At 41.1% G+C, this 143,464-nt stretch overlaps 7 protein-coding genes and 1 long non-coding RNA gene across 15 annotated transcripts in view; 4 read left to right on the top strand and 4 right to left on the bottom strand.

Moving 5' to 3' along the window:
* ephb4a (eph receptor B4a) overlaps positions 1-51,242 on the top strand; it is a 53,440-nt gene extending 2,198 nt beyond the window's left edge. Inside the window, exons 2-17 of the mRNA XM_054754764.1 lie at positions 24,569-24,639; positions 27,529-27,810; positions 30,307-30,694; positions 32,474-32,626; positions 35,845-36,180; positions 36,264-36,388; positions 36,961-37,126; positions 39,684-39,783; positions 41,937-42,001; positions 42,126-42,239; positions 42,587-42,834; positions 42,918-43,133; positions 43,269-43,418; positions 44,781-44,974; positions 45,415-45,573; positions 48,050-51,242. Of these exons, the coding sequence (XP_054610739.1) occupies positions 24,569-24,639; positions 27,529-27,810; positions 30,307-30,694; positions 32,474-32,626; positions 35,845-36,180; positions 36,264-36,388; positions 36,961-37,126; positions 39,684-39,783; positions 41,937-42,001; positions 42,126-42,239; positions 42,587-42,834; positions 42,918-43,133; positions 43,269-43,418; positions 44,781-44,974; positions 45,415-45,573; positions 48,050-48,158 (2,876 nt within the window). The 3' untranslated portion in view covers positions 48,159-51,242. The remainder of the gene's footprint in view (positions 1-24,568; positions 24,640-27,528; positions 27,811-30,306; positions 30,695-32,473; positions 32,627-35,844; positions 36,181-36,263; positions 36,389-36,960; positions 37,127-39,683; positions 39,784-41,936; positions 42,002-42,125; positions 42,240-42,586; positions 42,835-42,917; positions 43,134-43,268; positions 43,419-44,780; positions 44,975-45,414; positions 45,574-48,049) is intronic.
* Positions 51,243-66,335: 15,093 nt separating this feature from the next.
* On the top strand, positions 66,336-98,298 carry LOC129168995 (voltage-gated potassium channel subunit beta-3). Of its 2 annotated transcripts, none has more exons than XM_054754910.1 (14): positions 66,336-66,995; positions 86,746-86,789; positions 86,882-86,919; positions 87,043-87,122; positions 87,269-87,313; positions 90,766-90,810; positions 90,925-90,968; positions 94,159-94,245; positions 94,317-94,402; positions 94,493-94,613; positions 94,699-94,793; positions 94,936-95,056; positions 95,185-95,273; positions 96,769-98,298. In XM_054754910.1, exons 1-14 carry the CDS (start codon positions 66,694-66,696, stop codon positions 96,856-96,858), a joined length of 1,287 nt encoding a protein of 428 aa, XP_054610885.1. In that variant the 5' UTR covers positions 66,336-66,693; the 3' UTR covers positions 96,859-98,298. The 2 variants fall into 2 exon arrangements, with proteins under 2 accessions (XP_054610885.1, XP_054610884.1); XM_054754909.1 differs by lacking the exon at positions 66,336-66,995 and adding an exon at positions 70,795-72,139.
* A 7,220-nt stretch (positions 98,299-105,518) lies between these two features.
* LOC129168996 (sialidase-3-like) lies at positions 105,519-108,544 on the bottom strand. 2 transcript variants are annotated; one of them, XM_054754912.1, is made up of 3 exons: positions 108,245-108,544; positions 107,859-107,941; positions 105,519-106,584 (listed from the first exon to the last, which is right to left on the bottom strand). In XM_054754912.1, the coding sequence occupies exons 2-3, from the start codon at positions 107,895-107,897 to the stop codon at positions 105,577-105,579; spliced, it is 1,047 nt and encodes a 348-aa protein (XP_054610887.1). In that variant the 5' UTR covers positions 107,898-107,941; positions 108,245-108,544; the 3' UTR covers positions 105,519-105,576. The 2 variants fall into 2 exon arrangements, with proteins under 2 accessions (XP_054610887.1, XP_054610886.1); XM_054754911.1 differs by having other exon boundaries at positions 107,859-108,096; positions 108,245-108,502.
* Positions 108,545-111,643: 3,099 nt separating this feature from the next.
* Positions 111,644-119,065, top strand: xrra1 (X-ray radiation resistance associated 1). Of its 4 annotated transcripts, none has more exons than XM_054756116.1 (17): positions 111,644-111,786; positions 111,971-112,104; positions 112,171-112,242; positions 112,309-112,381; positions 112,455-112,552; positions 112,627-112,778; positions 113,044-113,139; positions 114,114-114,223; positions 114,886-114,923; positions 114,990-115,061; positions 115,137-115,230; positions 115,317-115,435; positions 115,746-115,877; positions 117,235-117,361; positions 117,487-117,602; positions 117,724-117,786; positions 117,884-119,065. In XM_054756116.1, exons 1-16 carry the CDS (start codon positions 111,699-111,701, stop codon positions 117,751-117,753), a joined length of 1,551 nt encoding a protein of 516 aa, XP_054612091.1. In that variant the 5' UTR covers positions 111,644-111,698; the 3' UTR covers positions 117,754-117,786; positions 117,884-119,065. The 4 variants fall into 4 exon arrangements, with proteins under 4 accessions (XP_054612091.1, XP_054612092.1, XP_054612090.1 ...); XM_054756117.1 differs by having other exon boundaries at positions 115,737-115,877; positions 117,545-117,602; XM_054756115.1 differs by having other exon boundaries at positions 115,737-115,877.
* On the bottom strand, positions 113,887-123,807 carry LOC129169575 (uncharacterized). The gene is made up of 5 exons (XR_008566445.1): positions 123,686-123,807; positions 122,267-122,399; positions 115,729-115,844; positions 115,343-115,479; positions 113,887-115,209 (listed from the first exon to the last, which is right to left on the bottom strand). It is a non-coding gene; the product is annotated as an uncharacterized LOC129169575 (long non-coding RNA).
* Positions 123,808-126,063: 2,256 nt separating this feature from the next.
* On the bottom strand, positions 126,064-132,477 carry chrdl2 (chordin-like 2). Of its 2 annotated transcripts, XM_054755175.1 has the most exons (11): positions 132,318-132,477; positions 132,006-132,118; positions 131,843-131,936; positions 131,631-131,773; positions 129,343-129,436; positions 129,123-129,184; positions 128,865-129,033; positions 127,317-127,505; positions 127,076-127,249; positions 126,902-126,994; positions 126,065-126,827 (listed from the first exon to the last, which is right to left on the bottom strand). In XM_054755175.1, the coding sequence occupies exons 1-11, from the start codon at positions 132,382-132,384 to the stop codon at positions 126,700-126,702; spliced, it is 1,326 nt and encodes a 441-aa protein (XP_054611150.1). In that variant the 5' UTR covers positions 132,385-132,477; the 3' UTR covers positions 126,065-126,699. The 2 variants fall into 2 exon arrangements, with proteins under 2 accessions (XP_054611148.1, XP_054611150.1); XM_054755173.1 differs by having other exon boundaries at positions 126,064-126,827; positions 131,631-131,936.
* Positions 132,478-133,117: 640 nt separating this feature from the next.
* spag7 (sperm associated antigen 7) lies at positions 133,118-140,570 on the bottom strand. Its single transcript, XM_054756086.1, has 7 exons — positions 140,436-140,570; positions 138,202-138,269; positions 138,038-138,126; positions 137,878-137,962; positions 137,705-137,794; positions 135,155-135,311; positions 133,118-135,057 (listed from the first exon to the last, which is right to left on the bottom strand). The coding sequence occupies exons 1-7, from the start codon at positions 140,518-140,520 to the stop codon at positions 134,906-134,908; spliced, it is 726 nt and encodes a 241-aa protein (XP_054612061.1). The 5' UTR covers positions 140,521-140,570; the 3' UTR covers positions 133,118-134,905.
* Positions 140,571-142,000: 1,430 nt separating this feature from the next.
* Positions 142,001-143,226, top strand: defbl2 (defensin, beta-like 2). Of its 2 annotated transcripts, XM_054755412.1 has the most exons (4): positions 142,001-142,142; positions 142,279-142,432; positions 142,711-142,822; positions 142,984-143,226. In XM_054755412.1, exons 2-4 carry the CDS (start codon positions 142,309-142,311, stop codon positions 143,003-143,005), a joined length of 258 nt encoding a protein of 85 aa, XP_054611387.1. In that variant the 5' UTR covers positions 142,001-142,142; positions 142,279-142,308; the 3' UTR covers positions 143,006-143,226. The 2 variants fall into 2 exon arrangements, 1 of the variants encoding a protein (XP_054611387.1); XR_008566390.1 differs by lacking the exon at positions 142,984-143,226 and having other exon boundaries at positions 142,030-142,142; positions 142,326-142,432.
* The last annotated feature ends 238 nt before the right edge of the window (positions 143,227-143,464 follow it).

The raw sequence follows: 143,464 nt of genomic DNA, 5'->3' as shown, positions 1-143,464 counted from the left end.
GCGACACAGGTGTTTTCTTCCAAAGATGCTCCCATCAAATATGCAGCCTATAATGGGAAAAACCTTTCTATTGTTTAATGTGGATCTGATCCAGGTTGCTTATATGGCAGCAATTCTCATTGAACGCAGGCGTGTTAAACAATTGTATTTCTATGAAATATAGAAACTTCCATGATATGTTGTTCTCATGGATCCATATTCTAGATCTAGATGAAACTATATGGCGATTCTAGTTGAAGGCACACGTGTTTATGCCTTGGCAGAGGTCTGAGTGCATTTGTAGTCCCTCTTTAAAAACTCAGTATGAAGTTAATTGTATAGATAGAAGGACTGTCCTGGCTTGCCATGCACAGTTTGATCCTTTTTTTTTTTTTAAATTATGGATTAGCTTTTTAGCCACAGTTTGTTATTAACAATATGCCAGTAATGCTGTACTCCTGCCAGGGCTGACTGTTGAGTCCCCTGTCTGTTTTTTTAGGTTAATGATATTTACAGTACACACACACACACACACACAAACACAACTGCCGACAACTACCGTTTCTTCCTTAATCATGTGGGAGCTTCCTGATATCTGATAGATGTCCTGACGCCATTAAGTTGCATTGACTTAAAAAAAAAAGAGCAATAATGATCACATTGTGTTCCAGCAGTCAATGCTTCTGTGGCTCATTTCCCAAATAATTCCAGCTGCTGCTCATCCCTTTTTTTTTTTTTTTTTAAGAGAAAGTAAGTTATCCGAGACATCTTGGTATCAGTCAATGCTGGTTGTCAACAGGAACACGCTGACCATGCTTGGCTTCACTTATTCTGTGGCAGAAACGCCAATCTGTCAGCTTTCTTAGAAGGAGGGGCTAAGGGTTCTATTCTTTTGTAGAAGCACAATGCTATAGCTTAGATGAGGTCAGCCATGCTTTTGTTGTGTGCATTCAAACATTAAACTTAAATCTACGTGATAAAAGTCTTGATGACCAGGGAAGTTTTGCTGTTACTGAAGTAGAGGAGCTACATTTATTTCTCCTATAGAAAGTAATTGTTAATGTTTTGTGAGGACACCATCACGTGACTGTCTTTGTTGGCCGTGTCTGAGCAAGCAGTGTTTTTCCTGTGTTCTGAATGAAGGTCTCCTCTGTCGGCACATTTTAGACTGCAGTAAAACCTGAAAAGTTGAATGCCGTCTGTTCAGCTGCTCGACCGCCGACTTAAAAAAAAAAAAATCCTGTAGGAAACAATAGTATAATATTGAAATGATCTGTTTTATTCAGAAGGAGACTGATTATTTCATTACCGGACACTTACATTTTTAATAACTCAAAAACGAAAAAAGCACAAACAACCATTTTAATGGGACAAATCTAGCACAAATGATTGCAACTATTTTTGTTTGCTTTGGAGAAAATTGGAGGCTGGGTGAACTTAGATTGACCTATAAAATGCTAATAACTCACAAACAGAAACAGCACAATCGACAATTTTAACAGCACCGACCGTTGAGACTATTTTACCAGTTAAGTTTTGAATTGAGAATTTAATTGCGAATGTCTCCCAAATTCCAAGGGAAGTAGAATTGAAATTCCAAGTGATAATTTTGGGGTATTCCAGAATCATGCTTTCCAGTACAGTCCATACATGACTGTTTTACATATTTCATTGAAATATTATTACGATGAACCTCATGTACACATTATATTGTAATTACAGCCATTTTTTCCATCTACAATTAGGAATAAAAGCATCTATTTTTAGTATTCAAGCCAAACCCTTTGTTAAACATGACACATTCTTTCTGTTACTTGGCTATAAGGAATTTCTTGGAATTTCATTCCACTTCCTGTAACTCCAATTCAACATCCTGTGAGGTGGATCCAATTTTAATCCAAGTCCAATTCTTCAAATGAATTCAATTGAAATTCCAAATTCAGAATTTTGCACAACTCTGAGAGGTTTGCTTGCTTGTGCCCGGGAGATGAGTCTTTTCAATGAACAATGAATGATGAGCAGTAGTACTGAGCAGCCAGGAGAGCGTTAGTGACACTTTAGTCGCTACACTACCACCAAGCCGCAAAGTTCCATTGTGGATCTATGGTTATCGTCATCATCCCAATTGTACGGCCTTTGAGGCGTTCAAATTTGGAGGTTCCCCTGCGTGATGTTCTGCACTGAGGGCAGATGACGCTCACAGCTGCCAAGGCTCCTCTTCTTTTTCTTCAGCAAGACCGTAAATGACTCATTTGATCGTTTGCTGGCCGGATCTCTCGTCCTTCTGTCCCTGTGAAGATTAAAACCCAGACCTCTTGATCGGATAATTACTTTGGCTGGAAATGTATAACAAGCTTTGAGGGTAGGGATTCAAGTCACCAAGTGGTTACAAAAAAGCTATTTGGCCCCCGCACATGGAGATATTACTTTTTGTATATAAAGAAAAAAGTAGAAAGCAAGGCTGCAAATTGACAAAGACAGTGTTGAGTCCATATAATACGACATGCTATGGTGAGAGATTAAATTATAGGAGTGTTTGCTTTATATTACTGAGCTGCTGTGGTGGCGTTAAAAACCAACAAAGAAAAAGGCGGCTTGTACTCAATTTTGTAAAAACGCCACAAAGCTGTAAACAGACCAAATAGGCCCTTTGAGGGGCATCTTTCTTCTCAAACACTGTGATGTGGCAGTGTGGATGCGCACATTTGTGAATGCACTCGCTTCCCACTTCTCTGTCATTTTAACAAGTATTTCCATGTGGCCCAGTACTCTGTTTCATGGAATTATAGTATAATAGCGAAAGAATATTTTCCCATGCTTATTGACTGAATCATCTACCTGATCATCGTCACGGTTGTAGTACACTGGAGTTGAGGGGTGTCGAAAGCGGCACATTTTAAAAATACAACAAAAACAACAAAACAAAAACAAAAAATTATGAATTTTACAAGAATATAGTTAAAATATTAAAAAAATTGTAATCTAACAAGAAAAAGGGTTAATTTTATGAGAATAACATAGTAATATTATGAGTAAAATACCATCATTTTGGGAGCATAAAGTTGAATTGTTAAAGATAAAAGAAGAACTGGTAATATGAGAAACAAACGAAACAAAAGTTGTAATTTTTGGAAAATTAGGTCGTGGAAAAACTTCTTATGTTACGAGAATTAAAGTAAAAATATTATAAATTAAAAAAAAACAGCTGTAATATGGGAATAAAATAAAAGTACTAAGAGAACAAACTTGTACTCTAAATAGAAAAATTTTGCAAATTTACGAGAATACATTTGTAATATTATGAGAAAAAATATTGTCATTTTAATAGCATAGAGTTGAAATATTGAGGAAAAAAATGCTGTATTTTTAAAAGGCGTGATATTATGAAAAGCAAACAAAATAAAGTTGCATTTTTTGGAAATTACATTGTGGAAAAGGTTAGAGTATTAATAAAGGGAAATAGGAATAAAGTCATAATATTATGAAAAGAAATGTGTGATTATTATTTCAGAAGAAAGTTGAAATATTTGGGAAATTTAAAAAACAACAGCAAATGTGGGGATAAAGAAAGCATAGACTGAAGTTGATACTAATAATACACTTTTTCACCGATATCACAAAGCTGAGATACAGTTTGTTGTTGAAATGCATCTAACGTCTTAGCATACCTACATGTGTTGCTGTACATAATATCAAATGCATCCTTTCATTTATCAGTATGCTTGGACACCCACACTTTAGCTCAATAGTGCCAGGAAGGTCTCCTGATGTTTCAGAGCAGTATTAAAGCATTTTCCCATTAATTCTTGTTCTTCTTATCCTTCTCATAAACTAACCTTGAAGCTGCAGTATAGCAACGTCTTTACAGTTTGATCCTGCAAAAGGAAAATGCATCTGCCGGTGTAGTTTGTTTAGTGGGGGCCAGCCTCATTGTGGTGAACTAAAAACGTTGACGGCACCCTTTTGGACAAAAAAGGAGGCGCCCCCCCGCCTGTTGCAAACTTTATGGCTCTGGTTTGCCCCCATGCTCTGCGCTATTTGAGTATTGTTGATATTGGTCAGATAATTTATACGCAGTATATCATAAAGAATGATCTGGGCATTAATTTAACTGCAGAGAATCCTAGGCATCTATTAGGACTCAAGTTTTGAATAGGGAGGACACAAACATGTTTTTGTAATAATATCATTTCTCAAGAAATAACTGTACAGTTACAGTATACCTTCAACAAGGCACGCTCTCTTTCTTTTTTCCAATCATTCTTTCCAAGGTCGAGGTTGAAATGTCCATCAGCTTTGGCTTTGGAATCATCCATGCTGCATACAGAAGCACGTTTTTTTTTTGAAAGTGCACATTAAACCTCCGTGTGTGGGTTGCAGTAAAGATGTCTACCACAAAAATAGTGTTTTCAGAGATATTATGGATAATTACAGCCACCGTTAAGTAGGGTTGGGTATCGTTTACATATTATCCGATACCAGTGCCAAATCGGTACTTTTGAAATGGTGCCGGTAGTTAATAAATGGAAAACATACACATTTGGTCTGTCTGTATTTTGACAGAATTTTGTGACATGCAAGTTGAACAGAATAGTAATTCAAATATGTCAATAATATGACTAAAATAAGTAAGTAATAAATTCACCAATATGGAATAGCATCCACAACAAATTGTCATAATTATTATAGCAAAAACCAGCAGCTATATTCCAGCCGAAATTGATACACGATTCTGATGACCAGCTGTGTTGCCATGTTGATGTTCACAATTGCGGTGTTTGAGAATGCACCTCGCTCACCGTTAATATGAGGAAGTGTTGTGTGCTGGTGTCGAGAGCAACGGGGAAAGGCGTCCGATCTTACAGTGTTGGAACTGAGCACTGCTGGTGGCGTGTTAAGGTCGGCAATGAAGTTTAAAATGAGCGACAGACTCTGCGTGTCTCTGTGGGGACGTTGCATTACTGATTGTACAAGACATTCCTCGCAAAATATCACCTTCAAGCACTTGTTGCAGGTGGCTGAGTCTGCATTCATTTAGCACCAAAATGAGGCACTGATAGCTACAGTATGTTGTTTTTTGCTCCAGTTACTGCCGTTTATGTCTGCACCATAACCATACACAGTTTCGCTATGCGTCCCTACCTGTGGGTGAAAAAAGGAGGACCCAATGTGAGATGTGGCGTTTATTTTTTTTCAACTGGCACTTATTTGGGGTATGGCGTCTTTTTGAATAACTTCCAGTAAAGTGTATGAAATTGTGTATATTTTTAGGTATTTATAGCACTCTGCTTGTTGATTGTGAGACGAGCATCATCTCTCACTGAAAACATATTTATCTTCTATTTATTCTTTCACCTCCTCCGAGGCATGACCAGCAGAAAGAATGCCACAGTCTTTCGCAATCTAAACTTCAATTCCCATCGTTGCACATCATTCATCTCTGAAAGGCTTTGTATCGACGAGGCCTCGCGTGAGGCACAATCCCTTCTTTCAACACACACGTAGCCTTTTCTTTCGCTCATCTTTCTACACATCCTCTTGTCATCCCTGATGCCTGACTGCTGCTATGCTGTTTTTCCTCTTGCTGACTCTCACCCCCATGCCACGGAAACGTGGATCCTTTCCCAGAAATCCTTTTAAATGGAACCGATTTTTATAAGAAAGGGATTTGCATTTAAAGCAACCCCCTCCCTCTTTCTCTCTCCCTTTCTCTCCCTCTCTGAAAGCTGCTAGCCCGTCATCCTCAGCACCTCAATCCTGTGATTAGCCTCCTCAAGAGTTAAACAGGCATCCGAGTGCCACAAGTACCCTCATTGCAGGGATGCATATTGCAGCCTGGAAATGCAGGTGGATGACAGTCGAGAGGATGCGACCAGCCCCAAAGCCCAAGCACCCCCACCACAGCCCATACATCCACGTCAGACATTCACTTTGGAGTGCCCGTCTGTCCTCCACCCACACTCTACTCCCTGGGAGTGGGACACAATGGGAACGAGCCGCAGCAGAGTGGGAATGAGGCCACAGCCTATCAGCCTATAAGCACCAAGGAGAATGGCACTTTTTCAGAGGGACGGAGCTCTCTTTGATGGAAGACTGACGTGAGAGTGCAGGTCCATGTTGGCATAATGAGCAAACGTTGCATTATGCTTATTTGCATTTTGTAATCATACACACCTGCGGCCAGATATTGGCAATGTAGGAGCTGAGCTGAGTTTGTGATTATAGCAAAGTGATTAAAAAGGCTTTTAATTCGAAGGGTGTTGATTATCTCTCATTTATCTTTCTCATTTACCTGTAATGTGTTCAAGATTGAAGTGGAAGCCCGCTTTAGCGTGCCATCGCTGTGATGTTTTTGCCTCCTCATTTCAGAAGGATGCAACAGCAACCATGATGTAAGACGCACGCTCCTTCATGCCGTCACCTTGCCCCAGTTTGAGCCCGGGATATTTTCCTCCCTGACCTACATCTTGTGTCGCATGCACACGTTTTTTAAAGTCCAAATAGAACACGGGGAGCCCATGCACCCTTTGCAGCTCGGCATATCTCGCAGGGGCCTGCTTTCATGCGCCGGCGCCGTGTGGGTTCTGCTTTATGCAACGCAACAGAGACATTCCTGTGAGCGGACTGCCCTCCTACAGCTGCACACAGTTAAGAGCTTAAGCAGGGAGTCGAGCTTTAAAACCGAGTCGGGCTGTTTGCTTTAGGAGGCATTCAAACGCCATTTTTGGCAGCTGGCTGACTCCTCGTTTTAGGGAGTGCTGCACACAACAGGTTCCTGCACATTTAGTGTTCCCTAATATTAGGTTCACCTGCACAATCCTGTGCGATCCAGCTTTAATTTGGCCTTTGTTTTTGTGATTTGCATCATTCTGAGGTGTGCTTCTTATCGCTGTATTTCATTAAATCTCATTGATTGCAGGGCCACCGAATGAAGTGACCAGTGAGTGTATTATTATTAATACACCCCAAGATTGGACGCAGTCATGCTTTTGCATTTCAAAAAAGTTAGTAAATGACTGTTTTCCCTCACATTTTGGCAGACCGCAGAAGGAAAATAATGCTCTTTGTACTCAATTTGATGGCTTCACATGCAAAGATGAGTCTATCTTTATCGACAAACTCACAAGCTGGTTGGAGCAATGCACAGCCCGATGAAAAGAGTTCACTCCTCAGCATGTCAGGAAAATCAAGATGTGTTGGAATAAAAGACATTTTTTGGTTAGTAGGGAGTCTGTTAGCTGCCCACCTCCCACAGCAGATTAGTCACTGTGGTATTTCTTTGCCTCCCAAAAATACATTTTACAGTCTGCGTTAGTAAAAATCTTTGATAAGAAAATCCTTAAGTACATCAGCAGATATTTGTGGGGCTTATGGATGCTTCCCAGCAGTGACTTAGCGTAGGTCACATTTTATAAATATAAATAAGTATAAGTATATAAGTATATAAATAAGTAAAAAGATAGTTTGCTGTGGGGGACTGACAAATGATCAGCTCAGATTATTGCAACCATGCAGCACACCGACACAGCGGTGTGAGAGTCTACCGCTGTTTAGGAAGATCAACCCAGATTTTATCGCTGCATGACTTCAAATTGTCCGAACCACAGGGGGTCACTGACCCTTGACCTCCCCCGGGGCCCCTTTTTGGGCAGAGGACAAGAGGATGAAAATGCTTCTCCAAGTTAAAGAAAGCGCATAACCTGCTCTTTCCCATGGTGCTTTTGTTGGGATGGCACAGACAATCTGCTGCCTGGCTGCATTAATGAAGATGATAGCAGCTTCACTGGAGCTTAGCTTGATGATGTGTGAAAGCTCCCGAGGTCTACAGCAGCTTTAAGTTCAATGGAACCTAAAGCTGAGCACAGTCCTTTCCAGGATGCATCTTGACTTGGAAAACAATTTTGCCTATAAAAAATAATGGAAATAGTGTGAGTTCATGCTCAAAGACTCGGTAGGACAGCTCTAGTATAGGGCTGACTAAAGCTAGTCAGACGAGGAAGCCTAGTCTGACTAGATAGGACAGATCTTGTCTCGGGCTGCCTAGATTGTGCTGCCCTAGTTTAGAGCTCATTACAGCTGTCCTAGCTAGTAAGACTAGAGCTATCCTATCATCTCAGTCCTAGGTAGAGCTCAGGGTATTGAATTGATTGCAACTGAACTGTTCAGGTTGTCTTAGAAGACATTTCGCCTCACATCCGAGCAGGCTTCATCAGTTCATGCTCAAAGACTCAGTAGACCAGCTCCAGTCTGACTAGATAAGACAAGTCTAGTCTAAAGCTGACCAGAGCTAGTCAAAGTAGGAGATCTCCTGTCTGACTTGATAGGCCAGATCTTGTCTAGAGCTGACTAGAGCCGTCCTCTCAGCTCCACCCTTGACAGGACTGCTCTAGTTTGAGTAGATAAAACTGCTCTAACATAGAACTGACTACATAGGACAGGCCTTGCATAACTGGATAGAACAGCTGTAGTCTACAGCTGTATTATCTAGTCAGACTGGAGCAGTTCTACCTAGTCTTTAAGCGTGAAATGATGAGGCCTGCTTGGGTGTGAGGTGAAATGTCTTCTAAGACAACCTGAGCCATCCAGTTGCGACTGAGAATAAAAAACACTCTCTTATAGCTTACTCACAGCCTTTTTCATATTCTTAACCGAAAAGATGCACCACTAATGTATAAACTTTGATAACAGGTGATCTAGCAGCTGGTGCAAGAAGAATGTGTTTGAAGTAAATAGTGGATTTTGACTTCTTGTTTTTGGAGCATAACTAATAACGTAGCATGCAAAGTTGCCTCATCATTTTTAATAATGTGCTTTCATACACTCTGTAGCACACTTAAAAAAAATACTGTTACATCAAAGTCTTGAAAATGATGTCATCAGAGACCAGCGGGCATCCGTTCTTTCAGCAGTTGCATGGTTTTTTTGGCCTCATAAATCATATGCAGTGATATTTTGGGTAGTATTTCATCAGTTCAGCTCCGGGCTTCCTGCAGCGTGACCATTTACATTATGAATAAAAATGTTCTTGGCTGCATTAATCAATACAAGTGACCCACATTTTCGGGACACTTTTTTTTTCCCTTCCCGTGCAGTAGCAAGGAGGATTTTGTATTTAGAGAGCATCAAAACTGATGTTGAGTCCAGTAATTAAAAAAAAATAATTAAAAAAAATAAAAAATTTGGAAACTCAACTGAATAACATGTTGGGGAGTTGTTGAGATTGTTGAGTGAAAGGTTGGAGAATATTAAAAAAATCCAACTATAGTTATATAATAGTGAAAAATTCCTACCTCTACTTTCTAATTGTCTCATCAAGTGTTGCCTCGTTATACGTCCATGATGCTTTATTTAATAGGACATTGCGTTTTTTCCCTACTGTTAAAAGCTAATCAAATTTTGTTTCCATTTCGTTTTCTACATAGCACCAGATCGCAACAGATGTAATTTAAGGATGCCTTCCATAGAGTCTATGCTTTGGCCTTTCATGAAACAATATAAAAATCCTTACCATATACTGTATTGACAAGACAGCATGTCATTTATGCTGCTTCATAGTCACATTTACAATTTTTCATTTGTTCTTCATATCATGCATGGACTAGTGATTGCATTCATTACGTAACACTTTCTGTGGTTTTCTGTTATGAAAGGTAGTGGTTATCAAATGTGCCTGTCGGGAAGCGATCGCGATGCAGTCTGCTGTGCTGCATGTGTCAGTCAGTAAATTTACATGCGCTAAAAAAAACAAAGAAACAGCTTTTTAAAACGCATGTAAGCAACAAAATTAGATTGTGTTAGTCTTTTTAAGGATTTGATTAATAATTTCACTGATTGTATTAGTCCAGAGTTTCATGCTTTGCTTTACTTGTACGGATGTTTGTGCCACATACGAATGTGCAGCTTTCCAAATTGTATCATAACCAGCATTATTTAATAGGATTCTTATTTGTGAATTTATTAAGTCTAATGTGTCTTACTTGCTGATAGTAGGGGAACATGCTATTTTCATTGGTTATTGGTCATGATTATTTTAAAATGACTTTTATTGAAACAAAATGTTCCAAATACATTTTTACTACTTTTCACTACAAAATTTCGTATGTATCTTATTTTGCAAAAGCAGTGTTTCAGTGGCATCACAGTTAAAGAAGCATAATTTGTTTATTCATTACACGATATCGGCCTTGGTTGATATCAACACTGGGAATAAAGTGAACCCCCTGAAGCTGTAATCCTAGCAGAAAACTGCACCGCAATACCATGACTTGGAAAAAACTTTTTCTTTCAACATTTCTTCTCTAATTCATTCCTCCTCGCATAGGATTATGTATCAGGCAGCCACTCGGGAGCGGCAACAGTGCTCTCAAGAAGCTCTTCAGTTTTTCACATGGCCAGTTTATTTTTGAAGAGCACTTGAGAGAGTGCTGCCCATAATTGGAAGACGAGGGAGGTGAACTCACTTAGCGGCAGATCAATATTACGGAGATGCTGAAATGTGCTGTGGAGAGAGGCAATCGCATCAATCATAAGAGGGAGAGTGCATCACATTAAAGCCTCAAATGTGTCGACAGAGGAGCGCGTTCCAAACGGCGAGCATACATAGCAGAAAATTGGAGTCAAATTTAAGACTTGGTCTCGTTCTTGTATGTTATTTGTAATTAAACAAGAAAGCCTGTAACTTCCACTGTACGTACGCCACATCACATGCTAACACTGTCATCTGTTTTCCAACAGTCGTAGAGTACTGTAGTTCACGTTCATTTTTTGCTGCATGCAATCGTCTCTTTGGGAATATTTTTGGCCAGAGAGCTGTGCGCAAACGTTGTTTATACAAAGGAAGAGTCTGTTTGAGCCCAAGACGTACAAGAGCTGTACAGCTTTTGACACCGCGGGTCAGAACTCATTACTTGTGGGCGGTGATGTAAATGGCGCAGAACCAAGTTGATGTCTCATATCCTCTTTACCCTCTGTTAACCTCGCATTTCACACCAGGGTCGCTACTTTTATACCACCCTGATGGACGTACCCATTTCAACTTTGTGCGACTTTGAATCATATAACTCTTTTTATTTTCCTTCCTCACGAATTGCAATTAATTCAGCTGAAATTGCAGGGAATATTTGTTTTTGAGACAAGATCTTTTATTGAATGCTTTCTCTTGTGTTATCACACTCAGAACTATTTCATTTATTGCCCAAAAATAAAAGACTGCTGCTTTGGCGGCGAGAACAAAGTTATGTTGGAAAAACAGCCAGAAATGGAAACAATTTCAGGGTTGTACTGCAAAAAGAAGAATACTCAACCTTTTACCACTTAAAAAGCTGACCCGTGCAAAGGCTGACGTGGCTCTAATTTGGGGGAGACTCACCTCTGAATAAGAAGAAACGATCATTGGGGGTTTTCGGCTGCAGGCCTGCACCATTGTGCATATTGTGGACCCTTAAGGTCGTCTACCAGGGACATTTTGGGGGTTTAAACATGTACCAGCCCTGGGGTATATATTGGAATTCTGCAAGGCAGTCTTTGATGCTGATTGGTGCAGACTAGACTCATGCATCCATGAGTTTTATAACAGTTTGCAGGTCCGTGTGAACAGGACTTGTTTTGACAGCGTTGTCATCTGTTGTATGGCTGGATGGAAGACTATAAGTGCAACTTTTCAAAACTGATTTTAGATAGGTTGTTGTAGTGTAATCATACCCCAAGGGTGCCAAAACAATGACAGCTTGATATCAGAAATTAGCTTTTTAAAAATTATTTATTTCATGTATATACATCTATAATTTTCTATTTAAATTTGTCTTTACTTATTTATTTTACTTTTTTCAACACATATTTTTTTCTTCTTTGTTTCTCTTTTTCGTCTTTGCACAAGCAATCTACAGTAGCTATTGTTACACATTTTCTATTACTTTCATTCCCAATTAGAAAATTGTAACATGTTAAACACAAAAAGTGAGCGAACTATCAAATGTAAAAGCTATGAAAGCTATATACTATATAAAGCTTCTTCCTACTCCTTTTCAGACGTGTTGAATTGTGTAAATGTGTGATGTTATTTCTTGTAACTTGTGCATGTCTGAAACAGATCTTTTTCATACATTGATTTAAAACGCTTGTTGTCAACTGATTGGCTTGTGCTACAATGGAATCAGAAAGCCAGAAACGGACAATTAGGGGGATTTTCCTGTCAATGTTCCTGCCACCTGGTGAGTTCCCGTGGTGCGAAACCGCCTATTAAAGTAATATGTTTGTCCACTGTGATGAATGTGTGGCTCTCAGCCAAAACATTCAGAGGCCATGTTTCCAAGAAGTGCACTTTAATCTCCCGTGCCTCTGATTGACAGCAGTGTGGATCCTCTCTGGTTGCATCTTTGGTTTCAGTCCAGTGTGGAGAATACTCTGAAAGTAGGTCACATCCTGTCCTGGGACAGAGAGCAGTCCTCGCTCTTATTGATATGCATCCCAACAGACAAAAAAAGTGGGAGGAGGGGAAGCGTTGAACATTAACACCTTTCTTTCATCTCCAACTTGCTCGTCTCCCCAACCATTTCGTGAGATCACACATACTCAAAAGTAGCTGAACACATCCACGCCGGGCCACAGGAGGCTTTTGTTATTCAGTGTGCTGAAGTTAAACAGTGTCTGGCTCGCTTAATGCGAATAGTTTGCATGTCGGTGAGCGGCCCCCTTCAGAACCGGACACAGGAAAGGGACAGGAATTACAGGAAGCTGGGGTTTAATCTGACTAGACACAACTCTGCCATAAGGCACACAAACACGGGCCGTGCATGTATCCAAGCGTGTCTTTAAACACCTACATCGATAAGGCTGGGTCTTTTGGACTCCTAACAAGGCCTGGAATCTCAGGAATAACAAACATCAAAGTCTATATATTTGCAGCATAATTTAAGTACAGAGTACAAACAGCAATAGTGCAAAAGCAATGATGGTGTTCTAGCACAACATAACTGTAAAAAGGATTTTATTTTTAGGTGTCTGACAAAGAGTAAGACTATTTTAAACTCATTCAGAAAACACAACATACATCTCATGCCTCTGAAGTAGATCAAATCCACCTACAACTTTTTCCATGCACACAAAAGTCTTATTAAACTAAAGAGATGATCATTGACCCAAGAACAAGGGAAAAGGAGCAGCATAGACCCCTGTTTATTGATGAGGTGGAGAGGGTGAAAATCTTCAAGTTCCTTGGCACACACATCAGCGAGGACCTCACCTGGTCTCACAACACCCAACAAATTCTGAAGAAGTCCCAAAGGAGACTGTACTTCCTGAGAAGACTGAGGAAATTTGGCATGTCCACCACAATCCTGAGTTGCTTCTACAGATGCACTATGGAAAGTGTCCTTACCGCCTCCATCACTGTTTGGTACGGTAACTGTACAACACGTGATAGGAAGGCACTCCAGCGGGTGATCAAGACCTCACAGAACATTGTTGGGGCAGCCCTCCCCTCACTGCAAGACATTTATACATCTAGAGTCCTATGCCGAACACACAACCTCATCAAGGACAGCACACATCCACAACACTCACTATTCACACTCCTACCGTCAGGCAGACGCTACAGGAGTTTGAAGTCCAGGACCACAAGGCTGGCAAACAGCTTTTACCCACAGGCCATCAGGCTTCTCAACGAAGCACTCACACACGCCGCACGCAACACACGCGCACACTCATAGCACTTTATTTATTTATTTGTATTAATGTCTCTTCTGTTGTTGTTGCTTAATTTATTGGTATTTATGTTTCTGATGTTCTTACTCATTTTCTTGTGTTTTTTTTCTTTTTTTGGGAGAATGAACGGAACAAGAATTTCATTGCATAGCAGAGCTACCTGTTTTACTGTGCGTATGACAATAAAAACTCTTGAATCTTGAATCTTATTTCTCTCAAATATTGTCCCAAAATCTGCCTAGTCACTTGTGTGGCATATTGGTATGCTAATTACACAGCATGATTATTGCACAGGTGTGCCTTATGTTGGTCACGATAACAGGACACTCGGTATCTTGTGTGACCGCTATTTGCCTCAAATACCATATATGCCGATCCAGAACATCCCTAACATGCTGAATGGGTGACATTAGCCGTGAGTTTGCTGTTCTGTGTTGCAGAGCGAGTGGCCTATGATAGCGGTGGGGTTATGCTACGGGCAGGCGTATGTTACGGACAGTGATTACAGTTGCATTTTTGATTGCGATACCGTGACGAGATCCCGAGGCCCGTTGTTGTGCCATTCATCCACGACCATCACCTCATGTTGCAGCATGATAATGCATGGCTCCAAGTTGCAAGCATGTTTGGAATGTTCTGGATCGACGTATGCGGTATTTGAGGCAAGTGGTGGTCACACCAGATACTGACTGGTTTTCGGACCCCCCTGAACCCTCTCCCTCATACACTCCCCATTTTGGAGTGGCCTTTTATTGTGGCCAATCTAAGGCACGCCTGTAATAATCATACTGTCTCATCAGTGTTTTGATATGCCACACCTGTGAGGTGGATCAGTTATTTCAGCAAAGGAGAAGTGCTCACTAACACAGATTTAGGCAGATTTGTGAACGATATTTGAGAGAGGGAGAGGCCTTTGAGCATAGTAAGTAGAAACATAGTTCAAATATTTAGCATTTCAGCAGAAAAATCAACATTTCCCTTACTAGGCCCAGTTTTTTCTGAGAGCTCAGGGAGGGCGGTGGTGAACTTGTTGGCGCCCGTGTGTCGTATTTTTGTATTTTGTATTTTGTATTTTTCTTACAAACTGCAAAGTCCTAATCAAGTGTTGTCCCATCCACACTACAAAAGCCAAAGGAAGTCCATACGTTTGATTTCAACGGTGCTGACGCATCTTTCAGTTTAACTTTGTCGCTCGCACCGTCGTGCCTTTGTTGTTTGTTTCTTCCTCTGTGACTTCCGCCCAATTTTCTGCGACTCTCGTAGGGTGCGCCCCCTGCGTGACCCGACTCACTGAGGAGGAACGGTGAAAGAAGTTTATAGCGGCTATATTTTAGTCATAATAAAACCCAATACACAGTAAGAGCTTATTGGTAATTCATTATAAGTTTAAGGAGCTGTATGCAGCTGGCTCAAAATTAACCTTTTTTTCCACCCAAAAAATATAAGAACACGACCACCGGCTAGCATGTCACCAAATGTGGCTTAAAATAACAGCTTGTTTGAATTTTTAAAAACATTTTTCACATGGATGAATGGAAAATTGGTGTAAATTGTCGTTTGGCTCGAATAAGATGATTGTTCAGTCACCGTTTTGTGGTATTCACTTAGTTTTCAGTACCGCGTCACACACGCAAAAGCAGTCTCAGAGTGGCGATCAACAATTTGGCTATACGTTCAATGATAGTTAATGTTGGTAGCTAAACTTGGACAAATTGCTACCATTATCGGACAACAAACACAACTAGTGCGCGTGTTCTTAGCTAATGTACGCTAATCAGGAATAAGGTGCAGTATGCCGATAGTTCGCCATATATATAAGTCATTTTTTGTCTATATCACCACTACCTGCGATTGGCTGGAGACCAGTCCAGGGTGTACCCCGCCTCTCGCCTGAAGACAGCTGGGATAGGCGACCCTCGTGAGGACAAGCGGTATAGAAAATGGATAGATAGATCACCTCTACCAGGAGGAATGTCATACAAGTATGATAATCCTCAGCAATTATCGAAATTCTCAACTGACAAAACTGCGGTAATTAATCCCAGACCCCCATGCTCAAACTACTGCTACAAAGAGAGCCATTAATTTCCCCGACTGTTATGCTAGCAGGCAGAAGGAATTAATATAAATGGCTTTGGGTTCACACAACTGGACAGCCTTTTGGAAAAGATGCATATTTGCTTTCCTAACAAGGGCTCTAAAAATACAAGTATGCCTGTTTGTCATGAGAGTAAATGAGGTGGAAACAGCCAACCGAAGTCTGTCCAACAATAATAAAGCCTCCAATTTAACCAACAGTCCAGATATTGTATTATTTTGAAGGAAATATCTTTTTTGTTTTTCCGACCGGCACAGTCCAGCTGTCCTCCAGTACATTTACATGTATGCTAAGCTAATGGGTCAGCACCATTGGCAACCTACCCCTTCGTCAACCAATTTATTTGGAAAAACATGCACCTAATTACCTAAGGCACCAGACGTAGCATTTTACAAAATAGAAAACATGTGCTCGATGCCTCCGCCAGTTGGGTATCCATCCAAAAGCTTAAAAAATAATCGTGAATATTGCAAAGTTGCAAAGGCTTGCTGGGGCCACACTGAAAAGAATCGTAAAATCCAAAGAGAGAAAAAGTCATAAAGTTGCAACAGTAAAGTCATAAGGTTAATAGAATAAAATAGTTACTATTACTTATTGTTATAAGACTATCGTTTAATGCAGGTATAGGTTTATTATTGTAAGAGTACAATGGTTTTATTATGGCAATGGTGGTATATTTGTTTTTGGAACACAATTCAACTTGTCTGAATAGGAGAAGGAAGAAGCAGAGCTGTCTTAATCCTACCCCTCCTCCATGTCTCAGCAATTACTGGTCATTTGTTCACTTACCTTGTTTGTCATTTGAATAATAAATAAGTAGATGCTTAGAAAATAAGAGATTCAAGTGAAATTAATACAGAAATAAATAAATAGGTGTATTATGATTCCGACACTTTTTTCTTAAACATTTCTCCCGTGATAGTACGACTTATTTGTAATTCTCTAACTTTATGACTTTATTTTTTTTTTCTTTTCAGTGTGGCCTTAATTCTCCATCAAACAAATATAAACAGTAAAGCCATAGGTGGCGCTGGTTTTGGGGGGGTTTTGCCTTTCAAATGTTGTTTCTTTACTTGACACTCATGTCGTGTTATTTCCTCTTTCTTCTCAAATTGCATTTTCGTCGTTATGCAAAACCATTATGTTGTAGATGATGTGAAAAGGCACATAAACCACTTATTTTATTTCCATTCGGTGTATTGACTTCTAATTGTCTAATAGGAGGCTTCAAAATGCACATTAAAATCAAGTGATGCCAGGAGTACAATAACTCATAAAGAAAATTGCCTCACCCCCTGAGAATGGAGGGGAAACAATCATAAATAAAGAGCTAACAAGCTATGCACAAAGTGCCAAAGTCCATTAATTGGTCCTTCACATCGTCGCTCGTCCTTATGTTTCTTTTTTTTCTTCCTGAAGGTGCATGAGGATGAATGAGATTCCTTAGCTTGAATTAAATGAGCTCTAATTGTAGCGGAACAGGCCTATAATTTCCCTCTTAGCTTCCCGAGCCACACGGAAAGTGGTAAATAGCGACGGGAAGGCAGTGAAAAGATGGAAAGAACTGTGATTGATGTCAGTTTCTGAACAAATGTGCTCTGCAGTCGAATATTAGTTTGCTAATCTAAAGCCTGAAGACAGGCGTAGACAAATTGAGGGTGTCATATTGATTGAAGCCCCCACTCTTTGTTAAAAAAAGAAATACAGAACCAGGTTTTACATTTCAAAAGAAAACTGTATGCAACACCCTCTATTGTTGTCCCCCTTTCTTGCAGAAAACATAACACCTTCTTCTTTTCTTTTTGTTATCCCGACATGGTTTGATGCTTCGTGTTACATTACATATCCATCATCGTTTGCTTTACACGCAAGCATATTTTGTTTCTTACATTTTTAAATAGAACTCTCATTTTTGTCGACCAATCAAGCCGAGTGTTCCTTCTCTCGTTCTCTAATGTGGACAACTGTACTGTAATTACTGTACAAATGTTTGTTTATGTGGTTAAATGTGGCCAGATGACGAGTCTTTATTGTTTCTACAGTTTTCTGGAACTGTGGGGGGGGAGTAATTTTCCGGAGAGTGGGTGGCCACCGCCAGCGTTGCAGAAAGAATGTAGGGGAAACGTCGGCTTCCTCTAACGGGACTTGATTCGGAGTCTGCTTGAGCAGGAGGCCAGGGCCGTGCATGCACATAATAGAATACACTCACCAGCTCACAAAAAACACTCACGCGTCCTGTCTCATAAAGCTTAATGATAGAGCTGTGATAAACAGTGATTACTATGCCTAAGCTTGGGTTGGGCGAGGGGGATTTGGGGCGGGCTTGCTGCTTCTTTTTCACCCTCTCCAATCAACATATGAACGTGTGGCAGGTGTGCACTTGAAAGAACACACGGATTTGATTCCAAATAGGACCGATGTCGCGTGAATGCGGCAAACTTTTTCATCCTCTGATCTTTGTCTAATTTTTCTATGCCCTCCATTTGCCATTTTACGGTTTATTGATAAGCCGTGATCAAGTGTCAGGCATTGAATGTAATTATCTGAATGATGGTATTTAACGTGGTTATCGTTACTGTGATTAGCATTTTAGGGTTCAGTCACACTAGGCAGCGGGTGTCCAAACGTATTACATTTTATTTTATTTGTATGTATTTGTTTATTTATGTACAGTAATTAATCAATTAATTCATTACAATATAACAGTCCACAGCCCACCAGGAATTATTTGTCTTCATTTAGTTGTAAAAGTGTTATACAATCTGCTGTATGTGCTTGGGTTCCTTTTTTCAGGAACAATTTTAACATCTGAAGGTTGTTTTTTCATTACTGCATGCTAAAAATGCTATACCACCTCAAAAAACAGAATCGAATTTTGCTGGGTTTTACAGGATAAGCCATCCAGAGTGTCCATGAATAAATGCTGTGGGGTCGCCAGTATGAACGATGAACTGTAAAACATTGACTATCAAGAGGATGTGAACCATACAGTCAGGGCCAAAAATACTGGCATGCCAAAGATACCAATGTTTTTGGCCAAAGATATTGGATTTGAAAACAAGGGAAATGATGGAGCTGCTGTATACACAGACCAGTGTGTGCTCTCTTCGGTGCGTTTGTGGCAATTTCAAGGATTCCATGTAGGAGATTAAGAAGAAAGAGGGCAAGAATTTTAGCTGTGGCAGTTTGTGGAGAACTTGCTGCGATGTCTGTTCTGAGGGGTGTGTGTGTGTGGCAGGCTTCACTGACACCTTTTAAAAATCATTTTGTGATGGCAAGAAGACCTTTTGCCTGCATCGGCGAGTACCTTTATCGAAGTCTTTCGATGATGTATAGGTCGGATATATGCGACCCAGCCGTTCATACTGAAGTCGCATCGCATAAAGTACTGGATTTATGTCCACATACGAACGAGGCCTGAGTCACATTTGGAAAAATTGGATTTGTGCTGTTCACACTGACATGAAAAAATCTGATACAGGTCACAGATGAGCAAAAAAATCAGAATTGACCTGCAGTGTGAACATAGCTATAGTGTCTTTGGTTACCGTAATGACAATGCTTCAGAAACCATTGGAGTAATTTTGATAGTTTAATATTTACGGTGGCCGCACGGTGGCGGTCTAGTGGTTAGCATGTTGGCCAACACAGTAACAGCCAGGAGATCGGGAAGACCTGGGTTTGATTCTCCCCTGGGCATCTGTGTGGAGTTTGCAAGTTCTCCCCGTGTGTGCGTTGGTTTTCTCCGGGTCCTTCGGTTTCCTCCCACATTCCAAAAGCATGCATGTTAGGTTAATTGGCGACTCTAAATTGTCCATAGGTGTGAATGTGAGTGTGAATGGTTGTTGTGCCCTGCGATTGGCTGGCGACCGGTCCAGGGTGTACCCCGCCTGTCGCCCGAAGTCAGCTGGGATAGGCTCCAGCATGCCCCCGCAACCCGAAAGAGGAGAAGCGGTATAGAAAATGGATGGATGGAATATTTACGGTAATTAGAAATAGCGTTATAAATCCTTTTGCAGCTTTGATATTAAAGGCTTTAATGGATTAATCCTTTAATGGATTAAAAAGCTAAGCAATCTGAAGAAATGATCGACATCTTTGTGTTATAGATGACAAAGTTAATTTGTGTAATGTCTAATAATATATGCCATTAATAATGAAGTTAAAAACTGGCAGCAGACCGAAAAAGGCCCCAGGGCTGCATTTTGGATACCACTGCACTAGGCCAATACCGTGCGTGGGCCTACTTCCCACATAAAGGTCCTTTTCCTCCCTGCTCTTTAATCGTCAGAGTTGCTCCTAATTAAGTCGGTGGGCCTTTCTGTTTTTCAAGTGAAAGCCGACGCATGTTTTTATTTCCCAAGGGGTGAAAGCATGTAGATAAAAATCTAGCGTGGCTCTCAGTAGAGCGCAGACTCCACCCAAGTCAAACAATGCTAATTGGGATCAGTTCCAAATAGCACACCTTCGTAGATACATACAGTAACTCCTGCATACGTTTACACAGGATTTTCCAAAACGTGAGTTGGTTTCTTTGAGTTTCTTTTATTTTTTAAAGTTTCACATGGGTGACACCTTTTAAAACAATCCTCATTGACCCGGAGCTGAAAAAATTGCATACCACACTCATACCACATGGTCCGACCAAAAAACATATCTTTATTCCACTTCCTCGCGTGGGTTGAACATTTGATGTGTCTCTGCTGCTCACTGCAAATATACGGTTTACTGGAGAGCTCAAAACTTCCACTTTGAAACCTGTTTTCAAACACTGGCATTTTACATCCTCCAAATGCAGTTGTCATGTAAACAAGTGACCAAAACAACATCCATCGTGCAATGTAAATCACAGTGGAAAACATTTCCTGTATCTGCATTTAATGAGTTCTTTGTTGACCTCTGCTCCACATCCTGCAAAGATTTTTGGTTCATCCAGTTTACAAACTAATTAGAATGAATGACAAATTTCCACCAGTACACATTGTTCACCTTCAAAGACGACACCCGCCTCCATATGAACATGCAAGAATGTCTAAATAAAGAGAAAAATGCGTCTCAGTATTACATTATATTGCAGAGTACAGACAAATAACTTAAAAAATATCCTGGGTAGATGTTTAACAAAATGGCGAGGTGATGGTGTGGTTTGTGTATTTAGATGCTGTGTTAGAGAGCAGTCACCCAGACAAGAAAATAACACGAGGTGGAACGCCGTAAGAAAGATTTAAGCAATTTGCTTTTGTGACGGTGAAAGTAGGGTTGGGGTTGCAAGCTCTGCAATTATGTGTGTGTATCTGTGAGTGTGTGTATGTGTGGCTGAGAAATGTATTGAATTAGCTGGAGGCAATATGTGAGCAGCAGTGGGTGTGAGCAGCAAAACACGAGGAGTCACCTGACACCTGATATTATTTATTATGTGTTCAAATGTTATCTTACAGAGCAAAAGCAGCTGCATAGAGGAGGATGTGGAGTGATGGTGCATTTTATTGTGTGTGTTTTTATTTTAAAAAAACCCCAAAAAAACTGTGCCTCTCAGTGTTGCTCTTTGGGGTGTGGTAAGTGTCTCACTTTACACATGATCACAGAGATGAATAAGTGTAGGCACTGCAGTTCTCAGTGTAATTAAATAAAACACAACCGGCGCTGGTGTGAAACACTGGGGAATCGCTGACTGGCTCACCGCTGCTTGTCGTCTTTCAACTGATGGGAGTCGGGGAAGGAATTTTTTGGACTCTGCGGGCAGCCAGGACCTTTCCCAGTCATATTCTCTTTCATACTAGTGAATGTGAGCAAGTGGAGGATGTTGCTGTGTGTAAAGTAGTCATCATGAGCATAACCTGAGATCATAGTTGATAGATGCAACTGTACATGAGATGGGGGCTCAGAAATGTGCAAATGCCTAGCTGTGTCCAGGCTGAGAAAACACCCCAGTACATATGCTTGGATTTGGGCATGTAGAGTCATGCCTTCGTCACGAAGAAATTATGTTGGGGGGAAAAAAAGCCTTACATTTACAAAATTAAATATTTCTGTATTAGAACACAAAGTGTTCTTTCTCCTTAACCTATGCACCGCCTCTCTCTCTATTAAGATATACCATATATACATATATAAAATCCTAATTTAAAACGCATACATTTGTTTGTGGTATTTAATTAATTTAATTTTAATTTAATTTAATTGTAAAAATAGATTAAAATACATTTAAAATTGTTTGTTAAATGTTATCACCCTGGTATTGACAAATGCTAATCTACTTTGATTCAATGTAAAGGCACTGACAAAAAATAAATAAAAATAAATATGTAGTGTAATTTAATTAAATTAAATTGAAATTTAGACCGGATGTAATTAAATTTCAAAAATAATAATGAATTTTCACTTGCCTCGGAAGGTTATTTCACACCCCTTGTTGAGAAATGCTGATCTACAGTATGGGGATTCAGTTGACAAAAAAATAAAAATAAAAATTATTTGTTTGTATTAACTTGCTGTCACAGTTTTTACATTGAATCAGATTAGATTAGGAGTTCCCCATGATGGGTTGGTACCATTTAACAAATTAAAAAAAATGTTTTTTAATGTATTTTAATATTTTTTTAATTACATTTAATTAAAATAAAATTTTAATGTATTAATATTTAAAGAATTAAAAAAAAAATTTCAGGTGAGGTGATTTTTTTTAATTTTTTTATTATTTTAAATCGTATTTAATCTAGATAGAGTCAAATAAATTTAAAACATTAAAAAAAATGTTTGTTAAATGTTAAAACCCTGATGATCCTGATGTAAAACATGTGACAAAAAATAAACACAAATTAATTAAAATGAATAAAATTTTGCATGTAATTTCATTTTTTTGTTTATAAATGAATTTTCACTCTTCTTGGAAGGTTATCTCACACACCTTTTTAAGAAATGATGGTGATTCAATGGACAAAACAAAAATTATGCAAAACACCCTTTAAAAATCAAAATTGTAAATCACCTCCCCTCTTGACAAAAATGAGTAGAAATGCTTTACCACTGCAAACTCCAACTACAATAATAAACAGGCAGTGTCAACCGAAAGTAAGCATTATTATCTTGGTGAACGTGTCATTTTTCATACCGTTCTTGTACTGGATGTTGTTACATGCGCAGGTGTGCCTAATGAAACGACGGCCAAAGTCAGTAAAACTCATGTAATCTGAGCATGTAGCACGTACTGGACCACTGAACAACATTTTGAGGCAAGTAAGGGATAGGAACAAGAAAAGCCACTGTTTGTGGCGTTGTCTCTAAATCAGAGTTTTGGCTGATTTTATTTCAGCTAGACGAGGAGCTAAGATAATGCAGGGGGGGGGAACCCTGTACATTTCCACTGAACAAAAGTGAACTTTTGGTTGTAAAACGACAATGATGGAGTCATAAATACCAACAATGTAGATAAAGGGAGGAAGTCTGGTTAAGGTGGCTGTTTGATCCCTGGTTGCTGATTTTCCAGCTACAGTTGAGAGGGCATTCCTTCCTGCCTAAGTGTGATGACTTCAAACATTTGTGTCACGTTCAAGCTCTTTTTTAAAAACCCAACTCATTGCTTAGAAAAGCAGTTTCACAAGAAATGCGATTGACGAAGCAGGTGAGTTGAAATGGCAAAATGATGCTGGATTCAACCAAGCATTTTAATAACCGCAATGATAAATCCAGGCTCAAACCACCATTCCCTCCTACATCCATTTTCACACTCTCCTTGATGGTGGCACACAAGCGAGTTACATTAAATTTTGTTTATGGGTCGAGCCAAGCTGCCCGACCCTGGAGATGAGATTTCTGGAGGGAATGCAGCAGCCTCTAAAACCTCATCCCGGCCGCAGAAGAAGATCTGCAAAGAAGAAGAAAAAAATGGCCTCCCGTGAAAAGAAGTCATTTCAAACGAAATAATTCACATGCTGCTCCGCTTTTATTGAGATCCTGAATCAGGGCACAACCTCGTCGGTTGTTTGTGAGCTGGAAACCGTCCCCCGTGAAAGATAACGGGGAAGAAAATCAATTCAATTGCAAGAGCAGATCGTGACCATAAGGTTTTAGGTCCTGATATACACTACGTGTGTTTATGACTGTAAGAGTGCAGTCAACGGCAGCTTTAGCGTGGCGGGTCGCAGGAAACGGTTTAGACGTGGGAGGAGGAAAACAAATACAGTATGAGGATTTTTGGGTTGGTGGGGAGCTTCCTGTCCAAATAATTGACTCATGAAACTCCGTCTTCTATCCTTCTCTGAGTGGAAGATGCTCAACAAATGCTGCGCAAAATATATCATAATAATGATGAATAAAATAAAGTAATCAAATATAAATAAATAAATTCGGCATATGCGAATGCAGTATATATAATAAATAAAGGTGTAGAAAACATTGTACAATGTATAAATAAATAAATAATATCAGATAGTATGGTATGGAAAATAATAATAATAGTGTATTTAAGTCTGGTCAGTAACTCATTTTTGACTGATACTGTTAGATTTATTTCGCAAAGGTTGCTCAATAAAGATGTTTGTAATATTTTGTTACACTCATGTAGCTAAATAGGGCAACCAAAAGCTCTCTGAATGTTCTGCGCTCCTTTTTCAGTGCCTGTGGGGTTTTTTTTTAGCCAATAAATGTGAATGTAAATCATTTTCCCCAAAATTAAAAATAAATGAATAGTCCCTGTAAAGGCAGCATGTACGATACAGATGTTGTTTAGTAGCTCATAGAGTGCAGGTGTACCTAATGATGTGTCTAATACAGTTCAATTGTCTTTCCCAGAGGTGCTGATGAACACAAAGACAGAGACTTCTGATCTGAAATGGACCATCTACTCACGGGCCAAACCAGAGGTATGTCAGCACTGGGTCGCCATCTTATCTCATGGGGATGGGGACTGGTTTTTTGGGGGGGGCTTCCAGCTGTCCTTTTGTTACATTGGCTATGAAAGAGCTCCTTATATGGCAGGTAACCTGGTAGCTAGGAGAGGGTGAATGCGGGATTTGAGAGTACATTGGAAGCAGATGCTTTGATGCATCCCATCAACCGTGGAGTGGAATCTACTGACAGCCCACAATTTTGGAATGCAGCAGCCCCCAAAAAACAGGCACATTTGTAATTTGATCAACCAACGAGTGGTTACTGGGTTATTTTTGCAGGCGGCGACCAAATTTGCTTCTCTGCTTGTGTCTTAGATGGGAAAATGTTCAGAGGCGATCTATAAACAGTGTTCTAAACAGGAAAAAACACATCTTGCTTTGATACGTCTTGTAAAGTGTTCTCAGCTGTGGCTGCATTATCAACAGCTAGACATGACGAAGAGCGATTATGATACCCTGATGAAACATTCTGTTAACCTCTTTCCCGCCCTGTGAGAAGGGCTGCACATAAAATGGATTCTCACACTAACACACAGTGTCATTTTTAAATGACAATTTTTAAAAACATTTTACTGAACTAGTCGCAACACAAACAAAGGCTGACATTTTATTCGTCGTTGGCATGTTGGTCGACGCTTCCTCCCTACTCTCCCCATCCCCCAGCGAACCTCACAGACCAGGGCGTGTTGGCTCTGCTGCCCTGGTTCTACCCGTTGACGGCCAAGGCGGCCGGCAAGGCTCGTTGGCTATAATTAATCAGCTTGCAGGAGGAGTGATTGCGTTAATTGACTTTTTGACATGTCATGGTCAACACACGGCGTGTCGCGTACTTTTATCTGGTCACACACGCGCAAGCAAGCACACCAGACTTGAACAGGACTGTCAGCTCGGCATCCACTTCCGTATTGTGCCTTGCGCGGTCTTGGCCGCCATGATGGTGAGTAGAATACAGAAACATTGCATTGTAAACATGTCCTCGGCACACTGCTCAGCCATTAATGGCTCAAATAGATGGTCCAAAAGACATTTTTCATTTCCCCCATAACAACGACAGGTATGTGTCATAAAAATGTTGTAAATGTATAACACCGGTTATTGTAAATAAACAGGACAGTGGACAAGACTCACAAAGTGTATATTGCGTGGGACTCCCACACAACATAGCTCGAAGCTAATTTGTTTCTTTGGGTGATTAGTTGAAGTCATGACAAGTCAGTGATGATGATGATTTAGGCTAGTCTATCAAATGTATTAACATTGCCATTACTGGAATAAATGTTGCATTGTATAAATACTTCCAGTTAATTATCCGTGTAACATAAGAATTATATTACATTATATTACACTTATATTGAATATAAGAATTATATATAATAATTATATAAAATAATAATATGAAAAAAGTCAAATAAAGAAGGAAAAATGTTCTTTCATACTGTAAATAATAATCTATATATGTATATATATTAGGGATGTCCGATAATATCGGCCACCTGTAATTATCTGTCTGGTACTGGCATAAAAATGTAATATCGGCCAACGTCGGTATCACTTTTATCCTCTACAATGAAAGCCGATACAGAGCTTTCAACGCCAACGTTGAGTACTCGTAATGCAATCAAATAAGAATATAAAATAAGAACATGACAGTCATCAGTCAAAATAATAATCAGCAAGTTCATGTATTTTAAACGATACCCCTTTAACTAAAATAAATAAAAAATTTTCCAAAAACAACATAAATCAAGGCACAAGAAACACAAAGTATTCTTATATAAAAAATAACAAAAATATGTAATACATTTATTTATATATAATACTTCAAATTGTTTTCAAGATTTAAAAAAAATTATATTATATATATATATATAAAATATAATTTGTTTTAAATCTTGAAAACAATATATTATAAAGTAAAAAAGTAATATATTCTATGAATGGATATACAGTATATGCATATATATATACAGTATATATATATATATATATATATATATGCATGCATCACGATCAGTTATATGCGAACTCTGCACATTAAATCATTCATAGAAATGTCTCTATTTGACGGCATTTTAAAGCCATCGGCAGTGAACTCCGCGTGTGTTTTCGTTGTCACTCCTGCAGGACGTGTCGTGAGTCTTCCTAACAATCAACGTTTGTTTATGGAAATACGAGCTGCCACAGTCCGCAGTGTTTCATTTAGGATTAAAAGGGAAAATCTCTCTTGAAAAAGACTCAGAACCTGTCTCTCAGTGCGCCGCTGCTCTCTCGGCTGCCCCCTTCAACACATCATCTGCACAGATTTTTTTGGTAAACATTTGCATATTTACATAACTGAGATTCTTCAGCAAATCTGCTCGCTGGTGCCTTGATTATGTTCATGTCAGAGGGGTTTCCTGCACTCTGGAACATTTTGATGATGAACATGGCTTCTGTTGATTTAAATATTTTGTGTCGCATTGTGGTTTATTTCACTCATTTGTGCAGATTTGTTCCCTCAGACTATGTTGCTGTAGCAAAAGCAGTCTAGGTTGCTGCATTGTGCTCTGCTTGACAAGTGGGATTTAAAATCCCACAAGCTCCACTGCAGCTCAGTGTGAAGAATGATTTCAAAACCATAAGAATCCAGGTTGTGCTGCAGCCGAATCCACAGCACACACCTCCGACAGGAAAGCAGCAGCAGGCCAATGAAGAATAGAACATTATTTAGATGAGAGACTTTTAATGTGGCCGCTGCAAACGGGCTCCAGTTTTTACTGGACAATTAAATGCAGCCGCGCTAACAGAAATGTTCTACTGTTTAGTTTTCTGGGTCACATTCCGTTTCAAGCAGCGGGTTGTAAGACTTGTCTTTTCTCTCAGTGGGAGGAAATGAGCGGTTTAGACGAGGAGAACAACAGTGTGAGGATCTACCAGATCTGTCAGACTGACAGCTCTTTCAGCCACTGGCTGCGCAGTGGCTTCATCCAGCGACGAGGAGCCTCGCAAGTTTACGTGGAGCTGCGCTTCACCATGATGGAGTGCTCCTCCGGGAACGGCCACCACCGCAGCTGCAAGGAGACCTTTAACCTCTACTACTATCAGGCCGACTCCAACGATGCCACAGCCACATACCCACCATGGATGGAGAACCCCTACAAAAAGGTACGCCCACTTGTTAATTTTCTTGGAGCTAGCAGGTGTTGAGGCCCACTTCTTATGTTATCGTGTAACATCAGTGACTTCTGACCTCTGTGGGATGAATGGACAAAAATTCCAACAGATGCACTGCGAAATCTCATAGGAAACCTTTCGAGAAGAGTGGAAGCTGTTATACTTTTAACTTCAAAATGATTCACACCCTGGCCTTGCCTGGATGAAGTGAATTTTCATCTAGTGAATGGGTCTCTTTTAATTAGAAATAACACATTAATGTAATAATTATATTAAAAATAATATAAAATATAATTAAATTAAAAGTAAAAAAAAAAAAATAATATCCAAACTTATTGTATTTTCTACATTTTGACAAAAAGGTCCACAAAAAAGCATTATTTAGATTTCTATTATTAACAGTAGCGTGAACCTGCAGAGATCTTTGCATGGATCTTCTATTCTATGTTCAGTATATTTTGTATTTGTTAGTCGTAGGTGAAATGGAAATTTCATGGTTGTAATTGTTACATTACTGAGGCGTAGTGATGATAAAATGAATCTTGGTTAACATTTGGTCTTTTCCTGATTGATGATTTAATCCTGGATATTGGGGGGAAAAGGACACAAAAACCTGACAGGAATATTTTTGGTTTTATTGAGTGGCTCCGATATGAACTGGAATTGCACAGCACATCGGTGTGCTGTTCGCTAAACACACACACTATTTCTGCTGCACAGACCATTGACCAAGTACAGGAACTATGGAAATCCAATAACTATCATTACCCTTTGTGTCTTCTGTCGTCACGCTCGTGAATTAGCATAAGAAGAGCCTTGAACGTCTTCAAGAAAATGCATTGATCTGTTTTTCCGAGGCGCTTGCTGATGTTTGCGTGAGAGCACACAGTCGGCGACACATCCCGGAAACATTTGGGAAGATTGACAAGTTGAATGGCCAGCCCTCTGCTCTTATCCCCCTCCAAACCTTTGTATGAGATACATTACCAAGCTATAATCTCCTGGAAATTATACACCGACATAATGGCATACGTATTCAGTATCATGAAAAATTATTAATTCCATAATTTATTTACGTGATACTAAGGCTGCAACCAACGATTATTTTCTTAGTCGATTAATCTGAAGCTTGTTGTTTTGATTATTCGAATAATCGGTTATGCCCTAGATGGACCAAATCAACGTGAACCAAACACAAACAGTTATTGGTTTGGTTGGCAACATAATGTACCTGAAATGATCACTGTTTTCCAATGTCTAAGCTGACGTGTGTGATTATTTTGTTTTGCCCAAAACACCAAGATAATAGCTCTGCTTTCATGGATGACTAAGGAAAATATTCACATTTTAGAGGCTAAATTCAAAGGATATTTACATTTGGAAATCAACAAACGATGAATCCAAAACCAATATATTTATCCATTAATTGGATAGTGGATTAATCATCAATTCATTGATTAATTGTTGCCGCTCTAATGCTACACGTCTATTAAATGAGTCTGGAATATCAAATCCATAGGAACCCTATAAGCAAGAAGCTAGGCTATCGTTATGGGGTGAAATTACTCCACATCAATAAAATGTTAATTGTGTACTGATATCTGAAAAGCATGTGGTGTCCAATTGTCATGGTGTTTATCACTGGCATGAATGTTTGTGTGTGCCAGGTTTTATTTGCCACCACTTTTTTATTTTTATCTATTTTGTTATGTTTTCACATGTTTTTTATGATGTGGTGGTGATTGAACACTGCAAAACATAAGAAAGCCTGTCAAGTTTTAAGTCAGCAGGTTTGGCGAACGTGTCATATTAATAATTTTTTTTTCTTTTGGCTTTTTAGAATTCGGAATACAGTATAAACATTTAACATATACTTCTAACATACAGTATACAGCCAGAGTCTGAATAATTGCGGCCCTAAATTTGGCTGCAAAGAGAACACCAACTCCATATGTGCTTTCATTTCCACTTTTTGCAGGTGTATTGGCCAGATTACTTTTGTCCCAATAGTGTATTCTAAATATCATCATAGTGTCAACCCCTCCCATTTGTTAATAAACGGGATCTGTTTCTTAACACAATTTATGTGGTTTAATTCTCTAAACACATCCAAACGGACCAAAATGATGCAGCTGCCCCTCAATTTTCCCTCAGGGATCAAAAAAGTATTCCGATTTTGATCCTGGAACACACTGAGGGAGTTTTAAAAAGTGCATGCCCCTTCAAATTTTACTATGGGTAATGTATTTTTCACAGTGACGGCCCCATACGGGAGTGTGTGTCACATCTGCATATAAAGGTTTATAGTATAGGGAAACAATGGTTGCCAGGAAGGTAATAAATCAATGTAAACTTCTAATAGCATACTTGGAAAAGTGTTGTAAAGTAATGTAAAGCATATGTGATGTGTACTTAATGGATTGAAGCTGTTGATCTCGTGTGCTGGAATGTGGCCATAATAAGATTCATTCTGTGTTTCTGTCCAAGGTTGATACAGTGGCTGCAGACTTTCTCCTCAGGAAGGACGAGAGGAAATCCAACATGAAGACCTTAAGACTCGGCCCTTTGTCCAAGAGAGGCTTCTACTTGGCCTTTCAGGCTCAGGGCGCCTGCATGGCTCTGCTCTCCGTGAGGGTTTTCTTCAAAAAGTGCCCCCCCTTGGTCAGCGCTCTTTCTTCATTCCCCGAGACGGTTCCCCGCACTTTAGTACAAGAGGCACAAGGTGTGTGCGTGGAGCACGCCTCACAGCAGGGACCAAGACCTCGTCCTCCCAAACTCTTCTGCGGAGAAGACGGCCAGTGGGTGGGCCAGCCGACCACCTCCTGTGCCTGCCTTCCTGGATATGAGGCCGCCGACGGACACACAAGATGTACAGGTAGGAAGGAGATGATGTTAGCTTGCATACTGTGTGAGAGCGTGTCTGTGCAGGCGACAACTACTCCACGGGCCATGTGAGAAACAATGGTGAGCTGAGGGTGGGGTGCTCTGAGGGTCTGCGCTATGCAGAGGACGCAAGAGGGCAGTGCATTTAATGAGGAGGGGAAATGGTGACACAGAGGGGTTGGGGGAGAGGTCAGCACTTATCTCAGAGGGGAAGAGCAGGGTCAGAGGCTTACTGCTGGGGCAACTTATGGTTGAGTGCGATAGAAGGGAGAGGAGTGTGTGTGGGATGGTGACTATATCGCTATGAGCACATCAAAGGTGCGAGAAGAAGGGTGATTCTCTCAACAGCTCGGCCTAATGAGTCCAATTAGCAAGACATACTGACCTCATCACAATGGCAGCAGAATGCACCTAAAAGTTGGGAGGAGAAATGGTCACGGCTCAGTTCATTTCAAACATGACTGGCAAAGTTACATTAAAGAACGTCATATGCTTACACTTGCACAATTCAGCATGTCTGAAATGGGGTAGGTAGGTTGATCTCGCTGCCACATCGTGTCTTTGGGATCAGTCATCAAAACTCACGTCTTCAATGATGGTAAAAGTAACCTTAAATGTTCATTTATCCCTTTCATTCATCATTTATATGTGTTTCTATGCATTTTGAATTGTTTCATGCATGTCAAACCATAATTTAAAAATTCTTTTTCTGGAACGGATTAAATGGATTTACATTATTGATTGAAAAATTGATTCGGTGAGCGTCCATTGCGGTTCGAATCAGTCATTCTGGAACGAATTTATGACGGAAAACCAAGGTTCCGCTGTAATATGATAATAAATGAGGAATTCGGGATAAATGTTAGGAGACACAGTTAGTGCTCAGCATTCATCTTCCTCCATATGACTTGTCAGCGCCATATGCTGATGCTATTTCTTAAAACGATGGCTCCATTCCACATACTGATATGCTAAATATATATACAATGTAATGCATTTCTCCATGTTTTTTTTTGTTTAGCTCTATGGGGATTGTTATAATTTGTAGAACAAAAAGCCTAACTTCTTTGCTTACAGGGTCGTTGTTTTTTCTAGCTTTCTGATTGAACACCCACCATACCATTAAGGGAAATTACCTTTATAAGAAGATTGAACACTTAATGTGCTGAAGAAAATTAAATTGACTCTAATAGCATTATCTTGCACATAGCAATGCATATATTTACTGGGTCAAACTCTAGAATGTACAACACATACATGCTGTCAGTTTTGTTTCATTTGATGGATGAGCTTGATTGTTTGCAAGAAAGCTCTCCCTGACCATAAAGCTGACTAGTTTATTTCCCTGTGGGCCAGTTAGCAGTTCAAAGTGTTATTCCCACTGAAAGCGACACCTTGATTTGTGTTTGAGTCACTGATTTGTAGCTGTAGGTGAACTCTAGTTCATCTTTGAAACAAACAAGGCTATGAAGGCACTTCCTGTAGCCAAGTGTCCTTAAGTAGCATCCGATCACTGCTCATCATACTAAACAGAAACAGAAAATGTGTAAGGACGATCATGTGTAGTTTGCCCTCCCCTCCCCTCCCCTCCCCCGCCAATTAAAAAAGGCAACTAGGTTATCTGATTTATGGCATGGCCCTCATTACATGCTTCCCTCAGCCCGTCTGCAGCCATCTGGCACCTGAGCACAGCTAACAGGCATGTGGGATTCACAGGTCATATCCAATGTAAGAGCTCTCATAATGCTTGTCCTTCATTTGTCCTCCGCAGCTTGTCCTGTGGGTCACTTCAAGTCCACAGCAGAGGGACAGTGCACAGTCTGTCCTGGAGCGAGCCACGCCTCCATCAGGGGGGAGTCTGTCTGTGCGTGCCGGCCCGGATACTTCCGTGCACCATCAGACTCTCCCGACACACCTTGCACGAGTGAGTAAGGGGCGTTTTCAGGTCAAAATGGTGAAGTATTTTATCCTTTCAGCCTTTCATCCAAACTGAAAGGGTATTCTGGATGCCCTGGAAGTGTATTTTTTGAAAAACGCTTACAGAGTGGGAAAATCGGAAAACGCCAGCTTGTGGTTTCCATGTAGACAGCTGAAACCACTGTTTTATATCTGAACAGTTTGACGGACATGGCTCACCATAGTCGAGATTCTCCTGATATTTTGTTCTCTATTTTGTTTTGTCTTCTTCTCCAAAATGACTCGCAGAGGTAAGTAAGTCTAGATGAGCCTTGGAAGGCGGAAGACGACCGACTTATGCGCATGTGTTCTTTCTTCTTCTTCTATTGCGTGTCTTTTCACAGGGCCACACTTACGTGTGTCTTGTGTATTACATTGTTGTCACCCAGTGATGCGTTCCCGTCTGGATGCAACTATTTACTAATGTGGCAAAGTGTGACAGGGCCTAAACATGGCATTTACTTAAGTATGCAAATATAAAGGGGTTAAGATACGCACTTCTTCTACTGCTTCTGGTGATACTTTTTTCTCCGCTGTAATCTGCTTTGTGTCTTTTGTCCCACATCTGGCCATTGAGATGTATTTCTTTAGTGCGGGGGTTGGGCTCCCACTCAAAAGTTTGAAGTAGCCATTGATGGTCTTAAGTGTCACCGCCATGTTGATTTAGGGGCTGCTAAGTATTTTATCGTTTCAGCGTCTCATCCACATGGAAACAGCGTTCTGGGTTCCCTGAAACAGTTTTTTTTTTTTTTTTTTTAAACGGCTTGCAGAGTGGGAACATTCGAAAATGCGTGACGTCACCGTCACGTGACCAGAAGTGAGCTTTGACAACAAGCCAATATAATATCGGAATATTTCGAGTGTCATGAGTCAAAGCAGTCGACATTGTGCTGGTATTTTCTTGTCTTATCCTCCCAAAATGTGGAGTATAAATTTGAATTGTTTGTGTCTTTGGTGTGTCTTTAATTTTATATTATGAAATGTATTGTTGATCATTCATAACCTGAGTGGGCTGATCGCATTTTATGGCTTGACCTACCCCTTCTAATCATGCCAGGAGAGCGGAAGTGTGGCGTGCTTGTGCGCGGATCACTGCGTCCGCGCTAGCCAAACATTCTGTGCTTTAGGTGTGAAGTGGCTCCAGGCCGAGTGTGAGAAAGAATCCCTTCTTGTAGGATGCGGGGGGGGCTCTTAACAATTAGGTGTGTTTCCTCGTAGTAGCCATTAAAGAGGACGTGAAATTTGGAGTACTCACTTGACACAGGTGTGATATCACCTCAATGAAACCCAGTTGTTACCGTTAACTGTAATTACCGCAGCTTAATCTTACACCACATAATGAGCCTGTTTCTATTCTCTACTTTGTTTTCAATCCAAGCTGCCTCTCAACATAAATCTTTTAGCCAACTGTTTTATTGTAGTATCGACTGACTAAAAATCAGATTTAATATTGATAATGGGATATTGATTGAGCCTTCGGTTTGTAAATATGCAATTTGCAATAATTGTAAAGCGCCGATTATGCGAGGGGCGAGTAAGGCACCTTACTTTAATACTTCTAAACTCAAAGATGAGAAGCGAGCACCGGTACTGCACAAAAAAGTCCACAGCTGTAACCAGTTTAGAATTCCACTGATTGCTGGTTGTATTAGTCCAGTGTTTCATACTTTGCACTTACTTCTTTCTTATGCAGATGTTTGTGCCACATAGAAATGTGCAGCTTTCCTAATTATATAATTTATGTTGGTCGTAGGCCATGTTCTAATAGTTTTCATGACTGTAACTATTTACAAAATGTTTAGAATATGGCAGTTTTTGTCTTATTTTGCACAAACGGTGTTTACTTGTGAAATGCATCCAGCGGCATCACAGTAAACGATGAGATGTGACGAGATGTGACATGACAGTAGTTTGAGGGAAGAGCTCCTGCCTGTATCAGTACGTGTATCAGTAATGAAGCACTGCATAATAGATCTATAAGAAAGTCGAGCATCTCTAGTAATAATGTTTAATCTGACTGTTAGGTGGGAAAATGAATCACCTTAAAACTACCTTCCCCCAGGTGATCACTTGTGAATTCATACCCCACCCGAGTGCGTGTGTGATGTTGCCCCACTTGGGTTTCCAGTGAGAAAACTATTTGCACGTAAGGCAGCTGGAGGCTCCGTGACAAAGCTCTGTCTCCTTGGCAGCGGCAGTCTCAGTGGGTCTTTGCTTCGTCTCGGCTCGAGGCAACAGCTATCTCCTCACCACTTTCAGACGACGATCATTATCATCCAGCGACCGAGTTCCAGCGAGGCGTAATTGCACCAGTTAAATTCCGCCACACATACACTGCCGCTGTGACGCAAAGGGCTCTGCAGGATCATTGTTCTGCTTCCTGGCTACATGTAAAGACTGAATAATATGTCTTCAGTGTATATGGCAAACAAATGCACCGTGCGGGTCATGGAAAGGTGAAGCGGCGTTAAAAACGGAACAGGAAAGGTTATAATTGGATTTAACGGAGACATTTGACACAGTGTCATTGCATCAGCGCTCAAAAATGAAATGATTGTTTTAATTTAGACGGTTAGAGGGATTACACCACATTTGTGGCTGTTTGAAGTTTTTTGGTTTGATGTGAAGTGTTCCCACAATGGATTGGGTTAATGATAATTAATGAATGTATTTAAAGATTGGCGTTTGTGGAACTGATTGTTGTAAATGCGTGCTGTACTTGGTTGCAACCAGCAGGGGCACTGCTGATCTGTCTCAACTATGCACTACTTTGGCAGATTTTTAAGTGAAGATATCCTTTTTTGAAAAACACTCTTATATATATTATTGTTAAATAAAGATGTAAAAAACAGAAGAAAAAAAGAATTACTTTAAAGCGACTACTGAGTGGTCTGAGCGACTTTTTGAGTGGAAAGTTGTCTGCTTGTTATATGGACAAATAAAATGATGTATGTTTTTTTTTTTTTTTTTTTAAAGCTTATTCACTTTAACATCATGACATGAATGAATGACTTTCAGAATGTTTACATTTTAGTATATAATTTACCACAGTTGCAGGGTGTTAAATAAGCTTGAATATTATTGACCATGAAAGTGCCTTAACTCATCCTTGGACTACAACCCTGATAATGGCTGCTAATGAGCTGTTACTTAGCATTTAGTTCATTATTGCATGTTTCCCCACAGGACCTCCCTCAGCCCCACGTAGCATTGCCTCCCAGATAAATGGCACATCGCTCCGACTGGAGTGGAACGAGCCTCTGGACGATGGTGGCCGAGTGGACCTGAGCTACGCCATCAGGTGCTTCTCCTGCCGTACGCCGAGGGGTCCGTGCTCGTCCTGTGGCGACAGCGTCAGCTACCGCCCGGCCCAGCAGGGCCTGACAAGTCGCAGGGTGGAGGTGTGGGGCCTGCTGCCTCACACCACTTATACCTTCACCATCCAGGTTCTCAACGGGGTGTCTCAGCTCAGCGGCAAGGACCCCGCGAGCGAAAGTGTCAATATTACCACCAGCTATGACGGTAAGAAGGCAGTTGGGAATTGCAAGAAAAGTATGGCAGATTTAATGCAGCTGCTGAAATATTCTATTCCACCTTCTGCACAGTGCCGTCGCTGGTGTCTGTGATTCGGAAGAGTGACTCCACAGAGAGCAGTCTGACTCTACACTGGTCTGTCCCCGTGCAGCCACACTACACCATTCTCCAGTATCAACTACGCTACTGCGAGAAGGTAAGAGCTTCCTAAACAAGAAGGTCTTATCTTTAATTGACTTTCCCCCACATACAGTTTTGAATATACACTTAATAACCACCAAATTAGGCAATGCACCATATAATGGCATCCAGTACAAGATCTGTGTCAACGCTACTTGTTTTACAAAGTGAATAATGCTCAGTTTCATGCTGGTTTTGTGGTGTAAAACTGAGAGGCAATTATTATAAGGCTGAATAAAGTAACCAAACCCTCTCAGTGTGATGTACCGCAGGCTACTTCTACAATAATAACAATTATGTGATAAACAATTACTATCTGTAAAGGCATAATATTGTTAAAACTCATTATATTTTTTTCTACCTCATTTTCTTCTCATTAACTCTGTGCAGTTATCTTTTTTGTTGTTCTGCAATAGACCTGAATCAATTGTGATTAATTTTGGCAGAAACCACCGGCGATACAAGCACAAAGTGCAGCATTGTTGCTGTCTGGCGCCCGTTTTTGACGTGTCTGTCGTCTCCTCACTCGCTGCTGTTTCTCTCACACCTCCAGCCCTGCCAAGCTATGTTTTCATTCTGTGTGTATAGGAGCGGCGCAGTGAGGATCAGTGCCACTACACAGAGAGCAGCAGAAACCAGGCCGTGCTGACGGACCTCCGCAGAGCCACGCAGTACGAAGTGCAGGTCCGGGCGCGCACCATGGCTGGCTTTGGCAGCTTCAGTCCTGCGGCCGTCTTCCGCACCCTGCCTGATGGTAATACAAAAACAAATACGAAGACAAGTGAGCGCAGACCTCCGCCAAGTCCAAACAATCTTTAGTTGGATCAACACCAAGCTTGTACACCTTCATACAATAGATAAACACCTCCTGCAAATGCATGAAGTTTGTCATTAAGATGAATGCTTTATTTACTGTGGAATCAAACACTCTTGCACTCGCTTAGGCTGCTCCGGACCAAAAATTAAATAAAGATAATTTGGTGTGGTTTGCTTAGCGTTCACTCTGGTATTTTGCTGAGCAGCACAGAACATATGCATAAAATATGTACAGGATTTGGTAGCTTTCGTGACATGCACGTCTGCTGGGTTGTGTTCGTGGTTTATTTTTATATTCTGCTATATTTACCAGCTTAGCTTTTACAAAAAACTTAGAAAATATACTTTTGCACACACACGCACACACACACACACACACACACACAGAGAGAGAGGGAGAGAGCAGAGCAGAGAAACACCACTTACATACAGTATTTGTCATTTCTGCATGATGTGATGATATGATTTTAACATTGGTCCATGTTGTTTATTGTGGGTCCCCATTGGTCTTTACATTACATACCGGCACATTACATACAGTGAATCATAACAAAAATAACATATTTTGTACTAAAATGTGGTCATCAATTCATAATATAAGTTCTTTAGATATTTATTTCACCATTTTAACTCTTTTTGTAGAGCAAAGTTTATTTATATTATATATACTTATATTATTATGAGATAAATATTATTATTCTTATGCTCTTATTAATTACTGTATATTATTTTATCTACTCCATATTTTTATTGCTCTTTACATGACAGTTGTCTTCTGTAAAATGTCAAAATGGCGCTGAGAGGCCTGCCTTGTATTGAAACCATGCCAGACATTCTCAAAAAACAACTACATGCCAATCTGTCCTCAACTCCAAAGCATGATAGCCTCTCATGCCTTTGCACTTAGTGTGGTTCTAAATGGGCATCCCAGTGCAAGGCTGTGTAGCTGATTAGACTGGGTTTCTGCTACATGTCATTGATCATGGCGCAGCGTTACAACAAAATAAAAGCTGCCACATTTGTTGTTGTTTTTTTTTTTTTTTTACTTGAAAACAGTTGTAAGTAAAAGTGTAAACGTGTTTTGTTGCACGGTGGCCTAGTGGTTAGCAGGTCGGCTACACAGTCAGGAGATTGGGAAGATCTGGGTTCAACTCTCTGTTTGGGCATCTCTGTGTGGAGTTTGCATGTTCTCGTGCGTGGGTTTTCTCCATGTACTTCCCACAGTCCAAAAATATGCATGTTAGGTTAATTGGAGACTATAAATTGTCCATAGGTATGAATGTGAGTGTGAAAGGTCACTTATATCGTCTATATGTGTCCTGCATTTGGCTGGCGACAACTCCAGGGTGTACCCCGCCTCTCGCCCAAAGTCGGCTGGGATAGGCTCCAGCATACCCCTGCGAGGACAAGTGGCATAGAAAATGGATGGATATTGTATGACTGGCTATACAGTATATGATCTATAGATACATATATAGATTCTTATTTACACACAGATTGACCACAATTACTTTGAAAACAATTGAAAATATCATAAAAATGTTTCACTGCGTTTTATTTTGATAAACATGCACCGGAATCGCCTGTCTGCCCTGTTGGCACCTGCGTCCGTGTGGCCAGATAAGAGTATGTGACATGTAATGTGTTGATGTTCACTTGGTTTCTTATTATAGAATGAAAAATAGCCCGCAAAATGTGGAGTCAACTGACGACAGCTCGTCACAGGCTCAGCCTATCTATTCCAGAATGTGTGATCACGTTTCAATCTCATTCGACTTTCTGGCATTTTTGTTTACACATTTTGCCTGGCTCTCAATGCCTCGCTGGGGGCAGCTCGCTAGCTCGTTTTTGTCCCACGTTCATGGCATGCATCAATCATCGATCATCACAACTTACTTTTTTAACGTGTCACTTAAAAGGATAGTTTGGATTTTTTGACATGAAGTTGTATGACATCCCCATCAGCAGTGTACTGCAGCAATTCCCCAATGGTTAAATTAATAAGTTAATAAATAAATAAGCTGTAAAATATTTTTATTTGTCATAAAAACTGCAGAGGCAGCAGCAGCACGACACAGCGGCGGAAGCCCGCCCTCCCATGCAGTCCACCACCACAGTTTCAAAATCCTAGGGAAAACCCTGCTAGAGTTCACTTGCACTCGCTTGCGTGGTGCACACTGGGGTTCGGATGATCGCATTTATGAAACAAAATCATATCAGAGCGAACGCACCACAGTTTATCTTAACCAAGTGTTAACGCAGTCCCTAAATCCAAAATGTGATGGAAAGATAACATTCTTGGCACACTCTTAACTGCTCAATCTTTTGAAATGAAATGAACGTCTTTGACCTTGCACTGACTATCTTTAATACATTCTGGCTTTTACTCAGCTTCATTTCCTGCTTTTTTTCCTCATACTTTTTGTGCTCCGTCAATGTGCATCTCCTCCCTTGGCTTCTCTAGCGGCTTTAATTCTCTCATCCCCTCTGTCCAGGACACGACTCTTCCTCCCAGTTCTTGGTGCCGGGCATCCTTATCGCCGTCGGGATGCTGCTGCTGGTCACTTTCATCATTGTGGCTGCCTACTGCATACGGTGAGAAAAGAGGAGGAGGAGACAGACGCTGAAAGAATAACAGCAAATGGAAAAATAGCGGGAATGTGACTTTTTACGGCGTTGCACCACTTTGTTCTGTTGTTTATACCAATCATTTGTTATCTTGCGCTCGGCTTTATTCCTTTGTGAAGTAAAGCAGTGCCAGTTTTGCTTGCACAGCTAAAACTTATCCTGCTCATTAGGAGTCTTTCTTTAGGATTCATTGTTTGAGTAAACAGTGCTGGATGCCATCTCAAGTAGAGAAAGTGTGTGTTTATGTGTATATTATATGAGTGTGTGCGTGAGGTTGAGATGACGGTAGAGGTTTGCAGGCAAGGAGAGACAGGATGCAGGTATCCCAACCCTGTTTCCACAGGACAGGAGAACAATAGCAGTGACCTTGTGACACACACACACACACACACACACACACACACACACACACACACACAAACGAGTGGCAGAGGCCCAGATTTGCCTCCAACTAAGGGTGGTGCATTAATGCTATTTTAGGCATATGAGGTAGGAGAGAGACTAGAAATGGAGGAAGTTAGCACTCCAGTAGCAACATGGTGCTTCCAGTCTTACAGTATCAGAAGCAATAGTGCCTCCAAGCGCAGAATCGAAGACGCTTGTATTTGCTGAGGCAGTGATACAAGTATTGTGTCATAGGTGACATAAATGACAGTGGTTTGAATGTACTGCCCAAAATCAACTAGAATAGGCTCCAGCTCACTCGTGACCCATATGAGAAAAAAAGCGGTGGATGGACGGATGAAGAAACACATACAGTGGAACCTCAGTTTTCACACGAACAAGAACCAAATCAACTTTTCCCATAATGGAACCAAATTTTTCCCATACGGAAACATTTAAAGAATCTAATTTCTTCCAGACACCCAAATATAGGAACACAAAACACATTTTAGAGAGAATAATGATAGTTTTACATGCAGAAAAGAATGAAATACATGTAAGTGACAAATGAAATGGAAAAATGAACATTTAACATCACGTTTACCTTTAGTGAGGACTAGCAAACACAGAGATGACTCACTTGAACTTTATTGTAAACTTCAGGAGCAGGTATAATCATCATTGCGTACACTGGCCCAGCTCACTTTCTGTTATGTGTCTCCCTTAAACCGTTCCCCCTGCAACCTGTGTTAGCTAGGAACCTTTACATTACAATCCTATTGTAACAAAAACACGACCTTCGTATTTTGCTACAACTGCTTTCTTGAATTCAGTAGTGTTTCTCACCCTCTTTATCAACATTCTGGCACTGGCAACTTTTTTGCACTTGAACGCCTCACCAGCAGCATGGCGCAGTGCTTGAAATGAAGATGGAAGGAGACGGACACGGAGTTATTCATTGTTCTGTGTGCATTCGGTGAACAAATAAACCACGCACACACACATAATAAAGATGACTGAAGGATTCCATTGGGGGGAATCTGTACATCGTGTCCCAACTCGAAAAGAACCACTATCCATCCGTCTTCACAGAGACTGAGTCGCCAACGCGTGGATGCTTTGTTTGGCCACTGTTTGGCCGTCCGATAACCAAGACAATGTACAAAAACATATTTGTGGCAATCATTTTTTCCAAAAACCACATCCTACGAAAACCAGGAAGTACAAAAAGTTTTGTTTTCACTGTACATTAAAAACAGTCGCGAAACTCAGTACTTGTAATATGTTTTTCTTTCCAAAGTAAAAGCTTCACGAGCAAAGAGAAGTTCATCAATGCTTCGAGTTTCTGTACTGCTTGTCATTTTTGCTATTTTGCATATACAGTAAAAAGAAAACAGTATTTTGAAATGAATGTTTTTCTTTGGGCAGCAGCGATCTGCAGATTTTTCCCCATTTAGAACACTGAATTATAATAGGACTGCTTTTTAATTGCAAAACATGGCGTCATACTGTATAGTGTTTTCTTTTTTTCTCCGTTCTGCTCACGTTAATTTTCAATTTCCACTAGCCAGGCTTTTTGTTTCGACTAATTATTTTAGCCTGCGTACCATTCATCTTATACACTATTTAGTACAATACACTTAACAACATTGTGTGAGATAAATAAAGCCTGGAACAAAGTGCAGAAAATGTTCAATTTATCCATCTGTTAATGGGTGATGATTTTCTCCCAACAGAAGGCACAGCCGCATGAAGGATCCGGAGCTGAGTGACAAGAACAGCCAGTACTTAGTGGGCCAAGGTATCATGCTCACATCATGAAAAATCCTCCTTTTAATCTTTGACGCCTCTTGTCCCCGCTTGTAGTTCTCTAACCTTTTGTTTTTGCTTCCTTTCCCATGACTTTGTTTGCTTTTCCCTCATAGGGGTCAAGGTTTATATCGACCCCTTCACCTACGAGGACCCCAATGAGGCGGTGCGCGAATTTGCCAAGGAAATCGATGTTTCCTTTGTAAAGATTGAGGAGGTTATCGGAGCTGGTGAGCCCCCGTCTGTATGCTTGTCTAAGATGGAATGAAAAATGTGTTCTTGTCATGTATTTTCTGATTATCCTTCTTTTGAAATGGCATTATTTAGAGTCTATCTAATTTGCTAAGTCAAATTGGTTCAGTGACATTTAAAAGTCATTTCCGTTATTCTTCTTTATCAGGCTAGATTCAATATTGCAGCACAAAGCTATTAACTGATAAACACGTTAGCAATATTAGCAGCTCCTATTCAAACCAAAGGGCAGAACAAGCTGCAAGCAAGCGTTCCATTTACTTGTCGTGCTAATGATGTCCACGCTTTGAAGGTGTGCTGAATGGGACTTTATGTGTGGCCGCAGGAGAGTTCGGGGAGGTGTGCCGCGGCAGACTGAGGGTCCCCGGGAAAAAGGAAAACTACGTAGCGATAAAGACGCTAAAAGGTGGCTACACCGAGAAGCAGAGGCGTGACTTCCTGTCTGAAGCCTCCATCATGGGCCAGTTTCAGCATCCCAACATCATCCACCTGGAGGGCATCATCACAGCCAGCTGTCCAGTCATGATCCTCACAGAGTTCATGGAGAACGGCGCTCTGGATTCTTTCCTACGAGTCAGTGTGGCTCCCAAAATATGCCCTCATATGCACTTCCCTCGTCTTCCTCCTGAAACGTCTTCTCCCCGTCTTCTACGTAGCTTAATGACAGCCAGTTCACGCCCATCCAACTTGTGGGGATGCTGCGCGGGATCGCCTCCGGCATGAAGTACTTGTCGGAGATGAGTTACGTCCACCGAGATCTGGCGGCGCGAAACATCCTCATCAACAGCAACTTGGTGTGCAAGGTGTCCGACTTTGGCTTGTCACGCTTCCTGCAGGAGAACTCCTCGGACCCCACGTACACCAGCTCCCTGGTGAGACTGCAACCCCCCCTCAGTCTTGTTATAGACGTGTCTATGCAATATCCTCATGCGTTCCAGTAGTCAAAGTGCACCAACGGAATCCTGCTTGGATGAACTCAACTGTTTTTTCTTCCCAACTCCGTGCAGGGAGGGAAGATCCCAATCCGCTGGACAGCACCGGAGGCAATCGCCTTTCGAAAGTTCACCTCAGCCTCGGATGTGTGGAGCTACGGCATCGTCATGTGGGAGGTCATGTCTTTTGGAGAGAGGCCCTACTGGGACATGAGCAACCAAGATGTAAGTTTAGGACAAAGTCCATGTTGCCAGATTTTCCACTAAGATAGACTCGCTCACTGGCCACAACATTAGGGACACCTGCACGATGTCATGTGATCCATATAACAGATACACGAGAACTCAATTTTGAGGTATTAATTTAATATTATGTTTATTCTAGTACTTTTTCGGGGGGGGTAGAACTGCACTGCATCATACTGACAGCTGTTACAATTTTTTCTAGCACCGGAAATGCTCCATTTAATGCCTTTTTCAATGAAGTGGCCGGGTGCGGGTCTCTAATTAGCGCTGTGCTCACTGTGTAACTAATGTGTTACACTGGCCTTCGTTTACAGTCAAACTCAGTTGATTATAGCATTAGTGCTGTTGCTGCTGTACCGCGCAATATATGTTTTTGTACGCGCCCCAGCTTTCATATGATTTGGTTTTTGTTGAAAATTGCTGCCAAAATTTTGCCTGATTTTGGTACACTGTCTTGGTTTTCATACAGTACTGAATGTAACAAACTAGCCCGTTCGCTTTTTCGGTATTCCATCCATCCATCCATTTTCTATGCCGCTTCTCCTCATTGGGGTCGCGGGGGTATGCTGGAGCCTATCCCAGGATTGTTCCATGAAATTAAAATGCCCAAACAAAGCATTTTTTAATGTGTGACTGCTAAAATAACCCGCCTTGGTGCCAAAGAAAGTTGCAAGTGCCAGCAATTTGATAAAGACTGTTAGAATAGTTAGAATAGTTAGAATAGTTAGAACTATTGAATTAGATTTTGCCAGGATGTACGGGAAGTTTGATCAACAATAAGTTCCATCCATTTGACATTTATAGTTATTTTACACTGTTTTCTGCATGAAAAACTGTAATTATTCACTATAAAATGTTTTTAAAAGAAAATGTTTTTTGGGTGTATGGAACAGGTTAATAGGATTTACGTGATTTCCTCTGGGGAAAAATGCCTTGGTTTCGGTTGAACCTTTTGGAACAATTTAATAACACAAATCGAGGTACCACTGCACTGATGAATAAATGTAAAACCATTTGGTCAAAGAGCTATATTTTCCTTTCCACTTTCTTATGCACTCCTAATCAGTAATAAAGTAGAACAATAAAGTTGTTTTATTTAATTAATTTTGTGGGGGGGAAATAATAGCATCTCTCCAGTTAGCGCCTGTTTCCACGGACCGTGCTCTTTGAAGTTTATGTAAATAAAGGACTCAGCTATATTTAAAGCATTTACAGTATTTAGACATAAAGTATGTGTTTTAAATGTTAATAATGTAGATAAATCATTTCAGTCAGATGATAGTAAATGTGATTTCTTTGCGTTTGCCTCAATAATCATTGAATTTTTTCCCTCACATCCAGGTAATCAATGCCATCGAGCAGGACTATCGGCTGCCTCCGCCCCCCGACTGCCCCACTCACCTGCACCAGCTGATGCTAGACTGCTGGCAGAAGGATCGCTCCGCACGGCCTCGCTTCGCTGAGCTTGTCAGCGCCTTGGACAAGCTGATCAGAAACCCCGCCTCACTGAAAATCGTGGCCCAGGAGGGAGCAGGGTGAGTGGGTGCACGTGCTTGACTGACACGTCATCGGCGTGGTTAGGGTGGCGGCAAATATGCAGCGAGACAAGGAGCATGTGTGTCCTTTCGTGATGTCTCCTCCTTTTTTTTCCTAAGCTTTGGCAGTCACATGACAGGCATCCTTCCTCCTGCTGCTCAGTCTTATGTAGCACCCTCAAGTCCTGCTGTGACCTGTCAGCAGCTTGCTGTGCACGTTTCCCTCCGTCCACATTTTAGTTGTCCCCCAGCTTGTATACAGCAGAGGACATTCCACCCCTGACAAATCCCATTGTTTGTCCCTGTCACTCACCTCAGCCTCGGATTATACCTCTGCATGCTGACAGGAATGTGGCTGCAGGACGTGTGCTTCTCCCTGTTGTTGTGGTGACAGTCAGTGTAAGTTGTCCCTTTGTTTCCTCCTCTCCTCCCTACCCCAGGCCCTCCTACCCCCTGCTCGGCCAACGCTCGCCTTTGCCCCTCTCGTCCTGTGCGTCAGTGGGGGAATGGTTGAGGGCTATCAAGATGGAGCGTTACGAGGACAGCTTCCTGCAAGCCGGACTCACCTCTGTCGAACAGCTGGGCCAGATCAGCACACAGTCAGTCCTTACTTACTTGCCTTTGTTTTCTTATAGTACTGCACTGCTTTAAAACAACACTCGGTTGAAGAACTAAATGTGTGAATTAGGGCCGTGTCACAGACAAAAATGATGAATTCATTGTTATTGTTCATTTGAAATTGATGCGAGAGAATATCTCCGAATGTTCTGTTGAGGAGAATAATAGCATGGCTGTAGCTCGACTTCCCAAAAGCTAAGGTCCACGGGCGTGTTTAGTCGTTTGGGGGCCCGAGGCAAACCCAGTCATTGGGGCCCTCCACATCCTGGTACTGCACTGACAACCTCAACACAAGGTCCCCAGTGTGGGAAGCAGCTAGTTACAGAGCCATGTTTATATAACCTCTCAAAAACAGTATTAAATATTAATGTTTATCATCTACTGAGTTACTAGATGATAAACATACATTTTTAATATTGTTCGGAGTACTAACAAGTGTGAAAAAATTATCCCATTTCCTGAGAAAGATAAAGTCCTTAAAATGCTCCTGGTGATTATTATCATCACAAGTGAATCATCGCAATGCTTTTAATGTCATTGATAAGAACACGAAGCAACATCTAATGGAGTTTGCCGCTTTAATACTCACATCTCTGTGATGAAAAGCATCACTCGCAGGCTTAGCGTCATCCCATGAACTGTCTTCCGTGGCTGACGCGGACAGTCGTGCTACTGTCAAGAGCGTCTGGCTCTTGGTGTCGTGTGTCTATGTGTGTTCTTGGGACTCCGAAAAAGGTTGACACCTTCGGTAGTTTTGATGGGGGAAAAAAAACCTGTTTACGTTCCTCTTCTCCACTCTACTGACGCCGCTTCATCTTCCTCCACACTGACGGCGGCAAAAACAAAGTTGTTGCCGCTGTCTTCCTCAATCAATCTGCACATGCTCGGTAACATGGAATAGTCCATTGCATGAGAACGGAGGGGGGAGCAGTCCAAACGGTCACTGTAGGTTACACATTTTGATGTAGTTTTAATTGTAAGCACGTGAATTAAGGCTAAACAGTAATATGTACTTTAAATCAAAGAAAAAAAATCTTAAAGAGACTTACCCAAGTCCGGCAGTCCAGTCCGATTTCCATGATGAAGAACGTAGTTCCACTTAGTTGCTTAGTTCTTTACCATTAAGTAAAGAGTTTGGCTTCTCAAAACAACATGCGTTCAAAAGATTAATACATTTGCATCACAAAAATGCCTTCTCAAAAAAATCAGACCTCAGAAAACGCTTGGCGTTACATATTTGTCTCCCGCCGTATTCCTGTGCACTCTCGCCTGTGCGTTCATGTGCAACTAAGCGGAACTACGTGCTTCATCACAGAAATCTGACCAGAATTGGACTTAGGAGAGCAAGTGGGGGGTAAGTCGCTGTTATTGGACTACAATGCCGATGGGGATGTCATACAACTTCATGTCAAAAAATCCGAACTATCGCTATAAGTTTATTTTATATGTGTTGGGCAGCAGATTTCTTCATCTACAGTAGGTGATGCCAAGGTACAGTACAGTGAGGGTCATTCTATTGTACGCATCCCCATTGGAGGTTTTTACATGGGTACGTTTTGTATAAGTTAAGAGCTGAAGCACGCCGGCATACGTCGTAGTACGTCCAAGTCGTCCAAAACTTTTGTGCATGCACAAAACTTTTCGACGTACAGGTATGTCAACATATGATTCATACGTCCCGCATACGCGGGCAATAAGTTATGCGATCGTTGACGCCCGTTCACACACGTTATTTGTAAGTTCCGCACAAGTCGTAATACGTTAACATACCTTGAGACAAAACTGTGTCTTCTTGGCTCTCTTCTTGGCAAGGGTTGGCTGAACTGGGGAAGCAGCTTCCGATACCATTGACGGTGTCTGAGAGGCGTTAGAACCTGCGTCATCTCCATCAGAGTGAGAGTGAGAGGGGGAGGCTGTGGGTGGTGATGGATCCCTCCGTCACTGCCCTGATACTTCTTGGCAGCAGTCTTCCACATTTTCTTCGGCATGATGGTGATGTTGACACTGCGCTGTCTAGTGAGGTTATGATTTGCGTCATCAAGTGGCAGCCTTTTTATAGGCTACGGCACGTCATCGTCGGCCATACGCTGCCGTGCGGTTTGCATAAGTTAGACTGGCGTTGGGCATAAGTTGTGAACGCCGGCAACATGCTACGCATTCGTTGGTGTAAGTTGTCTATAAGTTGTCTACTCGTTATGAATACGCTATTTATACGCCCAAAATTGAAAAAAACGTCGACAGTTCAACGTATGCCATCAAAATGATCACGTCGGGCATGCGCTGGCTAAATCGTCAAGGTGACAGGGCCTTAAGAGACATTATAATGCTATGACATCATCCCCATGCAGCTCGCATGCTATGATAGGTTGTGATATACCTCATCAATCACACTCCATTTTCAGGATTTTCAAACGTAGTCAAATACGGAAATCACAATTTTGTGTTTCTTTTCATCAGAGACTTGCTGCACATGGGCGTGACCTTGGCCGGCCATCAGAGGAAGATCCTGTCCAGCATCCAGACCATGAGCTTCCAGAACAAAAGCACCACACCTGTGACCTTCTAGCTCACGTGTCAGAACGTGAGCCCGGAGCACGCCCGTGACCCACTATGAACTCGACAGAGAGACATAGGAAGAATTTGTAATTATCACCTGCAAGTCCAAGAACCCACGACACTTGCCAAGAAACTCTTGTCTTTGTGGGCTGGGCTTTTATACCGAACGCCCCATTTTAAGTGTCAAGCAAAGAGAGACAAATAAAGCAGACTGATGAAAAGCAGCTGCTTGTCAAAGAAGCTAAAGGCCAATGACAGGGCGTCACACTCTTGTGTTAATACACACAAGAACCACTTTGACACGTCTGCTTCCATCTGGATCACAGCTTTCACATGAAGAACACTTGAACTGCGCGGCATTTTTTTTTTTTGTATTCATTTGATTTCAACATGACCTCCTCTTTACTCAGGTGCGGCGTGTAGAGCAGGCTTTGCTGTCCTCGCTCGGAATCATAAAACTCCTCTCATCCTCCAGCGTGAAGGATACAGAGAGAGAGAGAGAGAGGGACACATATCAGCACTTGTGTCGTTAACGGTGACGTGCGGTCAGGGGGAGACAGGTGAGGCAGAGCCTCGAAAATAAAAAGCAAATAATGATTCCAAACATTTTTTTTTAAGCAAAATCGCAGAATTTGCACATTTCATGATCAAATACAAGGCAGAAACCTAAAAGGAGGCTGCGGTGACTCTCTTCTCTGGGCTCCTCAGCGCATCAGCATGACGCCAATATAATGTTTGCATAAACATTTCCTGTCCACCTTGACTTTCTACAGCATGTCTCGTGTCTTTAATGTAAGCGTGACGACATCGTTCTTGCTAATCGGACAGTACCATCCAGAGAAAGGTCATACGCTGCAGGTGCTGCAGTACTTCATCCCACCATGAAGGGGTGGGGGCGTGCATGAGCTTGGAAGGTGCTTGGAAAAGCCAGCGCCAGTGTTCAACTTCAACTTTATTGACATACACAAACAGCAGCGCCAGCTGGAGCCGGATTTAGCTCCAAGTCAGAGGTAATAAATATATTTTCATGCTCTGCTGCTAAAATGGAGGATTATCCATCCAAACTCAAACACCTTTCAAAACTGGACCTTCAGACAAAACGGAATGCGATGAGATTATTACGACTCGGTGTGTGCCGATACAACTTTTCCACCTCCGGTATGATACCGATATTGCAGCCTTGAGTACTGGCCAATCCGATACGATATCAGCACGAATTGTATGTGAGAAAAGGCTTGAAAAAAAACCCACTGGCTTCCCCGTTTTGCACTCATCTTTTTCAGCCGACGTCGCTCCTGCCGCTTTGTTATCCCACGCCGTTGTTGTGATCACGTAGCGCTCCGCACGATGGATCCAGGCGCTGCTGGATAGAAGTGCCGGAGCGCTGATATCGGATGCTTAGGGACCGTCCACACGGACAACGTTTTCAGGTGAAAACTGCACAGTATTTCATCCTTTCAGCCTTTCATCCACACGGAAACGGCGTTCTTCCTTGGTATTTGGTACGTCGTTGCCGTGTAGACAACGTTTTATACTCCAAAATGACCCGAAGAAGTAGCTCCACTTCATTGTCGTTCGTCTAAACAAGCCTAGGAAATCGGAAGACGCCGAACTTCATGCGAATGCGGCCTTTCTTCTATAGTTTTGGTGTCACGTGGTTCTGTCTGCGCGTGTGTCCACAGCGCCACTATTAGCGTGCAACTATTTGCTAAACCGGCACAGTGTGGACGCACATTTTTGTCAACCCGCCAAAAAAGAAATCTCAGGAGGACCACCAATGTTTTTCAGTATTAAAAAATCAGGCTGTGAAGTACTTGAAAAGACTAACCTGTATTAACATAAAAAACGTCTGAAGGAGAGTCAGCGCCTCACCAGCCATGAGCCTCACCACACGTCACCGGCCGTTACAGAGGGAACTCTAATCTCTGCTCGCTCCATGCGTGGGTTTTTTGTGTGTGTGTGTGTGAGTGGGATATTTCTTCAGCTCCCTTTTTTCATGGAAACGAGCAAGGACCAAACAGGACGAGAGAAGACTCTCCAGCCGGCCTTAAAGCTGTCAGTGCTGATGTTCCTCATTCTCTAGTGCCATTCTTTGTGGATGCGTATCCCAATGAAGAATAATAGGTCAGGTGTGTTTTGCCTCATTTAAACGCAATGCAAAAGGTTGCTTTGACTGTATTTTGACTGTATTATTTTTCCTTATGTAAACAATGTGAAATGTTTGTTTTTGCGTCAAGCTATACAAAAACGTCCTCTTAACGCGTTGCTAACAATGCACCCAGTGTGCCGGAGCCCCTGGTTTTGGAATGGAATGCTAACAACTACACAGAGCTGCTGTTTGATTAGCACCGGCCCCCCCTTGTCCTTGTCTTACTGACTACAAGCGCTTGTTAAAGGAAAAAAAAAAACACATTTTTTTTACTGAAAGATGTGGCATCTTTCGTAAAGGGTAAGACCAATATTTCTGGCATTTATGACAATTAGTTAGCATAATGTCCCCCCAGGAGGCTCGCAGCCCTGCAGTGCAAGTGCATCCTGCCAAAGAGCCACGTTGGATGCACACAAAAACAAAAAACACACACTGCTTCTTTCTAAATGGCCCGTAAGACACAGAAACCCTTTTTTTAGCTGGCATTTTGGATTTTAATTTGCACCACTCAAGATAAGTGAGGTAAAGCAGACAGCTCCCACCACCACCCCCCCGCCCACCTCCATCCGCTGTACCTGTGGGGGTAGATTCTAGCTCACAGGAGCTTAAATATGGCTTTTCTATCATCTGGGATCATTTTCTGTGGCTTTAAGAAGATTGAGGTGCAATTAACCCTCACGCTGATTAACCAGAAGCCGCTGAAATGAGGTGCAGGAAGTGTGTGACCATTTTTTTTTTAATCAATATAGAGTGGACTTAAGACTCCAATCAGTGTAAATCAAAAGGGCGCTTAGTGTGTCGTCTTTTCTAACCTTCATCTCTCGAAACCATGACAAGCCTTCATCCAAAGCACTGGGACGCGACGCAAGACGTTCCTATGAAGGCTTACTGGAAATGCGGTCTTCATATTGAAGATCTCAGTATAGTCGGTCCACTTTGAAATAATGACAGAAGATATGTTTGATTACCGTCCTGTGTGTAGACTCATTTGTATGCAATATTCATAAATAAACATACTCATAAATATTCAGGGAGCGATGATCTTTTCATTTGTTGACTTTTTTTTTGGTTGGACGTTTTTAGACTTCCGCTCAGTGAGCATCTAAAGCCACATACTGAAAAACCACTTTGATAGTTATATATTATTTTTAGGAACAAAGCTTTAAGAAAACATTATGCAGTAGATCCCCCGCTATTTGCGAGGGTTACGACTTACGGATGGCGAAAAAAAAACACAATTGAGACGGTCCTAAAAATGTCTTTTTTTGACATACGGCTCGCTCCTCAGAGGATGAATGGATGGATGGCTCGCTCCTCCCCCTTCAAACCCTCCTGCCGGCTTGACGTTGACGTTCTCCTTCAATTTTGGTTCAACGTTTGATTGTTGTAATTAAATAAATAAATAAATTCAGCTCCGGAATCCTCCTCTTCTCTTTTCAATTGCCATTGTTCACTTGGGACAAAGGAAGCTAACAAGCTAAATGCATAAAAGCACGATGCAGGTGTTAGTCCGAAATATGCCTCACCCACTTATTAAACACGTTTTAAAGCAGGGATGTCCAAGGTGCGGCCTGGGGTGGCTGTTTGTTTATTGGCCTGCAGCATCAAGAAAGCTAAAAATGAATAGAAAAATCAGCAATGATTTTAAACAAATAAAGTCAAAATATTAACAGAAAAAAGATGTAATCTAACAAGAAAAAGTTGTAATTTCATGGGAATAACATAATGAGGGAAAATTATTATTTGTTTTAGTAGCATAAAGATGAAATATTCAAGGAAAAGGACGTTATATATTTAAAGTGGTAATATGATTTAAAAAAAAAAAAAAAACACCAAATCAAGCTGTAATATTTGGACACGTTTGCGGAAAAAGTTCTAATATTAAAGTCAAAATATGAGAATAAAGTCGTAATATTAGGAGAAGAAAATTTACAAGAAGAAAGTTGAAATAGTTGGAGAATTACAAAAAAACCCAGCAGAAATGGAAAAACAGCTGTGATTTTATGAGAATAAAGACAAAATATTTTTTAAAAACTTGTATTCTAACGAGAAAAAAGTTTCAATTTTAGGGGAATGAAATCATAACATTATGAGGAAAAATAATGTCATTTTAGTAGCATAGAGTTGAAATATGAAAGACTTTTTTTTTCTTTTAAAGTTGTGATGAGAAAATAGAGTTTTTTCATTTTTGGAAAATTAGGTTGGGGAAAAAGTGATGATATTATGGGAATAAAGTCAAAATATTATAAGCAGAAAATTCACAAAAAATATTTAAGAAGAAATATTTGGAAAAAAGCAGCAAAAATGAAAAAATAAAAAAAAGAGCAAAGACCCAAGATCATACTAATAATAAGAATCACAAATCTTAGATGCATTTTTACATGTGTTGCGTTATAAAATATCAAAATGACCCCACCGTCACATCCTTTCGTTTGCTGTACCGCTCTAACGCGGTTCACCTTTCACGGATTTGCTGTTTCGCTGAATTTTTTAGTGCTTCTTTTTCTTTATTACAGCACATGAACGCTGTTACAGGCCAAGTCTGGCCCTTTAAGAAGAACTGCTATTATTATGCTGCACATTTTATACCTTATCAACAAATTTTGAAATTATTATGATGTGTTTTCTGCGGAAAAGGCCTATTTTTGGAGGGTTTTTTGAATTATTAAAACATTTCTGGGGTTGCAAATGCTGAATGCCAAATAAGCGGGGATCCGCTTTACATGCATTTAAAGACAAAGCTGCGTGTTGTTATTAGCGACTAGCATCGACATTTCAGCCTTTTCTCTCTACATTGTGCCTTTTTGCTCTGTTTCCCACTTTTTGCTGAATCCAATTTCTGCAATGCGCCACAGGCCAATAAAAACAAAACGTCGGTCCCCACTTTGGACGCCCCTGAACTGAAGGATTCATTCCACAAGTGCGCCTTGCTTTTTCCTCGGCCCTTTGGTTTGTTTTGTCTGTGATGCTACCACAGAAAAAACACACCAAAGGGAAACGCGTGATGATAACATGTGACGACGAGCATAGAACTGAAAATGGAACACACGTGTGTGCAATATGGCTTTTGCCAGCACTGATAAGGATTACATGAAAAGAAGTTCACTTCTTTTTACACCTGCAAGGCAGTTAAGAATGTTAAAAAGCATAAAGCCTCCCTGCACTTCCTTAAACGCTACGACTACACCATGAACCATCAAAGTGTCGATTTATCAATCATTTTACCACACATAGGTTCACTTCTTTTTCCACTTGTATGACAGTAAAGAATGTTAAAAAGCGTTTTCTTTGAATACTACATCTACATCAACGTGTAAAGTACTTTTAAAAGGTTTTATTATACAGTGGTTAGCTTATTTGTACACTTGTATGACCAATAAGAACATTAACATCTTATTTCCTGCCCCCGTAAATTAATTACTGACTTACCTGAAAAATACATTTTTATCAAAAAATGACTTACTGTAGTGTAGGTCGTTATTTCCGCCCCTGTGCATTAAATACATTGTTAGAAAGCCCATAATTTACCATGTTTTGTGTTGTTTATGCTCCACTGATAATGTTTACATTTGGGCGTTGTTTTGTCCCACTGTGTTCGGCCGTCAGTGAATGCACCGCAGTAGTGTGCTGTTGCGTCACTTGAAGCGTCTTTTTTATGACTTCTCCGACGCTGTACAGGCAGATGTACTTTTCCTCTCCTTCCTTGCGCCTCATCCTTGTTTTCCCAAGTTAATGCTGTGCGTGAATGCATAAAGGTGAGGTTTTAATTCAGTTTTTAGAGCTGTGCGAGTTCTATTGTACGCTTTGTTCAGTGTAACTCTCGTGTTCATTAATGCTAACATTAGCATTCAAGCTAACTGTATGGCGATTTATTATATTAATAAGCATCATATTGACTTAATTTCCTGAATGAATTCTGTATTTGATGTGCCTTTGGCTAAGCATTATGTTTATGTGTAATAGTAGTTACATTCATTTACTGATGATTTATTCGGTGACCTTTGTATTCTTTGTATATTGTTCCAGTACCACAGCATAAAGCCTTATAAAGACCACAGTTCACCAGTGCTTGCCGCCACTGATTGAAATAAATCCACCAAACAGAGGACAACTTGCCGTGTTCTTTGACTTGAACACACATTTATACGTTTGACCAAACCTCCAAATCTCACCACGCTGAGAAAACCTCTCCGTTTCATTCATGTTTTACAATGGTGGCAGTTTGACTCAGGAACAGACAAAACGAAAGTCCATTGTTAGCAATGTGGAAAAAATGGTGGCCCTTTAAATGCCATTGTGCATCCAGATAAGATCACAGGCTTTAGCTGTCTTGAGTCTGCTCTGACAAGCCCATGAGAGCCAGTCCTGACCCCGGCCTTAAAGCCTCATCACTACAATAAAACAGATCCTCCTTTTGACCAGAGACACCACTTCCATGCATGTTTCAGCCTAATCTTCTTTTTATCGCTAACAGATGTTTTGTTGTAGCTCCTGGTGTCTCTTGTGCGACACATAAAAGAGGTTACAGGGTGTTTTTTGTTGTTTTTTTGTCTCTCATCTATCCCATCGCCCCACTTTTTATTCATAAGAGAGGAATACCTCCTCCTCGTGTTCCCCCAGAGAGAGTTTGCCTTCTGGGTTTGGGAGCTTGTCCTCTCCCATGCTTCCCTTCCTGGTCCACAGCCCTTTTTAATCAGGAGATGTTCTTTTCTTCTCCACCGCCTCAGGCTCAGGTTGGCTCATACTGAAGAAGAAGATGAAGAAAAGTCCGTAACCTGCCAGGATTTTTTGGGAGTCTCCCTGATTAATGCGCTTTGATTAGCTCTTTCACTGACTCGTTGCTCTGCTTGTGCTGCTCCTGTGTGGCCCAAACAGCGGAGGTAAATAAAGAACAGCTTTGACTTTTTTTTTTTTTTAAATAAAAAGAGAGCCAGGCATTCATCCCTTTTTTTCCACGTCTGTCAGTGCTTTGCATGACCCTTGACCCCGGCATATAGCGCAAATCCAGCTGCAGCTTTTGTCCCGCTGTCTGAATGGCTATTCATTAGCACGCACATCAACCGGCTTTTTGCATTTGGCGGATTGTGTCATTCCACTCACATTCCTTTGTGCATTCAAGTGTGTGTGTGTGTGGGTCAGTCAGTGGGACAGGTACGTGTGTGTGTGTGTGTGTGAGAGAGCAAATAAGGGGGTGTGGGGAAGGGCACGGGAAGCAGCATGTGATCCTGTATGGAAAGAAAATAGTCCCGCTACTGTTCCAAATACATGTTACACGAGGACATATGGAAATGAGTCTCTCAAAATGTCAGCTCCGATGTGTGTGTGTGTGTGTGTGTGTGTGTGTGTGTGCGCGCGCAGCTTTGCAAGTATATACGGTATGCATTTGTAAAAGTATTTATGTTAACTTCTAACTTGAAGGAATGCATTTGGTGGCCCCTTTTTTTCTTCTTATATGCTTTGCATTTCTCAATGTATTCAAATATATGTGTGTGTGTGAGTTGAACAGGTACATGTGGGGTGCGAACGGTCAATAGGAGGAAGGCAGTTGGACGATTTAAGTAGCCTGTGACCCAGTCTGGAGAGAAAATAGGTTAAATATAGTTCCAAGTGCATATTACGTGTTTACAATATTCATTTTTTTATAGAGAAAATAATGGAAATACAAATACGGTCACCCTTGGCCACTTCGCGGTTCAAATTTTGTGTCTTCACTGTAATTTATCTGTATTTTAAAATGTTTTTAAATGAATCCATCCGTCCATCCATCCATCCAGATTCTTCTGCTTATCCGAGGTGTGGTCACGGGGGCAGCAGCCTAAGCAGGGAAGCCCACACTTCCCTCTCCCGAGGTGTTCCCAGGCCAGTTGAGAGATATAGTCTCACCAACGTGTCCCGGGTCTTCCCCGAGGCCTCCTACTGATTGGACTTCCCCTGAACGCCTCCCCAGGGAGGCGTCCAGGGGGCATCCTGACCAGATGCCCAAGCCACCTCATCTAGCTCCGCTCAATGCGGAGGACTCAACTCCACGCTTCTCCCGGATGACAGTGCTTCTCACCTTATCTCTAAGGGAGGTTTGAATTACAGTCACAAAAATTCCTAATAAAAAATCCAAATAAAAACACGGGCTACATAACCCAACTCTGAACCCCCGACGTCACTTCCTATCCGCCTCTCCGCTCCCCTTTGGAACTTGTTTACAGAAACACACACTTAAATGCTTATGTACTATGTCTACTCTATTGGGTAAAATGAGTGTAAAGGTGACGATAGGGTTGTTATTTCATGTCTAGAGAGCTCTAATGGTGTTAAAAACCGTATTTAGAAGGTCGGAAACAGATTTTTTTGTGCTCTAACTACAAAAATGTCATTTATAAATGAGGGATCCTATTAAATCCTACTGCAACACAATAAACTCAACATTTGCAAAGTACCATCACTAAGATGGACTACGTTCCAGATGCACCTCACGAGCCTCATTTTCCAACGTTCTAACATGTCGTATAAGTGTAAACAGAAGCGAACCGCTGTTAATACTACATTGCAAAAACAATAAAGTCTCTTCACTGTTGTGAAGAGCCATCCCGAAGATGGTTCACGCCACAGATGCACCACATGACCCTCATTTTCTAACATTCTAACTTGTCAGGTACACGCCACAAAAAAACAACTGAAAGATGGAGAATTTTTTTCAAACATTGTTGACAAAACTGTTCATCATTCATGATTCACTCCAAAATGTGCAGTTTAACTGTACTGGGGGTGGTCCTCGGGGGCCGGAAAACCAGTGAGTATATGGTGTGACCACCGTTTGCCTTCTCTGTCGATACGCTGGCACTTGCAGCATTCTTTGGCTCCATTTTGGGTTATTTTGCAGCTGAATCAAACAAAAAGCAGAGACCTGAGGTGTGAAATGCTATTGAATTCAAGAAATAACTCATGGCAAAACACGCAGGTGGTGTCCATGTTGAGCCCGCTGCCACATTGTGTCTTTGGCCACAATCACGCCTTCAATGAAGGTAAAAGTAGCCTTAAATGTTCGCTTTCATTCATTATTTCTATGCATTTTGAATTTCCTGCATGTAAAACTGGAAAAAATGTGTTTCGTGTTAACATTTGTGGGTGTCTGGGATGGATAATTGGATTTACATGATTTCTTATAGGAAAAATGTATTTGGTGAGAGTACGTTTGGGTTGGAGTCGGACCTTCTGGAACGGAATCGAGGTGTTCCACTTTTTGTTCCACTTTTGAGGCTTTAAAATTTGGCGTGCCCTTTAGTCCTCCGAAGCAGAAAGGAAGACACCAAGATGTGAAATGAAAACAAACATCTCTCTCCCAACTTCAGCTGTCAGATTTCCTTCGACTCGCAAACACGTTTTCACCCGAGCGCGTCGATGTTTCTGAGCCGAGAAGCCAATTAGACCACGCTTCACCTTTCGTGATGCACCCGCCGCGCTTCTCATTCCATGAGCTCGTTTGGCGGTGTGACGCTCCTTGCCGTTTGCCATCATCACGTCTGTTGACTGACAGCCGTGCCAGGCCAACGGCTGACCCACCTGCTCAAACAGAGCTCGCTAAGACCGTCATTACACTCTTGATTGTAGAATTAACTTTGGACATTTCACCATCCAGCTCATCTGTAGACGACAGACACCCCCCCAACTGTCCCCCCCCACTGTCTCCTCCCCACCATTATCATTATCATCATCGCTTGCATTCTACTTCATTTCGCACAGATTACTTCCGAGCTGTCGCTTCCAGGCTGCGTTTGTGCAAATTGAGATGTTTAACTTCCAAATTAAAATCTAGAGTTGCACAGCCTGCGTCTCCTTTGCACACCTGGTTGTGGTTTTTTTGCTCGCATCATACATGAAAACATGGAAGGTGTCCTACTTGCACTTTGCAATACGCTTTTATTATGAGCCGTCTGAAGAACGCGTGTGCAGTGACGATGCACATGAATCAGCACGTGGATGTACAGCACAGGTAATACATAAGCCTTTTATTTGCACAGTGTGCAACTAAAGGAAACAAAAGTGTTGCGTCCTTATTTTTGTTGGATTGTTCCAGAGGTTAAGCAGGTTTCCGCCACGTGTTCTTCCTCCAAAATGACCGTAATTCAGCCGAGTTCAAAGAGCGGATCGTATTTTCACTGGAGGTGTTGCAGGGGTGAAGAATGCGAACGTGAACACGAACACCTTCACGAATGGCGTCTGGGGCCCCTTCAGCTCCCCCGTGGGGCTCTCTTTTTTTAGTGTGTTTTTTTTTTTTTTTTAGCGTGTGCCAAGATGTCGTCTTGTGAGGAAATGAAAGGAGTGCGAGGCTCTCCGATAGCTCGCAGTGTGAATCATCACATATTCAGAAACTTGATCCACACGCTTGGGAAAGGAGAGGGATTAAGGTTGTCGGGAGAACTCTCAAATTCCTGAACTGGTCTTTGTGTGTGTGCGTGAAATTGTGCCAGCATGTCCAGGAGCATGTTAAACACGTTTGTGATCACGGTGATTGATTTACTTTTTTGAAAGTCTGCTCACCAAAACTGAAGATTGATGGTGTCACACTCCTAACCTCTCACGGAGGCCTGGCCTGCACGTGCTAAGTCACCCCAAGTCACCCTCTCACCTCGCCGTCCCGCAGGAATAAATCTTAAAATGCCGCTCCCCCTGCACAATCATTACCATTCAGTATTTGCCCAAACCCCACATCCCCAAAAAGGTTCCTAAATTGGCTCTTTTCATCAATGATGACCTCACAAGCAAGCAAAAGTTGCTGCACTAAGACGTTTCTTTTGCTTAAACTGTGCCTTTGGGCTGCATAATAAACGCTGCTGGACCCCAAGTGCCCTCACGCAGTGTCAGCCGCCTTGCGATGAATGACAGCCTATCATAACGCTTGATTATACTGTAAAAACATGGCCGCTCACATCTCTTACTGACTGTGTGCGTTTGCCTCATATTGTGTCAATCTGCAGGGGCACCCACTGTGTGTGTGTGTGTGCGTGTGCACAGGACCCCCATTTAAAGACATAAGCACATGGTTATGATTTCAGCCACATCTGGATGCAATATGACACCAAGGGGGACAGGGGGCAGCCGTGCATGTTTGTACAAAGTCAACTGTAATCTGAAAAAGTGATCAAATTACAGGCAGTTAGAGGAATCTGATAGCGGCTGTGTAAGACTATTAATTAATTACAGCAATTTGATGACTAGGAAGTTGGTAACTTGGTAGAAAAGGGCTCATTTGGCATGAAACACATTTTATTTCACAGGGATCTGATTGCACTGACTGAAACGTAAGTGTAATAGCCAGTAATGTGAATGCAGCAATCGGAGTACATTGAAGATAAACTGAGATCCGATGACTTTGATGACATTTAATCAGTTAGTAGTATCAGCCACCAGAGTACTACACATAATTAAATTACGGAGAAAGTACGCGGTATTTGATGTAATCAGATCACACACCGAATATAATCTACTGTAGTTTACTGGCTAATTTTCCACGCTTGCTGCCGTGCAAGCCAAAGTAAACCACTCATTGTGCCAAGAGCACCTTCTAGCGTTCAGAAAAATTATTGCAGGCCTTTATACCTCACATCAGGGCTGTCCAAACTTTTTCCCCTGCGGACAATACTGAAAAAATCACAATAAGTATGTTTTTAATTTGTATTTGTATACGGAAAGGATTATTTACTTTGTGTGTGCGATACTACTAACAGTTATGTGAATTTAGTTTATGTTTTCTCAAAATAGATTTTTTTTTGTTCCAGACGATTTACATGTGCAGACGAAACATGCAGTACACTGTATCCAAAATTAATGTCGTGATCTGGAGGAATATATTTGGACATATAAATCTTTGGGAAAATACTTAAGATACTTAAAATAAAAAGTTCTGTCACATCATTCATAAGCGTACATAAATGCATCTTCTTTCCACTGCAATGAATTTATACTGTAGACTCAGCTATGCACAGGTGCACAACACTGCCTCCCTCTAGTGGCGATATGATAATATGGCACCCTAAAAGATAAAATCATGTTTTTTCATGTCGTCATTGTTAAATTTTCAAATATAAAAGCCATAAAAGCACCAATTTTCTTCTACAACGTCTTCCCATGCCCTGCTCAAGTGTAATGACTAATCAAACCAAGAAATGTTTACAATATATTTAACTTTCTCATAGCTAATAGTAGCTAAATTAGCTAGCTAGGTAGTCTTGCAAGGTACACAAACTCACAAAACTACACAAGAATAGAAACACTTCTCGAAATTCAAGAGGACTACAAGCTACAACCACAGTAATAAAACAAACATATATTTATAAAATGGTAGGGAAAAGATATTTTGCTTCAATCGGGAAGGAAGGAAGTCTATCAAAGAAACAGGAAGTAGGGAAAAAATTAAAGGAGACACACAGGTGAGTTGTGAAGAAGAACACACGTGAAAGGTCATAAGTGAGGAAGTAAGAAAAAAAAGGTCTATACAGAAAATATCTTATATATATCATATTTGTTAAATTTGGACCTGCCTGGAAGAAGCTGTCACCAGTCTATGTGTCTGGATTTCATTCAACACCAAAGCTAAGTACTAATGCTAACTACTGTATCTTCAGACTTCCACTGTTATCTTCTCAAACGCTTTGCTTTTTACCACTGGAGTGTGTATCTGCTTGGTGGCCATTTTGACTCAATCGCCAATATGGTTGGTTCTCAGCCTTAGCCTCGCCTACCATTCTAGATGGCTACATGGTAGCATTACTAACATCACATATTTCACTGAAATATTTCCTAAAAAGTTGAAAATACACGGTGTTCAAATAAATATCTCAATATTAACATTTGTGGCTAAATTAAAGCGCTTTTCAGGACTTGCGCTGCATTCAAGATGTTGGGAATTTGGAAACTTCAATGAAAATAAACAATCCCAAGAAGCATGGTGTGCAGGGTTAGGGTCCACTCCATGGAAGGACATGGGAGAGGACTTTTTAAAATGAAATAAATAGAACGATACAGTCATCCATCAAGTCAAAAACATGGCACACTCACTCACTCCCCAGTACAGCATGCTTGAACTTTTCGAGTCCTTACAAGTCATAAGCACTGTTTAGTGTCTCGCGGGCACCATAAACGTTGTTGATCCCTGGGCTATATGATAATAATTTGACAAAACATATTTGACTTACTTTTTCAAAATTGCTGGTGAAACACAGAGGATCAGGCGCCTTCTTTAAGGAGAATTTGCATGCGAGATCAGCTTGATTGCGCTCCAGCAGGGCCCACAGGCAGTCCGACGAATCCAATCACTTTTCGGGCTATCCGCCTTATGGGCGCCACACACGGGAGGCGACATCGCCTCTACTCCATTCAATTTCAATGGAAGCTTCGCGATAGGGTGATTATCGCGCGTCGCCGTCCAGCCCAGCGAAAAAATGTTCAACTTTTCTTCGCTGTCGCACAGACGAGGACCAATCGGCGAGAGTTTCATTGATCGACCAATGAGCGGACAGGATGCTAATCAGTACGCTATAACTGCCATGTCACTGACATTGATGTAAGTTTATCTTGAATACTAGCAAGATCCGGTACTAGCAAGAGTACTCGACCAACACCGGCCGCTTTTCCTCCTCTGAACTACTTCGATACCCCCAAATTCCCTCCACATTTGACAGCCAATTAAAACCGTGGGAGACTCGTACAATTTGCTCTTGATGCGAACACGTCGCTCACGGGTGTCGCTGGTTACAGCCGCTCGTCGCCTCCCGTGTGCCTGGTTTGCGACGCGTCGGCGATGAGTTTCGCCAGTCACAGTCGTTTGTCGCGATGGGCAGCTGCAGTCAGGCGATGCATTCACATCCTCCGCATCTGACAGCCAATCTAAACCGTGGGCGACTCGTACAATTCGCTTTGGATGTGGGTGCATCGCTCGCTGTTGCGGCTGGTCGCAGCCACTCGTCGCCTCTCCCATGTTTGTGGTTTGCTGCTCGTTGGCTTTGAGTGTTTGTCGCCTCCCACGCACACGGGTGCTACATTACCCGCCGCCCGACCAATGATCCCATCGTGAGCCTTGATAACTCTCCCCCCCAAATGCCACGCAATGTTGCATGTTTTGCAGGGTGCAAAACTTGCATCACACAATGACAGGTAAGTCCCACACGGCAGCCATGCTTGTCTGGTCTTTGTGAAGGGAAAGTGGGCAGGGGACGGTCGCTATAGGCTGGATGCTGCAGTGATGGCGGAGTGACTGGCGTTGTAAAGCAGGTATCAGCAAATGCCGATTCCGTGCTTTTTCACAGAAATCGGCCGATACTCATCGGTGGCCGAGCGATCGGAGTGCCCCTATTTTCAAGTCATCAGACTAAAGTGAGAGTCAGAGTCATGTCGAAGTCCAGGTCGAGCTGCAAGTCTTTGATGATGTTGTCAAGTCGAGTCCAAAGTCATCTAAATTGTGAATCAAGTCCACAGTGTCTGTCGTGCTAATGATAGTGAGGCAAAATGAATTCACACAATTCTCCTTCAGAGAGTTTATTCACATATTTGCATTTTTGGGGGTTGAACTAAGGTGCATTTTTGTTACTAATTATATAATACACATATTGCACTCCTTTAAATATGATTACAAGACTGAATTATGTTTATGATCGGAATATTGAATAGTCTATAACTATTTGAATATTACTAAAGTATTGATAGCATGAATGCTAATTGGCTGGCTCTCAGCATGTGCATGTGTAGTGTGCATGTGCATGTCTAGGGTGAGTTTACAGTATATTATTAATCCTGATAATGTGAACTGAATTTCATTTGAAAAGTGTATTTTTATAGGTGTATGATTTAACACAACGGTCTACTGCACAAGTGGGTACAAGGTGGAAGCAGAACAAAGTTTAGTTTTTATTTCTTTATATAGTCTGTGTTCCTTTTTTTTTCTCCAGTTATGCAAGACATGACTAAAAACAAAAGTGAGCTATTCCAACCCGGCGCTCCATTACAGTTACACAATCACAAGTCCAAACATACGTTTGAGCACCACGGTGTTGGCTTCATCCACGCGTCATACTAATGTCGCCACTTTTAGCCAAGAGGAGGTCGCCGGTGCCGTCATGCAGGAGCACTCCGGGTTGCAATTTCCACTTGAGGAGATAAAGAGTGACCTCCAGCTGCTTGTACGCCCGCCGTCAATCGCAAGAGCGCTTATAGCGGCTTAATCCGAGATGATCTGTGCTTTCACCGCTGTAAGGGGACGCAGATGCAGATGCGGAAGAAGTGGAAGAAGTGTGATGTTGAGGGAACACATGATAATAGAGATGCATGAATGGATCCTCACACTGTCAATGAACGTAGCTTTCCTGCACTGCTTCACGTTCATTCATTTGTTCATTCTAACATAAGGTCATTGACTTTGTTTAATCCTTTGTGTCTGACCTTTGACATGCTGTTGAGTAAATCACACAGGAAGTACTTTCACCACTTAAAATAAGTGCACTGCTCCATCTGTCTTCTTTTAAAATAAGTATACCCAAATCTGACAGAGTTAAGCTGGTTGTTTGTTATGAACTTTGATGAAGCTAAATAAGGTGGCTAAAATATAAGGAAGAGCTCTCTCTGTATGAAGCGGTGCAAGCACAAAGCCACTGCAGACTACAACTATAGTGTCAAGCATATTGTTAATTTAATGCCTGGGCGGTATTGCAGTACCTGAAAGTGCAAGAAAACTACAAAAATGGCCTCCACAAATAGTTTTGGCAAGTTGTTTTTCAAGCCATATTGTTCCACCTTTCTGATGTGAGCCGACAGCGACCGTGTTTTGGTTTTATTCGTCTTGCTTTCTGTGTCGCTAAATAAATGAAGATAGCGTTGTTGCACACCTACCATGTTTATTTGTTTATCTGAGGGTTTTAGCATGGTTCTTTGAGGTGGAAAAAGGTGCAAATGAGACCTTATTTGTTGGGATGGCCATTAGCGATTGTTGCGTACAGCAGGTGTTGTGCAGGACTGCATAGCTGATTCTACAGTAAATGAAATTGTTTTTAATGTGAATATTAGTCGACTATGGACAAAATCTAACAAATCAGATTCAACTATGAAAATCCCTTCGTCCAAGACAGCCTTATTGTTTTCCTCTTTTGCGGTTTCATGGAAAACTCCACATTTTAGGGAATTTTCATCATCCACAAGCCTTATGTGAGACATGGAACATGTCTTTTTTTTCAGTGCGTTCTAAAGATATGAAAACAGATAAAAAGACAGCTCATTACTGCATGTGATGGGATCCACCTAAGCCACCTACAAAGGCTGCTATTAAAACACCTCCAAAACATTCATGATAACATGTAACACTTACAGTATTTTGGCCATTGTTTTTACTTTACTGAAACTTTTTCCTCGGTGCATTGATTTCACACAGCAGTAGAGAAATGAACACCTGCACCTAGCGTTAACTTTTCCAAACTCGGAAATAAAAACCAGAACACCAGCTAGTAGCCGGTGTGTTCTGGCTAAGTGTCCGTGCGCTAGCAACATAGTTCGATCGGCGTAACAATGTTAATAATAATAATAATAACAATGTCGCTGTAGCTTGGTTATATGCACATCACATTACATGTAAATGGAGCATTGTTGGCGCTTTTTGGAGGCTTTTTCTGAAGGCTTTCTAGGCGGTATAAGTGGATCCCATACGTGCAGTAATGAGCTGTCTCTTTTTTATCTGTTTTTATATATTTAGAATGCACAGAAAGGCGAGACATATGTGTTGATGCCGCACATAAATGGGCAAAATGCAAAAAAAAAAAGGTGCATTTTGTTTTTCATATAGCTCTTGTATTATATATCCTTAGAGTGTGCTAGTGTACTTGGTAAAATATCTTTACAGATATAGGAGTGTTTACTGGTTGCCTCAATCTTCTGTGTATATTGATTTTGTAGCCGTGCATGTTGAGGATTAAAAGATGGATTAATCTACATATGTAGCAGTAAAGTCTCGTGTTAAGATACATGCATGTCCTGTGTTTTTTCCCCAAGGTCACCAGGGTGTCCTATTGTCAACCTGAAGATTTTATTTAGCAGCGGTTCTGCTCCGAGTTTGATGACATTGCTTCTCACCTTATCTCTAAGGGAAAGCCCAGCCACCCTATGGAGAAAACTAATTTTGGCCGCTTGTACCCGCTATTTTGTCCTTTCTGTCACTATCCAAAGCTCGCGACCATAGGTCAAGTCTTTACTAGACAAGCATAAACCAGAACGACCTGTGCCATAAGAACCTATGCCAGAAGAGCCTATGCTAGACGAGTCTATACTGACCTATGACAGAAAAGCCCATGCCTGATGATGAACCTACACAAGACAAACCTATGTCAGAAGAGCCTAAAAGAGCTGAAAGAATCTATTTCAAAAGAGTTTGTGTCAGACAAACCTAGAGAGCCTATCCGAGAGACAAACCTAAGAAAGAAAGCCTACAAGGCTATTCTATGTCAAAAGTGCCTGTTATAGAAGACCCCATACCAAAAGAACTGATGTCAGAGGAACCTCTGTCAAAACAACTTTTGCATGATAAACCTATGCCATAAGAGCCTATGCCAGACAAACCTATGCCAGAAGTTCCTGTGTTAGACAACTCCATAGCAAAGACGCCTGGGAGAGCCTATCCCCAAAAAGTCTGTGCCAGAAGTTCCAGTGTCAGATGAGCCAATAGAGGAGGAGCCTGTCAGACAAGCAGATTGCCAAAAGAACCTACAGTATATGCTACACGAGCCTATGCCAAAGGTTCCTGTTTCAGATGAGCACATACCAGACTCTTTATATGAGCCTGTCTTAGTCTGGGTACGATTATTATTTAGGATTTTATTGCTCCTGCATTCAGCTCATTAAGTGTCACCCTGTCACACAATTGTCTCCTAAAGTGAAGGTCAAAGTGCTGAGCCTCACTAGCCTTGCCTTTTCCAGATTATATGGCGGATGTAGGAGTAGAGCCACTTCATCTCTCTGCTAATCTGAACAAATGTAAGCTGGTGGGGCTTCAGCACAAATCCCCTAGTGTCCCTCCTTTGGGAGATCAAGAGAGTAAGATGCGGATTGCTTTTATTCTGATCCATTTTTTACTCAAAGAGGCACCTCACATCAGCAGAAGTCGTTGTTTGACGCTGACAGGTTAGGTTTGGCTTTGTTTTATTTTAGTTTTAGACACAACAAAGGACAAAGCCATTACTTTTTGATGTTTTCCAAGGCCTTTAAGTGCTTCTTTGCAGATGTTTGGATGCCTGACATCCTCAAATCTCCATGAATTGTCATCAAAATAGCACTGCCTTGTTGTTTTGGTTCACAAGCTGCTTTTGTCTAAAGTAGCTGATACAATTGAGCTAAAGCCTGATTTGTTCCAGCATTTTGATTCAGGATAACGATGTTTGCGAGCCGTGGTGCCGCCGGAGGAGGCAAGGGAGGCAAATACTCCGTGGAGGACCTCTATGGCATCAGTAAGAAGCCCAAAGCATCGTCCTCCTCGGGCAGTATCGTGACTAAGGCTGGCGGTGCCCGGAGTAGCAAGATCAGCCCGGATCAGAAAACTGAATCCGTGGACCTGGCTTCTCAGATCCTGGAAGCGGCGCACAGGCTAGTGGAACGGCGTCGATTGGAGCTGTACCTCAGAGAATGTGGCCTGTCCTTAGCCGAATGCGAGGCGGAACGTTCGGCCATGACCTACAGGTACAGTAAGAAGAACGCACACATGCTTGAGATTGATTGACATTGATAGATAGATAGAGTTTAACAATACGTTTATTATTGTGGTTGCAATTTGCAATGGTGTAGATCGTACTGCATCTTACTGAGTGCTGTGTCTAATATTTTGGTTGGGGGCAAAATATTAGGAACATCATTTGTGTAGTTCTCTTTTCTTTGTGCAGATTTACCCAATGAAGGTTTGCCCTTAAAATGCCAGCTGCGGATGATGATACACATTTTAATTATAACAAGTTTTAGCATAAAGTTAATAACAGGACTAATGCGTGAATTCTACATTTAAGGTGTGGGGGCTGGGGAGTGTAGATACCAGACACCAGTACTGACCCAGAAAGAATCATCATCATGTGTTTGATGGTACTTCAAAGCAGGCCTGAATAAAAGTGCCTTGACGCTTTTTGAGCATCACTTGTGTCGAACGAAGCTTGCCCTCAACCTCCCCACGGGGTGGTCTATCTCACGTCACCCTCCCAGTGACAAGCTTGACAGGGTCAGCATCACCATGGGTGGGGGTGGGTGTTTGGGTTTTTTTTCGGGGAAGGAAAAGGGAGGGTAGGGGTGTGTTGTTGCTACTGGGGGTCAGTGACGCATGTTTTGACAGGCAGTTGTTATCACACTGGCACGCTTGCATCTTTCACTTAAAAGTGCTCAGTGAAGCTATTCTGGGATGAAAGGCTACTGAGGATCTGTTTTGTTTTAACTCACTGGAATTGTAACAACATGTTGTAATGAGGGGACAACACATACAGTACATTATGCAGAATTCATTTAAGGAAATAGCATGCCCATGTTTGGGACACCTGAACTTGCACATGACCTCCACATCATGGCACAATTCATGAATACATGAAATCTGAATCTATCTATGTACTGTACATATGGTACATAGATCAAACAGACACAGAATACATGTACCTCCCTTACCGTGGTGTGGAAAAAGTGTTTGCCCCCTTCCTGATTTCTGATTTTTTTTGTCACACTTAAATGTTTCGGATCATCAAACAAATGTAAATATTAGTCAATGACAACACAACCGAACACAAAATGCAGTTCTTAAATTCAACTTTTTATTATTAATTTAGGAAAAAAAATCCAAACTTACATGGCCCTTTGTGGAAAAAGTGATTGCCAACCTGTTAAAACATAACTTAACTGAGATTAATTGAGATTTATCTGTCTAGAAAAGGTTATAAAGCCATTTTTAAACCTTTGGGACTCGGGCAAACCACAGTGAGAGCCATTATCCACAAATGGCCAAATAATGGAACAGTGGTGAACCTTCCCAGGAGTGGCCGGCCAACAATAATTACCCCAAGATCGCAGCGACAACTCATCCAAAGAATTTGCCTCACTTGCCTCAGTTAAGGTCATTGTTCATGACTCCACCACAAGAAAGACACTCGGCAAAAACGCCATTTGTGGATAATGGCTCTCACTGTGGTTTGCCCGAGTCCCAAAGCTTTAAAAATGGCTTTATAACCTTTTCCAGACTGATAAATCTCAATTAATTTCAGTTAGGTTATGTTTTAACAGGTTGGCAATCACTTTTTCCACAAAGGGGAACGTAAGTTTGGATTTTTGTTTTTCCTACCGTAATAATAACAAGTTTAATTTAAGAACTGCATTTTGTGTTCACTTGTGTTGTCATTGACTAATATTTAAATTTGTTTGATGATCTGAAACATTTAAGTCTGACATACATGCAACAAAAAAAATCAGGCAGCGGACAAACTCTTTTTCACAGTACTGTAGTAATACTGTAGTAATACTCTATAGATTTCAGAATCACAGTTTCCATGGTGGGCACTTGTAATGGTGTACACCTGCACAGTCTAATGAGATCCAATACACAAGCTGTATCAAAACAGGATACTATAATAAAAACAAGCAAATGTTGTATGATCATACGATGATAATGTATACAGTATAGCATTTATGCAATACATTGTGTTCATTTGCCGCTAGGTGGCAGCATTATCTCAGTGTTTTAAGTCAGCGGTCTAGGCCTGCACAAATGATCAATAATCATGTTGTTTAAACCCATCCACACAGAAGGGTAATGGTATAGTATATTATTCATACTTAAGCCAAAAGCAGATATTTGTAATAATAATTTGACTTCAGAAACATGTATACAGTATTTTTAAAAATAAAACTACATTATGTTGACACAAAGAGCGAACTTCTGCACTGATATGTATATCAATGCACTGATGTTCTACTTAATTGTTGACATGATGATCATTCATCATTTTTAGCTCCTATTTACATAAAGTTACTTTGTACAGTGTCTCACAAAAGCGAGTATGCAGCCCTGACATTTCTGCAGCCATTTTACTGTGTCTTCTTAAGTGACGATACCAGGAGTGGTCCGCGTACAACTTGTAAAACTGTATAGAGTTCCTGTCCACTGAAAATGACTCAACACACAGCTGCTACTGTCTGAATAGCTGGCAGCATAACTGAGTACACCTTGCAGAGACTATGTCAAAATTGTGACCAAAGTGTCAATATTTAGTGTGAGCGCCATTGTTATATACTGTAGCACTGCCTTAATTCTCTTGGACATGAAATTCACCAGAGCTGGTTGCTATTGGAATCCTCATCAACTCCTTCATAATCACTGAGCTGGAGGAGGTTAGACACCCTCTCTTCTACCTTTCTTCCGCTCGCAATTGGGTTCACGTCTGGAGGAGACATACTTGATTACTCTGTCACCTTACCCTTGCTTGCTTAGCAAGGAACTGTCCTCTTGGTTGTGTGTGTGGGCTCATGTTGGAAAACTGCCTTGCAGCCATGTTTCCCAAGGGAGAGAATCATGCTGTGCTTCACAACGTTACAATACATGTTGGAATTCATGTTTCCCTCAAAGAACCGCCATTCCCCAGTGCTGGCAGCACTCATGCAGCCCCAGACCATGACACTACCACCACCATACTTGAATGTAGCAAGACACAAGTATCTTGCTACTCACTTGTGTTTCCGGCTATTTAGACAATGATGGCTGTGTGTTGAGTCTTTTGAAGTGGATCGTAAAGCTATACAAGCTGCACACTTGAAGTACATCCAACTTTCATTTCAATCGTATTGTTCCTTGAGTTGACGGTGGCTAAAATGTAAGGCATGTGCGCGCTTTTGTGAGGTAGATGTGTGGTAATTGCCTTTATTGCCCCATTTTGTGCCAAAATACAACACAGAGTAGTTTTCCTGTATATAAATTGCCGTCTCAGCAAAAGTTTTACTGCGCTGCTGTTGTGCAATCTGCTCCGGGACTGCAGAATGCCCCGATGCAAGCTTCTATTTGACATAAGCAAAATGGCAGAAAATGATGAATGTGTGCAAGTGTACTTGCAGCCGTGAGGTTTTGTTGTTGATGAGCAGATTGTCCTGCTGACTGAGGGGAGCAGTGCTAAGCAGTCTCGTGCTCATGCCACACCAACAACATGATTCATCATTTTAACCGTGATGTCTTATGATGCGACATATGGATTCATACACATCTATCTCACATTCATAGATGATGATACAGATGTTGCAGCGTAATTGTGATGGCTGCTCATTCAGATAAATGGGTGTGGTGTGAGAGATGGAGCTGCAGAGATGCCTACACAGAGACATGGAGAGCTTTATTTGTTGTGGGGGAATGCAAGTGCATGGAAGGATTATTAGACGGATAGATAGATGAATTTTCTAATTGCATAAGCTGCACACACATGATGATGTGAGGAAATGTGTTCACCCGTGTAATGAATGAGAGAGAGAGAGAGAGAGAGCGAGAGAGAGAGAGAGAGAGAGAGCACAGACGAGGGAGAGAGAGAGAGAGCGAGCGAGAGAGAGAGATGTTGCACGCTGTGTCGTGAACATTTTAGGAGCTTGTGGAAAAAACAGGACAAAAAAAATCAAGACGAGAAGAACGATGAAGGGGATGTTGTTCAATGAGGACACATCGAGGCAGCTGATTTTGGGGTCCACAATGTTCAATGCGTTTTGCTCCGTGGCATTCTGTGCAAGAAGAAGCAGCAGAGCCGCTCACGGCTTGCACAGCTGCTGCTGCCGGCATGTTTGCCACTTCTCGCACTGAAGAAGGTAATTATTAAAACAAAAAAAAAGAAAGAAAGAGAGAGTTGTTGGATTTTTTTTCCTGCTTTCTTCTGCCATTTACCTCTGTTTTGATGGTGCTCAGGGCTGCTGCATGCATGACGATGATGCATTGAATTTTTCATGTAAGCCTCGTTTTTCCTCATCTTGCGACAAATAGAAGAAGAAAAAAATGCTTTATTTCGACGCCAAGTGAGAGGATGTGAGTGTCATTGCTGCAGTACGCTGGCGAGCTCTCAGGCTCAAGGCGGGAACAACTCACCTCAGCTGAAGCTTCAGGAGCCCGTGTGCATGTATGTGGGCCCCATACCCAACAGGAACACTCCTCAAAATCTGCAATCAAGCATCTTCGGGTTTTCTAAACTGGACTGCTGCCCTCATGCATCTTGTGAGAGTGAAAACTCTAACTAGAACCTTCTGCCAGGTTTTCATCAGTAGACAGGAGACGGAGCAGACGGCAGCTCTGCATGTGTCATGTTAGAGACTGGACTCTTGCCTGCACCCCCTCCCCCTGTAACTCTCAGCCAAAATCTTTAACCTGGGCCCACTGGACGCAGACCTTATTAGGAGGAGCTACGCCGCACATACACACAAGCAGCACCTCTCAATCAATTTGACATTTGTACCAAGTTGTGAAAAAAGGTTTCACCCCCTTAGTCAACCCCCCCGGAAACCAGGGTCAGGATGCAGGTGTCCTTTGCCTGCACCGAGCACAACCTCAAGAGTCGCAGCGAAGACCGCCTTTGTGGCCTCCGTACCGCTCCGCCCCCAGGAGGCAGCAGTGGAGGAGTAGGAGGAGGTGGTGGAGGTGGCGGTGGTGGCAGTGGAGGTGGTAGTGGTGGTGGATCAGGTGGAGGAGGTGGCGGAGGAGGTGGAGGAGGGAGTGGACAAGGCAGTAATGGCAACTACATGTCCCAAGGATCGGTCAAGACCAGGGAGGGCCCCGGGTCCCGCCAGGGCCACGCGCACATGAAGGAAGCCATTGGGCGCCACACCAGTATGAAGTACAGGTGAGTGTGCGGTACAGGTGGAGGCGGGTACAACAGAGAGACCCTGAACACACCTTAGCCTTTTAAAACCACCGGACCCCTTTGGGAAAACACACAACAATTCAAACTCAAGCCCTTGATCCTTGTGGCCGGTTTTTCCTGTCTTTTGAAAGTAGAAGGTAGAATTTATTCACTATTCATGGGAAATGAGTTCTATTTCAGGATTACAGTATATCAAAAATATGTGGTGATGTGTGAGAGTCAATGGGACCAGATTGATCCCGAGGGAAAAGATTGTAAGTGTATCCAGTATGTACATCTTCTATTCCACACACCTACACTTCATGTTATGGTGTTTCAGTTACCAACGCGCTCCCATAAATGAATGAAAATCTTAATATTGGTCAGTCAACACAAGACTCACTCGAGAACTAGTTTTACCGAAAGAATACACGCACAGCTACACTACTCTCAACACTCGACTCTCATGACCATCATAAAGGATTAAGACTGTATTGTCACGTCCACCCGGATGGTGTGACAATGACAAACAGGTGGTCAATCAACAATCTCCAGCCATCCTTTTCTATGCCGCTTATCCTCATTAGGGGCGCGGGGGCATGCTGGAGCCTATCCCAGCTGACTTCGGGCAAGAGGCGGCGTACACCTTGGGGTACACCTGGTCTTGAGCCAATCACAGGGCACATATAGACAAACAAGCATTCACACTCCCATTCATACCTATGGACAATTTAGAGTCGCCAATTAACCTAACATGCATGCTTTTGGAATGTGGGAGGAAACCGGAGTACCCGGAGAAAACCCACGCACGCACGGGGAGAACATGCAAACTCCACACAGAGATGCCCAAGCGGAAAGTCAAACCCAGATCTTCCCGATCTCCTGACTGGGTGGCCAACATGCTAACACTCGGCCACCGTGCGACCCTCAACAATCTCTTTATTGCAAAAACAAATCAGCCGCAACTACGCCAAAACATCAGCAGTACCTCTTCATTGGGGGGGGGGGACAGTCGCAGCGGTACACTTTGGTACACTTGTTGCGGGTGGAGCTAATCCAGTACACTGCTTTCCTTTGATTGGTTGATGGAGAATTGTCCCCTGTTTTTTGTATTACGATGGAATGAATTAAAAACGACTTTGTCTGCAGATACTGTTAGCGCACTCTATGACACCATTTTCTGTTTAATTAAGTCAAGTCACTTTTACTATTTCAAGGCACAAAAGAAAACCAACTGATCCCCAAATAAGGAAGCACTTTCGCGAGCGAGGCAATGAAAAACTCCCTCTAAGGAGAAAACCTAGAGCAGAACGCACACTCAATTCATGGCAGCCGTCTACCTTGTCTGCCCGGGTGGGTAGAGAAGGCACGACAGAGTGGTGGGACAGAGTGTGTATAACCATGGTATAAATAACCAGTGAGGTGCAGGTGCAGTGAGGTTCATGGCTAGTGAGGCACTGATTTCGTTTTTTTTCATTTTTTCGAGTTTTAAAAAAATGTTGGTTAAAAAAATGTTTTCAAATTGCTTTCAAATACTTTTTAGTCCCATTTATTTATTTTTTTATGAACTGGAAAACGTTTGTGTTCTCACCTTTTATCTGTATATGAAGAACATGCATCTTGTCCTTCTCCAGAAAGAGGTCTGATGCTTTGTTGTAAAAGTCTGATCACCTCCTGGTGAGGTTGTACATATAATCCTCCACCTTGACAGTCAAATTCATTCATTCATTCCACAGAGTATAAACATAAATTGCTTTGGACATGCTGCTAAACAACTGCTTGCAAGAAAACAAAAACCAAAACACAGGCTGGCTTTTCCTCTCTATGAAAAGCACTTTTCAGCTCGCGCATATCCCCACCTTTTCAGGATGAAGCAATATGTACTTGTATGTGTATTTTATTGTCCGATCAGCAAGAATAATGATGTCACATATATATTAAAGACATTACAGGCTGTAGAAAGTCACGGTGCATAGTAAACGTTTTCGCAACATTACATTATTGGCGACATGCTGACAAATTGGCAGGCGCCATGATCCAATTCAGTGCACTCACTGAGTGCACTCAAATGGTAGGCAGGGAAGAGACGCTCGTGGCAGTCTCATCTTAGGTTTCTGCCCTGCATTTGATCAGGAAATGTGCAAATTCAGAGATTTTTCCTCAAGAAAATGTTAAAAATGATTGGAATCACACAGAAAATACATTTATAATACATTTTAATGGACAAATGTTAATATTTAATTTATGTTGACTGCAAATCACTGTAAATGATGGTAGTAACACTATGCTGCCTATCAATAATGATGATCTATTTTTAACAATTAATGGTATTATTACTAGTAAAAAATAATTATAGCAGATGTACTGTCTAGAGTTAACTTTCTCGCTGTACTATTTTACGTATCACCATCCTGACTACGCAAAGCCGGTCAGGATTTACTGAGCTTTGCAATGGAGAAGTGAGCTGTGCCGCTTGGTGGGAATTAGGCTTTTGTGTGACGTCACAGTTGGAGCAGTTGTTTTTACTTCATAAGGCTACCCTTCAGTGTTTGTGGTGTAGTGTAGTTGATTATGCCTGGTTAAGGTGTGTAAGAGTCATATGTAGAAGTAACTCTTCGCTTACTTCCCGATCCACACCTCTGACTGCCTTTATCTTCGACAAATCATTTGTTGTTAGGGTGCCTTTCTTCATCGGCAAAAGCACCTGTTGCTTTGTAATGCTCTCGTCAGTTTGCAACTCAGGCTGTTTTTTTAGGGGGGAATTTTGTTTTTATTCATTGTCATGCAGGAGCTTAAGCCCATTGGCGGAAGGTGACATTAAGGTCACCAACAAACATTTTGTTGCATATTGCGCAGGTTGTCTGCACATCCATTAACACAGTCCCCTGCACCTGCCCTTACGTACTTCATAAAAATCCACATTCGCCTTTTAAGCCGTTGATGGATGTCAGCATGGTTAATTATTCCACAGCCGTGCAGCTCTTTGCCACGTATTATTGAAACATCAAATAAATAGATTTTCCTAAGATGACCCCGGCCTTAAAAAAAAAAACGTATATTTAGCAGGAGAGGGAAAAAAAACACTGCAGCACACGCCATCAGTCATGATGTAGAAAATGCAGCAACATCAAGACGAGAAGGTCTTTTTGGATTTGACACGGAATGTGTTTGTCCAAAAATAACCCCATGCACATTTGTGTGCACGTAATCTCTAAAGCATCAGTGGTTGCGTCACTGCAGAATCCAATAAATAGGAGGGGGCTCTAATGATCTCTTTTCCTGTTAATCAGGCTGATTGAACTGCTTCCATCCTCTCTTCACTCAATTTACTTTTCATTTATGGGCGTGTGCAAAGAGGGAATGAAGCCCACAGTGAATAGCAGTCATGCAGCATGCACACTTCTCGAATTATTCTTGCTGCGCTGCCATTCCTGGGAAAGTGTCACTAATCGCGAGTGCAGTCGTCGATCCAGCATATGGCCACCTCCAGTTGCCCGTGGCAACACCCTCAGCATTGCCTTTAGTTGTTCCCTAACACAGCTAGCATTGTGCTGGCTTATCAGGCCTCAGCCAGCGACGTAGTCCGTGCTCTGCATTTTGATACCGTAGCTACAATCATCAACGCTCAGGTACTGTAGCCATTGTGCTGCTGACTTAATTGTAGCTTTGTGGATGAGGACTCTGTTGTACAGAAATGATGGGAGTTGCACCAGTGTTTGCTAATCCCTGTGGGTTGTCTCATGTCTCATGACAGTGACACCTGCTGCATCACTCCCATCACCCCCTGCTGGAACCCACTACCCTTCATTGGTTGTGCATATGTGTTAGGGATGGCCATGATAAGCATTTCATTGATCCTTAAGAAGCAGTCAATTGTGTGGAATGGTCGATTGCTTGTGTCTTGAAGCCCATGAGGCAAAATGGAGTGCATTACTTGGCTGCAACCAGCAGAGGCACTGTTCATTCCGTCTCAACTACAGTCAAACCTTGGTTTTCGTACACCCCGGTTTTTGTATGATTCGGTTTGCATCAGAAAAAATTTTGCTGTGTTTTTGCACATTGTCTCGGTCTTGGTACAGAATTTTATTAATTTTTATTGGTACACAAAAGTACATTTGTTTTGCTGACATGAGAACACAGACATGCCGTAAAAAGACCTACCATACCACAATACTAAAAAATGGGAATGTCATTGGAAGAAATCTACTCTTATGAAGAAAGAAGGTGACCGTTAATGGGATGTTTGTCCAGCAAAATGAATGCTGCATCATCACAAGAAACAGTGACATATTTCCAAACCCACTTTGCTTTTAGTCAAATTTAGTTTTTTCAAGCAACTCAAAGTATGTTTACTACTGATCGCAGTATAGTACGGTTTATTTCAAATTCTTGCAAGAACCTGTAATCGCATCATGAACAAGCGTGAACTATTAATCTTTAAACATTATTGTGCAATCTAATGAAAAATGGAATGAAAAAAACCCAGCGATACACAATATGTTTATTTATTTATGACCACGACTGAATCTAGCAGGGTTGTTTAATCTCACAGAAACAAGTGTGAGCGTTAAACTGTCAGTCATGTTTCATAATGCCATCCATCCATTTTTTATGCCGCTTATCCCCACTAGGGTCGCGGGCACGCTGGAGCCTATCCCAGCTGACTTTGGGGCGGGGTACGTATATAGACAAACACACTCACATTCAATACCTATGGTAGGTATTAAGAGTCGCCAATGAACCTAACATGCATGTTTTTTGGAATGTGGGAGGAAACCGGAGTACCCGGAGAAAACCGAACATGCAAACTCCACACAGAGATGCCCAACGGCGATTCGAACCCAGATCTTCCGGGCCAACATGCTAACCACTCGGCCAGTGTGCGGCATGTTCCATAACGACCCTTGAAAATATATGCAGCCCTCTCTCGTGAAAGAATAGAAGAAGAGTGTATAGCTGATGTATAGGCACATACATGTGATATATGAATGAATTCTTGTTGTGATGGAGAAATGAATGGTTGTGACATGACTGGGTCAGTCCACTCGAGCATGAAATGTGCAGGAAACGCTCGGTGCAGGCCACCACTAAGAGCACCAGAGGCAGTGCGGTGTGAATGTGGCAGAGCGCCACCTAGCAGGCTGACACAACACCAAATGACCCCTGCTGATGAAATTTGGGGTTACCATGGAAACCAGACCCCTTTTTTTTTTTTAAAGCAACAACAAGCAGGGAAGGAGGTCAGGAATATTCTCAGCATGGCTTCGCTGGCCACTGTTGGACATTTAAAGCCCACTGTGGAATCAGTCTTCATCTTTTTTTGGCAGCATTGGCATAATTTTACTGCCCGGAATGCTCCGTTGTGTATTATAGCTTTGTTTCCAGGGCTGGAATAAGTTAAAAAACAGAAAAGGTCCTATGAGTCTTCCACACATCCAGCCTTGCTTTTTGGCTAGCTCCAGCACAACTTGTCAAAGTCAGCATTGTGTGGGAATGAATATGTTTTCCAAGGTCCCACATCAAGGGTGTGGAACTGGGCATTACCCCCCACTCCCCAACTTTCCTATTATTTATCCTGAAATTTTCAACACTTGTATATTCCTGCCTATTGGAAGTATTAAAAAGTCCTTTTAACCAACATACAGTAATTGATGAATGAAGCACACTCATATGCATCATCAGTGCACACACAGATGCTCACTTGAAGTTGTGAACATGACAGGACACGCCCCAATAATCCAGGCTGAAGGAAAATAGTAGTATGGTCAGATTTCTTATTAGCGCTGATGACCATGATAAGTAAGCAGCTTAGACACCTTTTGTTCCGGTTCCCCGCGCGCGCAGTACCAGGATTGGAACACACCAATATAATGCACCCCTGTGGTTGTGTTTTCAGGCTGGGACAATATGCGCATGACGGCTGAATGTGGCTTCATGTGGACATACATTTTTTTAAAACTTCACTGATCGAGCGGCTCTTTGTCATTCTCTCAGTGTCCGGGCAAAAGCTGCAGTGTTTTATATCAACGCAAAAACATCGCAGTCCGTGAGATGTGTACCCCGGAAGAGTTTGCAGCTGTGGAGTGGGCAGATTACGCATTTTCCGGCATGCTTTGGTGGCGCTAAAATGATCTCTTTTGACTGTCTCATGCCTCTTTAAGGTGTTGTTTTGTACGGACAGGGTGTGATAGTTAAAGTGCTGCCGTTTTTAGACGTGTACAGTTAAATTATTTGGACTTTTGGTCTGAATCTGGCACCCTTATTAAGAACGGTTGTGAATTTTGTGCAATATACAATAGTGTTTCCACTTTTAAAATTACAATGCCAGAGGATTAGTTTCTATAGGAGGAATCACTTAATTAGGCAGATCGCTGTAAGCTCTTTGTTTGATAAGGTCAGCGAGGCGGGCCAACTCTATGCTATTTTCCAAACAGTTCTGTAGGCCGAATGAAATTACAGCACGGGCCAGATTTGGCCCCCGGGCCGGAGTTTGACACATGGGTCCTTTGTAATGTCAGGGAGTCGCTACACTTGCTGAGTATAGTGCATTAGCATCAATTAGCATTGTGACGTGAGCGTGCTGACATTGAGTCGTGCAGAGAGCTGCTGTTCTTGCACAGAGTGCACTTCAACGGTGCATTTTTAAAAGCCTCAACTCGCAGCAGCACATGAACAAATAATCCAACCGCCGGCCTCAACAGCCCTGTCAAGTTTTATGCATATATTCTACTCTTTTAGTGCCATGACATAGTCAGAGCTCCTTTCACACAATGACCTTGGTCCTAGTCCTTTGGGACGGCTTCAGTATATGTTGATGTGAACCAGGAAGTGGCAGTTTTTGTATATAAAATCATTGGCATGCAATACCGGAGTAGTCTTTGTTACTGTCTAATGCAGGGGTGTCCAAAGTGCAGTCCGGAGGCCATTTGCACCCCAAAGTCTTTTTTTTTAAATTGGCCCACAGCCAAAAATTCAAATTTAACAAAAGAAAAAAAAAGAACTAAACCAAAAAAAATTAGCAAAAAAATACATAATTATTTAGCACAACTTTGGATTGGCAATATTTGCGTGTCTTTGGGTTTTGATTTTGAAATTGACAGTGAGTAGCCCAACTCAGATGCTTTCCATCAGACAAAAGTACATCAGCTGACATCCTTATAGGCCAAAACACGCGGACAACTCTATTTCATCATATTAAATTCCTTGAGCCGTCAAAGTCTACGAGATATCGTTATTTATGAGGCAGCTGCACAGGGCAAAGCCGTCATTCAGATATTCCGCTTCATGGCTCATTGTCCAGACGTACGGGCTGGCAGGTGGCGCTGACCTCCTCGCATTCACACATTATTAAAAGACTCACACAGAAACAAAAGAAACTACTTCTAACCTTATTTTAAAATATGAAAAACACCCCTTGAAAGGCAGTGTGTTTCTACCATCGTAATATGTGTGTCTTTGTCCACGGCCATGTCTCCTGGGACCTTTTCCAACCACCATAAAGTGGTTCACAACTCCAATATCAACTGGTGCTGCTCCACTTCATTACGTGTATTTTAATAGGCGGGTCACGACCACTCATAAAGCCGAGTGTGAGATGGAGAGAGAGAGAGAGAGAGGGGATGTTCAATTCTCTCGCAGCATGTGCATTGTTTTAAATGAGGACAGATCCACTTTCAAAACTGTTTTAATATATTTCAATTAAAGACGTCATGCCATGTCTGTTGTTTAGCCTAGTTCTGGCAGGAAGTAGAGCACTGACAAGAAACACGAGACATCCTGTCAAAGTGACATCCTAAATGGCAACACAGACCTCAATATTGAAGTAAAACCGGCTTAAAAACAGCAAACATCTCGCCTGCGTAGAGTTTGACCTCTTGCCGTACTCTAGGTATTAGGTATTAGGTCGGCCAAGTACGTTCTTACTTATGTTTGTCCATACGTCCGTACCTCAAAAGGCCAGGTGGCCCCCTCCAGCCGTGTCTCCACTCCTCCGGTGCGACTTTGACCGCCAGCCTCTTGAGGTCCCCGATGTTGTAACCGCGTCCTGCAGATGTCAAGTACTTAGAAAGGTGAGCGCAAGGATGCAAGTGACTGTCCTTAGCATTGGTATGAGGGAGCACAGCACCAACTTCACTGGAGCTGAGGTGAAACTCTTCTCGAGTTCTTATTAAGAACTCGTCTTCTTAATAAATGATGCCTCGCGTTCGGGAGTCCAACAGAAAGACCCGTGGGGGGAAGGTGGGATTGTGGAGAGGAGAGACTAAGGAACTAAAATTCCTAATGAACTTCCTGCAAAAATAGCAAACCCATTTCTGAACAGCATTACTGCATGTGCGTACGTAGCTACTGTAACTCATATTTGACTGTTGTCTTTCATTTGTAAGATAACGTGTCACCCAATTTACACGGTTAACAAATAAAAAACATCTTACTACAAGATAAAAATTGTGCAAATAAGGGAATACAACAAAAAAAAACACTTATCGACGGCGATAAGTGAATTTCCGCCGAGTAGGATTCAATATTAATGAACGAAATATATTTTGTAGTTGGTAGTGGTAATGGTTTAATTTATTTTGAAAATGCATACAAGTTACACTGGAATACATCACATAGTCCTTGGTCCAAAAAGGAGCAGGAAGAAGCAAAGCTTATTAAATCCTACCCCCGTCTGTTTCACATCAATTACAATACATTTGTTCACTTCCTGTGTTCCAAATGTACTCTTTGCCTATTTCAAGTACGTAGGAAAATAATAAGGCAGTATAACAATGTGGTAGGACAGGAGTCAAGGTTTATAATCACTGTAAATACATGATATAACAGTCAAAAGAAACATCTTTGGATGATGAGTGAGTACAGACAATGTACTCACAAAGAAATGAAGCGTTAGTAGTGAATGGAAGCGTGGTTAGACACAGCGTTGTATGTACACAGTGCTTCAGGACTCTTCTTCCTTGTACTTTGTCAACATCAGCTACTTGTACTGTTTCTTGAAATCGCTCATTTTAGTACATTTGAGTTCTTTACTCAATCCGTCCCATCATTTGATTCCACATATGGATATGCTGAAGGTTTTTAGCGTTCTTCGCGCATGTAAGTGTTTTAAGTTGAATTTTTCCCCGTGGGCATATTTCTCCTCTCTTGTTGAGGGATTTCTGTAATTATATTGAAGGTGAATTTTTTTCCAGATACTTTTTTGCTGCCCCCTGGAGGCCACAGCACCCATAGCAGTTGCCTATATTGCCTGATGGGGCAGCCGGATTCGACACATCAGCATGGCAAACCGCACTGCATTATCAACAGGAGCCAAAACATGCCGTTACCGTTGTAACATGGAAGTAACATTTGCCCGTCGACCAATCAACAGACGCGTCTATGGTACCTCCACCCTTAAGCCTCGGTCACAACTGGACGTGCATTTTTTTTGGCTGTGCGATTTTTGCCGTTCCCAAATCGCTGCATTTTTTTTGTTGTTCGCGGAGAACGTAGTTGGGGTGACCATGAAGGAGCAAGATCTCGACATGCATGGAGGACATACGGAATATCTGAACGTGCCTTGGCCACGCTAATTACGTATGCGGGGTGCACATGTGGCGCACAACACATAAAGGAGTCTGCAAGTGCGACGAACAAAAATATTGACATTTCATCCAAACCTGACACCAGCACAACGTACGAAAGACACACATGGGTCTTGCACGAAGATGCAAGAAGATGCACAAAGTGCGTAAGTTTGACTTGCAACCTGACAAAAAAGTAAGCGCCGGTAGCGTTTGTATGACACGGCAAAGAACTTCTGCGGCCAGTCTATAGCTCGAAAATCAGGACACCATGCGTGCGTTTCTTGCTTTTTTTGCACGTAGACCAGCCGAAGGAGCCCGTACGACCGGTTGTGACCTCGGCTTTAGATACTTATTTGCACCTGGTCCTCTCTGCAGTTGATTAATTGAACGTAGTTTAGCCAGTATATGTGGAAATGTGGTATTTTGACAAAAATTTGAGATTATATTTTACAGTCAAATAAATCTTTTCTCTTATAATTTGAGTCTTAAAACCCAGATGCCATAAGGCATTATTAAAAAAAGAGCAGACAGTCCACCATCTTGCCACCATTTTGCTCAGGAAAAAATGCACATCCGAGCATTGACGTGAGTGTTATTAATATCAAAGGTGTGCTTCCCCCTGGAGAAGAGCCTGCTCAGCATGCGTGTGCCTTCTAAAGACAACTGCAGGGGAGAAAAAAATCCATCATGTGCTCGCAACCATCTGTATGTATTGTCTTGCTGCCGCCACGGGTGCAAGCTAACTGGAAGTGTCAGCACAGGTTAAAATGCTGACTACACCGTGACGGAGCACCTGTGCGGCCTGCCCACTCTCTTCCATTAATAATGTATCACAACAACCAAGTCCCTTGCAATCACCTTGTCTGGGCATTTGTGATTTATTGTGAGAGAAATAATAATAGAAGAAGAAGCCATGTGGCGCTCCTTATGAGGGACCAGAGCAGCATCTGTGTGCCCTGCTCACAAGTGCATTCATGCAGAGCCATATGCAGATGTGGGCCTGTGTTCCTGCTTCATAGCCATCAAGCATGAACGCTTGTGTCAAAGCATCGAGCGGCCGTCCTCGTGCTTGCGCAGCACGTTATGGATGTTTTTGCATAAGAGCCCCCATCACTTGAAATGTGGCGTCTGCAGGCGTTCATCTTAGCGTGATGCTGTGTGTGTGTGTGTGTGTGAGAGACAGCTCGTCAGTGAAAGCCAAGAATGAGCATGTGCCCCTCCACACTCACTGATAGTAAATAAGCAGACTGCAGCACTGCAGAGAGCTGAGGAGTTGGGCTCCGTGAGGGTGGGGGCAGCTGTCATAGAAACCCTGACATTTTCCAGTGTGTTATTATTTTAGTGTGCATGTGCCACCGTGACGTGCGGTCAGGTTCATGGCTGGTGAGGCGTTGAACCAAACTTTCAATGCTCTAATCAGTGTTAATACAGATTGCGCTTGGACTTCTTAAGACAGCTTCTTAGTTCCATTTTGTTTATTTTTTTATAAAACCATTTGTAGTCTTACCTTTATTTGCATACAGAGTCCGTACAGCTAGCCTTCTCCAGGAAAAGCTGTGTTACTTTGTTGTGCTCCTTATTTTCTTTCCGTTTTAAAAGTCTCTCAGCCGCTTTGCCTCTCTGTAGAAGGACGGCAGTGATAAGCACCTTCTATCTCACGTAGCCCCCTTCAGTGTGAGCCGGAGTACTGTGCGCCTCACCAAATGACATTTCTCTGCACTTTATTGTCCGATTAGCAAGAATAATGATGGCACACAGTAGAAAGGCATGGTGTATGTGTATAATGAATGTTTCTGCAAGCGTTATACTGGCGACAAGCTCACAAACAGAAACTGGTAGTTTCTCCAATCCGGTTTATGAAGGATTGTGCACTTAGAGGGTATGTATATATGTCAAGTACATACTGTATATATATATATATATTTTTTTTAACTTTTCAGGATTAGGGTTTGGGTCTGCCTCCCCTGACCGCATGACGCTGTGCGACATATTAGAGCCCGACCGATATGGGATTTTTGGGGCCGGTGCTGATATTGGGGGCTGAAAAAACCCGATATCCCATATAACGGCCGATATCTACGATATATTGGCCGAAAACTGATACATCTGCTAATATATGAAATACACAGGATATATACTGTACATGAACATAAATACTTATAATACCCAAAATACGATGCAACACAAAGAAGCAGAAGACTACTAAATAAAAATTAGGACGTTTAAAGTTTAAGTTTAATTAGTCAAAATAAGGACATGCCTTTTGATTTACTTTTAGATGTTGCCACAAGTTTGTAGTGCTCTTTGCTTTGCTGGTGCTGGAGCCCTGGCTAACTTGTGCACTGCAGATGTTGCATCTAACATAATGCCTGTTGAGTCTTTTGTCAAGCGGCTCCACACCTTTCTCGTCCCCTCTGCCTGTGAAATGAAAATGTATACATTTAGTGTATTTTGGTCATTAGCATATAATTTGATGTTATTGTTGACCATTTTAAACCAAAACAAGTGGCTGCATTCATCTGAAAGTGATAATACATAAGCTAACGTGAGGTGTTGTTAAACTAATACATTGTGTGTTTATAAACATCTTATTCACAAAAACGTCTTACCAAGATCAATTTAGTCATATTCACTAGCTATTGACAAGTTCTATCTCAGTATATGCAAACATTTCAAAAACCAATGCTGAAGCCAACATTAAAAAGTGGGGAAAAAAAAGTTGACTCCAACCAAAATAAGAAATAATCAAAACACGTATCACGCTACTAGACTTAATACAGGGGACAGTTTAGACAAAAAACACACTAAAACTGGGGCATACGAAAACCGAGGGTGGAGTGTGTTATAAAACAAATAATCGGCCGAAGATCCATTCTGCAGTGTCACCAAGTAGCAGACAACGCCAGATGCTAGAAGAGGTTAAAACAGGGCTTTATACTTCTTTGCACAAAGCAATCGATGACAACTGGCTTGAAAAAGACACAAATCACTTCGATCAATAAAACGTATGACAAACAAATCCGTTCGGTCTTAAAGCGGTGCGGCAAGTGCAAATCGGATAGACATCACAGTACAGCCACGTGGTAATCTATCCATCTATCCTTCACAACAGTCGGTGAAGGACAAAGCAAATGAGAACTATTTAGACAAGCGATCAGAGAGCAGCTTTAGAAGAAGTCCCATGTGCCTCATGTATCGCCCGTGTTCAAAGTGAGTGCGATGCTGCTCTCAGAGGAGGCAGGCTGTCATCGGTGGGAAGCCGTGATGGAGAGTCAGCCTTGCATCCCAGGAATGGGCTTCATCCGAGCCCACTTGCCTCGCCTCGCCTCGCCTTGCCTCGCATCCTCCTCCCTGCAGCTAAACAATCCTGACCCTGCTGGAGTGTGCTATTTTGACAGAGTCTAAACAATGAGCGTTTCACACCCACACCGCACATACACACCAGTGCACGGACACACACACACACACACTCCCACACGGCTAACACGTACACAGCGGGACACAAACGCTTACATGTACAGAAATCTAAAAATAGCTCAAGGGTCAGGCATTAAAAATAGAGCAGAGAAAATAAAAGCAGGACTCGCTGGGCTGAGTCTAAATGCTCTGACAGACTGTCTTCCTGCATTTGGTTATTTGTGGCAGGCAGGCAGACAGGCACTGTAAGAAGGTAAGGGGGGGCAGTGGCGATGAAAAGACGGTGAGCATAGTTGTGCTGCTGTTCTGATGCCCCCCACCTCCCTCTACTTGCCACTAATTAGGATTGGGGAGAGCACACATGCAGGAGGAGAGGCAGCACCATCAAGCCTCCATCATTTCATCTGTCCATGCTCCCTTGGTCACAAATGCAGTTCTTTTTCACCCTTCAAAATTCAGCCGTCTGGGTAATCCAATGTGGCATGTTGGGTAATAAAGCTCTCCTCGGCTCCTGCTGGTATATTTTGGGCCATTTAGCGCTCAGACCCGAGGCTCTGGGCTTTTGGCTCGGACTCCATCTGAGCCCGCTTCCCTGCAGCGATTTCACTGAAGCAGCCCACTACTGTGAGCTGTTAACATATGAGCGACGGAAGGTCAATTGTTCTCACAATTAGACACATTTTAACCACAGGCATGTTGGCTTGGAGCAGCACGGTGTTCCATCTTCACTTCCTCCTTTGGTGCCAAAAGAAGATGGACTATCATTTTGGATCATATCACCTTGTATCATTTTGTACTGTATTGTACAGTATCCTATTATTTTGTATCGTACCATGGTGTATCAGTGTGTAAAGTATAATACAGTATATTGTATGGGATCGTTTTGTACCTCATCCTATGGTATCGTATGTTGTCATGTCGTCATATACGTTAGTGTCCTGTCTTATGCTATTGTATTGTAACATTGCATTAGTCTGTATCGTATCATTTTGTGTTGTATCATGTTGTATTGTATACATAACACACCGGTCAGTTAGCTTCCAATACTTTTGCTCACATGAAAAATGGGTGGGTTCAAACAAAAGTTGCTGTCTTCTAAGTTGTGCATCAAATCCAGACGTAGAATGGACCTCACTGTTGCAATACTTCTGGAGGGCACTGTATCGAAAGCCGATATCGAGCATCTCTTGTTATATTGGATCTCACGGTGCTGTTGAAGTGGTCATTATGTTGCGGCTGGCTCATGTAGCTTCGGGCAAAGAGAAAAAAATACAACAAATGAGGGAATGAGTCATTATTCATTCATTTTCTATGACACTTAATGCTTATTAGGGTCACGGGAATATGCTGGAGCCTAGCCCAGCTGACTTTGGGCGGAAGGCGGGGTACACCCTGGACTGGCTGCGGAAGGAGTCGTTTAAATTAGAGTTGTACATTCAGTTATGTTATTTCATTAGGTAACAGCACAACTACGTTTTTATGACCATTAAAAGCCTTTCATTGGGTAGAAATGGTGATCTGGGTTTGCAGCGAGATATCAAAATAAAGGCACAGTATGTTTTTTCGTCATCCGTCATTTAATTTCAGAGCTCTTACACTTGGTTCTTCTCTGTCACCTCACAGGAACCTCGGGAAGTCGGGGCTACGTGTTTCCTGCCTCGGGTTGGGTGAGTTAGTTGGTTCCCTGACTGGGAAAGAACCTCATGTCTGTTTCATGGATTCTCATCAAACATTTACACCCCCACCCCCTTTCATTTAGGCACCTGGGTGACGTTTGGATCACAAATATCTGACGAGGTGAAATTTCCGTCCCAAAAAAGCATCCTTACTTGTATTTCTATTTTTTAACCCTTTGATGTCAGTACTTATCCAATGGAGCCGTTGTATTCATTTACATGTTCTTCGGTTTTCTTCCCTCAGATGGCGGAGAACCTGATGACCTTAGCCTACGAGAACGGGGTCAACCTGTTTGACACCGCAGAGGTTTATGCATCTGGAAGGTCGGTCTTACCTCTGTATATCTAGAAATAATAATATCCTGCCTCGAATAGATTCAGTAATACAGTATATATATATATATATATATATATATATATATATATAAAATGAGGAGAAATGAATAAACATAATGTGTGTATCTTTACAGAGCAGAGATCACTCTGGGGAATATAATTAAGAAAAAAGGATGGAGGTAACTTGATTTGTTTATCACACTCATGCATGTGAAATACATTATTTTTCTGAAAAGCTACAAAGCGACACATTTGTGATGTTGCTTACTCATTTTTAATATTACTTTTTTCGAAAGAAATATTTATTATTTTCTGTTATTATTTAGAATTTATATTTACCATATAAAATGTCGATATTTTAATTGCCTCATTGCTGTTGAGATTATATTATATTATTATTATGATATTCCTGCCATGGAGATTAATACTACTGTTACTAGTTTCCTCTTTACTTCAAATAAAACTGATATATTTTAACCCTTTTCATTGCGCCACAATTTTGCCTCGGTTTGTGCTCATTCTCTGGTTAGCATACATTAACGCGCGCGTCTTTTCGTGTTGTTAATGCACTGCGTGAGGTGAACTTTGTTGTTTAGGTATTTTTATCACAAAATGTCCTTTCCTAGTTAGCGTCCTATTAGCTGGCTAAACAAAATGGCAACTAGAACCGGAAGCGACTACGTTACGGCGCCAGTGTATGATGTCATCAGTGTTTGACTCTCAAAAATGTTAACACATCACACCTGCTGATTTTACAATTATAGTTTTACATCCATAAAACAATTCTAAATGAAAACAAATCAGAATGAAAGGGATGCATTTAACATTGAAGAACATTTCAGGTTACTTTTACCTTCATTGACTGTAACTGTTCCCAAAGACACGATGTGGCAGCGAGATCAACCACCACCGCCTTCCTGTTTTCAGTTATATCAAGAATCACGTCCTCAGTGACGGTAAAAGTAACCTTAAATGATCATTTATCCCTTTCATTTCATTTATATGGATTTACATGCGTTTCAAATTGTTTTCTGCGTGTCAAAATGTAATTATAAAACTCTAAAAACGGGTTTTGTGTTAACATGTTTGGCTTTCTGGGACGGGTTAATTAATTTACGTTATTTCTTATGCGGAAAATTGATTCGGTTCGCGTCCGTTTCGGTCAGAGCGGTTAGACCTTTTGGAAGGAATTAATGACGCTAACCAAGGTTCCACTGACTGTACTAACTTTCTCGAAGTAACTTTACATTTTAGTAAGGTGAGTTACATTGCAATACTTTGGTGCAGCTATATTATTATAGTATTTTTTTTATTAATATTATAATAATATTTTTTTTCATTTTTACAAATGGAGGATCTGAATATAATAATTGTAAAATAATACATGGAATATCTATGCCTAATTTGTCTTAAGCTTTCTATGGAATTATCTGTGTATTTATTTACATGGATTAGGCTCACTAAAATGTAAATGAAACGGTGTTTCAGGATTCTTCTTCCTTGCACTTTGTAAACATCAACTGTCTGTCCTGCTTCTTGAAATACAGTAACTCATTTTAGTGCATCGTCTGAGTTTTTTACTCAATCCGTTCCATAATTTAATTCCACATACTGATATGCTGAAGGCTTTTAGCGAGTTTTAAGTCAAATTTTTCCCTAAGGTCATATTTCTCCTCTGTTGGTGGGAAAAATCGTAGATGGTTTTTGGGTGGCAGGTTATTGTTTGTTTTATGCAAATCTTAATTATTGTGACTTTAGGAATAAATGGTTTATGTGTTCTCTGTAACCGGGATTGTGGATGATCCTAACTGACCTTTTTTGTAGTACTGTTAGTGAATGAAGTTCAGTTTTGTAGTAAGCAGATATGGTAACACCAGAGAACAATGTGTGATTTATAGTCCAGAATGAATTTTGCTTTGTTCAGTATTGAAGTACTGTTTTTTACTGTTTTTTACTGTGCATAAGCCGCCACTTTTTTCTCACGATTTGAATCCTGGAACTTATGCGGTGATGCAGCTGATATGTAGTCGCGTTCTGGTCTCACGACATTTCGTGTGCTTCGGAGCAGTCATTTTGCGCTTCGTGCATGGTGAACGCGTTTCAGGTCAAAGGCGATCGATCTAGCAGCTTTTGTCCGGGCCTGCCGGTGGATCTTGGCAGCGTGGAGCGGTGTCGGGCGGTCCACTGTCGCTAGCGGGTTTCGGGGGGCTGGACTGCTGCGTGCTGGGGAGGACATCACAGGCTCGGGTGCTGATTAGCCTCGAGGCGGGAGAGACGCTGACGCTGGGAGCGACAATGAAAGAAGGAGAGAGACTGTCAGGGTTTGTGCTGAGGGAATTGTGGGACATTTGAAGAGGACGACTTTAGTGGGTTTTAGTTCCCAGGAGGACGACGAAGACAGTGATGAATTACTTTTCTGGTAGGCTACTGTTTAACTGGTCGTCTACATGCACTGTTTGGAAAAAAGCATTTATTTAATTCTTGATTATTTAATTCTATCTAACCATATGTACAAATCTTTTTTTCTCTCTATATTTAATGGGTGCGACATATTCCGGTGCACTCTATTGTCTGGTATTCCTTGCCACTTTATGTTGGATATTTTTAATGTGGGATTTCCAGCTCATTTTGCCATCTTAAAACACCTCGAAATGTATTTTTGTTCACTCTGTCAATGTTTACACCGTCTATTTGTATTCGTGCATACATGTCCTTTCTGCTATTACCAAATAGCATTATTTTAGGTTGACTTCAGGGTTCAGGGATAGTCTGTTTTTATCAAACCATCATTTTAGTATGGTCATTTCATCTGTGACTTTTTTTATTAGATCTTGTGTGCTTTTTCCAGAACAAAATGCAGTAGTATCGTCTGCAAATAATGCTAACTTCAGGTCTTGTATGACTTTACAGATGCCATTTATATATAGTGTGAACAGTTTCAGTCCCAGTATTGACCCCTGTGGTACGCCGCACGGTATATTTAAGCTTGCTGATGCACGGTATATTCACCTAGCTTCACATATTGCATCCTGTATGTTAAGTGGCTTTGTACACAGTTGAAAACCAGCCCTAAGATTCCATACTGTTGTAGTTTATTTCAGTTCGTACCATCGAAGTTGAAATGTTAGCTCTGCATCCGCAGGTAACTTAGTCTTAATTACACATTAGTCTAACCTCTTGAATAGCTTTGCAATGATTTTGGAAAATAGTGGCAATGAAGAGACTAGTAGGTAGTTTGTAAATAGGTGTTTGTCTCCAGTTTTGAAAATCGGTACTACAGTAGCCATTTTCATATTATTTAGAAATGTACCTGTTTGAAATGATAAATTACTCATGTACGTCAGTGGTTCTGCGATCTCATTGATGACCTTTTATCTGGTTTCCATCGAATTCAATTTCATTCCGTTTATATTATAGAGTAAAAACAATAATATTTCATATTATATGAAATATAATAATAAATGTTTGTCTTATTCATGTATTTGTTTTATCCTAATAATATTCCATTGTTTGCGATTGTACGGCACATATTATAATAAATGTTGTTGTTGTGTTTTTATTGTGTTAGTCCATAAATTGTTGTTGTGTTTTCTTGAAAGCAATAAGTGAATGATTTTTATGTCCTTGCTAGACGCTCAAGTTTTGTCATCACAACAAAGATCTACTGGGGCGGCCAGTAAGTATGGATTAATGCTGTCTGTGCTTTTATTATTAATGAAAAGATAATGGTGTTGTTTTATGACTGGTGGTCAGTCTCAGATGATCAGAGTGCACTTTTATCTCTTCCCAGAGCAGAGACCGAGCGAGGGCTCTCCAGAAAGCACATCATTGAAGGTAAAGCATCATCACATTGCTTTTTATAATAAGCTATCCGGTGTGAATTAGCGGAGTCGGGTCGAGTGAGGGGACAAAAGCTCTCATGGAAAATCCATCTTCTGGTCCTTTTTTTTTTTTTCCAGACGTTTAATCGTCTCTTCGTCCACAGCGTAATCCTAAAGAAGGCTACTTTGTTTGTTTAGTGAGTCGTGTGTCATCGGACTGTCCAATTAAATAAGGATTTGAATGGGCTGTCTGAGCGTCATTGTCATGAGCCTTTTGATTTGGGGCCGTTACGTAACAGGTCAAGTTTGTGCAGCTTTTAACGTTTGCACGGCATGCTGGGACAGCGCTCATACTTGGGCTTTTAGTTGGCTTTAGGCCTGTCCACTGAAATGTGGACAAAGATGATGACACACACACGAGTTAGGAACGCAGGATGAACCATGACATTTGACAAGAATACATAACAGATGCAGTTTAAGTCAGCATATCCCTTCTAAAAACAGATTTGTTTCCGCCCCAGCAGCGTTGCATTGTCTAAATTCCTTTTGGGTCAGAGGTTGTTTTTTGTTGTTGTTGTTGTTTTGTTTTTTTTAAGTTTTTTCCACATGAATTACAATGCTGAATTCAAATGTCAAAAAAATGAGACTTTCTCCTCAAGCGTCATCATGCCACATTTGTCTTTTTTGTCTGTAAAATCTTTTTGTTACGTTACACAATATTACACAAGACACAATATTAGCTCTGAATAGTGTAGTGCAGTGTAGCCACCAGCAGCAACTTCAATAATAAACGTATTGTTTCGTTAATACTTCCGTCAAAAGTGAGCATGATTGTATTTGAAGAGGCTAAATTATTGAAACAGCTTACATATTTGGTATGTTGTGCTATTATTCCGTGTCATATCATTTTGTATCATACTGAAAATTACTGTATCACATTTATCGTATAATATCATATCATAATACTAATATAGTAATAATAATAATATCATAATGTATTAATACATTTAATATCATATTGTTATCATCATAATGTATAGTACATTTTTGCATTGTACAGTATCATGCGGCAGTGTGTGAAATCATATCATACGGCATCGACTGGTATAATGTCATAACATGTTGTATCTTTTATTGTATCATATCAATTCGTATCATAATAATGACAGATGGTATGGTATCATTTAATATCATACTGAATGGTATAGTTTCATTTTATAAGGTATGTTTTTGCATCGTATTGTATCACATGGCAGTGTGTGAAATCATGTCATATGGTTGCGTGTTGTATCTTTTTTATGGAATCACTTGGTTTCATATCATATTATATCATATGATTACGTACATATCATAATGGTATCATTTTATATGACCCAATCGTATACTGTAGTGGTATAGTATATTTCACAAGATGTAGTATCTTTTTGCATTGTATTGCATCTAGGGCTGTCAACTGATGAAAATATTTAATCACGATTTATCGCATTTTGTCCATAGTTAACTCGCAATTAATCACAATTAATCAATAGAAATGTTTTTTTGATCTATAATAAGTGTACCTTTTAAGGATCATTTTAAAGTTTTGAATACTGATCAACATGAGACTGGATATGTTTGCTTTATGCAAATTTGTGTTTATTAAGCAGTCTGTTTTTTTAAACAGCTCAACACAAAATGGACCTCGACGCATAAAAAACAAACACAATGTACAACGAGTAGACATCCATCACTCAAACTCATTAGGTTCAATCCGATGACAATGAAGGTTTGCAAAAACACCCAACAACTTAGTGAAATGAAAAGCGAGTGCGTTTCCTCAAACCACGGTGTGGGCCGAGGGTCAAAAAGCACGTGTGCACTTTGATCGCGCGTCAAAGAAAAATAGTGCGCGTTAACTTTGACAGACCTAATATTTTTGCATTGTATTGTATCATGTGGTACTGTGTGGCATCACCTCATACTGTGAGTATAGTATTGTATATACTTTTTATTGTATCATGTGGTATCTCTTTGTATCATATCAATTCCTATCATACTATATCGTAGTGTATCACATAATTACGTACATCCCATAATGTACAGTATGGTATAAGTGTAGTAGTATTGTATCATTTCCCAATATATAGCACAATTTTGCATTGTACCGTATCACCTGGTATCATTTCATAGAGCATTTTATGGTATAATTTTGTATCCTATCAAATGGTATCATTTCATATTGTATTATATAGATATCATATAGTGTCTAGGCGGGTATGCGTACCCTCAGGGGTACGCCAGTTGTCATAGGGGGTACGTGAATAAAAATGAAAAACAATTACCGCCTAACAGTCACAATTAGGAGTGCGCCTGAACGCCCCACAGTACAAGAGCAGAAAGTAGACAGAGCATGAAGTTGTTCATTGCTCTGTGTGCATCATATGAACAAATAAGTAAGTTCCATGATTATTTTGTCCATTAAGAGTGTTTCATCTTGAAGATTTTATATTTATTTATATTTATATTGATGTGATTCTCCCAAAAATGAGGCTTTATCGTTGGTTGTGTGTATTTTTGTACTTCGGATACTGCTTTATTGTGATTTTTAAACTTTCCCCTTCACTTTGGTATTAACTGAATATGCAGACTTAAACCATAACCATTGTGAGTGGACAAAAAAAAGGGATGCACAAACCCATTTAAAGGGAAGGATTCCAACATCAGATTGATGATTATCCATTTATCGGTGCTCATGTGAAACTATCAAAATGTGACCATGCAAAATACACATTTTTGACCCGGAATTACTATACAATTAATTCACCCTTGAATTATGCTCAATATTTTGAGTGAATTAAGATAAAAAGGTGTATGTTTGTGTGTGCAGGTGGAAGGGGTACATGGCTTCAGGTCAAATGTCTCTAGGGGTATGCGACGTTTGGGAACCACTGATATCGCGTATCATACTATATTGTATAATTCATAATATAACGTATTATCACAGGGTATAACAGGTATCATTTTGTATCAGGTCACATGATTGAATCGTATAGTGGAGTTTCATAATGTGCTGTATAGTATCTTGCTGCTTTGGATCGTATCACATGCCATTTTATCATTCAGTGTCATGCAGTATCGCATGCATCATCTTGTATCGTGTCACATGTCATATCCTATGGTACTGTAGGGTATTATTTTTTAAAGTGTGATTGTGTCAATGACAGGTTTAAGAGGATCCTTATCAAGACTGCAGCTAGATTACGTGGACATCGTTTTTGCTAATAGAAATGACGTCAACAGTCCGATGGAAGGTGAGTGCGAGCATGCGAAGCAGCGTGTGCACGAGTAAAGTGTAATCACCTTTTCAATATTGGTTTTGCAGAGATCGTGCGTGCCATGACGTTTGTGATAAATCAGGGCATGGCAATGTACTGGGGCACCTCACGCTGGAGCGCCATGGAGATCATGGTGACCGTCAATTATAGATCCAATTGTCCTGTCAGTTCATGAATGCACCGACGGCGTAATCATGTTTGTTTATTGTCTTGGCTGCTTCAGGAGGCCTACTCAGTGGCCCGCCAGTTCAACCTGATACCACCTGTGTGTGAGCAGGCGGAGTACCACTACTTCCAGAGGGATAAAGTCGAGGTGCAGCTTCCTGAGCTCTACCACAAGATTGGTATTCATGCAACCTAAATTTGAACATGATCTAATCTGCTGCTTTGTTAAAATGGAGAATGGCAAGCTTCATTTGGTTGCTTCAGGTGTTGGAGCAATGACATGGTCTCCGCTGGCCTGTGGATTAATCACTGGGAAGTACAGCGACGGAGTACCAGAGTGCTCCAGAGCAGCAATGAAGGTCAGTTTCATCGGGCCGACCCTCCCGTGGGATTCTTCTCTCGGTGTAATTCCCCACTCTATCCGTGGAGCGTTTTTAGTGAGGAATCAGTAAAGAAGCACTTTAACTCACTTTTTTTTTTTTTAACTCAATTTGGCTGAAGGGATACCAGTGGCTTAGAGAGCGTGTGAACAGCGAGGAGGGGCGCAGGCAGCTGGCTAAAATCAAGGAGCTCCACCTACTGGCAGACAGGCTGGGATGCACTGCTGCACAGTTGGCCATCGGTATGCATGCAAATAACAGTTTTGCACATTTTAAGGAGACATCCTGCTGCAGCATTTAAAGCCAAACGGTGGTTAATATGATATTTTACTAAACACTTTTCTTTTCACTGTGTTGTTTTTTTTTCCAGCCTGGTGTCTTCGTAGTGAGGGAGTCAGCTCAGTGCTTCTGGGCGTTTCAAACACAGATCAGCTACTGGAGAACCTTGGTGCCCTCCAGGTAAAGATGCTTCTTTTAGTAACCTCTCCATCCATCATGTTGAGTTGTTCCAACTAATAAAGCACATAAGCACCAATTTGGAACGGTAAATCCAGTGTGTTTAGCTGTGGGGCGCACCCCCCTGACGTCTCTGTCATGTCTCAACCAACGCAGGCAGCAAACATCGGCCCCCCCTCCCTTCCTCACGCTCATCCAACCACCAGTCGGAACTCCAGGATGCATTCACTGTCGAGACAGATATTTTTTACTCTTTACAAAAATGCACACTGACCGATCAGCAGACGGCCGAACAACAATTTCCTCCAATTTTTATGCAGTTTAAATTGTAACTGGCGGTGGTGTTCTTCTATTCTTTGGTTGAGAATAATGTCATCTCCAGCAGCTTTGAAGTAAGTAAAGTACAAAGGAACCTCTAAAACCAAACAACCTTCACTGTATTCCCACTTAGACTTGATGTCTCCCATAGGAAATCATGGAAATAGAGTCAATCTCCGTATTGATCAGAATATAAGTAGAGATACTCGATATTGGTTTTCTTATCGATATTCGACACACCGACATTGCAGCACTTCATTTTCGATGCAGATATATATCGGACAGTCTGCTCTAGAACTGGTGATTGATGGATCCAGTGCTTCATTACCAATACCGATATGAGACAGTGTGATCTAGTTCCACCAAGTCCTGAAGCATGAACTGATGAAGCTCGGATGAGAGGCAAAACATCCTCTAAGACAACCTGAACAGTCTGAGCAGACAGGGCTGGTCTAGTCCTCTTGTCCTATCCAGTCTAGATAGGACAGCTCTAGTCTAGTCCTCTTGTCCTATCCAGGCTAGATAGGACAGCTCTAGTCTAGTCCTCTTGTCCTATCAAGTCTTTGCGGATTGATGAGAGGCGAAACGTCTTCTTAGGCAACCTGAAGAGTCCGAGCAGGCTTAATCAGTTCATGTTGTAGTCTGATCTTGTCCTATCTGGTCTTTGCTCAAATACAAGATAGGATATCCCTAGTCCGAGTTTGTCCTTTCTGGTCTTTAAGCATGAACGCTCATCAGTTCATGATCAAACTGTTTAGGTTGTCATAGAAGACGTGTCGCCTCTCATCAATTCATGCTCAGAGACTGGGTAGGACACGACGAGTCTAGGGCTGTCTTATCTAGTCTTACTGATGAGAGTTCACGCTTAAAGGCCAGATAGGACAAGATCGGACTGGAGATATCCTACCTAGGTAGCTCTCATCAGTTCATGCTCACAGACTAGGTAGTCTCTGATCCTACCTAGTCTGTGTGCATGAACTGATGAGAGCTACTATGACAACCTGAACGGTCCAGTTGCGATTGGTTCAATACAATGACCGGGATGAATGACAATATTCGCCAGCATGTGCAACCGTTCAACTTTAGAGGTTTCAGTGTATCTTTAGCTACTATATTTGGCTTGGATGTGGAAAAGAGGAAAACCAACGCCGGCTTCCCATCTTCTCTTCTTCCTGTGCAGATTTTATCCCAAATGACCCCACAAACCGTCAGCGAGATGGACGCCGTGCTGGGGAACAAGCCACACTTGAAGAAGGAGTCTCGCGCTTGAGCATCTCCGAAACAATGACGACGGGCTTTGGGAAGCACTGCTTTTTCTCTGCTGTATACTCAACAACTTGCATGTTCTCAGCAACATTACGCTTCCAGAATGAGCGCATCGAGCACTGTGCGCAATACATTGTATCATGTATGGATTAAAAAAAAAAACTCAACATATTCACGCTCAGTGACAGTGATAACTATGTGCACGGTAGAGGAGGCCTAAGACTAAAGCGGCTGCTTGCAAAAAGCAAATATGGACTTTTGCTAAGAAAAAGAGGAAGATGACAACATTGTCTCGGTGCTAAAATGCAACTTGACTGTGTTAGTGGTGCGTTCACTGCACGTGGGAGTCTCCAACCCCCTTCACTGCCCGAACTCTAGTAGCAGCAGCAGCAGTAAGAAGGGTCAAAGGTTACTAGTCATGTGTCGAGCCCAATATTTGCCATAGTGTGCATGTGACTGGTCTGGCGCTGCTTTGCCAACTTGGGAACAGCGGATCACTTGTGAAGCTAAAAAAAAAAAAAAAATCACATGCTTTTTAGAACTAGGCAGACGACTGAATGCATTTCAAAAGAAGTAGCTGAGAGATGACGAGCATTTTCATGCATTTTGCTCTTATTTTAATTAAGTAGAGCGTGGGCGTCACGATCTTATTTCCCAAACCCGCTGCTGTCTCAGCAGCGTCTTTTTGTTGCTCCCTCTGTCCCTAAACTGTGCGCATGTCCCTTTAAGCGAGGAAACGCCCCCCACCCCCAAATGTGGCATGGCTTTAAATGGTAAGTAGATTTGCAGTGCCCTTGTAAGACTGGTTTTACGGTAAATGATGCGGTGGTTTCAACTTTGAAGAATAGTGAAGTGACAATTAGAGCGCATGGACCGATCACATGGGGGAGATTTAGCAAATGTTTGTTTGTTTGTTTTTTAAATATGGAAGCTTTTCATAGCTTCTATGATCATCTCTCTGGGAATTCTCTGTGTTGTCGTTCCCTAGTTTATGAGCTTTTAATACTGTCGGGTTTTTTTCCACGCCTTTTTTCCTTTAGTTTTGGGAGTGGGAGGAGCCACGTTGCTTTAGTCGTTTCCCATGCGAACACCTACCACTGCTCTCTTGGGCGTGGGAGTGTTTTGATGACATGTTTACTTTGGCACACAATTCAAAGTGTATATATTTTGTCAGGCAGACATGCAGCACTGTCAATGGGTTCATTTAGCAAACGTGAAGGACTTCCCCTCTGTTACTCTGTGATCTGAGTGTTGCGTCCAGTGTACATGAACTATTCAATCCAACCTATGAAAATGTAAACTTTGCCTGCATAACTTCTATTTTACTGTCTTGCAACGAAGGGAACGTGTGAAAAGAGGCAACAATCCATGCTGAATGTACCATGTCTGTTGCTGCGTCGAAACGGAAAGCACATTACACGACTTAAAGGGAGCTTCTCTCTGATGTTGTTGTCTCTGAACCTTTTTATTTGATTTTTGTACACAGCTTCTACACAACCGTTGTCGTGATCAGAACGGCTCGTGCGCACACACCATCGTACGTCGTGTTTGCAAATGGGGTCGTTTTATTTGGATAAAAGCAAATTCTGTTTTTTAACGAGCACGAGAACTCAACATGGGTCAGAAATGGTGTCTAGTTCCATTTTTACGTCATACTTAGTGAACAAAAATATGAACGCAACACTTTTGTTTTTGCTGGCATTTTTCATGAGCTGAACTCCAAGATGTAAAACTCTCAAGATATTGTTCACAAATCTGTCTAAATCTGCCTTCGTGAGCATTCATAACAATAATAATTATATAATTTGATTATTGTCTTTTAAATTACTCATTAGACAGCATCATACGTTGGCCACAATAAAAGGCCTCTCCTAATATGCAGTTTAACTGTACTGGGCCACCACTTGCCTCTTTGCCTCGCGGTTCAAATGTTGCAGCTTCACTCTATCACGATACGAGTACGGGTGTCACGAGAGAGTCAGTTCACGAGATGATACACGAGATTTTGTCTGTGAGACGAGACGAGATTTGAACATTACTTTTAGTACAATGAAAACACATTGAAAAATCTACGACAATATATCGCAAACGACTCATTTCATTTCTACGTAACCTCGCATTGCTCCTCACGAGGCTGCACTCTTCTGCAGTGTGCGTATGCTAGAGGCCCCGCCTCCACCCACCAAGACAAAGAGACTGTATGGCTGACAAAAGGGTTCACTCCATTCATGCCGTTACTCTATGGAACAAACGCACCAAGGTGCTGAAACCAGTGCACAGAGTGAACTCTCTTCCTGCCTGTTTGGACGAGGAAACGCTACGTTTTGGTCATGCAAAATGCCGACCTTTGAACTATACCAGGTCAAGTGTTTTTGAACCCTATTGTCACTTCCAGTTGACACGTAAGTTGCAACGAGAATAGCAACCAAAATAAATTAGATGCAGCTGCCAGCTGGCGGGCAACCCATTTGTTTCCTTAGGGGTGCCCGCGAACACCGTATCGGCGACCCCTCCGTGCTCCATCATGAAGAACAGTTGAGACATTTGTCACATCACCAGCAAACATCTGCTCTGCTAACACGGGGGAGCACCGCTGAATATCATCAGAGCAAAGACAACATACGTGTGTGTGTGTGTGTGTGTGTGTGTGTGTGTGTGTGTGCATGTGCGAGCCACCCTGTGATCAAGACGATCATATGTGCTGAAAAACTGTCACCACAAATACTCTGCAGATATAAAAAAGTGACTCATATTGTGAGTCATCCACTCTGGGAAGATGCTGGTTGGATAAAGTGATTTCAAAAAAGGACAGCAGGGAACAAGCAGGCCCGTCTCTAGGAAAGTGCACTTCGTGCTTTGAGCAATTTCATTAATTTTTAGCAGACACACATCTCCCCGCGCACACAAACAGTGATTACGTCGCCATTTTCTCCATCTTCATTCTAATCATGGCTGTGTAATCATGGATGAAGGACACAATTGGAATGTGTCATCAGAAATGATTTGTTATTTCACAATGTCACTTCTCCCAAAACCAGCCAAATTATACAGATTTGGTTCCACGTCGTCCTTCCTCTCACTGTGGATTTTTAATTGCCCGGCAATGACCGCAGAGGAAAATTCAAACAAAGCACAAGGCTAAGGAAAAAGTCCTTTGCATGATATGGATCTACATTTTACAGCTCTAGCTTTGCTTTGCCACAAAGCAATTTCAAAGAGTACAGCTGATCAATTGTTTTTCAAGGTTGGAAGGAAAAGTTGACATTTCTCAAAGGGCCGTGTACTGCATATCCATACAGGCTTCACTAGCAAAGCTTAACAATGAAGAATGCTTTGCAGATGGTGTTGCTGGATCGCAGACACCTTGTAAACAAAGAGACTTCCAGTCAAGCAGGAATGAGATTGACAAGGTAGAGTAGGTCAGATGGAGTGGAGTCAAATCAGTCTTGATACCAATGTATACGAACTAAAATACATTTATTTTAGTACCTTTTCCAAGATTTTACCAAATTATGATTCATAAATGATTATTTATTAAGGTTACAGCGACACCTGGGGGCGGGGGGGGCGTACATTATAGTGATGTAATTTATCTTATTTATTATGTATTGTGTAAAACTAAGACATGAATAACATCAAATTAAAAGCACAAAATGAATGCCGACCCACCATCCACCAGTTCAAGTTCCAGCCAAGTTTTTCCAGAGAGATTATTACATCGCTGTTTGACGTGTGTGGGAGAAGGCAGTGTGCTAGCATGAATTAACTTGAGACAAATGTGCACATTAGCACTCAATAAGTCATCCAAACTTACCTTTATGCATTCCCACATAGTATCAGCATTGGAGACCAAATATGAGGTGAAAGAAAAATGGTAAAAATACAGTAGTAGTCTATCTGTGCGGCGAGAGAAAGTTAGCACACGCACAATGGACATGCGTCAAGTAAGACGGATGTAACAGAGAGACTCAGGCCACTTTTCAAAATAAAACATTAAAAACAATGAAATAATGGAAATTATTTTTTCTTTCTGTGCGGCCCGGTACCAAATGACCCACGGCCCGGTACCGGGCCGCGGCCCGGGGGTTGAGTACTACTGTTTTATCACGTTTTTATGTTAACATGGCAACCGAAACCGGAAGTCATTGTTCCAGCAGCTCCTTCGCCCGTCTATAGTGTACGTACATCGGCGGCTGATTCTGTAGCTCTTTGCGAACTAACACAGTCACACCAAAAGTCTTTTTCTTATCGATTGCAAAATAAGCCACAACGAAGCCAAAAAGAGTTGCATGTGCCAGCACTTTGATAAAGTGAGAAACAGTTTTGAAGGAATAACTCACAGCAAAACACGAAGTTGGTGCCCATGTGGATCTGCGCTCGTCCCTTCTGCCTCACAGCCGTCTTTGCCAACAATCACGTCTTCAGTCAAGGTACAAGTGGCGTTAAACGTTCATTCATCCCTTTCATTCGTCATTAATATGCTTAATATGTTTTCTGCATGTAAAACAAAAAAAAGTGTTTGGTGTTAATGATTTTGGATCTGGAACAGATGAATTGGATGTGGAATCTTTCTTATGGGAAAAACTGATCGGGTTTGAGTATGTTTCCGTTTGAGTCGGACCTTCTGGAATGGATTACTGATGCTAACCAAGGTTCCACAGTCGTCCCTCGCAGTATCACAGTTCCATGATGGTTCCCTCACTATATTGCAGATTTTCATGAAAAAACATGAATAAATGATGACTGTTTCATGGTAGTCTATGATCTATTAATCAAAACATATTGAAATACAAGTGATATTTAGTATTCTGGTCACTAGGCGGCAGTAATGACACAAAACATTGAGACGTTACGTTACACTACCTTAACACTACATGAAGTCAGCCATGGCATGTCCAACATGATAGAGTGAAAAAAAAAGAAGGATCTCCTCCCATTCCATGTGGAAGTGGTACATTTTTGGCTTCTTGAATTTAGAAGAAATAAATTCAAGGCTGTTTAGCTCACTAGCTTGATGACTTCTTGAGTCCCTGCAGCAAAAGAGTTGAGCAATGGATATTATTTCATGTCAGCAGGGCTCTAATAATGTTAAAAAAAACATACATAGAAAGTCATAACCGGGTTTTCTATGCTGTATGAAAATATTCCCACAACATGGAATCCTTTTTCACAGAAATTCACTTGACGTGTTCGGGTCTGGAACCAATAAACTGTTATAAACGAGGGATGACTGTACTGTACAAGTATTTTGTTTTTATTAGATGCAATTGCACATGTAGACCCGGGAGAGTTTAAATATACAAAAAATGATGAGGCAAGTGATTTGATTACTTTTATTTTCTCCCCGCCCCCCCCAAAAAAATAAATAATGCAGCTTTGTCACTTTGCACAACAACAAAAACAACTGACACAGTCGAAGAACCACTTTAAGACTTTTGGCAAATAAGGATGTAAAACTGACTTGCCTTTTTTATGTGTGCAAATTACGCCCCGCAGTTGGCGAGGGACCCGCTCAGTACGTACCCAAGTCAGCTGGGGTTGGCTCCAGCTCACCCGTGACCCTAATGGGGGCAAGCTGTGTAGAGAATGGATGGATGAACAGATGTCTGCATATTATTTTGGAAAAGAGTCAAACCGTAAGTAGCTTGTTCTCACCAGAATTGTGTCGGATTTTGCACAAAAAGTACTTAAGGAACAAATGTATGATTGTATTGGGCTTGCTTGGAAAAAGTGCATTAAATTTCTTTAAAAATAATACGGCCTACGGCAAAATAGGTCTTTTTATAGCTAATTTTAGTTTGATTTTATTGTTTTTACGAATGTGGTTGCAGTACACTCATGTTGCTGGAAAATGCCGCCATAGCAAATATAACAATCCTCAAAACATGTATGATTTCCTACTTGTGAAATAATGCGAGTCAATCAACCAGGACAAGCATACATGAATAGATACATAAAAATATATGTCTATCATCGCCCCCTCTTTGATCACGTCGATGTAGACAACAGTTGGTTCTATTCTCTAGTACAAAGGCTGCGTGACGGCGCATAAGAAGGCAGTGGAGGAAATCTGGCCTCCGAAGACGAAATGTTAGACTCGTTGATTAAAAGAAAATAAAGACAGGTCGGAAAAACATCTGACAGTAGAATACAGCAGTGTAAGGAGAGCTTGTCAGGCATCCGCACAAAGCTCGTTAATGACGGCACAGCATGCTTAAAAGCAATCATTTCATTCCTTCCATGTGTGTATCCTCAAGTAGTGGCTGGGTGTCTGTTGTCCACTTCAATAAACGCCTCCTTTTTTTAAACGAATGGAATAAAGCTTCATAAAAACGGATCCAATACGTTACAAACAAAGCGGGATTGTCTCACAGCCATGCAGTGTAGTACATCGACAGTGACTTACGCCACTCTTGGCCCCGTGAGCCCAGTTCTGGTCGGATTTCGGCGATGAGAAACGTAGTTCCGGTTAGTTGCTGGGGTTACTTAAGTACAGAGTGTGGCTTCCCAAAACAAAATGCGTTCAAAGGAGTAATACATCTGCATCACAGCGTGGCAGCCATCTTGTTCACGTAAGTATTCCACAGCGGCTGACGGTGCGAGTGTTGCAGCCATCCTCATCACACACACAACAACGGAGAGCCGATGGCGTGCATTAATACGACGTCAGAGGAAGTAAAGCCGAGGGATATGTGAGGTCTGATTTTTTCGAGGAGGCGTTTTTGTCATGCAAATGTATCACTCTTTCGAACGCGTACAAACTCTTTACTTAAGTAACCCCAATAACTAACCGGAACTACGATTCTCATCACCGAAATCCGACCAGAACTGGGCTCAGGGGGCCCAGTGGGGGGTAAGTTACACTGTAGGTATTTAGTGCCTATTTCCCATTTTTTGAGACGTATTTTCAACTGACATGTCTGTGACACCTGCACACCCGCCCAAAATGCAGGTAAAATACCACACCTGAGTAAAAATACATTTTGCTTGACCGTGGGTGTGTAAAATAAGTTTTGGCAGTGAAAATAACTGAAAATGATACGCCACTGAAAAATGTTCAAATGAAAAATAAAACACGGTCAATATATAATATTTGTATGTTTTTCATATTATGATGTGTTTTTCACTGTCAGTCTTGACATTCCTGCTTAATGCACACATTTTTTCCAACAATAGTTCAGTTAGGAATGTCCCGGTCCACATTTTTTGGCTTCTGATCTGGTCCGATTTTTTTTTATGGTCTTGCCTATGTTTCTTTTTAAATAACCTTTTGCTACAAACATGAATTTGTGGAATTGAACATGGTTTTGAAACTAGCTCTTCAAAGCATTAAAAATAATGCAATCAAAGTATTGCTGAATTGACTTTTTTTGTTGCACAGTATGACCAACAATAGTGTGTGGCTTTTGGAACAAAAGAGGGAGTCCGGTCCCTAATCCAATTAAAGGTCCAATAAAAGTCTAGCCAATAAAAGATAAAATTGGAAATAATTGCCGTGCAAAATACTTTTATCATTTGATGTGGTTATAGATCAATTTGTGGTGTGATTTAGAATATATGACTTTTTTTTTTTTTTTTAACAAACTCTCTTCAGCACAATAGTCATTTATTGACGGTCCCTAGCATAAACAACCAGCGGTTAGAGCAGGACTTCCTTGCTAGCAGTGGCGGAGCTAGAAATGTTCCACTGGGGCAGCCAAGGTGAGACCATTACTCACATCGGGGGGGCAAAAACTTGATAGTGCGAGCACTTTGAAGAAGGTGAGACACTACTGAATTCAGGAAAGAAATCATCGCAAAATACCTCGTCCCTCTCCGCCCCTTGCCATCTTTGCCAACAAGTCTTCAATAAAAGGCTAAAGGCTGTTAAATGTTCATTGATCCATTTCATTTGTGATTTATAATTATTAAAAATTATTTTTACATTGTTTTCTGTATGTAAAACTATAATTATTCTCTATAGAATGTATTTTTTGTTCATATATTTGGGTGTCTGGAACACATTAATGGGATTTTATTTCCCATGGGTTTTGTACAGAAGGACTTAACAACAAAAACCCAGGTGCCACTTGTGATGTCCATGTTTTAGTTTTCAATTGAACTATTTTCAGTATTAATAGACGTCTTTCTCCAATGCCAAAATGTATCTTCAATGTGAAACTTAATGGCAAAGTTCTGGCACCATACGACCTGATCTGTCTGTTAATGGCGGAGCAGCACTGGCAAGTGTCCGACTAATATCACATTTTAATTTAATGAGGCCTGATTGCAATCTGAGGAGGTCCAATTCCATGCACTTGTTTGTCTTCACACGGTCTTGTTTTACTACCGTCACTTGGCTGTGCGCGTCTGCTTTGGCTCACTGTTCAGGCCCGTCTGCCTCTTATACGTGACGGTGAGGGAGCCGTTAGTTCCACCTCTAATTGAACTAAAAACAATAGAAACTGCATTCCACTCCCATTATAAGGAAAGCAACATGGCTACTTCTACCCTTACACATATTTGTGCCATGTAAATAAAGGCCTGCACCCCCAGCCACTATTTGAGGAAATAGTGTAGCAGATTATTGTTAATTAGGACTGAAGTAAATAAGTAAACATCCAACCAGACGACTGCTGCATGCACGCTCATCTCCACAAAGAGGACCAGTAGTAAAGACAGAGATGTTAGCCTAGCATGTTTCATGCTTGGATTTTAAGGTTGCAGAAGTGACAGCAGTCATTCAGCGCATCTTGTTGTTGTTCTTCCTGTTAGCCTGCATAACATCTTTGAGCGTAAACGACATGAACGCAATCTGCTCCACTTCGCTTTCTTTGCCGCACTCCATCAGGCACAAGAACTGATCCTTGTCCGGGTCGTAGGCCAGGTCCGAGTACCCGCTGGGCCCGCTGTGGAGGATCCTGGGCTGGTCCCACCCTCTGGAGTGCAGGGGGGATCGGTTCAAGTAGACGCCCATGTCCCGCCTGCTGTTCTTGCTAGTGGGGTGCATGAAGAGGAGCCAGGTTTGGGTGTCTGGAGACAAAGGGGACGTGTCACACGCTTTGCTCTCGGCATCCTCGTTGGGGATGAACTCTGGGGCAGGGAAGCCGATGATGCTCCCTTGGCAGCCGTGAGGTTGCTCCACCAGTTCTTGGGCCGTACGAGGTTTGTCGAAGCAGATGCCGCTGTCTTCACTCAGCGCCTCGCGTCGGTGTCCTCCGAAGGTGCGAGCGTTGCAGTAGAGGTGACTTCCGCCCTCGTGATCTATGATCTCGGCCATCTCACATTCACATGACTTCTTACGGAGCATCCTGCCCATGTGCCACGTCTTTCCAAAGTCTGTGCTGTAGACCGTCAGCGCGTGTGGGTAGACAGTGCAAGGAATAGGGAAGGAGAAGCACTTGTACGGCATGTAGTAGGCATAGGCTGGGATGATCAACATTCCGTTCTCCAGTTGCAGACCGTGACCCGGTCCTACCGCGAACGTGGCCCAATTGCCGATAGCTTGTCCGATCACGCTCTCTGTAACGTCCTTGATCTCGCTCCAGGTGCGGCCGTCGTCGCCGCTGCTGACATAGCAAAGACGCGCTTTGTTCCTACCTGTGTAGATCTGCCTGTTCTCAGAGATGTTCCCCACAACGCAGATAAAGAATAAAAATATGGTGCTCGTGTTTTTCTCAAACACTGGGCAAGGGTTCATTGTGCGGTGGGCCGGCAGGCATGCTGTTGACAGGTCCTCGCTCGCCATCCACTGCAACGACAGGACAACGCTTCAATCAACTGGCTGGATACTCATTAGTTACACCCGTACCATCTACAGTATCTGTTGTCTTAAAATATAATAATCCTTTGTTTGGACCTTGCACTATAAGTAAAATATAATCATCTAAATGTCCCCATTTGATATAATACAATTGCTGCATGTGCCTTTAAATGATCGGTAGGCTTGGTCAGAGCATATCACTACGATGTTGCTACTACAGTCCTCCCTCGCTACATCGCGGGTCGTGCATCCCTCCCTCACGCTGTTGCGGTTTTTCGAAAATGAATAAATGATCGCTGTTTTGTGGCTGAATACTGCCTATTATTAGTATAAAAATATGCATATTTAAGCAAATTATACTTATTCTTGGTCTAAATTAAGCATTCCAATCATAAACATGGCTAAATGAACTAACTAAATTAACTAAAATACAAATACAAGGCAGAAAAAGCATTCTCGTTGTGAATGTAGTACTGTCTTCGACATTGGCCACTATGTGACGGTGTTAGGTGAGATAAGGCAGGCACAATAATAATAAAAATAATAATCACACGGGCTACTGTTGGAGCCATTACCCACGACAAGCTAAAACTCAACACTGAATCTCACATCCTGTCCTTGACACATTTGTCCGCCCACAATGGTCCGCTGGGGAACACGTTTACTGTGACACACACGAACAGCAGTTTTATTTACGTCTTACATGGCTTCATTACTCTTATTATGTCTACTATATTGGGTAATATGAGGGTAACGCCATTTAAAGCCGCCAACATAATACACTGATTAGACAATAGCCATGGTGGGAATTTTACCGGATGTACGCAGTACACTGTGTAAAAAAAATCTCTGATTATATCTACTATATTGATTATGGTTTGATTTATTTGGACATTATTTCACATTACATTGGGGAATACAAATGTAAAGGTGACTATAGGGGTGTTATATCATGTCTTGAGGGCTCTAATAATGTTAAGAACCGTATTTAGAAGATCGTACCCAGGTTTTCTATGCCGTAAGTACAAAAATATTAAATTTATTAATTATTAATTAAATCCTACTTCACAGAAATTCACTTAACGCGGTCTAGTCTGGAACCAATTAACCGTGATAAACAAGGGACGACTGTATAGTACTGTATGTAAACAATAATATAAAAATCTATTGCTAAATTCATGTGCCCAAAACATAGAACACCTTGTCTCTCAGCAGTAGCAGAACACGTGGTATTAATCAGGTGGTAACTTTTGAATAAGTACCTGAACAGAGCCATCATCGTTCTGCACCCCTCTTCTCATGACAATATGTTTGGCATGGCTGTCACAAGGAGATGACCTTTTCTCTGCAAAGGCAAGGAAGGTACCACAATGTCTCAGATAGATGAGAGCAGGGATTCTGTAGGTGATGCCATCTGGCTCCCTTTCAAATAAAGTTGTCTTTGGTGGCTCATCACCACTGTCAGCTTTCGATGGCGTGTTGCCCATGATGCACCAGCTCCTGTCAGAACATGCAGCACGTTCATACATCAAGTCCCAGCATTTTCGCTTGGGCGCACACGTTCAATAACGCACAGTGCGAGGAAGAGTTCACAATCTCAAACGTCAGGTCATTGTAGAACACGGATGATTAAAAAAAAAGTCCATACCTTCACTTGTCACTCCTCACATTTGTCAACCTTGAGCTCGTCTCGATCGACACACTGTCTAATTCTATGATCTGGACCAAAGTGCTGCAGCGATCATCACATTGAGGGACGATTAGTCTATTGTGACCCACACAATAGAAGACGTCTCGGAAGAGAGAAGTACTTCCTAGTTCTCACCCACTTCCGTGTTCGTATCACTACGCAATGTCACTGCGCAATACGTACCCGGAACACAATCGGTGCCGCGCATGCGTACGGACTACGTTACTTCCTCCTTTAGCTCATTTTTACGACAGCGCTTCTGCGACGTCACGTGCTGTGGTAGTTATTATTTTTTTTTAATGTATGAACATAAATGGTCAATAACCATACTTCATATATGTACTATGTTGGGAGGTTATTTTATAAGTGACTTTTGTTAAAATACTTCGTTAGCATGGGGATGTTTCTATCGTCTTACGACATCCACCAAAACTGAGCTACGAAAAACTTAAGTAATGCACGTAGCGCAGACGTAAACGTCATATCCGGTTACTTGTAACAAACATAAATAAATAGAATAAAATACATAAAATGCAGTTATATTTCAATGTAAATAACCATAAGTACAGTGTAATGATGGATTAATCTAGAGGATTCAGCTTTTTCATTTTTTTCTAAACGGGGAAATACCATCCATCCAAACATATCGTCCTAGCAAATGCTTTTGTGGATATTTTTTCAGTGGTGAAAAAAAAACGTAAAATAATTTATGCAACAAAGGAAAAGGGGCTTATAAATTGTCCACTTGCACTATAGGTGTGATAACAAAAAAAAATGATTATGTTGTTATTTCTCATATTTCTATCTAGCTTAGCAACGTTTTTGGGATTGGAGGGGGACGCTTGCTGCTGTAAAATAGATCGTCGGATGGCGTAGATTAGTAAGCATGCAATATGGGGCAGGTAACTGTTTGTATTAGCTTATGCAGCCATCTTGGATCATGCCACACTATTTAGTTTACCCTTCACTGTGGCAGCTGGTACGCATATAAGGCCTGCAGACAAACAACAGACCCTCGGCGTTGATGACTCCTGTCCATGCATTTTTTCAGAGAGCAGAGTCCCAAGAAGGCTGCGATTGACAGTGACTTTCCATAGAGGGTGAAGGCCACTTCTGAATTCAAGAAAGAAGTCATTGCAAAGTTTGCAAATGGCGCCCATGTTGTCGCTCTTGACAGGATGCACTGGAAGCCATCATCAATAACAAGTACCGTCCTGAAGAATAACAACGTAATCAAGTGAGCTAATGTTGCGAAAGGAGTAAGAGTTTAACAGAGACCACAAACCATGGAAGCTGCTCCGAAGCTGTTGCTGTTTTGGATCAACGGTTCACGGGAGCTTGCCAGGAGCTAACCTGTTTCCGCGGCGAAGCTGCTGCATGCCGATCTAACATAGAAAACGCCAGCAACGATTGAGTCTGTTGACAAATTTAAAGCAAGCATAGGCTGGCTCGAAAAATTAAATTTTTTTTTAAAAAAAACAGGCACACACACCGTCATCAGGCATGTCCACTTTGCAAGTGCAGACAAACATGCCTCCAAACTTTGCCAAGGATGTCCACTCCAGGTAAAATGATGTTACATTTTGGACAAGGTCCTAAAACGTTTCTGAGATCGACAAGCTACTTTTCTACACAGCATAGGGACCCTAGCGCAAAACCTGCACTTGATGCCTACTTTACTACACAAAGAAATGTGCCAGAGAGGCATTCATTCAAACAAAGACGGCATATGCAAGATGAAACAACTGATGCTTATGTGAATGCTCTGCAAGAACTGGGTAGATCATTTTACTTCGGAGCTCTGGAGGCTGGTATGATACGAGACCAGATTGTGGAAAGTTGGATAAAAGGCTGCGTAGTAAGCTGCTGCAGGATGAAGGGCTAATTCTGGCGAGAACGCTAACAGTAGCAAGACCTTTTGAGGCTACACAGGCTGAAGCAAGAGTACTGGTTGATGGAAAACAGAAAGATGAACATGTGCTAGGAAGAATGTCAAGCTTGTCACTGAAAATACTGGACAAAAGACTCCAGAATCTATTCAAAGAGCATGAAGAACTTTTCAGAGGACCAGGAAACGTAAAAGGCTGCTCACACAAAGCAACAGTAGAACACAGTTACACCTGTCGCACAGAAGCTACGACAAATACTATATCACATGAAAGAGTGAATCAAGAACTAGATAAAATGCTAGAGTACTTTACATTATGACAAGCGACATACCTGCCATGACATTGGATGGCATCAAAAAAGAAACAATGGAACTGAAACATTACAACAGCTTGTGACAATTATCCAAAAAGGACAACGGCCGAAAGACATACCTGAAGAACTGCATCCCTACAAAAGATCTGCAGACGAGTTATCAACTGTCAATTGACTGATTTTGGGAGCACGCTGGCTCGTGTTGCCAAAAAGGAAAAATAAAACAAGCAATGAATACTTCACACGAACTGATGAAGGAACTGATGAAGATATTTGCACAGCTAGACCGGAGCGCAGGGACCGTCTGCAAATGTCCTCTTCTTCTTCTGTATTATGACGGTTGCCAGCGCCTCAGTAAGACAAGTATCTATTGGCTGTTCTGAAAGGCAATAGATGACGTCATTGGCTACAAATACAGTATATACACGAAGCAACAAGTTTGTGAAAATTGAATTTTACATAATTTAGGGCAGTTTTTATTAGGTTGTTAAAAAATTCATTTCTGTAATGTGTCAATTATTTCTCTCCTTTTTCAGTAAATGATCAAGTCTCGGATGGATAAATTCATCTCTAAAGCACCATTATGTAGCCAAGAAAGTACAGTTTGTTCCTTTGCACAATTTGAATTTGACAAATAAAACCTGTTGATTATGTAAAAAATTGCCATTCATTTTCCACATGATACACTTACTATGAATAAAGCACCACTGTGACCATAATAAAGTAAAATCAGATGGTTATTATTGTTTTACATACTTTAGATAACTAGTCAAAGTTTTGATTGCATGCAGACTCTTTTTCTGCATGTACTTCAAAACCACACTATTGCTCTACTTGTCATGTCCACATTTGTGATGTCCTGTGGACATGATCTCACCACAGACCCCAGCAGTCCAGTGAGGGACACTGATAAATATTTATTTAAACTTTATTTATTCAAGGCTGCAGAATATACAGTAGAGGGATATTGTTTATTATAGCGGGGCTTGTGTGCTTGCATGTACATCAATGGGGAGAGTTGGCACGGTATATGCGCGCGGATTGTAGTGAGCAAGTCTGGACGAAAAAGTCCAGGGCCAAAGTTTTGGTCCAGTTCTCCCCACCCAGGCTAATGAGACAACTCTTTACCGCCATCTTCCGGACGGGATGTATTGCGCGTCCAAGCTGTTGCTAAGAGATCTAGCACACTGCAGCAACAACTTCTTTTAACATGACTGCTTCTGTCTTTAAAAGCTACCGTGGATTTAATTCGACCAAATGTTTTCCAGCACGGACGTTAATTTGTCGAAAGGAAGAAGGTGGGTTGAATGCGAGTCTTTAAAAGAAGTCTAGACATCTTGGAAGAAAAGAAAGTGAACATGTCGTCTTTCTGCTCCTTTTCATTGGAAATGTTGTTGATGCGTGTGTGGATTGCCATGTACCTTCTTTTAATCCAAATTAAATAAAAAAATATTCATTCATTTTTACGAATGTTTCCTATAGGTGCTTCTCACTGGCTGGTGGCTTACAGAAAGGCAGAGGAGCGCAAAAACGTGACTTTGGCTCGAAAACTAAAGAAAAGTAATACTAAAGAAAAGAGCTGCGATAGATGTTATACATTAGACAGAGATTTCCTGGTGAGCTATTTTTTAAATGAAAATAATCTTGGCGGTGTTGCTAACAAAAGCACAATGACTCTGCAGCTGCAGCTTCATGGTGTTGATGAGCCATCAGAACTGTGCACTGTCAATGTCAGTGAGCTGGAGCTGAACGCTGTAAGAACCGCTCTTACGTCTTTTCTGTGCATAAACACCGCTTCATGTTTGTTTTCCATTGCACAGGTCAAGCCAGAAGACCTCAAGGCGTTTGGCAATGTAGCTTTCGTTGATGCATCCATGAACTCCCTCTCTTTAGGTGACTCATCTCCCACGCAGTAGTTCACTTGAAAAAGTCCGGATTTTAAAGTGTCAACTGTGTTTTTCCAAAGGCTCTTTCGGCAGTTTTGTTTCTTTAAGAGAACTCAATCTGGCTGTAAACGGCCTTTGCAACGTCACATTCGATGCGGCAGACTTCCCTCATCTTCAGGTAAAATATGGCTTCCAAGGGAGAATACTAAGTGCACTGGAATAGTTAAATGACAAAGTGATTGTGACTTTCAGGTGTTGGATTTGTCCTATAACTGTTTGTCAGCTGATGATGTCGCCTCATTCGGCAGACTTCCACGTCTAAAAGTTCTTCATCTGACTGGAAATGAGCTATGTCGTCTTCCTCCTCATCTTGGAGCACAGCTGCCTGACCCCCGCTGTCCTTTGTTAGAATCTTTAATGGCACACACACACACTCATGCGGCCATCATGCAAATATTTTAGACACGGTGTTGATGCACACAGCTATCACACCTACAGAAGTGAACATACAAGTACGGTAAATATGGAGTTGGATTCAAAAATGCATTTTTATAGTATTCAAATTGGCCAGCAGGGGGCGCACAAATGTCAGACTGCATTCTGACATGTTTTTTTTTCTGTAAATGTATTTGTGCATTATTTCATGACATGTTTTTTTGTTTTGTACAGGCGCTGTGGCGATCCGTTTAACGCTTTGGAGGTCCTGATGCTTGATGATAACAAATTGTCCTCTGAGGTCTTCAGGAGCCTCTCAAACCTCAAGAGGTCGTGATGTGGTTTGTGATTTGTGTTGTATTGCTGATCATTTCAAAAATAAGTAATATAGTTACATAATATTTAATCATATATGATTAATTCATGTATTTTTAAAGGTCACCTATCCTGAATTGTGTGACTGGTTGGGTACAAGAACTTTTAAGAGGTTTCTCTTTAGGAAGTATGACGACTTGGCACTTCTCCAGCTGTAATCAGCAATCACCGTGGTCGCTTGGGATTGAAAATTGCATACATAGAATTGTGTATATAAACTGGAGTATGGCAGCAATGCAAACATTTTTTTTTTATTTTGGGGGGGAACCTGAAGACCTTCCACATGGTACCTGCTCTGGTGTTCTCTCCACTTTACGGACAGCTGTATCATGAACAGAGCACGGTTTGGGGCTGGAGTTTCCAATATTCATCCATTAATATCCAATATCCAATTCATCAGGGCCGCATGATGGCCTAGTGGTTAGCATGTTGGCCACACAGTCGGGAGATCGGGAACATCTGGGTTCGAATCTCCGTTGGGGTTTCTCCGGGTCCTCCCACATTCCAAAAACATGCATGTTAGGTTAATTGGCGACTCTAAATTGTCCGTAGGTATGAATGTCAGTGTGAATGATTGTTTGTCTATGTACAAACCCGCCTCTCGCCCAAAGTCAGCTGTCAGCTCCAGCATACCCGCGACCCTAGTGAGGATCAGCGGCATAGAGGATGGATGGATCCAATTCGTCCTTGCACAGCTTGAGATTTATGCAGTATTTCTTTAAAATAAACTTACTGTAGTGCCCCACTGCAATACAATATCATTTGTCCCTGAAATAAGCAAGATAGGGCCCCTTTAATATTCGGATTGTTGTTTTTAGCTAGTTGTTTTGCTGGGAGAAATGACTCATTAGTAAATGCAATGATCGTATTATTATTTGTGATGTGTAGTGGTAACTGCATCAGTTTCTAGCTTTTCCCTCCATTGACAGACTGAAGCACTTAAACCTCCAAGGGAACCGCATCACACAAATACCGTATTTGAAACTGATGATGGGCTGCATCAAACCTTTGCAGACTTCCAGCGAAGAAGAAAGACATGGTGAGTGCTTAAACTTTTCCCTAGGAAGACCGCATATAGAAAAATGAGAGGATACGGGAGCCAGGGTGATATTCTTCACCTTTTGTTTACGAAACACGCAAAAAACTAACAGATGAAAATATGCTAATCAAATAGCTACACATAGCTACACACAATAATGTGATAGCTAACGTTCAGCATGTCAACTTTTTTCTCCTAACCTTTTATTTTTTTTTAAACTGAGCCCTAACTGGTTGTGTTTAATTAAAATATATGATCTGTGTTTTAATTTGTAATGGCTATTGGGGTGAGGTTTCACTCAGTCACAGCTCCAGTGGAGAAAGCTGTTTGTCCAAATACACTTTTTGTAAATGGATGAATGCAATCTCCCCTCTCAACGCCTCCAGTTCTGTTATGGACAGCTGTTCGGATGTTGACAGACTGTCGAAGAGGAGGAGATGATAACCCGTGAATTATTTTACAAATAAAACAGAGATTTGATCATTTTATGTTTGTGTAATAGTGGACAATGGCGACAAATGTATGGTTTCTCTTTCTCTCTTCACTGACTGGCTTGGAGAAGTCATATTATTCTGTTGCCTCATAGTGAAGCAGAATTTTGCTTAAGTTTTCCAGTTCCGGTTCCTTGCTGTATTAATCTATCATAACTCCTTCTAATCCAGACCGTGCTGAGCAGAAGAATTTCAGCACCATGTCACAGGTAGGCCTTTAAATCTTGAAATGTTTTCATTTGTCTAATCTTTGATTGCACTGGATCTACGTGAAGGAGAGTGACGTCCTCAGAGGGTTGCTGTCACCTCTACCAGAACTTCAGTTCCTTGACTTATCTCACAACAAGGTGCCCTCATTGAAATTCATCACACCATTTTAAATGGAGTCTATTTCCTCTTATCAATGTCTTTATCATCCACAGATTGCCGAAGAGGAGGTGCTGCTGCCTGCGGCTGTTTTTCCAAAGCTTCGAGAAATTGATATTCGCTCCAACCCTATAGCCACAAAGAAATGCGGTGAAGAAATGTGTTAGGCATTCCTAATGTCTTGAAGATCCATTTAAAGTATTTTATTGCTTGGAATAACTCAGGTTTCCTCACAGGAGACCCCCCCTTGCTGACATATTACCTCCAGGAGAAAATGGGAATAACAGTAACACGTAAAGATGTCTCCAGAGCTGCCAAGCATGGCCTCAGGATGTCTGCTTCTCCATACTGGAAGGTTTTAATGTGTTCTGCATCAGTGTTTGTTCACCTGTGTACAAACTGACCGCAACATTAGGTGCAATAACAGAAAATAAATCTACCTTTGCAAAGATTGTAACTTGCTTGCATGCTCGGCAAACCACGAGCACAATAATATACATATTGTGAAATGAATACGTCTCTCCATCAGTGTCAGTACAAACATCATTAGCATTATTGTCTTTGGATAGGTAGAGTTTTGCATACCTAATGTAGCTAATGAAGTGTACAGTTCTCTCTAGAACATACCAGTGAAAACTGCTAACTTACAAAAATAGTCCTTGCAGGTGGAGGAGGTGTTAACCAAGACTGTGTTGATGCATAAGCGTCGTCCTGCTTTAATCCAGTTTGAGGAAGGTGAGGTGACAGTGGGGTCAAAGGGTAACCTGGACACAGATGGACACTTCTTTCATACACAGGTACAGTATGTCCACTTTTGACACCATTATTGGATGTAGAGGTCTCCTATTATGCATGCAAAAGGGGCTTTTTAATGATGATATAAGAGTAGTACAGTCGTCCCTCGTCGCTTTGCGGTTTGAACGTTGCTCCCTCACTCTATCGCGGTTTTTCAAAATTTCCTGAATAAACGATCACTGTTTTGTGGTTGAATATGGCCTATTATTAGTTACAAAATATTGAAAGACAAGTTATATGTAGTATTCTGGTCACTAGGCGTCAGTGATGTTACACTGTTGAGACATTGCTTCACATTACCTTCACACTGCATGGAGTCAGCCATGGCATGTCCGACATGACAGTGAAAACAAGTTTTCCTCCCATTCCGTGTGGAAGTGGTGCGTTTTTGGCTTCTTACTTTGTCCTTCCCAACCCTTCTAAGTTTAAAATAAATAAATTGGAGGCTAACTAGTTAGCTGGGTGGCATGCTGTGTTTAAAGTGGCGGTCGTCTCTTATGTCCCTGCAGTGATCCCGTAGCCTGCGCAATACATTTGAGCACCGTGTTGTAAGCAAAAAATAACAGGAGTGTAAAGGTGACTACAGGGGTGTTATTTCATGTCTACAGGGCTCTAATAATGGTAAAAAAAATGTATAAACAGGTTTTCTATGCTCTAGCGATGATTCTATTTATTAATATTGAATCCTACTTTGTGGAAATTCACTTATGTCAATCGGGCCTGGATCCAATTAACCGCAATAAATAAGGGACGACTGTATGCGTCCCTCCCGCATGTGTGTAACCACCAAACGTGAGAAAAATCTGTCATCTCCCTCACTTGTTGCTCCATTTATGAGAGGAGAAATGCTCAAATGAACATAAGACATGACACCTTTGAGCCGGTACCTAGCTAGATGAGCCCGCCCCAAGTATACACCCACCACTTCACAGAGGACAGCTTAAAAAATAAATAAATAAATAAATAAACAAGGCTTTGCTTTGCTACACATCTTAAAATAAAGACGGGAGCTTTGCCAACTATCCATCAGTCAGCTACAGAGTGGGAGCTCATTAGCAGTAAAGCATTAAAGCTACAGACACACAAAACGGTGTGTTCCCAGTAGGGTTTAAGAAAAGCTCTTTAAAAATAAAACTATTACAGCATCAAGGCTAGGTTTTAGGCAAAACACTTCTAGTAAATAATTGTGGGACCATATAAACATGTATTTAAAATTGTAAAAAAAAAAAAAAAAAAAAAAAAAGCATAATACGGGACCTCTAAATGAAAGATTGATGCCATAAATAAATCCAGTGGGATGTACTGTACATTTAAAAAGTATCTTAGCTAGCTAATATGATTTGCCTTAATAATATTCAGGCAAACAACATCTCTGAAGATGACCAGACTTCCATGAGACACAAACACAAAGCCACGCCTGAGAGATTTTCTCTCAGCAAAAAGAAGATGGACGCAAAATCAAATCCTGATGTGGTGTGGCCTGTTGGTGAGGACCGGCGGCTATTTTTACTCCACAGAATTTCTTCCAGGCCTAAAAAAAAAAACCGTGTTGGCAACACAATAGCACAATGGCCCCATGGTGAAGAGGAATGCTCGTGTTCTTTTTAACAGGAATTCAAACAGCTGTTCAAATGCTGGAGCACACACTGAAGAATCTTAATATTTACAGAGACTCCAAACCAAAACTTGATCGCATCCAGACGTCGTACAGACAAAGACTCGAACAGGTTTGGACATACTACACACAATTCCCTCTGGATGCATGCTTCATAGAAGAGTATTTTTATTTTAATGTAATAAATCTTGATATTTTCTGATGGTAAAATCACCTTTCTTTGCACCGATTAGGGAACTGCCAGCTATCAGACCAAGACCTAGTGAACTGCTTGATGAGATAATCAAAGACCTAAGGTCAAGCACTTTTATGCACGTACTTTCTGAATGACAGTTAATGTGTTTTGGCATCCTTAACTCATATGAAATGTTTTTTTTGTTTTTGTTCACACAGGTAGTGTAACTCTGGCACTAATTTGAAGAAGCGAGAACACAAGGAGGAACTTGGAGACACAACACAAGCTCCTGCATAGCAAAGCAATGGAACAAGGAGTTAACAGTGAAAAGACAAAGTGTGTGTAGCGGCCAGGAACAAAAGTTTGGTTGGATTTCATGTTCAAACATGATTTTTTTCACTGGACTGAAAAAAATTAAACAAAATACTTACAGTACATTATGAATTTTAGTCAAAAATACTAGACTGTTATTATTATTACTTAATATTAGTAGTAGTAATAGTATTCATTGTTTCTGAAATTATTATAATAATAATTATTATTATAAGAGAGGACTTTATTGATCCCTAACAAGAACAATTCTGTATTCATTCAAATTCATTCAAATACCCAGCTAAAAAATATACATACAGTACATTTGTGCTGGAAAAGTATATTGTACTTTGAGTATGTGCTGATTATATTGTGCACACATATAGTATAGTCATACTATTAGTGTAGTAGTCTGGCGCAGGGGTGTCCAAAGTGCTGCCTAGCGGCCATTTATGGCCCACAGGTGTATTTTTATTGGCACAGTCTAAAAATATGATTAAACAAGAAAATGAAATTTTACATTCTACAAGACTAAAGATGAAACATTAAGGGAGTTAAGTCATAATATTAAGAGAAAAAATAGCATGAAATTAAAAAATAAATGACTATAATGTTTTTTTTTAAGTCATAACATGAGAAACAAAGAAAATAATTGCAGTTTTTGGAAAATTTGGGTGAGTAAAAATTGGAACGTTACGATAATAAAGTCAAAATATTATGAGAATAATGACATGATAGGTCAAGAAAAAATGTACAAGAAGAAAGTATGTGTTTGTAAAAATTTGTATTTTTTTTTTTTTTGAAAAAGGAAAAATGGGGAAAAAGTGGGAAAAAAATGAAAATAAAATGAAAAAAGTTCATACTCATAAATATACAAACATTTGAGATGCAGGCTGTACATCTTTTTTAAGTACGAAAAACTAGACGTTTTTACGTTTGTACGCATAAATGTAAAAGTAGCCCCCGCATCATTTGATTTTTCAGCATGTGGCCCTCAGTGGAAAAAACTTGGACACCCCTGGCCTAGAGGTATTATTAAATACTGTATCTATTTATTTAAAATGTTCTAATTTACTTCATGAGTATGTATGGTGATCATGAAATTTGATGAATATTAAATATTACATTCTTTTTGTTAAAAATGTTTAACTATAAATGAATTACAACAGTGTTCTTATGTTTATGATGGCTCTGAAAATTCCGCAGTATTTCACATCTAAACAAGTTATATAAAATAAGTTATTAAATGGTTAGTATGCCACTTGTTCAGCTATCCAGTATGTGAAAACACCCTGCAAACACTATGACCCTGCAGCAGTGGCCTAAACTGACGTAAGATGATGTCACTATGACATCGTCAAGGATATTTCCTGCTCCTGAGACAGTTTACACAATGTAACTGACTTCTCATGACGGGTAAACTGACCTGGATTTTCTGATGTGCATTCCTGGTTGTGATTATCAGTGACAAGTTACAACAACACCACAGAGTACCATCTGGTCCACAGCAGTCTGAACGTTGGGACCTCAAGACGTGAAAATGATCTCCTAATATAAGCAAAGCTCGAAAAGACAAATTGCACAATCTGCATATCTTTTATTAAGTCCATATGGCCTATGAAACTCTTCCCAGATGCTTCATTAAAAAACATTACTGAAGTTAAACCAAAATACAGTTGAGGTTTATAAATTACTGTGCATTGTATTTGTATGGGATATTAGCGTTGCGTAAATTGATACAAAAAAAAAGGCCTGTAGAATGGGCTAGAACAATGGTTAACATGTGACCATGTGACCATGCCCCCTAGTGGGTGTGAGCAGCAGAAAGTGATGATCTCAGCACATATTTGCTTTGTGGAGTGTAAAAACTAAGTCATTCAGAATCGCTTGATGAGGTACTAACTCACCTGTCCGGCAAGCAGGGGTTCTGAATTGGTCTCATCCTGGGACCCACATTTTCCCGTGGTCATTAAGGTGTCCCACGTTTATAAAGGTAAAAGTACGCTCATTTATTGTTACTTAAAGTAGCCTTCAAAACACATACATGTCATTTTTATAAAAACAAACATATACTCTCAATTATATGTGCAAAATGCGTCTCAGAGCCCCCTATTAAGACGAGGAATGTCCACAAAAAAAACAATACTACAAAATAAAAGTTAATATTTGTATACAGCAAGGAAGAAGATGCAAAACTAGATTTTCAAAATATTTGTATTTCAAAATGTAAAAATACTTACATACTTCAATTTTCTGATGTATATTAGATTCAAATATTTCATGTCATTTTGTAATATTCTGAAGTATTTATTTATTTTGAAAATGTATTTTGAAATACAAATATTGTAAATTACATTAAATATTTAGATGTAATTTTCTGATAATCTTTGATGTTATTATTTAATTTATTTATTTTTATTTATTCATTTATAATTTTATTTATTATTAATTAATTTATTTTTTATTTATATTATTCCAATTTAATATGTAATTTTATTAATTTTTGATTTATTCAAAACAAAATTTCAAATACATATTTTCGCCTTGTTGTCTGTGACTCACCAGAATGGGTCTGCGACCCACTTTTGGGTGCCGACTCCCCAGTTGAAAAACAAGTGCTGCAAGAGATGCACGTTGTGTTTCAATCAGTCAGGAAAGTGCGATGCTATTGTGCACCATTCTAATGGTGAGCATAGCGTTAGTGTGAGTTTGTTGACGCGCAATAGATAATCAAGTGACGTAATAAATCGTTCTGGCACTCGGTAGCATTGTGTGTGCGGAGGCCTGGAGAGTCGCTCCGCCTAGCGCAAAATCTTGGTGCCTCAGTCCGCAGGATGTCATCATGATAACACAGCAGTTGCCATGGAGACAACCGTGAACGGGCCCCAGACAGAGTCAACAATCAACAGGTGACCGTGAAGGAAGGAGGGGGGGAGAGCATCTCACTGCGGCAGTCAGGAGGAGTTGTTCCAGCAGTGACCTTGGGGGGGAGGTTGAAATGCAGATTAATTAAATAAGGCTTGTGTGTGTTGCTATAAATGTGTTCCCAAGGGGACCCAAATGGCAGGTGGTCAAGATGTGATGTCGGCGGTTCAGAGTTGAGTTGTAGCCCGTGTTTTTTTTGGGGGGGGGGTTATTTAGAGATTATTGTGCCTGTTGTGAGAAAATTCAAACCTGCAATAAAAGCCTGTTTTGTCCCGGCGAGCAAGTCTGGTGCTTGTGTCTCACCGAACATTACAGTAACATTATTGACAGCAAGTGACCAGTGTAGAATACTACGTCAGCGTCTTTGAAGGCGTCTTTTGAATGCCTTATATTTAGGGTTGGGCATCGAGCATCGATGGAAACAGGGACAAATAATCAGATTCTCCCGGAATCGTTCATTTTTTAAAATATTGGTCCAGACGCTCGGTGATCGACCAGCCTGCCGAGCAGCAAAAATGGCCGCATAACACCAACGAAGAAGCCGGAGAAGACCAACAAAGAAGAAGCGTCAGGAAGCGTTTGTGTTCATCCATTTCAACCATGGACAGTGTGTGACGCCGCTGTAAAGTTTGGCTGAAATTCTGCAAAAAAATGAACGGTCGGCGCAGTGCAACATTTTCATCATGCAAAGTAGGAAGCAACACTCGCCTCCGGACTCATGGTGTACGGAGTGCCCCGTTTTTGATGTGCTACACCGGACTTCTTCCAACCAGCCATGGAAGCAAAACAATAAATTTCGTCCATCTTATGCCAACATTGAAGCAGCAATCAAATTATACTTTATACTGCAAATATGGTGGCCAACTCACATGTCCAGCTAAAGTAAGGCTGTGTACTTTTTCGTAGCCAAACAACCTGACATTAATGCTAGCTTTAGCCAGGAGGGTGACCAGACCCGACGAAGTGTTACTCCATTCACCTTACTTGTTTGACATTCTGCAGGATTTCTGCAGGAACTCAGTAACATGGTTAAGTTACACATCATGCTTTGTCGGAATGACATACACACACTTTAATAAATGTTTTTTCTACATAACAAAACACTAATTATCCCCTATCAAACATTACAAAAAGACACCCAGAACAAACGCTCTGAAAGGGCAGACGTGTGGCGAGTTAGTGTGAGTGTCAAAGTGAAGGTCAGCCACTATCTAAACAGGCAGACACCACAATTGGCGGTGTGTGACAGAAAGAGATCTCATCCACACTGCTCATGAATCCGCTGCCAAATGACCTCATTCAAGTGCAACACACTCATGGAACTGATGACTGATACTGTCTCTCTGCGGGCATGTGTTTCAAACCTTTAAAGAAGATCAGGGGCCTTCACATGTATCCTGTTATTGTCCGGGATCGCTCAGCACAGAGGGAGTGCAAAAAATAACATCTCTGAAGTATTTGCGATGGAGTATAAACACCGCAGAGCGCAGGAATCAGCTGTGAAAGCAAACACACTTAATTACCTTTTAATGCAATTTGCTGCAATTCATACACATGCGGTGCTTCACTTACACTTGAACACATCTTTTCGCAGCGGAGGGAGAAAATATTTGACTCATTTCGAGTGCATTCATCTCAGCGATGACGGCATGATCGGAGCACAAGTGCGGATGACATGAAATCACTCGCTCACGTTCTTGTTTTGTGTGTTCCTATGCGTATTCTGCCTTTCGTGTGGAGGAGGTGATGGACAAAAGAATTGGGACATCTACAGGAAGTGATAGTGGACCAGCTTTGGAGGAATATGCTGGCATTTCCACATACACACCAAACTTCATCCGACCATGCCTTTGTGGACCTTGGTTTGTGCACGGGGGCACAAACGCCAGTCTAGCCCGGCGGTTTTCAACGTAAGAGGCGACACAGGTATTCAGGAGAGGCGCAGCAGCTTGAGAAGCGTAAAGAAAAACCTAAATCAAACCTACAAATTAGAGATGGCATGAAAATGAGATATCGGATTATATCGCCGTTGGTTTTTCCTGACGATATTGATACCGGCGCTAGAGTGAGACCTCATCAAACTGCATCGTGCTCCACAGAGCAACAAGCTTGCTAGCTCAGTATGTCCACACTGTCTCAAATTATTTCAAAGGTTCGTCTTCGTCTGCTAATGTGCAATTTGCAATGACTGTAAAGCGCTATTTATGCGAGGGGAAGTAAGGGGTCAGGGGAAGAATCTGAGGAAGAATCACTCAGCGTCACTAAAAATGATATGAAGAGACCAGCAGTACGGAAAAAAAAACTTAGTCCAGAGTTTCATACTTCGCACTTTATACAGATGTTTGTGTCACATAGAAATGTGTGGTTTTCCAAATTGTATCGTTGCTGTTGAAAGTAGGAGGGGTTCTGGCTAGAATGACGCCCTGGGCTGACGAAGCTGTGCCGCCCCCACACCCCCCACCCCACATTTGTATTAAAAATATATGTATTATGTGTAAAAAAAAAATAGATATATATGTATATTAAGTTATACATTGCCACAAAAGCCTACAAAATATATTAAAAAGCAAAAAAGCATTAAACACAACACAAATAAAATGGAAAATTATTTTTTTTGCGGTGCAAAATTCTTTCAAGTACAAATCCACATTTCCACAATTAAAACTCTCAGTCAAGAAGACAAATGAATAGCAGTTAGTCTTTAGCCACCAAGCAACGTTAGCTTATTTGATCATATACATTCCATAATGTGGCATACATAAATTGATGCTATAGCTCCATACCTTTATCTTCGACCCGTTTCTCCTCTTCTTCTTTCCTCTTTTTTTGTAAATTGTGCACCTGGTGGTTTTGACGTTCTCTTTTCCATGTTTTGTTGACACAGATTAACGACCCTTTTGTCGTCATCTCCCAAAAAGCAACTCATACCGACTCACATTTCCCTCCTTTTTATTTCACGTTTTCATAGTGAAATAACATGTTTTGAGACTCTTGGTCTCCGATATAATTAATATAATATTAACAATAAAGTATGTTTTATGTTTGAGCAATTACCTGTAATGTACCTTTTTTTTTTAACCTTGTAATTAACACCCACCCCCTCGCTACTCCTTTGGTTTGATCCACATCACGTGGTGGACGTTTGATCACCTTTAAGCAGCATGGGGGCGCCCGTCCGCCACACATATGCTATGACTGGATGGGGGTATGAGCGCTAAGCATTAGTAAATAGGATTCCCTCCCCAAACCCACCAATAACTTTTTGCACAAACAGTGTGCATCCAATGGCATTCCAGTAAAATGAGCATAATTTATTCATTGTTGCTGCTGTGTGCAGTAGTGCTGGACAATATCAATTTATCGGCTATCAGTATGACAATCTCTACTGCTAAGCTAACTTCGGATATCTTTAATGTCACACGTTCCAAACCCGCAATCTAGACCAAACCCCTGAATGTTGAATTAGTTGATTAAAGGGTGCGTCCCAACATTTTTGTCCATTAGTTAGCTTCTTTGCAAGTGCTCTTCACCTCTCACTCAGGGTTTAGTGAAGGTAAACTGCAAGAGCTGAGCGAGTGTGATTTATAGCTAGTGACTGCCTCCAGCTGTTACAACCAGCAGAGCCAAGAGCAAGCATGCAGAGCTCAACTGGCCCGTGTGACATGTTCAAACCTTCTAACATAATGATGGCCTTCTCCATCACACAGAAGCAACTCCCTGTCAACCAAGAGAGACCGGTCAGGTTTTCCGCAGATTACGCCAACATTTTTGTGTGAGTAATGAAAGCATGCAAATCAAAAACATGCCTGCAGTGTGACAGACACAGCAACCTGGTGTTCAAAGTGTGAAAGGATTACAATGATTACAGTGTGGGAGGGAAGGAAGGCACACAAGGAGTTCACTGCAGGAGCAATATTATTCCGGAAGGGTCTCATTGCGTCCTTGCATATAACTTGACGCCTGTTGAGGAACACAAAATATTGATCGAACAAAAATATTCACTAGTTTTAAAAGGTAAAAAGTAACTAATAGCTTTTAGTTTCTCTTGCAACATTGGGGGGGAGTATTAGAGCCACAATTAAGGGAATAATAAGACACACTACTTGAATAAAGTCAATTTACAGGAATAAAATAAAAACATTATTAAATTTTATAAAAAGTTATAATATTGTGACAAAAAAAGCCAAATTTTACTCAAATAAAGTCACAATAATACAAAACAAGTCACAATAAATAAATAAACTCCTATTACAAAGAATAAGTCAAACATTTTACAAGGATAAAATCGAAATGTTATTTTTTTTTAAACGTCTCCATTTTACAAGAAAAAAGTTGGACTACAGGGAAAAAAATGTAGGAATATAAAGTCAAAATAAAAAGCTGTTTTGATGAAAAAATATAGTAAGAATAAATATTGTGAGAAAGTCAAATTGAGTAATAAGACATGAGTAAATATAACAAGGAAAAGCTCACAGTTCTGTCACAAGAGTCCCAATTAATTTTCTAATAAAATCAGAATTTTATGAGAAAAAAAACACGATTTTATGATTATGATTAAACACAGTGAGGTTGCGTTTCAGTTTTATGCTGCCAACATCTGGAACAGTCTTGCAGAAGATGTGCGACAATCCTCAACTATGGAAATGCTCAAATCCAAGCTGAAAACACTTCTATTCAACTGTGCATTTGACAACTGAAAGTATTTTATCTGCACTCTTCATTTCTTGTTGGGTTTTTTTTGTTTTTCTGGAATGATTTATGGAATTTTAAGTAATTATGTTTTTATGGAATGATTCTATGAAGTGATTTTACCCTTCTTTTCTGTAAAGCACTTTGAATTACCTTGTGTACAGATGGTGCTCTATAAATAAACTTGCCTTGCCACTACAAAATTCATTATTTTACGAGAAGAAAGTTGTAATTTTACGAGAACAAATAAACTTTTGAGAAAAGAAGGTGAGAAAAAAACGAGAATGCCGGGAAGCAGTAATAATTTTACAAAAGTAAAGTTATATTATGAGAACAAAAATGTAATTTTATGAAAAAAAAAAACATTTTTTTACAAGAGTATATTTGTAATATTGGGACAATTAAGTTATAATATTACAAGAAAAAAGTTGAAATTTTAATCCAACTAATAATAGGAGAAAAAGTAAAGCAATATTAAGACTAAATATTCCAAGAAAAAGACAATAAAAATGTAATCTTAAAAAATGTAGAATTTTACAGCAATTAAGTAATATAATGACAGCTTAAGAAAAGGCAGACAAAAGACAATACAATATTTTGCAGTTCGACCATCAATTATATTTTTGAGGACGCTGCAGGACTCCAGTTCCAAATAAACTGCTTCCGAGAAACACATCTGTCCTTTTATAGCCTCAGCAAGCACACCTGTACAACAAATGTACTTTACAAAGCGAACATAACGCTGTGCTTAAGGAGTTCAGTTTCAATGTGCTAATTTTCACTTAGGCCTCTTAACCACCTTTACGCTTTTGCTTCTAGTGGTGTCGCCCCCTTCTGGCCAATAAGAAAAGCACAAGGCATGAAAGTACTGCTTCACTCATCAACCATAGAGGCTACGTCCACTTCCTTGATCCCAATTGTATACTACAAGTACATACAGTCACACCTCTACTAAAACACCACTTCTACTAAAAAAAACCAGGAAAAAGATTTATATTAACAATAAATATGAAAATAAAAACATTTGCGCATAAAAAGTAGCTTGAGGACATAAGAACATTTTCATGCAGTTCAAATATTATGTTCCCAGAATGAGTCCCAAAGCAAGTTAGGGAGAACACAGGCTTTCCACCTGCTTGGGATTTAGGAACGTCACCATCTCCCTAATGCCGTCTTCACAAACGGTCTGAGCTTGATCCAGTTTTCCTGCTCCTTCTTTGAATTTCCCCCACATCTCTGCAAAATAAGAATAATTCAACAACTCTCGTATACACCCTGGATTTAGAACAATGAATAAAAATGTGCAAAACCTTCATCAACTGTTGTCAGTAAAGTGTAATTCTCTGGATGATCCATGATATCTTTCCTTTGAACATCCCCAATTTCCATCAACTGTAAAACACCTGTGTACATGATAGTCATATTACTTATTTACACAGCACCTACTAACCTGCAATTCATTCAAATTCAAATATCTACTGTACCGTCTACCGCCTTCCACACGTGCACCTCCACTTCAGCAGTGCTTGCTCTTTCGACAGCGATGATCCGAACTGTGCTGGGGGAGTCCACTTTCATAACGGATTCCACTTTGTACACCAAAAGTTTGTTTTTGTAGCCCGAATAACACTGAGTGTGGTTACTCGCAGCTTTGCGCTCTACAAGAAAACAAAGACAGCATGGATGATGTCTTTTACAACAAAATTAAATGAAATTCCGACCTACCTGGACACGCCTTGCAGCACTTTCCAGGTGACTTGACCGGATGTGGGCATGGATACTGACTGGGACACGTGATGCGTTTGCACTCCTGAAGGCCGTCACTACAAGAGCACATGATGCATTCCAGGACCTTCCCCAAAACTGGGTGCCACGTGTCTCCATGCGAGTATGTCTTGCCATTGTACAAACATGCTGATGACAGAGACGGAACAAAGAGGTGTCTGAGAGCATCTCCAAACCTAAGCTCGCCAAACCTCTAGTGTCAGATGGCGCTGTTTTTCTTTCGAGTTGTGTACTGTATAAGTAAGTTAAAGTGTAGAAGTGAGACGCAGACAGTTCCATCACCGTGGCTGGGGTTCAGAGTTGAGTTTTAGCTTGGCGTGGGTTGTGGCTGCGACAGTAGCCCATGTTTTTATTAGGGACTTTTATTAGGGAATATTGTGCCTGTTGTGAGATCATTCAAACCTGCAATAAAAGCCTGTTGTTCTGGCGATAACGTTTGGTGTTTATATTTGTATTTTACTTCATTTACCCATTGTTATGCTTGAAAATGCTTAATTTAGGCAAAAAATGTGTAAACTTTGCTTCAATATACATTTTTTTTTACTACTAATAAGCCATATTCAACCATCAAATAGCATGATCTATTAGTTAATATATTTTTCAAAAACCGTGATAGAGTGAAGCTGTGAAAGTTGAACCGCTTAGTGGTGAGGAACAACTGTATACATTTATTTTATTGGGTTTTAGGGCATACATTATTATGCCCCACAAATTCTACCTAGCACCAAGTGACAAAGCAATTACGATCCATTTTGATGATTTACATCACAGCTAGATATAATTTTCATTTAATTAACTTGTTTTTATAATGAATTATTTGGGATTGCCTGTTGTATATTATTTATTACAAAACTGTGTATTTGTAACTAACAGTGTGCATAAATAGTTTGCTATTCAGTGGACATGAACATTTTTTCACTGGGCTTTCGAGCACTAATAACTGCCCCAAAAATTCAACATAGCAACAGACAAATGCAGAAAAAAGATGCCAAGATAGATTTTATCATATTAATACAGTTGGGGTTTTTTTATGAATTAATTTAACAAGAGAAATTCCAATGCTAAAAAAATGTGGTGCATAGCCTACTGTTTTTAGTCAGTGCCCTACCATTTAAAAAAATATATATCAAAAGGCACGCACAGTGGCCGAGTGGTGAGCATCTTGGCCACACAGTCAGGAGATCGGGAAGACCTGGGTTCGCATCTCCACTTGGGCATCTCTGTATGGAGTTTGCATGTTCTCCCCATGCGCGGGTTTTCTCTGGGTACTCCAGTTTCCTCCCACATTCCAAAAACATGCATGTTAGGTTAATTGGCGACTCCAAGGTACGAATGACAGTGTGATGGCTGTTTGTCTATATGTGCCCTACGATTTGCTGGCCGCCTTTTGCCCAAAGTCAGCTGGGATAGGCTCCAGCATACCCCCACGATCCTAATGAGGATGAGCGGCATAGAAAATGAATATATAAAAAGGACACTTTCACACACCTTTCTGGTGTTGCCTCTGCAATAAAATCTTCACAGTGGTCTCGGAAGCCCCTCTTAGATTAAGTTTACTGAGGCTCAGGCGCCTGGGGGAAGTCTTGACCCTGGTCTGGAGGACACGGTCGGAACGCGGCCCATGCTGCTCTGCAGGACACTGGTCCAGTGAGTGCCTCTTTTAGCAATACACATACAAAACATAAAATGCAAAGTTTAGAAAATGTATTTAGAAGCTATTTTGGATGTCTGCATGAGATGACATACAACGCCTCTGTTGAGCTGCTGGTTTGCATCCTCTGCTGATGAAGACCCACTGACGCCGGCATCTAAAAGACGGATTGTAAATCAGAATAACTCCAGTTTAACCTATTTAGACCTAGAATTGATTTGTATTAGCGTGGCACCGCCCAAGATATTCCTGTCTGAATATCCCAGGTCTGAAAAGAGACACGCTTTTTTTGTCAGCTGGAAGACGTTGGCCTACCTTTACACAGCAAGCAGCAAGTATCTGAAGCCGTGACAGGAGAGGCGCAGCTGATTGGCTGGCACGTTTTTACTACGCAGAAGATGTTTCCATTCTGAAGGAGGAACAACATGTCAGTGGTTTCCTTTTAGATTTTTAACATTTTTCCATGTATGGTCCAGAAAGCTTTGGGACAGACTAGACTTTTGTTAGGGAGTTTCATGACAGTATTCACAAGGGACTGTTTGCAACTGCCTCAAAATTACTATTTACTTTAAACCAAAAAATATAAGAACATGACCGGTTAGCATATGAAAAAATATGAAAAAGAAAAATCTGGGGCGTACACAAAAAAAGGTTTGATTGTACAGACTAGGGCACACTTTGCAGCTATAAGAGCTTCCACTCTTTTGGGATGACGAAGATATTGGGAGTGTGGGAATTTCCAGTCCATTCATTCAGAAGAAATTTTGTCAGGTCAAAATTCACTGATATTGGACCGAAGAGATGGCCTGTCGGCTAAAAATACCATTCTAGTTCATCCCAAAGGTGTTACCTGGCATCCAAGATAATATAATATAGATTTCAGGGTCACTCAGGAGTCTTGTTGAACCGCTGAAAGATGAATTAAAATAGTCACTATAAACCACAATGTGTTCAGCTTGGCTGGGTACCACATATAGCTAGAAAAAAAATCTGCTAGTATATACAGTTCCTCAAGTGTGTACACCGCTCATATTTCAACAACCATTTTTATATCTTCGCAAGGGAAAATACTAAAGAAATTAAGTTAGAGAAATTAAATTTGTATATACTATGGATATATTATACTACTGTACTACTACTATACTATATGGAGTAGTCATTCAGTTATTATCCACTGAAAATAAGTCAACACACAGATATTATTGTCTAAATAGATGGCAAAACAACAGTATCAAGATCATTGTGCCTTCAGTCAAGCATGGAGTTGGTAGCGTCATGGTCCAGGGCTGTGTGAGTGCTGCCGCCACTGGGGAGCTGCGGTTCTTCTTTTTTTTTTTTTACTAGCAGGTTCAAGGCCAGGTGGTCCCATCAAATAGATGAAAATGTAATATCTACATAAATAACCACAACACAAAAAGCCGATTTGTACTTCATTCACTAATAATATTGTTTAAAAAAATGTGCATTAACTGCTGGCTTGAAACGGTTCATTTTACGAGTCTCCGGAAACATGGTTGTTGGGAGGGAGTTCCACAACCAGGCTGTTCTTGGGATGTAGGAAGAAAGATGACACTCGGTGTTGGACTTGGGAATATTGATTACGTAGGGGTGACTGCTCGCAGAAGATCGAGTTATGCGTGCATCTGTTGTTGTTTTATCAGGCAGGATTCAAGCTATTTCAATGGATGGTTTCATGAGGACGTCTCTGTAAAAAGCGCAAAGGAATGCAACTTTCCTCCAATGTTCAAGTGGAAGAATTGCTGCTGTGAGTGTTTCCTCGATTTTTAGTTTTCGGAAGGCTTTCCTCTGCAGCCTGTCTAATAGCGTAAGTGCCATGGTGTCTGCTCCACTCCAAATAGGAGAAGCATTCTCCATAAGTGGTCGCCTTTATGCCATTGAGGGACATTGAGGGAATTCCAACATGTGCTGTAACATTCCCTTGGGAAACGGGGCTGCAAACACACCTCCAAGATGACAACCTGTGGAAGGTGAAGGTGATGAAGAGGCCAAGTACAGTATGTCTCCTCCAGACCTGAACCCATTAGAGCACCCGTGGCGCATCCTTGAGCAGAAGGAAGGTGAAGGAGCCCGAACACAAGTTTATAACATCCACTAATGATATCATCATGGAGAAGTAAAAGAGAATTCCAGCAACTAGAGGTGATTTTAGAATATGTTCGGGCCTGAGGCAAAAATTCACAGGGGGCCCCTTTGCATAGTGCCACTGGTGCAAAAGTTCAAAGTCTGTCCGTTCAGGCCGAGCCCCAAGTAGTTGCCTGCCTTGCCTGGTGCCAAGCAGCACCCCTACCAGTAACAACCTGTACAGCTCTGGTGAATTCCATGCCCGAGAGGATTAAGTCAGTGCTAGATAACAATAGTGCTCAAACTAAATATTCACACTTTGGACACAATTTGGACAATAATGGCTGTGTGTTGAGTCATTTTCAGCAGATTGTAAATCCATACTGCTATACAAGCTGCACCAGACTACTCTACAGTGTATCTAATGTTCATCTCTATAGTATTGTCCCTTGAGAAGATATACTGTACTAATATGAATACAGTATACAATAAATGAAAATGGTGAAATTGGTGTCACTCACAGAGCATGAGCACATGGCACACTCGTTGCTTGGCTTTGCAGGAAGGTCGTGTTTGGTGAAGGTCTCTCCTGGTTGATAAATACTTCCATTATATCTGCACACCTTCACCGGAGCTCTCAGTCCAGCAGGTTTCTTCGGTTCATCTGAGACAGAAGAGCATGTGTTAATGGGGCACATGAAGCATGGCTTTGTATGGGGAGGGAGGGGTCGACCTGTGCATTTTGGACAGCACTGTTGTGGATCATCTACTGGTTTGTCACATGGTAGAGGAGGACATTTAATTTTGCTGCATTTCACATGGCCCATCTGGAACACAGGGTATATACTTTTACATATTTTTATGTGTATGATGACAGAGTTGAGCCAGAGCGGTACCTCTGTGCAGGAGCAACGCATGCAGAGCATCAGTCCAAAGGGCTCCAGAAAAGGGTGCCAACTGTCTCCAGGGTTGAATCTCTTGTCTTTAAAGGTGCATGCCACCCCGGAGCCTGGGTGGTACAAATGACAACAAAACCAAGACATCTGCATATGACCTAATGATAGAAGAACTAAGTCAAAGTCACAGGAACTGTACACAAGAGAAAGAAAACAGAAGTCGGAAAAAAAAGCTCCTCCACTATGCGAGATCATCTTGCTTGTCCCAAATACTTTAAACGTTTGAAGACCGACTAAAGGCTCCCTCTTTACCTTTGCGACCTCTTTGGTGAGCGGCTGCACACCAAACGAGCATCAAGGACACCAACAAGGACTTCATTGTTCCTCAACATGTGCGCGATCCCGTCCTCAAAAGCACAAGTAAAATAGTCTGGTGAGTGTTACTGCAGGAATCAAAGCGCACCAAACGGTGAGGAAACTTTTCCTGCGTGATTGATCTATGGCGCCTCCTGCAGGACACATGGCGTTATGACATGACGGTGAGCTGATTTACCGTAATTTACATGGAATGTAATTTTGATTTTCTGTATTATATTGGGATTGTAGTTCTCAGGACGTTTTGTCTGCTTTTTGTATTTTAAATTGTAAACTACACACAGGATATTTAAGTGTATGTAAAAGTCAAGTACTGTAATTCATTTAATAAATCCCCCAAAATTCTACAAAATAAATATAAATGAAATTGTAAAATAATAGTAATAATACATTTGAAGATATGTGCTAACGTTGTGGCACTCCAAAAAATGAAATTATTCACGTTTAAATTATATTTTAGCATCAATTGTACTCTACCTCATTAAAATTACCCTGAGTTTTGACTTACAGTCAGAAAACAATATATAAACACTAATATTTTTCATTATAGTAGCTGAAATTTGCAGTACACAGCTTCATACTGAGCTGTTACTAATAGTATGACTCATGTGGCTGAATAAGACAAGCAAAATATTCTAGTAGTAAATATCAGCTCCACACCACTATAACAATATTGCATGAAGGCAAATTGTTGGATAAAGGTCACATCTAGGAAGAAACAACATACTTTTCTCCATTTTAATTACACATGGGATACAACAGCACAGACATGTTTTCATAATATCCCCAACAAACTCTTCTCTGAGAGAATAGCAAACAAACAAAAACCAATAAAATTCATCCATCACAGCAATCCATCTAGTCGTCGCATGCATTTATGACATGACAACAGGGAGAAACAGTCGCTCATCGACAAAACAAGGAAAAAAAATGTCCGTGGTTTTTAAAATTCACAGATTCAAAAAGGTACACTCCTGATCAAAATTTTAAGACCAGTTGAAAAATGGAAAGATTTTACATTTTGCAGTGTTGGATCTTCAGGAGGTTCTAAGCAGCATTTAAAAATAAAATACAAAAGAAGAAATGGGAGTGAAACAAAAAAGTATGTCAAGCAATTTTTTGCAAACAAGCATTAAAAAGTGAAAATAAGCTGTTCATTAGCTGCTCAAAAGTTTCAGACCACAGCCTTAATGTGGATTCAATGTCATTTTCTGTCAGGTATTCACACTGTCATGATCTCTTGATGGCAAGGGAAAAAAGCTTTCTCTCTTTGAACACGGTCAGACTGTTGAGCTGCATAAGCAAGTCCTCTCACAGTGCGTCTCAATGCTGCTGAGGTTGGACGCAGTAAGACAGTCATTTTAAACTTCTTTCTGAGTTCTTCATGAACAAAATAGTGAAATGGTAGATCCAACAAAACAGTCACAGGCCCTGAGCCAGATGAGCCGATTGGATGTCCGTCAAGCCAAGGGCCGATTCTTGGCCCAAATGAAGGTTGTTACTGTTGCCGAGTGCATTCCAATAACCATCTGCGGGAGAAGGCTAAGAAAAAAAAAAAAAAAAAAAAAGGCTTCGAAGGCTTCGTCTCCTTCAGCGTGACAAAATTGCCAGTTTGGAATTTGCCCAAGATCTCCCAAACATGGGACACTGAGAGGTAACATTGACAGGCCTGATGGCTTCCACTGTTCCAGGCATGACAAGAAGATCCCACCAGAGATGTTTTCCACGCCGCCCACTGGAGAGACGCCATAATGATCTGGGGTGTTTTTTCCTTCAATAGAACTTCAGGTTGTGCAGGGGCATCAAACGGCAGATGTGGCTATGTGGAGATGTTGCAGGGGGCATCCCTCATAATTGAAGAACCTCGTCTGTGTGGTAATGACTGGGGTCTTCAACAGACCAACGCTGCAGTTCACAACGCCCGCCTGACAAAGGACTTTTAGCAGAGGAATAACCTCACACTTCCATCCTGCACATTCCCCTGATCTAAATCCAATTGATAACATTTGGGGATGGATGGCAAAAGAAGTTAACAATAATGGATCTGTTCCAGACAGTAGATGCCCTCTGTGAAGCCATCTTCACCACCCGGAGCAACATTCCCACTAGCCTACTGGAAACACTGGCATCAAGCAAGCCCAAGCCAATTTTTGATGTGATTAACTAGGATGGTGCAGTTACTCATTACTGAGTCCTTTTTTTGAACATTTTACGATGGATGGATGGATGGATGGGCCTTAAATTTTTGATCAGCCGATGAACAGCCCATTTCACTTTAATGCTTGTTTCCAATAAATTGCTTACTCAAATTTGATTTGTCGCACTCCCATTTCTCCTTTTTGAAGCTCTAAAAAGCAGAGAAGCCACACTTATGGAGGCTTCAACTTAGGTTTCTTCCCTGTATTTGACCAGGAAATCTGCAAATTCAATGACTTTTAAGAAAATGTTAAAAACAATTGGAATCACACAGAAAATCCATTTATAATACAGTTCAGTTGACAAATATTAATATTTATTTTATGTTATTATTCTTTTTTAATTTTGTATTTTTCATCATGACCCTGACCACACGTCACTGGAGCGCCTGAGTCGTCGTCTAGCTTCACTCGCTTCTTTGCTCTGATGGCATTCATGGCTTCTTCTATGGAGCGAGTGTCCCTCTTGTTGGCCACCGGGACTGAATGAGGTAAATGAATGAAAAAAAAGGTAATGTGTGTTGTAAGCTTGATGGGGGTGGGGGATTGGGTTGAAAGTACGCCAATGGCAACACTCACCACAACCGTACGCTCGGTTGGCTTCTAGTGTGTGGGCTGCATCTTTGGCTGCTGAGGTGCTGAACAAGTGACTGTACTTGTCTCTGTAGTTGGAGTTGGGACATTCCTCAGTCTGGTTCGACTGCCGGGATGCTTCTTCTTCCAACGCCGCCTGCTCCTATGAGGTCAATGAAACAAAACACTTTTCACTCTTCGGGGATGTAACAATTATAGGTATTAATGATTAACCGTAGTAAAACTCCAGACGGTTAGTATTCCCGTTTCAAATTAAAATGATCGTAAGACCGTTAATTGACAACCGAACTTCGATACATCCACTTCCTCGAGCAGCAGCAGCAGCACAGGACATGCATGTGCAGTTTGCAATGTTTGGCTTGTAAAAAACATGGAGTAAGGCAACATGGCTGCAAACAGCAATCCTAAGAAGAACAAAATCTGATGTTTAGACATATTTTGGATTGGCCCTACAGTGATTACAATAGGACCCTTGCACAGGCTGGGTCTTTGTGCTCAAGCCCTAATAACCACAACAGATACAATACGGCCAGGGCACAGCCGATGGGTTTAGTACAATAATAGTACAATAATAGTACAATAATAATAATAATAATAATAATAATGACAAACACAGCGATCGCAATAACAGTCTTTGTGTTTGGGCCCTAATAAACGCAACGATTATCATAGGCCCTTCGCACGACTGATGGGTCTTCGTACTCAGGCCCTGATAAACGCAATAATAGGTCCTTCGCACGACTGATGGGTCTTAGTACTCGGGCCCTAATAAATGCAACAATTAAAATAACAATAATAATAATAATTGTTGTTATTATTATTTATTTTATATTGTTACATCCCTATGGCAAAGTAATAACATGCCAACAAGGTTCAATATAATGTTGCTTGGTCGAATAATTATTGGAATTCATGAGCAAGAGCCTTGTGAATATTGGCAGCTAAAATGCAGCTTGAAAACATATTTAAATAACTGCACTTAGCAAAAAATGGCACAAATCTGCATTTTATTGCTTTAAGTACACTTAGATGAAGGAGGAGGCTTGCAGATGAAACCAAAGAATCTTCATGAAGACTGGGAGCCATGAAAGACTGATTTCTTTGCCATTCCAGATGATTTGATCAATTAGTTATTGGAGTCATTGCTGAGACATATTGATGGAGGCCTCCAAGCTCATGGGAGTCATATATATTACCGTAATTTTCAGTGTATAGGCCGCACCAGTGTATAAGTCGCACCCACTAAATTTAGAGGACAAACCAGATTTGTTCTTATATAAGCTGCACCGGTGTATATGCCGCACATATCCACGTCCTAAAGTGGCATATTGTGGCGTGCACGAGTCTGTGAGCTCTTTATTTGACAGGTATATGCAGGAGGTCATTACTCAATATAACAGTCTAACTCACGGTGTCATCTTACAAACATCATTAAAGTTATCACACAGCAACTACACTCAAACGTTATACCTCAGACATATCAAAAATGTAAAATTTGGTATTTAGTGCACAGAAATACGTTACAAGGAAAGATGTTTTAAAACTTTTCAAACAACAGAACACATCATCAATAGGGTGAAACTAACTTGTCTAAATCCATTGTCATCCATCTACTATGCCGCTTATCCTCAAATCCATTGCCTTAACTTGAAAGCGGCATCATAGCCATTTCCTTGTGTGTTTTGTATGACGGAAGCTTGTCACTACCGGGTTCGGCGCTAAAGTGCACGTGTCTACATTGCGGTACAATAGGTGGCGGTATGCACCAAAACGTTGGCTGTGACCCACCATAAACAAGAAGAGGAAGAATGATATTTACTGTATCTGTATTTCGGTTTAATTACGTCAGTGGATATGATGTGTACATTACCGTACGTAAGGTTTACGTAAGGTCACTTGCGAAATTGGTGAATACTACCTATTATTTCTGCTGTATTTGTCCTCTGGACTTCATAAGAACCACAGTACATAGCGCGTGGATCCCTGCGTGGATTCTCCTGGATCCAGGTACGTCTTGGCTTTTATATGTTACATTTCCTTTTGTTTTCATTCAAGATAACAGGCTTTGCAATCGTGGCCGTATATTTATGGTGTTTATTGAGTAATTCCAAATCCAAACGTACACTTTTACATTTGGTTATAGTATAAACTGTGATTGATGTTGCTCACTCAAGTGTTGAACTTTTTTTTCCCCCTTATGATGGACTATCTTAGTGACAGCGTTTTCTGAATTACTTGGAATTCGGCATAATCTACGTTATTATTGTAGTTATGATTATTTAAAGCTGCATCAAGTCAGTGGTGTCAGATCTATAAAATTGTGGTCAAGTGCCGAAACAGTCCTAAACTTTGCAATATCAACAAGCAAGATGAATTGATTTCAATTGACAAACAATACTTATATAATATTATTAATTATATATGTAATAATTGCGAAGCCTTGAAATTAATTATGATTAAAAATTTGAATTGAGTCCCGCCATTCGTCTGTAATATTTTGCTCTCATGTACTTACTTTAACTCTCATGTACTTACTTTTAGCCTGCGGCGCTGCTCCGCCAACTGCGGATCCCACTCCTCTCCTTTGCGATAAGCCTCCAACTCCTCATCAGACGGTGCAAACTCCTACAATAGCACAGATAGAAACTTAGCACAATGCCAACATCAACATATCAGCATGAGTCAACATCTATCGGTCGTCATCCAACCTTTTTGAACAACATGACGTAACGGCTCTCTTCGTCCTCCCCAAAAGAGAAAGAAGTCAGACCTGCCACTTCAGCGACATCATGCCTGTGCAGAAATTTAACACAGATGCTGAGTTTCTTCCCGAAGAGACTCCAATCATCCAAGTTGATGACATCTTACAATATACTCCTCTCAATCTTCCCCATGGGGCTGTATTTGCGCTTCTGTTGTGTACTGTCTTGGATGAAATCTGACACTTCTTTCTCCATCTTAAACAGTGAAAGAATCAGTTTAGTATCACTTCGCTATATAAAAAAGTGATATGACCCCTATACGGCTCTCACCTTTTTCCTGAATGCGACTTTCTTTCTTTTCTCTTCTTCCTCCATCTTCTTGAACCTTGCTGCTTGCTCTAGCAAAAGTATTTTAAGGTTAGTATTTGTAAACCTGCTTACTTGACAAGCCTGTAAAAAGTTATTGATTAGTATTCCAGCCTATATTATTGTATGGTTATACAATTCTACCAATTCTGTTACCAGAGCTCTGTTTGCTTTAATATGCACCAGGCTAAAACAATATAAACAAATACAGGTATAGCTAGAAGAATATCAGCGAACGTAACTGTCTCCACGTATGCAGTGGTGCGCGCACACAAGCACTTGGCCTGACAGACTCACAGACTGTCGGACAACAAGAGAACCCTTAACATCACATTATCATTGTTGATTTTATATGAGGCTGTAATAAACTCCTCTCTACATGCAAGTATAATATTGTAGCAACCTGGAAATTCTTTTCTGTGACCGTGAACTTACACTGACATGTGTGTGTGTGTGTGTGTGTGTGTGTGTGTGTGTGTGTGCAGCATGAGTATGGAAGACGGCTGCATTGCATCTGTGGAGACAGCTACATTCGCTGATATTCTTCTAGTTATGTTAAATACAATGTTAAAGTTATTGGGCTGCAGTCAGCAACAGTAAAGGCCTTAATTTGTGTCGAGCGTCGGCCCATGGCTGGTGTCTGGTATGGTTTGCTTTCACACTTGTATTTTAGTCAGGAAACCCAATAATGCTCTCAGTAAAGCATATGCATAAATAGGGGTGCCCCGATCCGATACGGATATCAGATATCAGGCCGATATAAAAAAAAACAGTATCTGTTTATATCGCCTGCATCTAAAATCTCTGATATTTGCATTCCGACACAAGCAGTGTGCTGTTACGGAGAATAAATAATGTCGGCCATGTGCGTTTTTCGTTAAAGTCCAAAAAAGACATTGCAGCCGAGTGCAACACTTGTCATTCACAAGTTTTCCATTGTAGCATGGCAACATGGAAGTTTAATACAACCAAACTCATTGCCCACTTGACCAGCTCCTGTCCGTGGTGAGTAAAGTCGGGTTTGAACGCTTCATTGAGTACCTCTACACAGTACAGGCCAAAAGTTTGGACACATCTTCTCATTCAATGCGTTGTCTTTATTTTGATGACTATTTACATTGTAGATTCTCTGTGGAATTTTTGCCTTATTAATGGGGTTGGGACGATGGGGTTGTATTGTGTGTGTTCAAACTTTTGGCCTGTACTGCACATGCTAGGTTATATTATGCCTGGCCACCACTCCATCTGTTTTTCCTCATACCTACTGTTGCTGATTATTGTTCTCTGAGTAATTTCACTTGATCTTGGCCTTTCTAACATTCCACACTACGAAATCAGTCATAAAAGTATGTATGATTTGTGCTGATATCGGTATCGGCCGATATTCAAGGCTGCAATATCGGTATCGGATTCGAAGTGAAACAGTTGTATTGGGACAACCCGATGCATAAAGTCATGCCTTGATTGGATGGCATATGTGACATGTAAATTGTCCGACAACCTCACACACCAAAAACAACATGACGTCTTTAGGGTCACACAGAACTTTTCCTTTTATGGCAGATTGTTTTTTCTTTTTTTTTTTTTTTTTTTTTTTACCAGTCAGTTTTAATCAAACCAAAAATGACAAGTGTGAACACAGCCTACGAAATATCAAATCGACAAAGCACAACAATTTGCACAAGGACCTTGTGCAAATTGTTGTGCAGTTCAACAATCCTGACACAATCAAAGACAGAAAGCCTTTTCCATCAGAATATGACAGTGTGAATGTCTGACACAAAATGACATGTAAGCCACATTTTTGCGCCACTCTCCGCAACTGAACCATGTACTGTTCATGTAAGTTTGTTGATTGTTTTAGATGCTCAAAAAGTAAAGCACGGGAGTGCGTAGACGTGACGTCACTTGTTTTGTTCGTAAGGACCAATCACAAGACTACCGCAGCGTTGAGCGAATAGAAAGCTTTCAGCCGGCGTATGTTCTGACAAAAGTAATTAAAAGAGGCTCAGGTTCCAACCCATAGGACGTCATCGTTTGCGTCTGTGCCAAATCTGGACCGTGAAATGGCTGGCTCAATTGACCAATAGAGATAGCCTCGTTTGCCCTTTCCATATTTTTGTCCGGCAAGAATCATATTTGTCTACTTTTAAACGAACACGTATTGAGTTGTCGCAAAGGGCAACACATTTTGATACCTCGAGCCTTTCGCCGGCTTTCTTGGTCGCCGACTGTTGGAGGCTTTTCCATCGCGTTTAAAATTGAACCTAGTAGATCCGCCATCTTGACTTACTGGCAAGAACACCGACTGCGCATGCGCTTCGTCTTCTTCGGTTTTATGGCGGTGGGCATCCATCCGTTTGGTGCATTACCGCCCCCTTTCAGTAGTGTCTTGGCTGCATTCACAAACTCATTAGTGCCACACGGAAACATACAGTACATTTCCTTCCCCAGAATAAATATAACACCTTGATTACCCACACTAAGTACACCTTCCCTCATATTCTATGAAACAACCCTGTGCTTCTTAAATAGTCAAACAACTTTCTTTGATGTATCCTTTCACCCATGTTAAGTAATCCTTTCGTGTTATTTCTTCCATTCACACTCCAATCGGTTCCCCCCTCATCACCGTTTTGTGTATTATACCCCCTTCACCTTAGAATCACATGCTCAAATGACTCCTCTTCTGCACATTCTTCACATAATCCAGTGTCTTCTTCTCTCCTGCTCTTCCCAATTCTTCAATCTTTGACCTTTGGCTGGATTTGATACAAGTGTCTTCCTCTATCCTCTCTGTCTAACATGCTTTGCCAAATTTGGGTAATGTTCCCCTTTATCATGCTTTTCACTTCTGTCTTGCTTATGCTTACCTGCGTTTCAACCCTACTTGCCCTCACGTCCTCTTTGCCAACGTGTCTGCCTTTTCATTCCCTTGCACCCCTACATGTCCTGGCACCCAAAGAAATGTGACCTGCCCCCCTTGTTGTTTATCTTATATATATGTCTGATATAGAATGCTGCTGACCGAGTGAAATGATTGTGATACTTTCAAGGGCCGATGCCGAGCCTGAGCATATAACTAAAGTGTTTAAAAATGTGTAGTTATTTCATGTCTTACAATTACAATGTAATAAATACAGCACTATGAAAAGTAGGCACTGCAATTGCCCTGTGTGAATCCCGAGTAATGCTACCAACAAGATGAAATTACAATAAAAGTGACTAATAATGCATGTTAATACATCACAGTGGACCATAGGAGTCCCCAGACACCATGCAAATATGTCCTCTAATGGCCGTGAGCATTGTTTTTACATAGTATTGTTGATTGATTGGTTTTCCCATGACACTGTTGTCCCCTTTCTGACAAGGTTTCTTTTACGGTGACATTAAAAGAGAAAAAAACTTCTAAATATACTATACATTCGTTTCCATCTGTCATAGAATTATCCCCAGCCAAATACTAGTGGTCCATGAGTCATTCATGACTTTTCCCCAAATGAGTGGGGTCAAAAAAATGAAAGGAGTTTATCAGTCTGTATATTTTAATAGACAGATGAGTCGTAGGTTGAGTCATAGATGACAAGCGGATTAGCATTTTACACAATCACCAGGGGGCATGCTGCACAAGCACACGTACAGCTGCATGTGTCCATGCCTTGTTTTCTTATTGTCTGGTTGACAATTCGTCCTGCGTCATGGGAGCAGCATGTTTTGTACGGTTTGATTGTGGTTTCTCGGCATCAGCAATAACCCGTGAACTACTGCATGCATTCAGATGTGGGCAGAGTAGAGGATGGCCCTAACACAGCAGGCCAGACTGTCCTTCAGACTGCATTTAAACCGCTGCTATTAACTATTAGAGGGTTTGTTCTTTAAAGGGTCCTGCTATAGGGGTGTATGTAAGTACAATACCATACAACTGACCGTTTGTCTCCACATTTCTATGTTAAGAGCGTAAAAAACACATTGTAGGATACTGAAGGCCATGAGCTGCATGTCTCAGACACAGATACTTTGTCATTGGGATTTGGACAGAGCCTGGCCGACTCCACCCCCGTGATTGAAATGCTTTATAAATGCAGGAGCAGCGTGCCCACAGCAGCGAGTGAAAGCTTATTGGTGCCCCTGAACATGAAGGGACTGAGCTTGGTTCTCCTTGTGTTTCTCCTGATGTTTACAGTCGGGGAGGGTAAGCAACAGCATTTACTTACAGCGTGACGTCAAACCAAGGCTCACAGTACATTGTTCTACATCCTCGACCTGCTTTGGAGGAAGACAAACCAACTGGCTTCCTGGTTCTTGTGTTTGCATCTTTGAAGGCCAAGTTCTCTGAATTATTGTATTTAATTTATTATTAGTATTAGTTATGAAAACAATTATTACTGAAGTTAATATAACAACAATTTAATTTAATTTAATTTAATTTAATTTAATTTAATTTAATTTAATTTAATTTAATTTATGCAGGCATAGATCACGAACTGCAATACTGGACATGTGGGCATAGAGGACTCTGCAGGCGGTTCTGCTATGCTCAGGAGTACATTGTCCATCATCATGGGTGCCCTCGAAGATACAGGTAGGCATATATACACTTTTTGCCATATACTGTAAGGGAAGAGTTATGGTGAATAGTTATTTAATTCTAACCTCGCAAGGATTAGTTTTATTGCAAATACACCATTAAATGTATTAGCAAAAAGAGACTAATGTTTTCTAAATGACTATGTTCACTTCCAGGTGCTGTGCCATACGGTCCTAACACCTTCCTGGCATCAGCTGGAGTCTACAGCACATCACAATGACCCTCTAAGTGCAGTGTTATTTTGAAAATGAGCACTTTTGCTGTGAATTTCCCATCTTTAACCAGCCCTCATTTGACATGAAACTGTGTTCTTGGCTTGGAAATGATTGTGTGATTTATTCTGCCTCTCAAAGTTGAAGAAAAAAAATACTTTTTGAAATTGAGTGTTACTAATAAAGGTGTGCAAATAAACATGCTCTAAATTGGTTGGTGCTCCTTTATTAGAATTATCATAATAAATCAGCTTTCATAAGATACATAAATCCAGAGTAGGTACATTGACTTTGCTTAATATTTTGATTTGGTTTCATTTTGATTGGTTTCACACAATTATATTTTATCATTATAATCACATTTACAGCACAGTCGTCCCTCACCACCTTGCGCTTCGAATTTTGTGGCTTCACTCTATCATCA

Source organism: Dunckerocampus dactyliophorus, chromosome 16 (genome assembly GCF_027744805.1).
Source record: "Dunckerocampus dactyliophorus isolate RoL2022-P2 chromosome 16, RoL_Ddac_1.1, whole genome shotgun sequence".
Taxonomy (NCBI): Eukaryota; Metazoa; Chordata; class Actinopteri; order Syngnathiformes; family Syngnathidae; genus Dunckerocampus; species Dunckerocampus dactyliophorus.
The sequence above is the reverse complement of the archived record's forward strand: the minus strand, read 5'-3'. Positions and strand labels throughout refer to the sequence as shown.

Excerpts from the sequence above, each read along its gene's own strand:
- LOC129168995 (XM_054754909.1), top strand. The coding sequence starts at position 71,814 with ATGCAGGTGTCCTTTGCCTGCACCGAGCACAACCTCAAGAGTCGCAGC. Across the intron at positions 94,403-94,492 it reads GGAGCGCCATGGAGATCATG|GAGGCCTACTCAGTGGCCCG; the intron begins GTGACCGTCAAT and ends TGGCTGCTTCAG. Across the intron at positions 94,794-94,935 it reads GCTCCAGAGCAGCAATGAAG|GGATACCAGTGGCTTAGAGA; the intron begins GTCAGTTTCATC and ends ATTTGGCTGAAG.
- LOC129168996 (XM_054754911.1), bottom strand. The coding sequence starts at position 108,083 with ATGGGCAACACGCCATCGAAAGCTGACAGTGGTGATGAGCCACCAAAG. Across the intron at positions 106,585-107,858 it reads ACGATGATGGCTCTGTTCAG|TGGATGGCGAGCGAGGACCT; the intron begins GTACTTATTCAA and ends CTGTCGTTGCAG.
- xrra1 (XM_054756115.1), top strand. The coding sequence starts at position 111,699 with ATGACTGCTTCTGTCTTTAAAAGCTACCGTGGATTTAATTCGACCAAA. Across the intron at positions 112,243-112,308 it reads GTGAGCTGGAGCTGAACGCT|GTCAAGCCAGAAGACCTCAA; the intron begins GTAAGAACCGCT and ends TCCATTGCACAG. Across the intron at positions 115,231-115,316 it reads TATAGCCACAAAGAAATGCG|GAGACCCCCCCTTGCTGACA; the intron begins GTGAAGAAATGT and ends GTTTCCTCACAG.
- chrdl2 (XM_054755173.1), bottom strand. The coding sequence starts at position 132,384 with ATGAAGTCCTTGTTGGTGTCCTTGATGCTCGTTTGGTGTGCAGCCGCT. Across the intron at positions 131,937-132,005 it reads TGCGTTGCTCCTGCACAGAG|ATGGGCCATGTGAAATGCAG; the intron begins GTACCGCTCTGG and ends CCTGTGTTCCAG. Across the intron at positions 129,034-129,122 it reads AGCAGCTCAACAGAGGCGTT|AGGCACTCACTGGACCAGTG; the intron begins GTATGTCATCTC and ends TATTGCTAAAAG.
- spag7 (XM_054756086.1), bottom strand. The coding sequence starts at position 140,520 with ATGGCGGATCTACTAGGTTCAATTTTAAACGCGATGGAAAAGCCTCCA. Across the intron at positions 138,127-138,201 it reads AAGTCGCATTCAGGAAAAAG|ATGGAGAAAGAAGTGTCAGA; the intron begins GTGAGAGCCGTA and ends TCACTGTTTAAG. Across the intron at positions 137,795-137,877 it reads ACGTCATGTTGTTCAAAAAG|GAGTTTGCACCGTCTGATGA; the intron begins GTTGGATGACGA and ends GTGCTATTGTAG.
- defbl2 (XM_054755412.1), top strand. The coding sequence starts at position 142,309 with ATGCTTTATAAATGCAGGAGCAGCGTGCCCACAGCAGCGAGTGAAAGC. Across the intron at positions 142,433-142,710 it reads GATGTTTACAGTCGGGGAGG|GCATAGATCACGAACTGCAA; the intron begins GTAAGCAACAGC and ends TAATTTATGCAG. Across the intron at positions 142,823-142,983 it reads GGGTGCCCTCGAAGATACAG|GTGCTGTGCCATACGGTCCT; the intron begins GTAGGCATATAT and ends GTTCACTTCCAG.